Source organism: Panthera tigris, chromosome C1 (assembly GCF_018350195.1).
Source record: "Panthera tigris isolate Pti1 chromosome C1, P.tigris_Pti1_mat1.1, whole genome shotgun sequence".
Taxonomy (NCBI): domain Eukaryota; kingdom Metazoa; phylum Chordata; class Mammalia; order Carnivora; family Felidae; genus Panthera; species Panthera tigris.
The window spans coordinates 72,970,952-73,115,130 of record NC_056667.1 but is presented as its reverse complement, the minus strand read 5'-3'; the positions used below and the strand labels follow the sequence as shown (position 1 = coordinate 73,115,130).

At 42.9% G+C, this 144,179-nt stretch overlaps 1 long non-coding RNA gene across 2 annotated transcripts; it reads left to right on the top strand.

Annotated features, from left to right (window-relative positions):
• Nucleotides 1–107,984: 107,984 nt before the first annotated feature.
• LOC122241226 lies at nt 107,985–110,979 on the top strand. Of its 2 annotated transcripts, none has more exons than XR_006221257.1 (3): nt 107,985–108,290; nt 108,612–108,704; nt 110,357–110,979. It is a non-coding gene; the product is annotated as an uncharacterized LOC122241226 (long non-coding RNA). The 2 variants fall into 2 exon arrangements; XR_006221258.1 differs by having other exon boundaries at nt 107,985–108,206; nt 110,357–110,978.
• The last annotated feature ends 33,200 nt before the right edge of the window (nt 110,980–144,179 follow it).

Genomic DNA, 144,179 nt, shown 5'->3' with positions numbered 1-144,179 from the left:
GGGCGCCTGGGTGGCTCAGTCGGTTAAGTGTCGGACTTCAGCTCAGTTCATGATTTCGCAGTTCATGAGTTCAAGCCTTGCATCGCACTCTGTGCTGACAGCTCCGAGCCTGGAGCCTGCTTGGATTCTGTGTCTCCCTCTCTCTGCCCCTTCCGCACTCATGCTCTGTCTCTGTCTCTCAAAGATGACTAAATGTTAAAAAAAATTTTTTTTAAATAAAAAGTAGCAGAAGAAAAAGCCGCATCTCTTTTGCCTTTAGATGTTGTTATTCCGGGATTAGATACCTAAACTTGCCTCAGCCATCTAGGGACCATGGGAATGGAGAGGTAGCAACAACCTGTGTCTTGAATGATGGGGTTTGCCTGCATTAATGAAACCGGTAACTCCTCATCTCTAACTTCTTGTTATGTGATAAAATAAATACCCCCGTTGTTCTAGCCACGTTGGACGGGGCTCTCTGATCATAGCAGACAAAAGCATCCTAATTATTATAGGATATTATAGAGTAGGAACCCATCTTCAGAATTTCCAATAATCCTGAAGAGGTTTCTTTTGTTTTCTAAAAACAACAACAAAAACAAAGAGGGCTGTCTTTAGAGTGATGTTTCCACAATTAGGCTTTTGCGATTGCAAGGCCTCCCTGGTGGCATGATTCCACCATCCACCAGCTTTTAACACTCTTGTTTCCTGAATGTCTATTATTTTTAATGTGGGATTGTGGCCTGAGCCAAACCTTGTTTATACCATTAGGGTTTAACATGCCTCATGACGGTTGGGGTTTCTCCTATTTCTTACTGCCTGTTGCAGAAGCCTGGGGATACTGGGGGGGGGGGGGGGGGGTGGGGGGGGTGGGAATTAGAGTTGGAGGAGGAAGCAAATTCTCAGTATCAGTCTTATGACTACTAATATCTATTTCCCACCAGATGGGTGAGATTTCAGGGTCTGCCAAGTTCATGATGTATACATTTGAAATTTATAAAATGTTTCCTTTGTCTTATCTGTTTGAATGAGGGCAGTAATGATATTCCTGCACTGTATATAGTTATTAAGAGTCCATTGCTTATGTTAAGGGAGCTTATGGAAGGTTTCAACCAAACACAAAACCACTTATTAGGACAAATAGAGCTTTTAAAAGAATACTATACTCTCATGAATAAACTCGTTTCTGATTGGCTAGCGTTGCGATTTAGCTTTTATCAGTAATTAAGGGCAAGCCATGGAGCAAACTCGTTAGTTGACATCAATTACAATTGGTGGAGGGACTAATGAGTCCGAGAAAAAAGTTATTTATTTCTAAACTTTTGAAGCATAATTGTTGTGTAAATCGGAGAGCGCGCAAATCTTTTCCATACGTTTAGGTTGGTAATTGAGAAATAAAATGGTTACCAAATGTACTCTTTGTCCAGTTTTGTTCTGCAGTTGATCTCTCTCGGGACTTTTTAAAGTGTAAGGAAAAGGTGATGTCAACAGCAACGTACTCCGGGCCAACGGAGCCAGGATTAATTAATAGAGATGAAAGGGAAACACTAGGCCTTTCTTAGCCATCGCCTTCCAGTCCCCACAGTTAGACACTTGCCTCTCTGCAGATGACCAAACACAGCGCCGCTGAGGATGAGGGCCAGGGCCCGGAGACTGCCTCGTATGTAAAACCAAAACAAAACAGGAGAATGAGACTTGTCTCCATCTCGTTTCCAGCATGTAGTCTTTAAAATGAGGAGCTCTCAAGAGCTTTTCCTTTGAAGTTTAATATGTGGGGCTTTACATCAATATAACATTTAAACGTGTTAAACAAATTAGTCTCTGGTTACAAAAGTTTTGAGACGTTTGCAAGTTGCTGTTTAACTAAATTTAATATGTGCCGGCAAAGTTGATCGTGTAGTTGTTCATTTAGAAGAATGCACATTTGGAATGATTAATAAACAAACCAGCCTCCCATTGCTTCAACCTCTGTGTTTATTTGAAGGCAATCTAGTTTAAAAAGACATTAATATTCTTAGAATTATTATTAGAATAATTGCTTTTACTCCTCTCAGAACGCACATTTTTTCTCATTTCCCTTCAGCATAGACAGCTTTTCACTCAGATATAAACTTCCCATTATTATTCCCCACCCCCAAAAAATGAAGAATAGGAATTATACACTTTTCACTAAGGAATAATTAATTTGTCTCAAGTATTAGAACAGAGAATTGTGGAGTGACTTTGAATGGTAGTCTCTGAGGAGTAGCATTGTTTGTTCTCTCCAGTCTTTAATGAGCTTTAGTAAATGGCCAGGAAAAATTACCTTCTTTCTGTAATATGAGAGAGGCGAAGAATGAAGGAAGCTATAGAATCCCTAAGAGAAAAAGGAACACACACACACACACACACATACACCTCCTTCACAACAGCACTTGAGTTGGTTAGGAGGACACAGTTCTCCTTTGGACTTATTTGAGGACAAGAGATCTGGTTACTAAGTGCATTAAAACAGAAGCATGTCCCTAATTTGTATTGATTATTGTTATCGTTACCACTGTTGAATCTGCTGGGGAAACCATCCATCCTCTAATTCCATGGGGCCGGATATTCGTTACACCCCCCATGTTAAATTTCTTTCCTCTTTAATGACTGGAAGAGAATTAGAAGTGGAGCAATAACAGAAATTAGCTGTGAAGAACCTGCCCCTTCTCCACAGGTCACTGAACTCCATAAGAAGAGCCCCTAGTTTGTAAAGCTCTTATCCTAAAGGCAACTCCCCCCTCCCATCCCCAGCCAAATAACTTTTATGAAGGGTCAAATCATTTCCCCCAAGTTGCCATAGACTGCTGGGCTTGCACAGAGTGCTGCCTTACCTTGTCTTCAAGAAATGGATCTTTTCAGGGGCACCCGGGTGGCTCAGTCGGTTGAGCATCCGACTTCAGCTCAGGTCATGATCCCCCGGTTTGTGGGTTTGAGCCCTGCGTTGGGCTCTGTGCTGACAGCTCAGAGCCTAGAGCCTGTTTCAGATTCTGTGTCTCCCTCTCTCTCTGCCCCTCCTCCGCTCGTGCTCTGTCTCTCTCTCTCTCTCTCAAAAATAAATAAAGTTTCAAGAAATGGATCTTTTCAGCCTGAAAGTTTCTCAGGTCAAAGGGAGATTTTGCACTCATTTAAAGGTGTTCTGGAAGGTGGACTGCCCAGGACACACCCAAAGCCAAAGAGAACTAAGCTCTTTCCTTCTTCCATCCTTTCAACCTTGTGCTGGGGCTGGCGGGGGGGGGGGGGGGGGCTTGGAGTGGGGGGACTGCGAGATAGTCCCCCTCCCTAATTCAAAACCAACTGAGAAATAGCACAAAAGGACAAGTCAGGACAGGGTCCAGATATCACTCCCGGACTGATGAGGCTGGTATGTGCAAATGTGGCTTTTGTCTGGTAAGCTAGCAAACAGCACAACTAGCCTCATTTCTCTAGCCTCTGCAGCTCTGGGGATTGCACAGCAGGAAGCAGGGAGGAGCCCTCCACCCCCCCACCCCACCCCTTGCAGCAGCTTGCTCTCAAGAGGAAGTGGCAGGCAGCCTGCCAGAGCCCTCCTTTCTCTTCTCAGGTGCCTAGCATTCCCATGCCCAGCATGGAGCTATGGCCACTGTGGGGCTCCGTCCAGTCTGTTCCTGCCTGCGTGCCCTGGACGGTGCTTTTCTCCCTTTCCTCGTGGATAGTTGCTGACCTTAAGCTTTATTCTAGCTGGATCCTAAGCTGTCACTTTGACACATCTTATAAATTGGTTCCCACTAAAAGTGGAATGCCTCATAGAAGCTTAATACATTTTGTAATGTCAATGGGGGTATGGGGGAACAAAACATGGGATTCAGAGTCAGACAAACCTGTGTGAATTTCACATGCACTTCTTACTAGTTTGGAACCCTCCGGCAATTTCTTTTACCTCCCTGAGTCTCAGAATCTTCATTTATAAAGTGGGGGTAATGCCATTGTTGGTGAAGTCTCTGTAGGGCGACATGTCTGCACACAGTAAATGTGCGTGTCCTTCTGTTCACATTCAGATATAAGGAGATGATAATAACAATAGTTTCTAATTATATAGTGCTTGGAGTTTACCAAAGGCTTTAATGTAAATATTACACAAGAGCCATGAGGATTACAAGACTCAAAATCTCCCTCCTACGGCAGGAACTCTCTCTGTTGCAGGTGAGGGAACCGAAGCTCAGGAATTGACTTGTTCAAGGTCGTGCAGCTGGGAATTGACACAGTTCAGATGTGAATATGAGTTTTCTGCCTCCCAATTCTACTTTCTCCTCATCTGATTAGTTATTAGGAGCAGATTTTCTAACACCGAAAAACTAGAGATAGTATTCCTTAAATCAGAAGAGGCAGCCGAGGAGGGGCTTAATCCACCTACCAGATGTGTTTTGTTTAGCTGACAGACTTTCTCAAAAACTTCAATTTTTTTGCTAACATTTAAAAATTGGGGTATTACTTGTAAATATTTGGATTTACAGCTTCTCTTAAAAACCGTGAGGCCTAGAACCTACTGATTCTGCAACCTTGAGAATGCTCCTTCTTTGCCCTCCCTCATCTGTAAAATGTGGCCAGCGACGGTCCCTACCTCAGAGGGTGGTTGCGAATGAAATAGGATAAAATATTCAAAATATTTTGAACAGTCCCTGGCACATAGGTAGATATACTGTGTGCCAGCAAAATGGAGGCTGGGGATTATCCTGGAGAGCTGCAAATTCTTCTCATATTTGAAGAAATACAAGATGGAAGTGTTGTTTTAGTATGACATCCAAAGCCAAAGTTGGTTCTTACGCAGAGAGTATAGCTTAACCCGGCTTTAATGCCTGAGCTCTTCCAGCTGAGGTGAAGAAATGATTTGTCACGTCTCCCATTTATGATACTTAAAGCAAACAAGGGGAAAAAACTAACTTTTGAGCTGGCATTTTGCATGGCTTTGCAAGGAAGGAAGGAATGAGGAAAGAAAGGGAGGGAGGGAAGGAGGGGGGAAAAAAGAACTTTGCATGGTTTTGCTTAACCTAAAGAAGGAAGGAAGGAAGGGAGAAAAGGAAAGAGGAGAGGAGAGGAGAGGGAACAAAGGGAGAAGGAAAGGGGAAGAAAGGCAGAGAAGGTTGTTCTGAGTACTGGGGAAGGTGACGTATCCATGCTGCCAGAATACTGTAGATACGCTAGTGCCCTCTGGTAGCAACTTGCATTTTGCTTTGTTTTGTTTTCAAAAACTTCAAAGTTTCTCCAGGCTTCATCCTCAATTAGAACAAATGTCAGTAACATGCTTGAAGAAAATTTGTTTAGAGATGTGTGTATGCTTGAAAATTGCACATTACACATGCCCCATGCATGATTTTCCACTAAATTTTTAACGATGAGCGGAGGTACACGGTTCCAGATAGATGAGTGAATCTGAATGTATATATCTGGTGCTTTGCACGTTGACATAAACACAGCTGCTTTTATACATTTGAGAACATTTGTGTTTATTTGAATGTGTGATGGGGAGGTCATCAGAATGAACACACTCGTTGTGTTTATTTGAATCTCACATTGCTCATAAGAATACATGCCGTGTTTGAACATGCAGTCAAACACCAGCTTCTCTAAAAGGCAAATCAAACCCCAAAAGGCAATTCAATGCAAAACCCCATTAATGCTGCATTAGAGTTGAAATTCCATTCCCATGAAAGCCAGAGAATTTGGAGTTAAAGGTTTTCAGCAGCAATCTTATTTCTACTAGCTCAAGAGAACAACACAGTTTCTTTCCACTACTTTATCACAGTACATAAAATTTGTATTTAGTAATGAAAGAAAGAAAGAACTAAAGGAAGGGAGGAAAGAAGCAAGGAGGGAAGGAAGGAAGGAAGGTAGGAAGGGAGAAAGGACCCCAACCATAGCACTAAAGTACCAAAAATGCTAGCAGGGTACTATGTGCAATATTCTATTATAACATTGATAACATAAAGGGCACCTAAGCCTTGTTGCTTCATATTTGAGGGCTGCTGTTGGTGTATGGATGAAGTTAGGGTCCTCTGTCACAGACTTGGGTTTGCAGATTTGAGTGATGGTTATGGCGATGGTGATGATTTGAATGCACGCTTCACTCTCACTTTTAGTAGCACAAGAATGTTCTAATGCCAAGAAAAAAAAAAAAAAAGGTAGGTAGGTAAAGATATGATCCTAACCTTACATTAGGTTTGCTTGCGTTTTAGTCCTGAAACAGAGGTGAATACAAAACACAGCCGTCCATGATCCACAATCTTTTGCACACTTCAAGAGGAAGAACAGCATTAAAATTCAACCTTGACGGGGGTGCCTGGGTGGTTCAGTCGGTTGAGCGTCCGACTTTGGCTCAGGTCAGGATCTCGCCGTCTGTGAGTTCGAGGCCTGCGTCAGGCTCTGTGCTGACAGCTCGGAGCCTGGAGCCTGCTTTGGATTCTGTGTCTCCCTCTCGCTCTCTGCCCCCTCTCCACTCACGCTCTCTCTCTCTCTCTCTCAAAAACAAATAAACATTTAAAAAAAATTGTTTTTAATTCAATCTTGACACTTTGAAGCAATGTAACCAGCTACATGTACCCACTTTCAACCACTGCTCTAGCTAAAGATAAAGTCCTCCCTGTGTTCCACCAGGGTACTTTTTTGAATTCTTCATCCTTCCATATGCCACAAGTTGGAAGGAGTGTTTGGATAGTCAGGAACTAAGGCATCTTCCATTAGAATCTTCAATATTAGATTTGCATAGCTTCTTACCTGTGGTTTTCTTTGGGAAAAAAAAAATATGAGAAGCAAATAAATAAACAGAACAGAGAGGGGCACACAGAGCAAAATGAGATTCCTCTGTAAATTAAAGAGCAGATGCAGGTGATTGAACAAGAAAAAGTATGTGTTTCTGTTTGGCTCATGAGAGCAGACAAGATTACAGCCAATGGTGACTTGGCTAGATAGTAGGGATTTTACTGTACGTTATTAATTAAAGCTGAAGGGAGGGAGGCACCAGGAGGAGGTGAGCCCATGTCTCCACAAAGCCACAGAACACTAAGGGTTGGCCACCAGGCAAGACTTGAAATCTGGAAAGACTTTCAAAATGAAAAGCATTAAAAAAATCTTTAAAGTTGTTGTCATTCCAGAACATGCTAGAATAACATAATGTCTCTGCCGGCTCCCCATTAGAACAATTACAAAATTCGAAACAGCTTAACTTTTTAAATTAGGTAAGTTCAGATTGATTGAGAGCAGAAGCAACATTTCTTTCCCTTTTCCACTGTCATTGGCTGTAACTATGTCTTTGTTTTCGTACCAGAATGAGCTTTTGTCTACCTAAAATATTATTACTACGTTGCAGTTTGTTACTCCATTAGGTCTAACACTTCTTAAAAAATGTTTCAGAGATGACAAATGGAAAAGAGGAGAGGAATTGCATTTTAAATCAAGCAATTTTCTGAGTTTTATGTGGAAAACAAGCAAGCCTATCTTGAACCTCCCCTTTGATGAGGCCCCAAATATACAAAGGGATCAAACTCCATATAGACAAAAGGATTTTTTCCCTGACTTGGGAGTGATATCTTGTTACACTAATGGCTCTTGCCAGCTATCATAGACCCTTCATTTACAATCTTCAGAAGTAGGGACGCAAGACTGCCATTTTAAACCTCAATGTCTCCCAATCAGAAACATGCAAAGTTGCCTCTCAGAAGGAGACATGACCAGAGCAAGAGAAAATAGAACCTTTTAGTGGAAAGGGAAGTCAAAAAATAGTATGTTTGATGCAATCTCATTTTCATTTTTAAAAAACATAGTATCTGTGTATGTGTGAATCAGAAAGGGTAACAGACCAAGGTGTCAATGGGGGAGCCTTCTTTTCACTAACTATATGCAGTTATTTAGTCCTTTTCCATAATAAAAGATTAATTACATTTATAACATGAAAAATATCTTTAAATATTTTTCAAGCGTGGAGATTTTCGAAATTAGTCACATAACGCTGTTCAGTTTCACCTCTGAAAATAATTCACTCAGGGATACAGCTCACTCATTCTAAAGGTTCTTGAACAGCATCTAGAATAAAATCTCTTTGACATCAGTGCCGTTTGAATTCCTGTTTCACAGATAGGAAGACAGGACAAGTGAGACTCCCAACGGGGCCCTCCCTGGTGCCTCACGATAGTAAAAGGAGGCCATGCGCAGACCAGGTCCTCTGTCTGCAGATATCATGTCCTTTCTTTTATTTGGAGGAAGATCTGCATAACATTCACGAGGGCCACGGATTGGAGGGTCAGGATGGCATGTGAGTATCATTCACCCCACTACCTTCCCTCCTGAGTCAGAATTCCTAAATCAGAATCTTGGCTTCACCCCTTACTAACTGGGTAAACTTAGGCATGCTATTTATACTTTCTCTGTCTCAGTTTCTGCATCTGTAAAATGGAGATGAGAGTAGCTCTATTTCACAGGGTTGTTTCAAGGATTAAATGGATTAAAATACATTAAATACCGGGGCACCTGCGTAGCTCAGCCAGGTAAGTGTCCAACACTTGATCTCTACTCAGGCAATGGTCTCATGGTTTGTGGGATCAAGCCCCACGTCCGGCTCTGTGCAGACAGCACAGAGCCTGCTTAGGACTCTTTCTCTCCCTATCTCTCTACCCTTCCCCTGTGCACATGCACAAGCACTCTCTCTCTCTTAAAATAAATAAATAAATGAAATATGTTAGACACTAAAAACAGTTTCTGGTCCCTGGCAAACATTGAATAACTCTTGATCATTTTTATTCTTAACGTAAGAGGACAATCTGTATCACTTACCTTAAATAGAAGGAATTTATTAATAAGTAAAAAAGAAAAACATGTCATTAAATTATTGCTATATCCTGTTGTCAATTGCTATCTACTCTGGCAATGAGGCCTACTCTCTGTTAAAAAGAGAGACAGTGAGAGGGGCGCCTGGGTGGCTCAGTCACTTAAGCATCCAACTTCAGCTCAGGTCATGATCCCACAGTTTGTGAGTTCGAGCCCTGCTCCAGGAGAGCTCCAGCCTCACTTCGGGCTCTGCGCGGACGTGCAAAGCCTGCTTAGGATTCTCTTTCTTTCCCTCTCTCTCTCTGCCTCTTGCTCACTTGCATCCTCTCTCTCTCAAAAAATAAATAATAAAAAGAAAATAAGACTTAAAAACCTTATAACCTACACCAGTCAGAATAGCTAGAATTCAACAAAGCAAGAAATAACAAGTGTTGGCGAGGATGTGGCAAAAAGGGAACCGTTGTACACTGTTGGTGGGAATTTACATCGCTGCGGCCATTTTGGGAAACAGTATGAGTTTCCTCAGAAAATTAAATATAGAAATACCATACAATCCGATAACTCTATTACTGGATATTTACCCAAAGAAATTAAAAGCACTAATTTCAAAAGAGAAATGCACCCCTATATTCATTGCAGCAGCATTTACAATAGCCAAGAGATAGAAGCAATCTAATTGCCCATTGATACACGAATGGATAAAGAAGATGTGGGAAACTCACACACACACACACACACACACACACACACACACTGGAATATTACTCAGCCATAAAAATAATGAGATCCCACCATTTGCAACACTATGGATGGACCCAGAAAGTATTGTGGGAAGTGAAATAAGTCAGACAGTGAAAGACAAATACTATCTGATTTCACTTATATGGGGAATCTTCAAAACAAAACAAATGAACAAACAAACGAAAAGCAGACTCATCAATACAGAGAACAAACTGGGGGTTTCCAGAGAGGAGGTGGGCGGGGGGGGGCTGGGTAAAATAGGTGAAGGGGATTAAGAAGGACAAACTTCGAGTTATAAAATAAATAAATCACGGAGATGAAAAGTAAAGCATAGGGAATATAGTCAACGATATTATAATGTTGTATAGTGACAGATGGTGCTACACTTATCGTGGCAAGCAATGAGTAATGTATAGAAGTGTTGAATCATCATGTTGTACACCTTAAACTAATATAACATTGGATGTCAACTATACTTCAATAAACTTTTTTAAAAAATAAGAGAGACTAAGTTATTAAAAAGGTGTTAAAGACACAGTATCAATTGAGACAGTCTGCTGAATTAATTAGAAGGATTGAAAGAGAATTTTAAATGGAATAATTTTCTCACTAAATGAAGCAATATACCTTGATACCTGTGTCCATGAACCACCCCAAATCATCTTAAATATACTGTCCTTTCCTCAGGATGTACTGATAAGCCGTCACGGCTAATATGAAACTGAACTAACGCGACAATGTGTGGGTCATCTCAAGGACAGGAGCACTAGTTGATTAGATAGAGGATATTGGGTCGCACTTTTCTGGCTTCAAGGAGTTAAAAAGGCAGGCATTTGGGTAAGAGCTTATGCTCTGCAGCTGTGTTAAGGTGCGGTGCATGGGGGCGGCGAGCCCAGCCCTCCCTCTCCTTGTCCCTCTCCTGAAGTGTTCTCTCTGCTTCTGCGAGGCCTTCCAGGCACAGGGCTGATGCCCAGGACAAGGTGAGCCGCATCCCTCCTCTGTACTGAGAGCGAGCTCACTTTGTCTCTCTGGCCTCCTTCTTATTGCCCACCGTGCAGGGGGTCAACCTTTGTAGCAACAGGACAGTAAGGCCCCGGTCCGGCTGCTGAGGGAGGAAGGGGCAAAGCCCTGAGCCAGCTGCAGTCTGAAGCTCCTTGGGCCTAGACAGATTAGAGGAGTCAGCCTTCCGTGTGGTCCAGCCCAGCAGTCCAGATTTTTTCAGGGCTAATTAAAACCACAGAGCTAGCTCATAATAAAACGAATGTTCCCATCCCATTTCCTCTTCTCTCTCTCTTTCTGTCTCTCTCACTTGCCTCAGAGTGAGGCTGAGTGGCCGACCAGGAAGATGCCCAGAGGGTCCCTGAATATAATATCATATGATACCATCCCATTCTCCCCCCAGCTTCAAACAACATGCTGGCACTTTGGGGGTCTCCGGAGCCAGTGGGAAGCCCCCCCCAGATCTGTCGCCGACGATGGGAACATCAGGCTGCCGGCAGGTTGCTGTAGCAAACCCTTGTGGCAGGCCACACTCCTGTGGGGTGGCTTCATTCCAGAGTATGGGCTTTTGGTACGCTTGGGGTGAAAGGCTTCCCGAGGATGCATTTGTGGTGGACTTTTTACTTTTGTTTCCCACTCTATGACTGGTGGGAGGACAATCAACGCCGGGACAGAGAACACTCTGGAAGAAGAACCCTGGGCCTAGCCACATGCCTGGACGGTACCTGTCATCATTAGAGTGGCCTCTCTGAAAGTCTTTGTCAGTGACCAGAAACCAATTTGGTTTTTTAAAACAGTTTACAGAACTTTTTTTGTTTCTTTCGAAATGAAAATGGCTTTATTGAGTTCCATGGAAATGATACATATTTTCACAATCTAGATTGTGTACCAAGAATGTCAATGAAAGTTTTGGAACTGCTTTTCGCCCACACATCCAGGCATATGTGACACTGATGTGTCTCTGTTGATTTAAAACATGTTCATGCCATCCCATCGTCCTTGGCGTGAAGACCCAAGCCACTGCCATGACATCTCTTCAGCCTTGTCTCTGCCCTCCCCACTGTGTTACTGCCTGAACTGAAGCTAGAATGAGTTCATTCCCTTCAAAGCAGCATCCGGGGGGCACTTCTCCATTTCCTGCTGTGTACTGGGTCAGTTGTTCTCTTGGGCCTCCTTTCCCAAGGTTGACAAGCTCTTCCAGTGGGCTGGGCAGGCAAGGGAGTCCTACTACCCAAAGAACCCATTTTCTGGAAGAATCTGCAGCCAGAGGACTCTTCTACCAGACAAGTGACCAGTGATTCTGGAAAGCTCCCTCCCTGTATTTTCCCTTCAAACCTCTTTGCTCCACCTGACCTGAAGCTAGGCCCAGCCATTAGAAAGCAGGAAGGCTGACTCTGCTTGAGAGGCAGCTTTGGGGCTCCCTGGGGACTTGGACGTCCACTCACCACCAAGCCTGTCTCTCTGCTCATCTGTGTTAGCTTCCAGATCAACAAAGACATGAAGACAAGAGCTGCCACCTGACATACTGTCCACATTCTCCCTAGAAACTTCTCTCCAGGATGAGCAAACAGAGCACCCCAAACCCTCATGCCCCCAAAATGGAACCCGATCAGTATCCCTAGTTTACCACAGGAGGGCTATTAAAAAATCATCCCCAGGGCCACCTGCCCAGGGTCTATCTCCCTTCAACCTTTTGCTATCCAACTGGTGGACTCAGGCACCACGAGAAACCACATCCCTGAAGTTTGAAAATCTAATTTGTGCTCCTGTTGTTAAATGCTGGTAAGTTACAACCACTGAATTGGAACTCATTAAAAGGGCGGCATTAAGGAGTTGCTGCTGCATTTGAAATCCATTTCTAGGGGGGAGTCTGCGTGCGGTCGGGCACTTTCTCATGGGGTCATTGAAGTCACTACCTTCAGAAAGCAAAGTATTCTATTCAACACCTCAAGGTCCCTGCCTGCTTTCTTTTAGGTATTTAACAGAGGATTATATAAGCTCCAATAACTCAATTAATTAAGAGTAAAATGAAGACGGTGACTTCATATTTCGTTGGTCAGTGAAAATTTTAACATTCTCATAACCCTTTTCACTCCCTCTTCTCGTTGTGAATGCTAATAGAAAAATCCTTTCAAAATGGTATTTTGTTAGCAAGGGATGTGCCGACGATTCCGCCGTATCTTCCCACAGATCACTGCTCACATCATTCAGATGTTGAAAATTTTAAATGAAATCAATACTGGCCTATTCATGTCAACAGCACTATCCCTGGCAATGTAAAAATATATAGAGAAATTGCAACCCAAGCGACTTACCCAGCGCTCTTTTCATTACAGGTCGTCAATTAAATTATTTCTACGATATGGTATCCGTCCACAGAATGTTACGCAATATTCATGCACATTACTTCAGCTGCACAGAATTCTTGGGAAATAAATGCAGGCGGGCAGGAGAACTTCAGGAATCTAGTAGAAGAGGGAGGCATTTACGATAAGTCCAGTCATAATTGCCCCCAAGATGATGCTTTTATTGTCACTCAAGGAACAGCAATGTCTTCATTCTTGTGGCTATGACTTATTCCATACTATGGGAGGGAGTATTCCCACAGAGATTCCTTGTAAGAGCTCAGGATGCAGGTTTGGAGGAACTTTGGACTTGGAGGTTGAGAGTCAAGTCTGCCTCTCTTGCAGTGGATCAAGCTGACGGGCCCGGCCTTCGGAACAGCCGGCCGCGTCACAATTTCCCTGGATTCAGTAGCTGCAGCTGGCTTGGGAACCGGAGTCCATTGCCAGCCCAGTCCTTGGTCTTCGTTGATGACTCCCCAGGAGTTTCTGCAGCTCCAGTTGCCCTCGGCACCAAGTGGAGGAAGCCAGCGGACTGTGCCGAGGCTCGGCCCTAGAATCAGTGGTCCAGCCGAGATGCACCGGGGTAGGAGGATAAACGGATTGAATCAATAATTTCAATCGCTCCCTGTCCCTGATAGGCACCAGGGAAGGCAGAGGAGCGTGGGGGAAGGGAAAATCCACAAGCCCAGAGCAGGGAGCTAAGTCCCACCTGAGAAGAAAACAAGAAAAAATACCTACATAAGGCAAGGGTCAGAAGGAAGAAAAATGGGCTAAATTCATTTAAGTGCTAGGAATGGTCCTCACCCAGAGAGAGCCATCCCGCCAGCAACCTGTGGTCTGCAGGTCTCCTCCTCCTGTGAGCCTTTAAGTCTGAGGATGGTGGTTTCTATGGGCCGGGAAGTGGCCCAACCCTTCCTCACAAAGCCTGCTGCTCCCTATGCCTCTGGCTTCCAGGGCCCTGGCCAAGGGCCATGAGGCACCAGGCAGAAGCCTAACTCTGGCACCTCCCCGGCTATGTGGCCACGGCTAGACAGCTAAGTCTTCAGGCCTAATCAGCTGACACTTGGGATCCGACCCTCCCAGGACTAACACCGGTGAGTTCTGCAGACAAAGGTCATGGCCAGCCTGCTCCTGATCACTGTCCCTCTGAGTGGTCTGGCACTTTCCTCAGCGGACCCTGGGCACGGATGTTGGAAGCAGCTGGGGCTGCTTCTCTTCAGAAGCCTGGTTGTCTTTTCCTGAGGGCTTACCATCCAGGATCACCTATCAGCCTCTGAAGAGCTTCATGGGGCATTACTATTTATGTCCACAGTTTAAAGACAAGGAAAGTGAGGTACAGAGGAGTTAACTAACTGTGCAGCATCCCTGAGAGAGTCCCTAGCGGAACCAAAATCGAAATCTGGTTCTGTGGGGCCCCAGAGTCAGATCTCTCAGTAGCCAGAATGCACTGCCTCTCTCCTCGCCCTTTAACGGAAGCAACACCGTGGGGATTAAGTTTCTTCTTTTTCAGGGTGGCCTTCAACCACCAGAAATCCAACAAGGGACTTCTCCCAGTTTATTGTAGGCACAATCAGGAAGCAGAGGGCCCGGAGGACACATCTCCTCACCACCCACCTTCTCTATCTTCTGTTCTCTTATGATTGAGACCGCCTCGACCCATCATCCATGTCCTGGCCCTCTTTGCCGACATGGTCTTCTCCCCACACGCCACCCACATGCCCACCCCCAGTCACAAGCTGCTCCTTCCAGGGCCCAAACCTCTGATCTAGCTCTCTCTCTGCCATGAGGGTTCCCAACAAGGTATGCCAAGGGGAACTGGGGTCATGGAGACAGCCTTTGTCAGTGTGTCCCATGATTCCATCAGTTTAGAACTTTGGAAGACAATGCTTTTAATCTAAAATCGTAGGTCAAAATTTCTGGGCCTCAGCGAAGGTCATTTGAAGGAGACCTGGGAGAGAAGCAAGTCTGGTACATCCGCCACCATCCGAGGCAATGACAGAGGACTCCTCCAATCACCCCCGGGACTCAGGCTCCCCAGCACTTCAGGTACACTGCAGAGAAGGGAACACGCCAAGGAAAGAAGGAAGCCTTCAATCAGGAAAGCTGTGGTTTGAGCAGCGGTGAGCAGAGAGCAGGGGTGGGGGTGGGGGGGGACAGATGAAGCCAGAGGCGCCCTGGCTCCATTTCTAAATTGCCATCATGGGAGTGACCCCCAGTCTTCTGGGAGAGCCACCTGGCCATGCAGCTCCTTGTTAATGGAGCCCACAGCTCCGCCACATTGTTTTTGAATTCAATTCACCAAAACATTTTTAAGAATTTGTATGCATGAAGTCCTGGTCTTGCATCTGGAGACATGGAGATGAATCACACATAGTCTCTGACCCTGAGAACCTCGGAGTCTAGCGGGAGAGTCAGACACACACAGAAGCAACCATGATACAAAGCCAGCGGCGATTAGTGCTAAATAGAGATATATACACAGAGGGCTGGGGAAGCTCAGAGGCCAGCTGATTATACTGTCCACCGAAGGAATTTGCAGAGGAAGGGACCTGAACTGGGCTTTGAGGATAAGAGATGCAAAAGAACTTGTCACTCTTTGAAGACTTCATGTATACCCAAATTTTGACATGCATCCCCCTAGAAAATCATCACAGCACCCCCACCTTACACCTGAGGAAGCCGAGCCTCAGAGAGTATGAGCAGCCGAGCTCGGAACCACCCAGGCAGGAGCGCAAGAAACCTTCACAGGTCATGAGAACAGCTGGAGAGAAGGCCCCGCAGCTGGCAAGTGCTCCATGGGTTTGGAGAAGGGAGGCGGGGGGGGGGGGGGGACGAGTTTGCTATGGCAGGAGTTCCCAGGGTGGGCAGCAGAGGTGGGAGTGGGCAGAGGGGGAAACAGAGTCTCCTGGGGGAAGGGGTGACCCTGCAGCCCACTGCTTGGGCTGGTAACTCCCTTCTAGCTATGGAACCTCAAATAAGTTGCTTACCCTTTCTGTGCCTCAGTTCCCTCATCTATAAAGGGGGGATATAAGAAATGGACCCCCCTCATGGAGTTACTATGAGAATACATGAGCTAACATCCATATTATCGTAGGATAGTGCTGGGAGCATAGTAAGTGCTCTATGTGTTTGTTGCCGCTGTTATTGTTGTTGTTGCTATTATTATGATTAAAAGAGGCAGTGTAGACTCCGGCTTAGAGCGCGCATTTTGGAGCCAGGAGGCCTGTTTCGAATCCCAGCTTTGCCACTTAGTGGCCGTGTAATCTTGGTCAATTCCTATCACGCTTCTGTGCCTCGGTTTGCTCATCTATAAAATAGGGACAATGGTGCTAATCTCACACAGTTATTGTAAGGCCTCAAGGAGACGCCGTTTGTAAAAACAGGAAGTCTGGCTCCATGTACCGAGTGATTTCCTAAATCATAATCTTACTGCTACACCTCTGGCTTGCCGGTTAGAGGCTACAAAGTTTCTTCGCAATAGTTGTGCAAGTATCCTCACGGGAGGTCAATAAAAAGTTCAGCAAAAGAACTGTAAATTCTTAATTGTGGGGGATTAATAAGGCTTTGTTATGGTAAATTTACCTCACACGTGATTTAATAGGTCAAAACTACATTTGTAATTAAAAACCTAAGAAATCATGCACGCCGAGGCTTATAACACACAAATTTTAGTCTGAAACAACTAACTCAGGAAACCATAAAAGACAAAGCAGTGTATATAAATCATGGCTTGGGAAGAAGCAAGGTTTTAAGAGGCAGGAGGCTCTATTTGGGGATTCATATCAAGCCCGTCAATATAGGTGCCCAACCCTTTGGCATTTGGACTGTTCGGCCAACTCCATTTTATAGATGACGGAACCGAGGCAAAAGGAGTTCTCCTCACATAAAATAGGGGCCCCACCGATGCTGACACACGGGCTCAGTTTCCACTTTGGTGCCCAGCCTCCTGCTTTCCTATCCACAGTCACTTGAAAGCAAAGCCTTCAAAACAGATGCTAACCCCACATGACTCCATTTGAGTCTGTAGTTCTGGCATTAATCTGCATTTGAGCTATGGTTTCTTTTTGCTTATGTGGTAAGAAAGGAAAAACTGTGGTAAAGCTCTAGAAGATTCTCAGAGCATACCGCAATCAGAAGACAACATTGTGTAGCAGTTAGGTAGGCACTCCCCTGCTGGGTGGGACCTTGTGGCAGTGTGCGTAAGTTTCTTCTTTTGTAAAATGAAAATATTAATAGTTCCCCTCTCTTAGGGTTGTCTTGAGGGTAATGTAGAGCACCCTGCCTGCCACGCAGTAAGCACTTAATACGAATTATTGTTATTATTACTTATTTAGGCAAAAGGGTCAGGATGGGGATGGAGAAGGGGAAACCCTAAAACCGACACCACTCTTGCCCTGAACCATAGCGATATTTTCTTTCCTGAAAAAGAGATGCCTTTCTGAGTTAGAAAACAACAACTTAAACATTCAACAAGTTATTGGGGCACCTGGGTGGCTCAGTCGGTTAAGCATCCCACTTCGGCTCATGATCTCACGGTCATGATCGGTCATGATCTCACGGTTCATGAGTTTGAGCCCCGCGTCGGGGTCTGTGCTGACAGCTTGGAGTCTGAAGCCTGCTTCCAATTCTGTTCTCCCTCTCTCTGCCCCTCCCCCGCTCTCTCTCTCTCTCAAAATTAAATAAACATTAATTTTTTTTTAATTCAATAAGTTATCTAATAAGTTTTGCTCTTTGGCATGAAGGTTGAAATTTCGCTTCATGTTGTGCCAGGCATTTCTCTTCAGAGTTAAGTAAATTGGGAAAGTTTGTATCAAAGCTATTTTAAAAAGAAAAACAAAGCAAGGGATTAATTGATTTGAATGCTTTGGTAGTAAAATACCTACAAGTTGAATTTGTAGTTGTTTCCATTTTAAATCACATTGAGAGGCAAATATTTATGTGAGTGTGTGTATATACATTTTAGATATATTTATATATCTGGTCTGATGTCATAGAGTTTAAAGTCCATTGTTCCTATGTGAACAAGAAGAGAACCTTCTCACACTGTGACTGCCCCGGGGCCAGGGCCATGAAGCCCTCCTGAGACCTTATGTTGTCCCCCTTGATTTCAGCCCTGGGAACAGCCATCTCTAGTGGTAGGGGGGTAAATAGGTCTCCATTTGTTTGACAAGGCTTCTAGCTGGGTGTCATCACCTGTCACTCACTGGAGCATTGTTGCCTCTCGTCCCCCGCCTCTCCCACCCCCCTCCTCCTGGCCCCCAGAAGGAGAGGTGGAAACCAGCCTCAGCTCGCTGTGGTTCTTCGTTCCCTGCTCTCATCCTCTGAGCCGCAGTCCTGCCTGTCTGCAGGAGGGCAATTCTGCCACCGCCTCTGGTTCGTGTCCTCGGGAAGGTGTCCCGGTGTGTCCTCACCTTCTGCTCAGGTTTCTGGGTGGTGAGGAGTAGAGCGTCCAGTTCATCGTGGGGAAGACAGCCCTTCTGCATTGCCAGCAGCACACCTTGTAAGAGTGAGAACTTCCATTCCAAGATAAACAGATATTTTACCTCTTGGGTGTTCGGCAAGTGGTTCCATGAGACTGGCCCAAATGGGCTCCAGTCATGGCCTCAGTTTGGGGGTCTGCCAGCCAGGAGTTAATGAAATCATGTTCATTAATAAGCTGGGAGACTCAGAAAGCTGAAACCTATAAATAGAAAAAAAAAAAAAAGAATTGGGGGCTGAATGGGCTTCCTGCAGCAGTGTCCTTGCTACAGAAATGCTAGGCTCATCTATTTTTCTCCCTGAAGAGTGGGAAAATGTTTTCAATAAAAGAGTGAGAAGGGAGGCCTTGTCACAAGAACCATCCATGAGGAGGTCTGTGTGCACTGAATGCTTCTATTTAAAATTCAGGCCTGAATACTACACAGGTGTTTTTTCCAGAATCGACAGTCTCCTGTCTGCCCCCACCACCCACCCCCTATCATGCGCCCCTCCTGGCCTTAAACATTCACTTGAGTTTGGATTGGAATCCGGCTACTCTTTGGCATTGCCGTAATTATGTTGGTCAAGGCCTGTGTTCTTGACAAAGAAAACATTCCTCTAACTCAACCTGAGTAATCCTTAATGAGTCCTTGTATCTTGTGATAAATTTCATAATTATTCAGCCCCTACCACTAACACCGAAATTCATCAGTCAAAGCAAATTAGCCGAGATTCATTAGAATAAGACATCTAGTAGGCACATGTACTTTATTAGCCTCTTACACCAATAGTTTTAATTAGGTACATATTTCACAGCTCTCGAGCTACTCCAGTGAAGGGCTGCCTTTATCTCTTTTATTTACAGTAACAAGCTATCAAACAAACACCACCATAATTAAACTTGGATATAAAAAAAAAACTTGTTTTATTAATGGCAGCGTATTCAAGCCTTGGATTTCTGAAACCTGCACCAGACAGATATTTTTATTAATTAAATAAATACTATTCAATTAAACTGAAAAGATGAGGTGAAGCGCAGGGGGCCATGAGCTTGAGTTAGGAGTGAGATTCTCATCTTCCTTCCTGGCTGATGGTTTCCTCTATCTCACCTTCAGCAGAGGAAAAAAACATCCCTTCATCAGATATTTCAGTGATGAGAAAAGTGATTAAAATCCAGAACATTTTTAAATTATTAATAAGGAATTTAAATGATGTTATAAAAAAGGGAAATACAGGAGAAAATGTTACACATTCATGGAATTTTGGCTCATGCATAATAAACAGTCGAAAACACTTCACTTATAATACTACCCAAATTAAAGAGGCAAGAAGCCGTGCCTCATGCTTTCATACGCGGGTGTCAATGAATGACAAATGGCGCCATCTGCTGGCCTACACGTTAAACACTTACTTGAGAGCCCAGTTGGTAGAGCCATCAGGTCTCAGGTTGTCAAAAAAAAGTATGGTAAAACTCTGTGTCTATTGATACTTTCATAGGGGTAGACAAGGTACAACCCTGTAAGAAAGACAAAGTCTAAGCTTAACTGTAAAAGCCTTATCCAGAAGCTTCAGACAAGATGATGTTTGGGGAGAGATTGCTACCCTTTCTGGTCCTCTTAAGAGTCAATAGGAATGAGGTGCCTGGGTGGCTCAGTCGGTTAAGCGTCCGACTTCAGCTCGGGTCATGATCTCACAGTTCGTGAGTTTGAGCCCCACATCAGGCTCTGTGCTAACAGCTCAGAGCCTGGAGCCTGGTTTGGATTCTGCATCTCCCTCTCTCTGCCCCTCTCCTGCTTGTGCTCTCTCTCTCTCTCTCAAAGGATAAATAAACATCAAAAAAAAAAAAAATTAAAAAAAGAGTCAATAGGAGTGGAGTTCTCTGAGACACACACAGAAGGATCACAGCCAGATCCTCAAAAGGCAACAGGGTATGACAGAAAACTGCAAAGCATACACTCAGTGGAAAGCCTGATATGGCCTGATGCCTTTGAACCCCGAGTTTCTCAACTACGAGATGAGGGAGACCCACCGAGTTCCAGGAAGGTACCACTTGCTGTCCCTTGCAGAGACTGTGACACTGTCTCCATCACTCACACATCATTCCCTGGAATGTTTGTTTCTTTGCTTCCATTCCTACCCCTGCTCTTTCCTATTTGTGTCTCCCTGCATGAATATGAATTCCTCACTCTTTAGACTTCCCAGGGGCTGGTTTGACACCAATGAAATAACATCATTTTAATATAAATGAGCTATATTGATTAACTAAACCAGTTTATATAAATCACTGAACAAAAAAAAAACATGTGCAAAACCTTTGAATATATCTTGATTAAAATTCAAATCCTCAAAAAGAGAAGATCTATGAACCCAACATTTGCAGAGTCTCCCTCTTTTTAAGTCTGACCAACTAAATCAGTCCTTCAGAGGCCATCAATACTTACCTGCACATTGAAAATCTACATTGCCAGACACCACAGTCACTGGGACCTTTATCCCTGGCCATGTTTTGGAGTAAAACGTGAAATTAGATCATTTTTAGATTCCTTTATTGTTGTTATAATATTGCTCTTAAGTAACAGATAGCAGAGAAGATAATTTACGTTTTTATAGGATATCATTTAGAGGTTATTGCGAACAAAGATGTTATTAACAAAATTTGAGTAAACTTACATTGCTTCTGCCCTATCTGGAACGTAGGACTCAGAAAGGCTCTTCGCATGGGACTGCTGTGAGTAAGGAGAGCCTAGCCATGCACTGTCAGATTATAGTGTGGGTCACCCATATACTATGGAGCGATGGAGTGTGTGTGTGTGTGTGTGTGTGTGTGTGTGTGTATGTGAATCTCCCCATGTCCATCTTCTGGGGGGCTTAAGTCTCCTGTGAAAATAGAAAACCTGACCTAGTCTTTATTATAGGTAAATAGGCCATTTTTAAAATCGAAGTATAATTGACATACATTATATTAGTTTCAGGTACAATATAATGATGCAATATTTGTATGCTTTGTGAAACGATCACCACGATCAGGCTAGGTAACATCTGTCACCATACATGGTTACGGAATTTGTTTCTCATGTGAATGAGAATTTCAAGCTCCACACTCAGCAGTTTTCAAATATGCAACACAGTACGATCAAGTATGGTTGCCATGCTGCACATTCAACCCCGGGACTTATTTAGTTTATAATAGGAAGTTTGTAACTTTTGACTCTCTCGGCCCATTTTGCCCACGCTCTACCCACCCTGGTACATCGTTCATTTTGATTCCACAATTTCCCTGCCAGGGTTCCGCCTTCCTGAATGGCCTTCTGCCTTAGATAAGGATCCATATATTGATGTGCAGGCTGTGGCCCACTGTTTCGCCCTGGCTCTGGCCCTCATGCCCTCATGCTTTTCTCAGCTCACCCTTTGGAATCACATATCATTCACAGCCCTGGGAGCTCTGAATAGCCAGTGCCTCCCACCCTCAAACAAGAAGATCCCCACCCCCCTTTTCTCTCTTCCTTATATCTCTTACTGGTTACTGACCCCTCATACCTCATACCACCCTTAATCTAAATTCTTCCAGGGGCAAGAGGGTGGCTTAGGATCCAGCCTCTGCTCATGCATTTCAAGGTATCCCTGCCTAGTCTCAGACTGGCCTAGACAGGTGGGGGTCAGTGGGTGGCATTGATATGGCAGAAACAAGAAAGAAGGTTAAGAGGCTGACATGCGTGGAATACCTGCTGTGAATCCAAAACATCACACTCTCATTCAAGGTAGGAAGAAAGATGGAGAGGCCATGCCAGCTATAGAAGAACTTTACCAGGGAAACAAAAGTATTCTTAGAAACTCTCAGCAGATTGCTGCTCACGTCATTGGCCAAAATGGTCACGTGCCACTCCCGAGGAATCTGGGAAGGCAAGTATTTGACTGGATGCCTTTATTCATGAATTCAACGCATATTATCAACAAATATTGTCACTTCCTTAATAAAACTGGGTGGGTAGAAAAGATACCTGTCACATCCTCCAGCAAAACAGAACCCTGTAACTTCCATCCTAATTTTTCCATCCACAACCTCCTCGAGATGGGCTAGGTCAACTTCAGGTAATGAAGATACAGATGAGAGGAAGGAGGAGAGGAAGAGGAAAATCAGTGAGGGTCTGAGAAGAAGAGAGTTTTCCAGGAACTGTGGAGAGCAGCTTCCGGAATAGCCAGCCATGAGAACAGAAATGACTAAAAGAGGAAAAGGAACGGTGTTCTTCTTTGAGTCTTTGCCGGGAGTTTTGAGAAACCTGAGTAAAGAAGTTGGGCTATTCACAAATTCCATGTAACAAAACATGGGTGGTGACACTGCCCTGATACTGAGCTACATGGGCCTAAACTTTATAAGGGTAATATCATATTTGCAGCTGATATTTGCAGTCATCATTTCCTGGTTTTGCATTGTGCGATCTCACAATTACCTCCAAGCCTCCCATTAATTCATGGCTACATCACTCTCCCCTCCCGAAAACCCTCTGTCCTCATTCTCAAAGTTAGTCCTCCATCAGTTCTGCTCCACTCCCCAGGTTGTATATGCCACTTAACCCCTTGTAACCCATCCAGCCTTCTCCACCAGTCCCATCCCAGCATGGGCACTGTTCCCCCCATTCCCCCAACCTTTGGCTAGGAGAAATTCCATGGCCAGACAAGACAAAAGCAATAATCCACAGTCTATTTCTCAAAGTGTAAGTCTTTCAATCTTAAGCTCATGTCAGGGAACACTTCTCTAACTAAATCTTTTCCAGAAAAATCTTCTCTCTCTCTCTTTTTTTTTTTTTTTCTTTCAAAAACAGCAGCAAAAGATTCACCGGGTTTAAGCCACTAAATAGAACATTCTGCGTCATCTACAGAGACTCCAGGTGGCCTCACAGTTTACTCCAAGGATGATGGGTGGAATTTGCCTTTTATTTGTGAGTCAAAAACCAATCTTAGCGAGTTTCCCAAAACAAAGAAAGTCAGAGAACCAGACAGCAAGCAAACAACACCCCTCTACCCATAGGTGTATCTTTACTAAAATTATAAATAATATAAATACAACAAAGGGGGCGCCTGGATGGCTCAGTCAGTTGGACATCTGACTTCAGCTCAGGTCATGATCTCGTGGTCTATGAGTTCAAGCCCTGCATCGAGCTCTGTGCTGACAGCTCAGATCCTGGAGCCTGCTTTGGATTCTGTGTCTCCCTCTCTCTCTGCTCCTCCCCTGTTTGCTCTCTGTCTGTCTGTCTCTCTCTCTCTCAAAAAATAATAAAAACATTTTAAAAAAGAATATAACACAGTTACCCTTCTCTGGAAAACTAACTAGAAGATTCTGGTGTATTTTTTTAAAAATCAATTTTATTTCCTGGAGCCATCCCTTCCCTGTATATACACACACCCATGCAACACTGTATCAGTTGGGATTAGGTTCTTCCGGAAGTAGCAGAAAACTCAATTATGAGCCTTAAACAAGATAGATTTTTTTTTTTTTCTACCTCAGGTAACATACAGGCAGGCATGTCAGTCCAGGGTTTCTTTGGAGCCTCACGGTGTCAGGAACCAAGGCTTTTATCTTATTGCACCACCATGTGTGGTCTCCATTTCCAAGGTCATTTTCTTGTCCAAGATGGCTGCCACAACTCTAACTTCAATGCCACATTTCAGCAAATGCATTCAAGGAAAGAAACAAGTAGTACCTGTCACTCCTGTTCACATACCACCGGCTAGAATTTAATCATATAGTCATACCTACTTGCAAGGTACTTTGGGAAATGTAGTCTTGCTCATGATAGCCATTTATGCAGCCAAGTACTTACTTACTTTACTACTATAAAAGAAGGGAGCAACAAAATAAATAAAGTAGTATTGGATTATCACCCATAGTGAAAACAAATATCCATCTGTCCATACAAACATAAATAAATGATTGACTAGTAGGAGAGAATGAAAAAAATCTGATACTCCACTCTTAAGGAGGTCAAGCATAATTCTCCACTCCTTAAGTGTGGGCTACAGATAGTGAATTTCTTCCAAAGATGACAGTATGGAAAAGGAGGGGGAAAAAAAAGAGTAACTCTACCGTGGAGAAACCTAACAAATATTACCTCAAGCCAGGTAATCAAGGTTAACATGAACAGTGATCAATCATGTTGATAGTTGATATGATGTGATAAGAATGGCACTTTACCTCTGTGGTCTTCCCCGAAACATATAACCTTCAATCTAATCATGAGAAAAACATCAGACAAATCACAATTTAGGGACCTTCTACAAAATACCTGACTGGTCCTCCTAAAAACTGTCAAGGTCATCTAAAACAAGGAAAGTCTCAGAAACTGTCATATCCAAGAAAAGTCAAAGGATACATGACTAAGAAGTATAACGTGATATCCTAGGTGGGATCCTGGAATCAAAAAACAAACAAGCAAAAAAGATATTTGTAAAACAAAACAAAAACACCTGAGGAAATTTGAAAAAAAAAATGTGAACGTTAGTCAATAATAATGTATCAATATTGGTCTATTAATCATGACCAATGTAGTATATTAAAATAAGGTATAGTAACAAAGGAAAGTAGGCTATATGGGAACTCTGTACTGTCTTTGCAACATTTTGTAAGTCTAACACTATTCTAGAATGAAAGTTTATTTTAAAAAAGAAAGAGAGAGAAAGAGAGAGAGAGAGGAAACTAGGCATTGGAGGATAACTAGTAGTTTTTCCTCCAACCCCATACATGAGCCATCTCTTCTCTTTATATCCCCAAGTCCAGAGATGGTCACACCAGAAAGGGCCTTTGAGACCACGGCTTATCCCCCAAAATGAGGGAAGGAAAACGTAAAGAAATCTCCAAAGAGGGTTGGCCTGTTGTTACCCAGTCAACTGGTAGAAGGGCAAGAACCCCCTGACGTCTTGACAAGGGGCCAAGCACTCCCCCCACTTTCCCACCCTGGTGAGGGAGATACCTCAGCACAGTGGAAGCGGCTCTGCCATTAGCTGTCCTTGTAACAATGGCAAGTCACCCCATCTCTCTGAGCAATGGTTTCCTCACCTTTAAAATGGAGATAGTGCTAACTGCCCGGCTTATCTTCACAGCACTGTTGTGAGGAGTGAAACCCGTACAAACATCTGCCATTTCTATGTTGTAATAGTCCAGCGGGGACCTTTTGACGTACTGAAATTTGTGACACGGCCCAAGAGAATTGACCCAAACATCACATGTGTCCATTCAAACACATAGGCAGTATCGCCTTCCAGAACGGGGATACAAAATTTGGTCACGGCACTTTTCTTTGTTTCTGATGAACTGCTGTAGGCTTGCTGTTAACAGGATCTTGTGGTGTCTCTCTCACACCTCCCTGCTCCCCAATCAGCTGTCCAGGAAGCCTGGATTCCCACACAGCCCCACCAGAAAATACAGGAGGCCACTCAGGCCACCAACCTCTGCTTCTCCTAGCAACACGCTGTCAGTCCTGTGGGCTCTGGTAGATGGTACCGATTCCCTGGGGAACACTGCCTTGCAGATCCAGATCTCTGCGCAGGTCTGCCAGGCTTCTCCGAGGGGGGACAGTGCCGTTTCCTCAGTGCTGACCCCAGCGAAATCTCCCACATCTGTGCCCCTACCAATGCAGCGACTCTTGCCCAGCTCTTTCCATTCACATTTTTTGGGCACTGGTTAGCCTCAGAGGCACTGAGCTGGTTTTGGTTCCAGCATCTACTACCTCAGGGGTTCAGAACGCCATTCTTCTTTCCCTCCAGAGCTCCGCCTTTGGAGTTCAATTGCTTTGCTTTTTATCTTAAACCCTCACCACTCAAAATATTCTACCCCCTTTCCTAGATGTTGGAGCTACTCATTCACTCTCCCTTATAATAAGCTGAGTTGGGTACCTCCAGGGTACCTTACATCCACTCTTTGGAGGGAAATCCTTTGGGGGATGTGGTGCCACTCTCAGGACGCAAGGAGACTTTTTAGCATCCGTGACTGAAAGTATAAACCCCTCAATGGGAGAGAGAGAGAGGAAATTGTATTATTTGGCAAGGCATTTTACTACGAACAAACAAAAACTAAACTCGAGTGCCTAAAAATTCCCAAGCATTGGGACACTGGGAATCAAGAAATGGACCAGTGTTCCTGCCTCAAGAAGGTTAGAGCCAGGAGGGGAAACAGATGATTACCATGCAGTTCGCAAGTATCCTAAGTGGCTCTTTACTAGAGGATATCACGCTGACACGAAGGAGGGGCCCCAACCAGTCTTGCAGAAAACAGTATCCCCCCACCACTCTAGGTCCGAGAGGGTCTCCCCGTGGAGATGGCTCTCTGGGCCTGGGAGATGGTCACACTGAGCTCTGGGTTTCATATGGAGGAGAGAAGGACAAAGTGTGGGGTCTCCTCAGAACTAACATTATGAAAAATAAGCTTAATATGACATCGGATGAAAACAAGAAAAAGGAGCGTTTCTTGAATGAGTCTGGACTCTCTTGGTCGAAAGTGACAGAACTTGAGTCCAACTGATTCGGGCCAAACAGAGAATTAGAAAGATACAATTCCACAATTAGGAAAAAGGGCAGGGGCCCAGGAAAAATCTGAAATTGGGGTTTGACCACCACATGGCTCTATTCCTCTCTGAGAGAGGCTTCCTTTTCTTTCACAGATTGACTGCCTTCACATGCTGGGGACCACAGCTCAGAGAGCTCCTGGGGTTGGCATCCAGGGGCCACCTCCTCCACAAAGAGGTACACAATATTCTCTTGTTTCCAGTTTAGAAAACCCCAGGGGAAGATGCTGCTTGACGTGGTTTGGGTCAATGTTCACACTCAGACCCATAAACCAGAGCCAAAACTGAGTGAGGAGAGAGTCATGCTACCCAAAAAAAGCCCTTGGGGACTTGATGGTGTCAGTCTGAGAGGAGAGAAAATTGTGAGCCAAGAACCACCCCAACAGTCGCCTCCTGCTGATTCAATGCTCAGAACACCCAGGACCACAAGGTGGATTTGACTAAGAAATTGCATCCGTTTTTATCACTCCGAAGTCAAACCCCTAACCACGCTCTGAAATACTGCCTCAGACAGGCGAAATCTCTGTAATTACAAGCATATGGTAATATTCTCTTCTAGCCACCAGGAAGTTGACTGGAGTAAATAAACAGGAGCTGTTTACATCTAACTAGCATTTTGCTGAGGAGACATTGAGGGGGATGGGCGGGGGACTAGAGACCGGAAGAGACAAGGTTCGGCAGCTGCCCTCAAGGACCTTTCGGCTCCTGGAGTTACCGTGGATCTCAAGTGGATCTGGAGTAGGTTCCTGGGAGGCCACCTGAGAAGGGGGCTGGGAACCAGGGTGGTGGTGGTGGAGGATGAGCCCTAGGAAGCCGAGCTCCTGGCCTCCTGCTTCTAGAGCATCTCCTGCCTCAAGGGCTCTGTACATTGGATCTCATGTAAAATCATGTTTGTAAAAAAGGTTCTTACATCTTTGAAGATGTGTGAACACTTACAGCTATAGTCCAGCTGCCTTGTTCTGCTCCTGGAGACCCCGGGGTCCAGGAGATCTGCTTATTACATGCATTTAATCCTCACAACCATGCCAAGATCTCTCTGGTGAAGGCAAAAATGATTGTGGAGCCTTTCCTGCTGACCCCCAGGCTACCAGCCCTCGCTTCAAGTGCATAAAACTGCCAGATAAAACCACAGCCGAGAGTCCACATGTGGAAATTCAGAGAAGAGAGACCATTCTCTTGAATTGTTGTCTAATGGCATATCGACTAGTCCGTCGTGCAGACTGAGGGAGAGGCAGACGCGAGGGTGAGAGGAGGGGAGAAGAGAGCTAGCATGGACGGGACAGCGCCCCAAGAATGGTGCGGGTGAATGATGTGCGGAGGAGCAGGGCTGAGAAGTGGGCAAGGAGAAGAGAAGGAAGGATTGCAAAGGAGAAGGGAGAGGGAGGAGAGGAAAGAGGGGAGGGAGATACAGAGGCCAGACCTGCCCAGAAGTCCCAAGAAGTACGCTTACAACAGCTGAGCGTCTCCCCTTGCCTTCATGCCACAGATTGAAGTCCTGAAGTCGCCGATGCAACATTTGCTCAGGAACTCATCATCAGATGCTTTAACGTAGGTTAACGTGACCACAAAGGCACACGGAGAGTTTCCGCGTGCTGGGCACTGACTGAGCTCGGGGCCAGACAGAATGTGGGGAGCCCGAGGGGACTCACGTGGTGTCCCCGCAAGCCAATATCCTATTGACCGTCATTTGCTGAGAAGGGGAAAAACCGATTTGCGACGAATATAATTCACGTATGTCTTTCTCGATGTTAAAAACAAGAGAACTATCACATGCACCGAAACATTTTAACTTGATTATAGAGTTGCCTTCCATTTCACTTTAGTCCAAGAACCATTGAATAGTATTTCTTTCAAAGCACAGAGATAACTTATACTGATAGAGTTATAAAACCTTGTTCAAATTTTGCTTAAAAATCTAATTTCTCTGGCTTTCATGCTGCCAGAATGTTTCCCATGTTTTTGTTCTTGTATTCTCGCAAGATTCTCTAAGTCAAACAACTGCCTGGGAAGCTTCGTATCGGGACTCTGATTTAGATAATGGCATAATTCTCCAGAATACAGCCACAGGCCTGGCATTATTTTCAGCTGCCCACAACTGCTGTTCTCAGGGTGGGTGATGGCAGCTGGAAACGCAGCAACACTGGCAAATAGAGATTTTTTTTTTCTCTCTCTGAAGGATGCTATCTATTCTGGCAGGATAGGATCAATTCCATGTAGCCGGATATATCAGGAGCATGCGCAGAAGGCACCTTACTGGCATCACATTTATCATTTACTCCAGGGGTGTCTGGTGTCCCTTAAACATCGGCACACAACGCCCTTCCCCGTGGGCAGCTGCCTTGATGGCCCAGCTCTTAATCTGGCTTTGGCTGCTCCAACTGTTCACAAGTTGGAGCATGTGGCAACTTGGCATTGTCCCAACAATGCTAAGAAAATAAGTCATTATTATACCCATTTTACAGATGAAGAAATTGAGACTTAGATTAAGCAACTTGCCCGAGGACAAACCGACAGGAAAGCAAAGGAGCCATGGTTAGACCAGAACTTCCAAGCCTGTGTTCTTACGTACGTCGTTGTCTACTGACTCCTCTAGAAAAGGTAAGCACGCCTTTCACTTCTATTCATGTTTTTGAGTTTCCGCCAAAATGGCTATTTTTGACCTGAGACCTACAAACTCAGAAGCACTGACTGTGGGTCAGTCATCCCATGGGGCGCCTGGGTGGCTCAGTCGGTTGGGCATCGACTTCAGCTCAGGTCACGATCTCACGGTCCGTGAGTTTGAGCTCCGTGTCGGGCTCTGGGCTGATGGCTCGGAGCCTGGAGCCTGCTTCTGATTCTGTGTCTCCCTCTCTCTCTCTGCCCCTCCCCCGTTCATGCTCTGTCTCTCTCTGTCTCAAAAATAAATAAACGTTAAAAAAAATTAAAAAAAAAAATCATCCCATGGAAGCAGTGTGTGGGTGGCAGGAAGAACACTGGTCTAGAAGACCTGCTCTGTGCATCATGGTACCTGACACATAGTAGGTGCTCATCAATCACTTGTGAAATTGAGAACCACAAGTCAGTATGTATGTTTGGCCATGCCTTTCTCCTGGATGTTCAAGAGGGCACTCTAATTAAAGCCCCCACGGTTCACGCCAGCATCTCAGGGGCTGCAAAACAGCTCAGTGTAGCATCAGAACTTCCCACCATTTACTGAAAACCCATTAAACTTCCTTCCGGTATAGAATTTTGGGGACAAGGATAACGTAGGAGCCTTTTGCTCAAAGTAGCCTCTGCCTTTAACTGCTATTTTGCTCAATTTGTCTTAACTTCTAACTTTGTCCCAGAAAAATCCCAAAGGAAATGAAATTAAGCTGTTTCCCAGATTCGCTTTTCAAAATTAGTCCTGGGCTGGCCTTCAATACTGCAAACACATTCTGTGTGGCCACAAGGGAGGACTGCATAGAATTCTTGAACCAACTACGAAGCTTTGAGGGCCTGACAAGCTGAGAAAGTGCGAGAAAAAATGACACAGGTGGGTGTTTTGCGCTAATTACTGCCTGTCTTGCTGGTCTGTCCAAGGACCGCCACCTCTTTCCCTTGCCCTTTGGTTTGTCCTCGCCCTTTCCTGCTCTTGGAAATAATGTCTATTTGCTGCCTCTGCTTGGATTTGGGGCTGGGTAAAGTTATCCACAATTACTAAATCAGGCCAAAGTTTTGCACAAGTGCCCAGGGACCATCGTCAAAGTCCCTGCAGTTTCCCAGTCCACATGGTCCCTCTCCATGGAGGTGGGAGGTGGCAAAGTTTTTACTTGACACTGTGGCCGCCTGCTGGGGTGAGTCATCCCTTTGGAGAGCCCATCTGTAAATGCTAGACTTCGGCAAGGACTTGGTTTTATCATTTTCTTGGGAACAGAGGCGTTCAATTTTAAATCTGCATATTCATCATTCTGGAGAAATAAACACAGTATGAAACTAACTAAAAGATTTAATAGTCAACATTTAATAATTCCCCAGTCATATGCGGGACAAGATTTTGTTCTGAGGGGCTTTAACACGCATAGGTACATAATTGTGCAGGCAACATTCAAGAAGGCTATCTTTCTTTCCCACAATAGATTTTCTTTCATTCTATGTAGGTTTTCAACAGATTACCCCCAAGAGGAAAATCCTGCCTACTCTGTCTTTTCCTTATAGTGCTGCAGTCATGGTGTTTTAAGCATTGCTGGGAATTTCATTTGTATCTGAGTCTGTCTTATCTTTTCATCCTTAAAGTCATCTTTTCAATGACGTTCTCTCTTTAAAAAATTTTAATGTAAACTAGAAGAACTACACCAGACGTGAGTCTTCATCTCGAGGCAGCCCTCTATTTTTTTTTCTTAGCCACACAAAGATTGCTTGGGCCCTGGGAAAATGTAGTCTACTGGTTTCAATAGAGACATTGAGAGAGGAAATTTTAGGAGTCAAACATCCTGAAACCTCCTGCCAATAAAAACGTGGATTTCACCAAGGCTTTAAAAAAAAAAAAAATGTTGAAAATTGGCGGACTTGGAGGCACTGTCTATGACCAAACTACATAGGTGCTGGTCACGAACGCCACTTCTTTTCCATTATACAAGAAATTAGCACACTCTAAAGCAATCCCTCCTGCATAGACATTATTCAGTAGTAACAAGTCCCAATGTGAAGATCCAGGTTTCCTTCTGTCTAATCATATGGCCATTTTCCCAACTGTTTCACACATGCTAATGGAGTGTGGCAAGTAAAACACATTTGGCTCCATATATGCGGTCCAACACGAAATGGCTTCTCAACGACGAGGCCCTAATCATTTTTCTCCTAATCTACCACTGCTTTAGGGGGCTAGTGTCTTCCCTGTCATGAGCGATTTCAGTGCGCTGATCAGGCTGGACTTGACAGATTCTTTATCAATGTCAAGTGTCTTTTGTGGTTAAGTCCAGTAACGCTAAAACAAAACGCCTCATAGATATTAGATATATGGTGGCATTACAGAATTCTCTTGCAGGCAATATCTTTTGGTCAACCTATGAAAAGAAAAATGGAGTGAGGGCTAAAATCAAAGGAAGAGGCAGCAAAAGTCTTGGCAGTTATTTCTGTGAAAGTCAGACAATGTGACTGACATGGGGCCAATCACTCTCCCCTCCTCCACTCAAGTTAGAATAGAACAAAGAGAAATTGCCAACAAAGAAAGCAATGATCTAGGGGGAGGGGACTGAATCTCAATAGGTTTTTAATTTCGGGAAAAAGAGAAATATTGCAGAAAAACATGGGACCCCTGCACAGGCACACACATACATCCATAAGTACATGCCTACCTTTATCAGTTAAAATCATCTATTTTCCCCATGAATTTTTCTTCTGACTTGTGAAGTTAATCTGTGAGGCATCACTGACATCACCAAGTTGCCCAATATCTCACATTAGTGCAAACTGGCTTAGAAAAAAAATACAATCCAAGCATCTCTGAGTACAATAGAGACTCTGATCCTGGTGACGCTTGCTTTTGGTAAAAAGAGTTTACAGTGCTGTCTATATTGTGTCTTCTCCAGCAGTCTAGCTGTGACAACTTCATTATGAAGAATGTTCGCTTTCTCAGTTCATAACAGCGGCCATTCTACAAGCAAATTTTAAAAGACCCTCTCATAAGCGTACAAAGTGAGGCCTGCCAATCCCCTCTCCCCCCACATAAAGAAAACGCCCCAACCACTTGCTAAATCTTGGGTGAATTGTGTTAATCCGATGTTTCAGAATACCACTGTCCGGAATAACATGGGCTACAAAAAGCCTCACTGTCTTTTAGAAACTTGCAAGCCAAGAATAACGACATTCTCATCAAAGATGCAAATGGACGGTAGAAAGGGCTACTCCGAGTGTTGTGGGTGCTAACCTGGAATTGTTATCTGTTACGAGAGCAAATCCGTTAAGTTAGTGCAAATGAACATGACACCCCAACTCCTCAGCCATCGGCTGCTCTTCTGAATTACACAGTTAGAGGCTAAAGCCATTTCAATACTTTATCTGATACTTTTTCTTTTTGCACTAATTTAGAAAGTTGGTTCTTTAATGTAATTGAACTCACTGAAGCTAAAAATGTCCAGACCTTTTTAATAAGGTACCCTTCCATATTAAACTTTGGGGTCTGTTCTCCGCCCAAGGAGCACTTAACTCCCATTAGCACTAATGGCAGTTGTACAAACATTGAGTAGAAAATATATATCTCTTTGTCTCTTTGTACTGAGCTCCAAGTCGGGGAGGGGGGTAGGAGGGAAGGAGAGGAAAAACAACTTCGAGACTGAATAAAAGAGGTAACGTTGTTGATTCATTTACAGAGATGAAATTAGTGCTGGGCACCCCCAAATTCCAGGAACACAGACTATTAATAAGTGAGATGAGAAAATTTCTAAATCATTTTGAATAATACCCAAACCATCTTTCCCCGAGAAATCTGTTTTCCCTCCATCCCCAGCACATACATTAGACCCATTTTGCACTTGTTATGTACATAATGATTCTAGACAACATAAGACAATTTCATGATTTTTTTCTTATCATTTTTACTTATCTACCAGCGAGCCAATTTATGCAGCTTAAACCATTGCTAAAGAAGATGCATCAAAAATTGTCTGTAATCATTACGAATAATAGCGCAAAATGTTCACAAGAAGCTGTTTTCTTATCATATTTTCATTAAAACATCTTTTCACCTGCTTTGCTTTTCCCACGTCTGAAACCTGCATTGTAATCAGTCTTATTAACTGAGAACATAAATATGATTTATTATGGTCTGATAATGGAAGCTACGTGGACCCAGAGAAGGGCTATATTGTCCTTTGATAAAATGGCTCTTTTCTCTCAAATGGAGAGCTCTATCATGAGAACATGCAGAATGTAGTGAGTGATTATTTCCTCAGGGTGAGTGATGGCAAAACCCGACAGAAAATCTTCTTGTTGACCATGACAGCCTCAGAGGGTCCCCAAACCTCCCCGAGTTTGACAACCTGCAGACACTTTTGATGAACTGTATTCTTCTGTCAGAGACAGCCTGTCTGGGAGGAGAAAAGAGACCTTTATTGTCTGATCGGCTATTATTGTCTTGATCTTTTATAAGCAATCTCTAATGCACATGAATATAATATCCTTTCACACAAGTGCCAAGCATAATAGAAATGTAGTTATAGGACCCTCCCCCTGGTTATGTAAATGTCCTTACACCATAATTAAGAGAGATGGTTGGTGACTGATAGGGGAAAGAAAGAGTGATCAAACTGTTTTCGCATTTCTCCCTATTTTAAAGACCTCGACCCAGGGTAAACAGCATTACTGGTAGATGCAGGGAACCAGGTTATTTCGAAGTCTTAGCCTAAAAGGAAAAATAGTTTTGAATTTGGTATTGGTGTTATATTTTTATTAAACATGCAAATGGCAGCTGGTTTTCAACTAAAGTGATTACTATGCTGATATGACTTAGAAGAAAATGAGTATGTCTCTCAAAATACCTGGCTGAGGGTTACAACAGGAACAAAGACCTATTAATAAGGAATGTACTTGCACAAATGGGTCCTCCAGTCCAAATAAAGTTCTCTAATAAATTTCCCTCTTATCCATTTCCAGGAGCCCAAATATGGCAAAAAAAAATTTTTTTTTTTCAGTTAACAAATATATTTGCAGGCACAACTCTTGCAATTATTGGGCAATTAACTCTACTTCTTAATGTGGCCCTTGGGAGCCATCTCTATTTCTGAACTGTGAAGGATAGTTCTAGATGGTGTTTGTGTGGATTTGGTGACAAAGATTTTCTGATCTTCCAGATCAAATCTGACCAGACTTGCCGCAAGCAGGCCAGCCCATGGAAGCCAGTGGCTTGACGCTCAACTTCAGCTGCTGGCAGAAAGGAGAAAAAGACATCACCCATCCGAAAAATTTTAATCCCCCAGCAAAATACAATACTCAATTTTTCATTAACCTTCTGACACCTGGACTCACAGAGTATCCCCACACTAATCACTAATGGGTTTTGCATTACCAATTAGTGTAGCAAATTCTCCAGCATTGGTGCCAAAGGGTTAATCATTAGTTTCACACCACTGGGTGGTCAGAGTTAGAAGAGCAGCCCCTGAACCCAAAAGAGTGGAGAGTGAGGGGCTGGGGGGTGGAGAGAGCTCTCATTATCAAGAAGAAACATGCAGCTCATAGGCATTGACCTCCATATCTCTCTCCTGGCATCTTGCCTCAAGGTGGATTTAAGTATTATACAAGTATGCACGTGTGCACACACATGCATACATGTTTATACACAATTCTGGGCCCAGAACAAATCACCAACCTAGCCAGTTTCTATTGAGTCTGTCCCGTCAAAGGTAGATCAGGCCTGAGGAATTCTCTCTCTCTCTCTCTCTCTCTCTCTCTCTCTCGCTCTCTCTCAACACCTCTGTCTATTTGCTTCTCTAAGCAATGACTTTCCCATGGGAATGAAAAAATTTGCCATTTCAGAGGGAGCTGGGTTTTGAGAAGTGTTTGATCTCTCTTAAGAGATACTTCTCTGAAGTTCTGCCAACCCTCGATTATCTGTACAAATGAGGCTTACAGAAAGTATGGAAAGATTCGATTCACAGATAATCTTCAAACTCCGGTTTGGTCTATATTTTAGTTTCTTTCTGAACAAATTGTACCATAGCAATTAACAAACAAAACTGATTGGATGTTTCCTTTCTCCTTTTATGGTCAATTTTGTGGATGTCAGCAGCATGAGGAAATTGTCAAAACACTGGCAAAGAGGAGAGAGGAAAGGGAAGAAACAAAATACCCAGATAGTCTGCAAGCTAGATAATCTGCTCCTGAATAATTGAGAAGAATCTAATTTCAAAGATAATAAAAGAAGGCTCAGAGAGCAATTCCATCTTGAAAATGCACAACCCCTTCCCCCTAACCCCAAAATAGCCGGTAGGAAAACAAATAAGTAAACAAGAAAACCGCAAGAAAAATTCGAACCTACTGTCCCCATCCACATTTTCCCTGATCTAATCTACATGTGTTCTAAGTTAAACTATATTCTAAAGAGGGGCAGGGCAGGGAGAAAGAGAAGGAAACACAGAAGAACTTCTCACTTGTGTCCTGTCTAGCTGTCTTGCTTTGTTGTCAGGTACTGAAAGCTAACACTGTTGCTTTCAAAACTATATGGTCTAAAACTTCTGAAAGTGACCCACTTCCACACTTCTCTCTCCTCTCTCTCTCTCTACCCCCCCCTTTTTTTTAGAAAACCCAACATTCAAAAAAAAGAACAGCAATGACTCAGCACTTTATTATTTATTTTTTAGTCCCAAAGTTTTGACTCCTTACACACACACACACAAAATGCTTATGCGCATTTGAAACTGAAAGGGGAAACTTTGCCACACTCGATTCTCCACGGTGCTTCCACTCAAAGCCAGAATTTAAAACTTTTCAGTTAAGGGAAGAAAGACTCTTAATGAGCCTAATCATGCACATTATTTTGGCTGGAATCATTGACTGACTGCACTTACTTAGTTCTGCTTTAGAAATGAAAATCTAATAAAGTAACTGGCAGTTTAAATGTCACAGAAATTTTCTCCAACATCCCAACTGGAATTGTGAAAACAGGCTCAAATTCCTCTAATCTCTCTCTCTTTCACCTTCAAATGCCACTCTTCTAAACCAAACCATTTCCTAAGAAATAGCAGAACTCGGCTGGGTTCAGAGGTCGGGGCAAGGGTGGGGAGGAGGAAGACTCTTTCTTCAAGTTGGAAGGGATTTGCTTTTTTCCACACACTAAGGCAAGAAGGACCGGAATCTTGAGGCTGGGAGTGTTCTGCCTCTTGCAAGGGAATTCAAAGGAGTCATTGTATTTGATACTTTGCTTCCCAATTGGCCTCTGACAGCAACATCAGAAGCAACAGATACTTCAGTTCTACATCTGGAAAGAGGCATTTCTTTTTACAAAGAAAAAGAAAAAAAAAAAAACCCACTCCTAAAGACATTGAAGCCTAATTACTCTATATCCCATAATCTTAAAGATTGAGATCTCTCTGATACTATGTGATAACCCCTTGAGGAATGGGAGCAGCTCCATTAGGACTTGAACAGATAGCATCTCTATACTTTCCCCTCTATAAAACTAATATTCAAAATAAATATACTGGCTGGATGCTTTCGTTTCCCCTGCCACTGAATTGTAATGATCTTTGTGCAGGGTACAATACCATTTATTAAGGTATCAAGTGGACAATAAACTCTTCACTAAAAGGTAACAGGGATTTTGTACAGGACTAAATGTCCAAGGAATCAGTTTAGGCTAATCACTGGCCCACTTGCTTTTCAGGAAGATGTATGCACCAAATCCTCATATTTATGATGGAGCCTTTAGAGTTCTGAATGGTGCTGAATGGTGCTTTAGAGTTCTGAACGGTCTATGGTGTAGACCATAGCATCATAAATTCATGCCAAGGAACAGAAAGTATTCTGAGCATCATGGTTACTACAGTCATGGTGGTTGGGACCACTACATAATATGCCCTGGAAGAAATATCCCCCATTTCTAGGGCTGCTGTGACCCAGAGATGAGCTAAAGAAAGGAAAAAAAAAAAGAGAAAAAGGATGGTAGTAGCAATCTGGGAAGCACTGAGGGAGGTACAGGAGAGAGGGTGAAGCAGGAGAGAGGGCACTAGTTGGTTTATGAAGCCATTAGCAAGCATCATAAGAGAACAACAGACAGCCACCGAGAAAGCATCCATTTCCTAAATTTTAGTTATGCGTGAAGACCCCTAGGTAATTTTGGTTGTTCTGTCAGCCAAGTCAAACCAGGCCTCTCGGAAGCCAATGGAAACGTCTCAGGTTTTCTCATTCTGCTATTCTGATGGAAATTAAACTTGTAAATCAATAACAAGACAGAACCAACTCTGTGTAAAAGCACTACTCCTTTATCCTCTATTCTCCAGCATTCTTGCCCAAATGATTTAAGATTCCCAAATGCAAGTGAAAAGATTTAAGTTTGAGACGTGTTTGTAAAATTTCAGTTTAAGTCTCCTGTTGAAAGAACATTGTAAACTAGACATGGAGGAAAAAAAATGTATGGCACTCATACACTCATGGGCTAGTCCTCAAAAACTTTTGAAGTGACTGACATGGGCATCCCAGGGGAATCTCGGATTATACACATGACAAACATCAACAGACTTCTCCAGTTTGCCCTTGTTCATCCTTTGCTGGCTCTCCTCCACCTCTGCCCTTCTCCTGGGCGTCTTTTTTCCTTTTTTTTTTTAATGTATGTCATCTGCTATTCTTTCCTCTAGATTTACCATCTGTTATTCAGCTTTATTTTTTCCTATTGTATATTTCTGTCACAACTTCTTTATTTTTATTATCCCACGATAAGCACTGCATTCCTCTAGACCACATGCACAACACTAAAGAAGTCCCCCAACTAACGATATTGATTCCCATTATGGAGACAGCCACTTTCCCCGGCTCTCAGTTGTCTTTCTCACTCTACCAGTTAAGACTTTCCATATCTTGAGCATGATTAAGAAACGTGTGCTCATTGCTGGCCCCTCGCTGGTGCAGAAATGATGATGTTTGCTGAGAAATCTTGAAAAAAACACCAAGCAAAATGAGAGTATGACATTCCCAGCTAAGATCAGAACCCATACTTGGGAAGAGTGTCATCCAACCCCTGATTCTTGAACCTCAATCCTGAGACCCCAGGAACACCCAGTGCATCCATGTTTCTCAAAAGACTTCAGTCCAGTTCTCGATTCTTAACTCCATACCTCTGCTTACTGAAAAATTAGACTGAAACCTAATTTGGGGCAATCTCATTTCCTAGTGACTTTGCAGTCACTTACTCTTTTGAACACTTTTTTTGGACTTTGCCAAAATCCTGCATTTTCATTCACTCCATTGTAAAGGCTTCTTTTCAGCTATACTTATGTCAACAAAGAAATGGAAAAACATTCCATGCTCATGGATTGGAAGAACAAACATTGTTAAAATGTCTATACTACCCAAAGCAATCTACACATTTAATGCAACTCTTATCAAAATGCCACAAGCATTTTTCACAGAGCTAGAGAAAACAATCCTAAGATTTGTATGGAACCACAAAAGACCCCAAATAGCCGAAGCAACTCTGAAAAAGAAAAGCGAAGCTGGAGGCATCATGATTCCAGACTTCAAGCTATATTACAAAGCTGTGGTCATCAAGACAGTATGGTACTGCAACAAAAACAGACACTCAGATCAATGGAACAGAATAGAAAACCCAGAAACGGAACCACAACTATATGGTCAACTAATCTTTGAAAGAGCAGGAAAGAATACCCAATGTAAAAAAAAGACAGTCTGTTTTCAACAAATGATGTTGGGAAAACTGGATGGCAACATGCAGAAGAATGAAACTGGACCACTTTCCTACACCATACACAAAAATAAGTTCAAAATGGATGAAAGACCGAAATGTAAGACAGGAAACCATCAAAATCCTAGAGGAGAACACAGCAACCTTTTTGACCTCGGCTGTAGCAGCTTCTTACTAGATGTGTCACTGCAGGCAAGGGAAATAAAAGCAAAAATGAACTATTAGGACTTCATCAAGATAAAAGCTTCTGCACAGTGAAGGAAACAATCAACAAAATTAAAAGGCAACCTACAGAATGGGAGAATATATTTGCAAGTGATATATCTGATAAAGGGTTAGTATCCAAAATCTATAAAGAACTTATCAAACTCAACACCCCCAAACCAAATAATCCAGTGGGCAGAAGACATGAACAGATATTTTTCCATAGAAGACATCCAGATTCCTAACAGACACGTGAAAAGATGCTCAACATCACTCATCATCAGGGAAATACAAATCAAGACCATGCTGAGATACCACCTCACACCTATCAGAATGGCTAAAATTAACAACACACAAGAAACAACAGGTGTTGGCCAAGATGTGGAGAAAGAAAAAGAGTTCTGCACTGTTGGTGGGAATGCAAACTGGTGCAGCCACTGTGGAAAACAATATGGAGGTTCCTCAAAAAGTTAAAAATAGAACAACCCCACGATCCATCAATTGCACTACTAGGTATCTACCCAAAGGATACAAAAATACAGATTCGAAGGGATACTTGCACTGTGATGTTTATCATTATCAACAATAGCCAAACTATGGAGAGAGCCCAAATGTCCATTGACTGATGAATGGATAAAGGAGATGCGGTATAAATACACACACACACACACACACACACACACACACACACAAAATGGAATATTACTCAGCCATCAAAAAAATGAAATCTTGCCATTTGCAATGATGTGGATGGAGCTAGAGTGTGTTATGCCAAGTGGAATAAGTCAGAGAAAGACAAACACCATATGCTTTCACTCATATGTGGAATTTAAGATGAATACATGGGAGGGGAAAAAAAAGAAGAGAGAGGAAAACAAACCATAAGAGGCTCTTAATGATAGAGAACAAACTGAGGGGTGATAGAGGGAGATGGGTCAAGGGATGGGCTAGAAAGGTGATGGGTATTAGGAGGACACGTGTTATGATAAGCACTGTATATAAGTGATGAACCACAGAATTCTACTCCTAAAACCGATATTGCACTGTATGCTAACTCACTAGAATTTAAATAAAATTTCAAAGGAAACAAAATACAAAAAATTCTAGGAGGGTGATGTCATTAGAGTGATAAAGAAAAGAACAAAGGCAGAGATTGTATCTGCTTGGTTTACTGATGTACATCCAGTACCTAGAGCAGGAACTAGATCAAAGCAAGCTAAATCAGTACCTGTTTAATGAACATGCACGAGTTGTTCATGAGCATGAGGGACAAGACCAGTCTTAAAGGAGGAAAGGGTTCATGTTTGTTGAGAGGGTAAATAAACTTCCATCCCCCCCCCCCACCTGAGGGTTTAATTTTTCTTTAAGATATAACTGACAAACCATAAAATTCACCCTTTTAAAGACTATAAATCAGTGGTTTTTAGTAAATTCACAGAGTTGTGTTACCATCCCCACTAATTCCAGAATATTTTCATCATTTCAGAAGGAAATCCCATACTCATCAGCGGTCATTTCCCATTCCTCCTTACCCTCAGCCCCTAGCCACCATACCCTACTCTTGGTCCTCATGGATTTGCCTATTCTGGATATTTTAAATAAATGGAATCATACAATTAAAAAAAAAGACTTACATCAATTAAAACTATATTTTTCATCTTCTTGGAGGCTTCGCACTGGCAATTGACTGTGTGATTCCATCTGCCATGGTGAGTGATCTTTCAGCCATAATCACAGCCTCAGGAGCCCATCATTCCCGGCACCACATTTTTTTTTTTTTTTTTACAAGTGTGAAAATATTAAAGTAAAATGTTCTGCAACAGAGTATCTTTGTGTGCTAATCATCCAGTTTAAAGTTAAAAAGGTACAAACCTCATTCATGTGACAAAGATTTTAAAAAGGAATGAAATCAAAAGTATGGGGAGGAACATTCTGTCCTGGGACTGTCATTCAGGTGCGGTCAGACAACTCTTGTTGATTCCTGCTCATGGAGGGAGCATTAGCCAGAAAAAGCCAAACCTTTAGATTCCACTCTTACACAATCTTTTCTGGGACTATTGACAGCAGAATCCAACCAGTGAGAGATCATCTGTCCCAATACACAAATGCACGTCATCTGATGGACACACTAAGGAAGCCTCACAAAATGAGGTGGACGGACAGTAGAGAAAAAGAAAAATCACAAGTCGAATACCCCACACTGAGGAGTCCAACAGTCATGATGACATGAAACTCAATTCAAACCACATAAACATAAAATGGCAATCTCTTGCCCATGTAACTGGGAAGCCAAGATGAAGTCTAGCTTCAGATGTGGCTCACCCAGGTGCTCAGACAGTGTGGTCAGAAATCGATTTCTTTTTCATTATCTCTTACCTCTACCTTATTCTGTGTTAGTTTTAGTTTCAGACAAGATTTTTTCTACCTGGTGGTAAAGAAAGCCATCAGCAGCTTCAAGCTTACACTGACCTTTACCAAGCCATCCTAGGAAAAAATACATATACATGTCTATTTCCCAGAAATTATATCAAATCCGCCAAAGGACTCTTAAGAGTGCTACTTGGATCACTTGCTGATTGAGAAGCCTGACCATTTGAGTGGCAGCCTTACCAGAGTCATGAGCAATGTGGGTAGGGTAGATCTCAAGGAAAACAGGCTTTTATCAGAAGAAAGAAGAATGGAGGCTGAGTAGTCCAAGGCAGATGTCCTTCAAGCAATGCTTTTCCTGTCACTTTGAACCTAAATCACTTGTGAGAGCCTTTGGCTTTCATTAGCCTCCCCCGGTCAATGGGAAAGTAGTGCCTCACCTTACTCCAAGTTGTTGCAGCTATTTTTGTTTTGTTTTACTTTGCTTTGCTTTGCTTTGTTTTTGTCTGAGAACAGACTTCAGCACCTTATGAGCCCCAACTACATGGATGAATAAGATCTACTCAGCAGCTTGCAATGATTCCTTTATTGCCATTACCGACCATCATGTAAATAAGCAGTTACTGGCTTAAGAACTCACCATTTACTCAATAACCCTTGATGGGAACTATGATCCCTTTACACACTGTTATAGAAGTACATAATTATAGACTTTTCAAATGGGTATTTCTTTTAGGCATTTGCCTGTAATAGCTCCTTCAAAGCTGTTAAACTTTTTTCATGTGAAGACCCAATGAGAAAATATTTAGTTCACTCCTCATTGACCTAATAGAGAACAAACTCATCTTTAAGATGGTGTTAGCTTCCTGCCAAGAACACATGGACAGCCTTGTAAAAAAAGGTCTGGCTTGGGCTATTTGGGAAATCACATTGCTATTAGGTCATACTCACCTCGTTTAGTAATTAAATATTGACACTAACTCATCATTGGTCATTGTTTCTACAGTCCTTTCTAAAGGAAACCTTGTTACATCCACTTGTCCTGACTTTATTAATATCCAGTGAGGGTCCTATAAAAGTAAAAATCCAGGTAGATCCCCTGACTTCAACCTATTTATTTCATTACTGAAACACAGAGCATAATTCTTTTTTTGTGTGTGAGTTATTGCTATTAATGTCAATTTATTTTCTCAGAGCTGGTTGGGGTACAGTGACAACCACACTATACAAATGCCAATGCTCCACTAAACAAACAAAGAAAGATCATAGCTAGGAAAAGGATAAGCTGGGACCTACTCAATGGAGTTGAGGCTGCTTTCCGCGTGAGAGGGTGATTGGGCAGTAATGGTGGCCCAAACAGGAAGCAGCTGTGCTGTAGGGAAGGCTCTAGACTTCATGGGGACTCTAGAGCCTTGGGAAAGAGCAAGGTCTCAGGAGCCTCACCGACATTGTTGGCATCTCAGAGAAGACGAGAATGGACCTCAGATTTAGAAGAAATAGGCATTACTCTACACAAATTGATTTAACACCTCCCACAGTCTCTACAACAGGAATAACTTGAGATTTCCAGAGCTATGCCCAGTGCCAACAGGTCCGAGTCACATTTGTCCCATAGCCCCCAGTGCATAAAGGAGCAGAGGGCTCACCTGCTTCTTTTAGTTCAGAGCATAATTCCTAATTAATGGACAGTAAGTTTTTTAGGCGTATTAAATAAATTGGTCCTACCAAGGAAACCACAGAGATCATTGAGAGATACCTGCTGAGGTCGTGAGCTCAATAAAATTCTGTGATATATGTTGCAGTGCAACCCATACGTCTAACGCGATCATGATATGTAATCTCTATCACATACAAAAATTATTGGCAAACCAGGGTGCCCGGGTGGCTTAGCTGGCTAAGCATCTGACTTTGGCTCAGGGCATGATCTCACAGTTCATGTATTTGAGCCCCACATCAGGCTCTGTGCTGACAGTGCGGAGCCTGGAGCCGGCTTCGGATTCTGTGCCTCCCTCTCTCTTTCTGCCCCTCCCTGCTCATGCTCTGTCTCACTCTCTCAAAAATAAGTGAACTTAAAAAAAATAGAAAAACTTATTGGTATGTTCATTCAAGTGGGTCTTAAGGATATAATAGTGAAATTTAACTTGCTTAGTTCAAATCAAGACACTGTCAAGTGTTCACAACTCGAGGTAGTGCTAGGTGCTAGGCTAAGTGAGGGACATACAAAGATAAAGTTTATTTTCTTGCTTGCTTATTTACATCAGGATTTTATGCTTACTAGCCCCATGTCCTAGCATTCTCACTCTCTCCTGTCTTCACCACTTAAAACTTCTCCCTCAGTCTCAGATACATGCAGCTCCTTTTTCAGCTTTCTACCTTTGCATAAACAGCTTCTTCTGATTAGAATCCCCCTCCTTTCTTCCACCTAGACCTTACTAAAATGCCATATCCTCAAAGACACTTCCCTAATTCATCTAGGCAGAGCTAGCCACATCCTATCTCTGTTTCTGAAGCACATTCTACAAACACCCATTTGTACCATATGCATTTGTTTATGTTTTCTCCCTAGTATACCTGTGAACTCTGTAAGGGTCAAGGTTATGTCTGATTCACAGCTGTTTCTTTAGGACCCTTGCAGAGCACAAGGTACAAACAAGTCTCTAGTAAAATGCTGAGTGATGGTCATTTATTTCACTGCATTCCTTCTGCAGAGAAAAGCAATGTTGCGCCCACTGAATTTCTGCTGTTTGGGTCTCATAGGCTACTGGGAAAAGAGATATAGAAGCATAAACAGGATAAGATGAACTCAGTCAATGCTGACAGAGAGTCAAGAACAAGCAATGGGTGGGAGGGGACTTGGAGGTATGAGGGAAAGAGGAAGGAAGAGTGGGAGAGAGGGAGAGAGAAGTGGAGAGAGCAAGTGAGAAAGATGGAGTGAGGCATTGCAGAAGCAGAAGGATGGCCTTAGCTGAAGGGAAGATGAACGGAGTGTGAGGGAAGGAGAAATACTGGAACTTTGAGGGGAAGGAGCTTGGGGGTGGTGTGAACTGCAAGGGTTAAGACACAATGACGCCATGTCAGAAAGGGAGGCTGGAGTAGGACCGAGAGTTTGGATGGCCAGGATGAGCAACCTGCATTTTGGACTAGGCAACGGTGCAGAGTTGAGGAGAAGAGAGAGTGACATGGAAGCCTCTGGTTCCACCTGGGCTTTGGTAGACCAATGAGGAAGCTATGAAGACTTGGTCTCCAATGCTGCAGAACCAAAAACTCACAACACACTCTGCAAGAATCTAATCTCTCAGTTAATTTTAGTGAAACACAGGTCATCCTGGATGCACCAGATGGGAGAACAACTTGCTGGAGATCAGTCCTGGCATTCAGTTGTCTCCAGCATGCCAGGCACTTGCTGAATCCTCTGCCTGGGACTCACTTATCCCTGGGCATTCTCATGGCATTCCCTTCCACCATTAAGGTCCCTGCTCAAATATCATCTTTACAGAGAGGCTTTTCCTAAGTGTCATGGCAAAACAGCGGCCCATCACTCTACCCTTTTTCCTGCTTTATTTTTCCTCAAAGCGCTATTGACCACCTGACATCATATTATATGTCCATTTATCTATGCCCTTATTGCCTATATTCTCCAATATAGGGATTGTCAAAGTTTCTATAAAGAGCTAGATAGTAAATATTTTAGAATTTGTAGGGCATGTTGTCTCTGTAGTAACTACTCAATGCTGCCATTGTAGCATGCAACTAGTCATAAATAACTCATAAATAAATGAACATGGTTGTGTCCCAAAAATCTTAACTTTTAAAAATAGGCTGTGGCCACATTTGCCCATGAGTCATAATTTGCCAATCCCTGCTTCACTAGAAACTTCCATGAGGTCAGTAATACTGTTGATCTTGCTTACTTGTGGATTTCCAGAACTTGGCACATAGTAGGCACTCAGTAAGTGATCTTTAAAGAATACATGAATGAACGGAGTCCTATGGAAAACAGGAGTGTAGGAATACTACACTTGTGTGAATGTATATATATTCCCTTTGTGATGGTTAATTTTATATATCAACTTGGTTGGGCCATAGTGTCTAGAAATATAATCAAACATCATTCTGGATGATTCTGTGAGAGTGTTTTGTGATGAAATTAACATTTAAATCAGTGGACTCTGACTAAAGCAAATTGCCCTCCATAATGGAGTTGGCCTTACCCAATCAGTTGAGGAACTGAAGAGAACAAAAGAATAACCTCTCTCGATCAAGAAGGAATTCTGCCTGCAAATGGCCATTAGACTTGAACTGCTGTATCAATTCTTCCCTGGTCTCCAGCCTGCTAGTCCATGCTGCAGATTTTGGACTTGCCAGCCTCCGTTATCATGGATTACGCAAACCAGTCCCTTAAAATACACACGCGTGTAGTGTACACACACACACACACACACACACACAGATACACACAGACTCATCCTATTGGATCTGTGTCTTTGGCTAATAAACATAAATATACAGCATATTTACCCCATTGGCAAAGTAGGGAACCAGATGGTTCTGTAGAACTGGAAGACTTCAGCTCAAATCATTGTCATATCAGAGCTTTCAGGGATGCCCTATGGCCTTCAGGAAAACATTCCTCAGGACTAAAGAACTTTCTGAGCCTGGTTTCCATGCATCTCCACTTCTACATCCAGTCAATTTGGGTGTGCACTGTACATGAGAGCCATATAACACTACTCACAGCTCCCTGGAGGTCAAGCTCTGTCAAGTTTCTAAGCCTTTGCATATGCCATGCCCTCTGTCTGAAATGACATCCCACTACATTTTCACCTGGCTAATTCCTATCCATTCTTCCACAGTTCCCCTTGAAGCCCCCATAGGAAAGGGGTAGGTGCCTGTCCATGTTGATTTGCTTCTTTCCCCCTAACTGGTGTGAGCTCCAACCTCCTTGAAGGCAGAGACTCCCTGCTCATCTCTCTACTTACCTCTTCCCACTGTCAGTCTGTATCTGGCATGCAAGGAGGACACTGATTGGCAAAGATCAAGAAACAAAATATTTTAAGAAATTAAACCAAGAATAAGACAGTGTTGCTTACTTGTGATCTGTGAAAATACAGCTTAGTATCACCCAAGGGAGTTGCAACACCAAATTCTAGGGGTATTAAGTATCTGTTCTGGGGGGAGGGAGGAGCTCTGGCTGGGCAGAACTCCTGGTGACTTAAAGGAAGATTGCTCAGAGTGAACACCAAAGGGGATACAATACTGCATTGTCCTCTCAGCTCCATACCATCTTTCTTCCCAACTTCTCAAAACACTAATGAGGTGGGAGTGGGGTGGGAGGTGGCGTGATTAAAAATAGCCAGAGCCTGAGTAACCACTTTTAGCTCTCTCCCATGTCAAAAATGTTGAACTCTAACTATGGGAGTAATTTGGGGGCCCTTGTCTTTTCAAAAGACATGAATAGAAACATGGGATTTACTTTATAGCAGGGAACAGACAACTTAGCTGAAACACATCTGATCCATGAAGGCAAGTTCGTCTCATTAGCATGAGTGTCCTTAGTAGATGGCTGCTAACTTGATTGAATTTAGTTCCATCAGATTATAAGGCCTCCCTATTCTATCACTGACCTGTTCTAGAACTTTCATGCTTCTGCTTCGTGCTTGTATTTCTCACTACCTCAGTTTCTGCATCTGTAAAACAGGGAGAATAATTCTTGCCACCTGCCACACAGGAGGGTAATGCAAATAAACAAGGCAGCATCTGCAAAGCACTTTGCATTTCCATTACTTCCTCTTTATGAATCTGAAGGAGGATTATTATTACTGAAAATGTCAGCTATCATCTGAAAGGCTTATTTCAATCAAAAGGCTTTCTTGAGGAACATTTCATAAAGGAAAAGTGAAAGCATGCACATTCTCCTTGGAACTATCATAATTAGTCCCAGTAACAGTTGGGCCATTTTTTCTTTCAGTTCATTTATAGTCAGATTCTACAAAATTGAAAACATCCAACATCTGGGCTGAAAAACTTGTACAAAGCCAGAAAGCCCCCCCCAAATGGGCATGTGTGGGCTTCAGTGACATAGGAGCCAGATGTACTTTTTGCCTCAACTACTCTTTTCAACCTTTAGGAAAAAAAGTTACAACTGAATTTTCACACTTACAAAACCCTTGGTTTTCTTCTCTATTTTTTTAAAGGATCTTTTCTGATTAGTCATGCATTTAAGACTCTCCCCAAATAATCAGAAATCTCTAGAAAAGGAATCTTTTAATGAATGTATAAAAGCATCTGGGGCTCCAGTTTTAACATGCAAACTTTTACAGGGACAAATAATAGTTAACATTTATTGTCCCTACATTTTGGGCAGGGCCTGTTTTAAGCACTGAGCAGGTATCATCTCATTTAATCACTGCATCCACTCCATAAAGTAGGTACTATCGTCTTCCTCATTTCATAGGTAAAGAATCCAAGAAACAGGTAGATTAAGTAACTTGCCCAAAGCACCATTGGTACAGAAAAAAGCAAGGTATTTTGGTCATTTCTTGATGTTTCAAAGAAAACTTTACTTACTTCTACCTAAATACATCAAGAATCTAAGACAATCTTTGATATAATAAATTTTCCACAACCAGATTAAACCACACTCATTCCTGGGAGTGACTGCTCAGAGCCTATCATACAGCTCCCGGAGGTCAGATGGTTTGGGCTCCAACAAACAATCCCAATGGAGAATTTGCCCCTGTTTCTGCCATCTTTTTTGATATTCTAGGGGAAGGAAACCACACACGCGTGCGCACACACACACACATACACACACAGTAACTTATTTTAGCTATTTGCTGAAGGAAAGCAGTCTTCAATTCCTGTTGTTTGCAGCATGCCACCCAACAGCATCTAGAAGCTTCCTTAGGGAAGCAGGGGAATTTGCTGGGTTGCCAAACAGCCTTAGAAAATCTGCTGGGAGACTCCATCAAAGGGCTTTGTGAACAAAGATAAAGAGAGCACATTAGCGTTGCCTTGTTTCACGAAAAAAGGAACACACACAACAAAACTTGATTACAAAATCTCATTTTGCAAACTCAAGGTAAGATGCACCTCCCTGGGGCCATGGCCCACCCCCCCATAGGGTTCTTCCACCATGTGCTCTCTAAGTAAAGACCTGATTCGACTCCAAGGGTTGGGTTAGATAAAACCAGAAGGGTTTATGTGCACAGCATTTAACTTTAAACATTTCTTCATGGAAATTTACAATGCACATAATTTACATATTCAATACCAGTGACAATTTACTTCTCCCATCTGAACAGGGCTTTCAACTATGCCACTTGAACTAAATTAATAAACAGTAATTACAGAATGTTGTGTGAGCTAGCTGTTGATGTTGAGCAGATTCTAATCAACACCTTCTTTTAAGGGCCAATTAAAGCTGAATGTATGCAATATAAACATCTTCGAGTATTTAGACATGAACCGCAGAACAAGGTAACAAAAAAATTAAAATGTGAACAATTAGACTAGGGATGAGCCAGTCAAACCTTGAGAGATGGACCCTTTTCAGCCAGTCTCTAAAGTCATGTTAATTTCTTCAAATGATGAGAATTTTGTGAAATGGGGAGGGGCTCTGAGGACTCCTTAGGCCAAACCCCATCCGTTTTGAGATTTCTTCAACATCTTGTATTATTTTCCATATGCCTTAAGTTTCATGGCATTTCTTTTTAAATTGCCTCAAACACTTTTCTCCTTAATTCATGTGCATCTCAGCGAAAACTTAATCTCCATATTTCTGACTCATTTATGTATAAATCATCTATGTGTTATTTGGTATCTAAGAAACCTCTCCCAAGGCCCCTTCCTTGGCCATCCAGGAGCTACACAAAACAGAGTATGCCCCAGGCCCCTCTGTGGGGGATTTCATCCCAGATAAATAGAACATATACAAATTACTGAGGAAAGGGATTAGGAGCTATGCGAGGAGAAATCAGACAGCATTTCAATCATCAATTGTCCTCAGAATCAGTTGCCTCTGCTTCCTAAGATGGCAGCATCTGGGGCTGGCTTCACGGCTTTGGGAAAGAGAGTAAAGGGAAGACATTCTAGTAATGGTAAAAAGTTCCGGATAATGTACAGAACTCCAATAGTAACCAATCTATGTGGTAGTGTATGGGTTTCTCCAACAGCTGGGAGAAAATGGTAAACTTGCTTCTTCGAAAATAATCATTTCAAGAGGCTGAAATGGGAGCAAATCACCCATAGATGCCACTTTATATAGAAAAGATGGCATCCCTGTGAAAAGTCTAGGATGAGCCTAGTCTGAGTGGATGCATGACAATGCAATTATGGGCTTTCTGACCTGTAACTCTTCGTTCGCTTTCTAACTTAGCCTTCAAGGCCATTCCTCGCCAGTGCCCTGCTTCCCTTGGGCTAATTGGCTTTTAAAACACACCTGGGCTATCTGTCCTTCCTCTTTTCTACTCAGATTCCCCTTTTCTTTCTGCTGGAATTGCCTTATCTCTGACTATCTAAACCAAGCCCAATCTCAAGGCTACCTTCAGGCTTCTTGACTGTGGTTAGTTACCCACTCCATTTCAAGATATGCTTATCATCCCCTCTTAATAGATTACAAACTGCCCGAGGATGAGATTTTGTACTTACCTGGCTTCTCCATTGCACCTAGCATAGGACTATTTATGTGAGCAAGTGTTAAATGAATACTTGTAGATGAATATGAATGAAGCTTTTTTTAAAGTCAACAACATGAAAGTCTCTTTTGGCTTCAAATATTTCCCAATAAAATTTGGAAGTATAATGATAGACTCAGTGCCAAAAATCAACATTTCAAGATAGTTCTTATTCACTAGTTACATATTAAATTGGAGGATTATGGAGACATGGAGCTGGGAAGGACCACAGGAAATCATGTTATCCCATATTCCTGCCTCGGAAGAGGACTGTACTAAATATACCCTTGAAAAATAGTTGTTGATTTTTGCTCCATGCAGAATCATAACCACAGTAATAATAATAGTGATCATTTATTGAGTGCTCACTACAGGAAGAAAAGGACCCCTTGCTATTGTCACTCAAGCCTGTCTGAGGCTTGGGAGCCAAATTTCTGCGGGTACAAGCCAGCTGGGCCGATGAACTGATGCCACCAGGGAAGATGCCCCAGACTCTTCCACCTTTCATCTTTGATCCATTTGAGCAATTCATTTTTTGTCCTCCCTCTCTTCACACTCCATATCGTTCCATGGACAATCTCAGCTGTTTCCCAAGGCATAACCCAACATCTTAGGTCAAGAATAGAAAAGAAGACAGTCTTATGGTGGTCTTAAGTCCTTGTGTCTCTTCTGAGCTTTGCTCCCATATGTCTAACCTCGCAGAGGTCATCTTCACTGGTGTCATACAGCTACTTCAAAAGAGCTGGTTAAAACCAGCTCTTTTTTTCTCTTCTTATAAATGGTATCAGTACTCATTTTCTCACCTGTACCCAAAATTTGAGCTTTATCTTTAACAATATGGTGTGGAGGAAAGAGTAGGAGCTTTGTGGTCTAAGAGGACTGAATTTGAAAACTGCCTTAACTGTTGACTAACACCTCTGTGGCTTTGGATAAACTTGTCTGAATATATTTTCTCACCTGAAAATAGAAACATATTAACAGGGCTATCACATGTTAGACCTTCAAAAAATGTTTATTTCCTTTTCTTTCTTCCTTTTTCTCTTCTGTTCTTCTCCACCTCCCTCTTGTCTCTCCCTCTCTCTCCTCCATAACAAATCAATCATCAGTCCTATCACGTATGCCTCCTGTTTAACTGCCCTCTTTTCTCCATCCCTACTCTCATTATCTTACCTGCAATAGCTCCCAATCCATGCCTTCTGCTGTTGTTTCCTTCTTCTCTAATCTGTCCTGCTCTGTGCTAGCAGTTATATGAACACCTAACTCCTTTACATAAAATCATTTGTTCATAGTTGCTTCCAGGATAAAAACTCTTTGACAATACATACAAGGCCCTTATACCCCCAGCTTACTTTTCCAGTCTTTTCTCCAGCTAGTTCCCAAAGCTCTCCCTGGGTTTCATCTGGGCTCTTGCCATTCCTTGACTATGCCATGTTCTTTAGCACTATTAGGTCTTCATACATGATATTCCCTCTAGACTCTTTCCTACCTCACCCAACACACACACGATCTGGCAAACTCATACAGACATTTCCTGACACTGATTAAATGTGAGTTTCTTGTGAAAACCATCCCTGAACCACACAGGCTAGTTAGGTTGCTTCCTCTGAGCTTTCAAAGGCTCTAATTAATTGTGGTGTCTTGTCATCTTTCCATTCTGACTGTCCCCTGGGTCTTGACATTGCTTTATTTAGTTTCACATCCCTACAGATTGTATCCACCCTGACTCCAAATGTCTTCCATCCTGGCACTCCCTGCCTATATAAACCCATACCACAGCCATCCCTCCTGGGAGAGCAGAGGATTTATTAGCTTTCTAGTCTGAGCTTTGGTATCAGACAATCCAAGTTTCCAGTCTTAGCTTCACTACATAGTAACTGCATGATCTTCAACAAAATGCCCAAAGTCCCTGAGCCTTAGTAGTACCTTCTTCATATAACTGTTATAAAGATTAAATGATGGCATAAAAATAGACATTTAGGTCAATGGAATTGCGTTGAGATTCCAGAAATAAACCCTTACATTTTTATAGTCAATTGACTTTCTACAAGGATGCCAAGACAATTCAACAGGAAAGAATAATCTTTCAACAAATGGGGCTGAGACAACTGAATATACACATCCAAAAAAAAAAAAAAAAAAATGAAGCTGAACCCCTACCCCACATCATATATAAAAATTAACTCAAAATGGACCCTAGACCTAAATATAAGAGCTAAGCTGTAAAACTCTTAGGAGAAAACATAGGAGTAAATCTTCATGAGCTTGGATTAGAAAACAGTTTTTTGATGTGATGTCAAAAACACAAGAGATGAAATAATAAACAAATTGGACTTCATAAAAGTTAAAGAATTAGAGGCTCCAAAGGACATCATCAAAGTGAAAACACCACCACAGAATAGGAGAAAATATCTGTAAATCATATATCTGATAAGGAATTTGTATCCAGAATATATAAATATATAAAACTAAACAATGAAAAAGATCATAACAACCCAATTAAAAAATAGGCAAATGATCTGAATAGGTATTTCTCCAAAGAAAATATACAGATGGCCAACAAGCACATGAAAAGATGCTCAACATCATTAGTTATTACAGAAATGCAAATCAAAATCACAAGATACCACTTTACACCCACAAGAGTGGCTAAAATAAAAAATACAGACAATAATAATTCAGCAGTTTCTCAAAAAGTTAAACATAGAGTTTCCATATGACCCACTAATTCCACTCTTATGTAAATACCTAGGAATATTATACACCAATGTTCATAATAGCGTTATTCATAATAGCTTATTTTATTTTGTATTTATTTTTATTTTTTATTTTAACTTTTTTAAAATTTACATCCAAATTAGTTAGCATATAGTGCAACAATGATTTCAGGAGTAGGTTCCTTAATGCCCCTTACCCATTTAGCCCATCCCCCCTCCCACACCTCCTCTAGTAACCCTCTCATAATAGTTTAAAAAATAGGAGCAACTCATATGTCTATCAATTGGTAAAGAGACAAAATATGACATATCCGTACAATGGAATAGTATTTGGTAATAAAAAAAAATAGATGATAAATGCTACAACATGGATGAACCTTGAAAACTATGCTCAGTGAAATAAGCCAGGCCCAAAAGGTCGTATATTGAATTATTCCAATTATACAAAAAGTTCTAAATAAGCAAATCCATAGAGATAAAAAGTAGATTAGTAATCACCAGGGGCTAGGGAGATGAGGGGCATAGAAAGTAACTGCTGATGAGTAGGTGTCATTTCTATTTGGAGTGATCTAATGCTCTGGAATTAGATGCTGGGGATGGTTGCACAACTCTGTGAGTATACCAAAAGCACTGAATTATATACTTTAAAGAGATGGGTTTTGTGATGTGTGAAATATATCTCAAGAAAGATGTTATAAAAAGTAATTAAAATTAAAAATTTTGAGAAGATTAGAGGAGACACTTGGTGCATGGTAACTGCACAATAAATGCTAGTTAGGATTATAACGTGTACCTCTGTTGCCGTGTTGTTTTTATCCTGATGTAATATCCAGATCGATTTCTGGACACTAGAACACAAGCTCATTGAAGATAGGGACTATGACTTGCTTAGAACTTTTGCCTTGTTTATTTCTGTCTCCTGAGTCCTTGGAGAGATGTTTGGCAAAGACAAAGCTGTATATAACATACATCACATAGGATAACTGTAGGCAAATTAAAATGAATAAGTGAAATTTTCACAGACAGGTGCAGCACTCCTATGTTATACTGGGCTTGAGCTTAGACAATTCAGGAAAATACAGACCAATGTATAGGGATGCTAACAGTTCCAGGGACTCTTCACAGTTACTTGCAGCCCTGAGTATGGAAGGAGAGAAGGGAGAAAACAGAGATGGCTGAATCCTAGTGATAATCCCTTAGGGTTTCAGTTGGCCTGACCATTTCACTGTCTGTTCTCCTAAGTTAAAGTTCTTCAGAAATTAATAAATTCAAAACTCAAAACAGAAAAACTCAGAGCTAAACAAAAGCCAAGGTTTTTCATTATTTTTATTCGGAATCACAATTTTCTCACAAAAAGCTGCCAGTGACTCTTTCTGAGCTCTACTAAGATAGCATAAGTTGTGATTTTGTAATTCCAGTCCCATTTTACACAGGATTCCACTCTTCCTTCCTGGCCCTATGAGAGCCTGGCAATCAGTTACAATGTATTTCCTACCAAACCTAGATATGGCCTAAAAATTCTCTCAACGTAGTACTCCAAGAAACCACTACGAACCTGTTTCACTTGCCTACTGCAGCATAACAAATCACCTTAAAACTCAATGACTTAACATAACAACCACTTTATTATCTCTCACATTTTTGTGTGTTGTCTGGGCCCAGATAGATGGTTCTTCGGCCCCATGTAACTGGGCTGCAGTTATCAGAAAGCTTAACTAAGATCAAATGTCCATGTTGGCTCATGCATATGACTGACAGCTGGTGCTCACTTTCAGCTGGGAGTTAAGATGGAGCCATCAACTGGAGAACCTCAGTTCTTCTCTACCTGATTTCTCTGTATTCCTTGGGCTTAACACAGCATGGCAGATAGGCTTCCTGAGTGGAAGCTGCCCATTCCCAAAACACCACTTCACCACATTCTTCTGGTCAAAATCAGTCATAATATCATCCACCATTCAAGAGAACGAGAAAAAGAAGTAATCTCCACATCTTTATGGGAAGAGCAGTTTGTACATACTTCCAGGGGAGGAATTGTTGGGAGCCAGCTTTTGAGAGCTACCATGGTCTGCTCTCTGACCACAGAAATTCAGGTTCCTCTCACATGCAGGAGGAACGTGATCCCTACCTAGATCTCCAAAAGTCTCATCTTATCATGGCTATAGTGTCAACTCAAAGTCTGAAATTTCATTATCTAAATTAGGTATAGCTGCAGATGTGTGGTCCCCTCTGTACAGATACTCAGGAATGGTTCCTCAAATGCAAGGACCTGTGAATTAAAAAGGTAAGTTTTCCACCTCCATACACCCAGCATATAGCAGTGAGAAAGAGACAGGATAAACACAGTAGACACTCCCATTCATAAGTGGGAGAGGGATATGGGAGGCACATAGAAGTCACTGGTCCATAGCAATTCTGAAATTCTCTACTGTAAATCCTCAACTCTAAAGTCAGAGAATGTTCCTGGCAAGGGTTCAGTTCTGCCCCCTAAAGTAGTTTTCTGTGACTCTTGGTTCTGCCTACTGAGCCATTCTTTCTTCTCCATTAGAAATGCTTTATGTTTGTGCAGAATAGCTTTCTCAATCTGCTTTCTGACCGACCATTAGAGGTTAGGGTCTCAGAGGCTACTTTTGATTTTTAACCATTTTGTCCCTTTTAGCCCATGCTGATATAATTAAGTTTTTGTAGGCTTCCTATATCAAGTTATAATTTAATCCATTAAAAACACTCACACTCATAAATCTCTCCAAAATAAGTTCCACTCTGCCTTGGGCTGAGAGTCAGGGTGCTATGGGAAAATGCCATGAAGACTCTTACAAACTCTTTTGTCAGGCTGAGACAGTATGGGAAACAGGGCCTTATGATTCTTAAAACCCTGCTGCCCATCTTAGAAGGTCTACAAAATACAACCTTAAATCTTTCTGAGGTTTTCACAAAGGGTCTTGTAACCACACCTTTGATCCAGTTTTGACCTCCAAGGCAGTGTCATGGAATTAATCTCTGCTTCCAGATTTTTATTTACTTTAAGAATTTTTTTTATAGGCTGGAGAGTTTGGGAATGAGGAGCTGTTTTATTTTCCAGCTCAGCAGATTCTGGGTTGGGAATGTTTCCTCGTGATTCTGCTTGAAAACTAAATGGTTCCTTCTCTAATTTCTCTCTCTCTATCTGTGCCTTATCAGGCACCACTAAAAGCAGTCATTTGGCCCTTCCAACATTCTGCCTGATCATCTCCTCAGGAAAATCCACAAGTTCATTAGATATATATTTTCTGTCTTCCACGTGATTACAGTGCCACTTACTGCCATTACATAATTCAGGTCAACTTTTCTCTAGCCTCCAATACAATTTTCTTATTGTTATTCGCATATCATTAACATTCTTCTCAAGGCTCTTCTGGATTTTACTCACTGTCTGGCCCCCAAACCAATGCCACGGGTTTATGTTTTTGTTATAACAATGCCGTTTCTAGGTAAAAATTAATGTTTTTGTGCTCTATTGTTTTTTTTTTTTTTAAGTTATTCCAAAATTTAGTTGCCTAAAATAAACATCGCTAATGTTTCTCAGAATTCTGCGGGTCAGGAACTTGGATAGGGCACAGCAGAAATGGCTTATCTCTGCTTCTCATATCTTCTGCTGCGACAAGAACATCTAAACTGGCTTCTTCACTTATATGTCTGATGCTTCAGCTAGAATGGCTCAAAAAGAGCTGGGGGTAGCTGGAATGACTTGCCTGGGGTCATATGGCTGGAGCCTCATTTGTTGGCTGAAGTCTCCTTCATGGAATCTCAGGGTCCCTCCTCTCTCCACATGGCCTCTCCACATGGTGTATCTAGCAGGGCAAACAGACTTCTCACATGGCAGCTTAGGGCTCCCAAGAGCAAAAAGCAGACACGTCCAGGTCTTCTCAAGGTTTCAGCCAAAACTGGTACAACCACACTTCTGTCACATTTCACTGGTTAAAGCAAGTCAGAGGAGCGGCCTCAATCTGAGGGGAGGTGGTTACACAATGATGTGAATACCAGGAGGAGTGATTCACCGGGGGGAACCAATATAACCGACTATCACACAATCTACTGGAACTGCCAAGGAAGATGAATTCTGTTTGCCATTCCTGACCTTTTGCTAGATCTATTTGTTCTAGTCTGAGGCATATCACAGCTTGAAAACAGATGTGTGACATCACATAGTAACATTGCCACATGCTGGCTCTGAGGCATCTCACACTGATGCATGGCCTCTTCTTCCCCTCCCTTTACCACTAATCCCCACATATCCCTTGACAGACTCATGTAAACCATTAGTGTTTGGTTTGTCTCCTTCACTCATGTTGCCCGTAGAGCATTTTGGAGAAAACTGTTTCAGATTGCCTCAGCCAAACATCAGCTATTAATAGCAGTTCCCATTTCTGGAAGACCAACTGTTTGCACCAAAAATACAGAAAAGACACCAGATCACCCCTACCCACAGATGGAGAGCACTTGTGTCTCATCTGCTCTGGGGTTAAATGGCAGCTGAAAGCCCAAATCTGGGATAAGAGGTAAGGAACATGGAGAATTTATCTACCAGAAGGGGTCTTGCCACAGAGTCCATAGATGGGCTGCAGGAGTCTGTGTCCTTCCAAAATCACATGCAAAATTTTGGATGGTTGTGTATTTTTCTGGGGAAAAGACCCATTTGTTTTTCATCAGATTATTAAAAGGGACCCTAGGACCCAGGAAAGGCTGAGAAGCTGGTCTCACGTAGAATTACATGATACACTTTTTCTGTCACTCAAGGGCTAACTTGCAACACGTCTTAAACCACACTTTCCCCTCCTCAGTATGCAGGAGTATAGGCTTGATCATTTATACATATCAAAGATAAGAAAAATGTAGCCTTATTATACCCCACTGCATGAGCATTTTGTTCCTCGTTTCTGTCTTCTTATCCTTATTTTCTTTCCCTCTTTATATCCTTCCATCCCAACTCATCTCCTGAATATTCTGTTTCTAAAATATTCTAGCTGTATATGTCGTCAGGACTTTACCTATTTCTAACACTAACTAGCCTGTAATAGACAGGACCTTATAGCTGGAAGAAATTGTATCCCTTATACTCATGGAATAAGTTAATCTGAGATGAGAACAAGTAGATTATAATGAAACACTGGTGCACGCTTCTGAATGCCTTTTGTCTCATTCAGAGATATGCTTTCAATAGTCTCTAAGGATAGAGTTGACTTATACTATTCTGGTTAAATTATTCTAGGGATTTTGAATAACATCATGTGTGAAAGTGCAGAAAATTTCCCTTTTTATTTACCGTTTTCTGATCCTTATTGTGTATGTCCCAAATGAGACAGAGGGCAGAGAAAGAATTGATTGCCCCACTATCATGAAGAAGTGCAGTTTCTGTATATGGATACATCCACTCACAGGTACCATCAACTATTCTTGCCAGTTCAATTCATTGAACATCAAATGAACCAGGCACCCAGCTAGGTCCAGTGGCGAAAACAGAGAGGAATAAAACATTATCCGCCCTCAAGTTGGGTATGGTCTAGTGGGAGAGACAAATATATATACAAATAGGAACAGGCGCTGGAGAATCAGACCAGAGGTCTAACCTTTTCGGAGCAAAAAAAAAGGAACAAGGAATTTAGTCCTTTTTTTTTCTTATTTTTTTAATGTTCACTTATTTTTGAGAGAAAGAGAGAGACAGAGTGCAAGCAGGGGAAGGATAGAGAGGGGGAGACACAGAATCCGAAGCAGGTTCCAGGCTCTCTGCTGTCAGCACAGAGCCCCACGTGGGGCTCAAATTCATGGACTGTGAGATCATTACCTGAGCCAAAGTCAGGCTGTTAACTGAGTGAGCCACCCAGACCCCCAGGAATTTAGTCTTTCTCCCACCTCTGCCTTCAAATCCTTCTAGAACTCTCTGCTCTTGATATTTCTCCCTTGTTGCTTTTCTTAAAGAAATCAAAAGAGGACAAGTGGAAAGTGGGAGAAGAACCTCTCACTCCAGCTTCTTGTCTTCTCTCCCTTTTTCCTTCCAAGTACTTGTCTTCCTCTTTCTGTTCTGCTTTGGTGCCCCCCCGCTCTGTTTGTGCTCCAGCCCCATCTCCTCTGCCAGGATTTCACCCCGTAGGTCCCCTTCCCCCCAAGAATGTGTGCAGATCTGCTAACACAGCCATGCTCTGCACTAGGCTCTAGAGACATAAAAATGAATCCAATCACTGTCTAGAGAAAGCTTGTTTACAAAACTCTCCATCTCCTAGGGACCTCCCTCACTTCCATATTATGATCCTTTTTTATTTCTCCCACTCTCTCTCCTCAGACTATTTTTATTTCCGTCTCAACTGCTGTTAGAGGCCTCCTATGAGAAGGAAATTATCTATAATGGAACAGGAACATTAAAAGCCTCAGTTTCCTTAGAAATTATTGAACTCATGAGGGGTTCGTGTTAGGTTTTGAATTTTGAGAACTAAGTTACGAGAAACTTTGCTTTTCTAACCAGATTATTTTAACGCTTGCCCTTTCTGGCTCTTCTTTAGATATTGGTCTTTTAAATGTCTGGTTGTTAGAATTTTCTAGAGGCTTCCACTGATGCCAGATGATGAAGGAATGCCTATCCCAATTGCTAAACCTGAATTAAATATGTCCAAGATAGGAGGCCCAGAAGCATTTGACACCCACCTCTCTGCAGGGGCAAGCCTGGATGTGCATATGGAACAAGACGCTGTGGAGAGGACTCAGCTCGCCTGTGTGATCTGCTGGTGTGCAGCCCAAGTTCAAGGTAACATTAATAATAGTTATCAGTTCTTGATCGTTCTTTTGTCTATTCGTTTATTCACATAAATATATTCTGTGCGCCTACTATGTAGTAGGCACCAAGCTGGATGTTGGATTCCGCCCGTGAACAAGACAGACATATTACCCGCTTCAGTGGAATTTTCAGTCTAAGCTAGGAACATGGACAAACTAATGTGCTCAGTGATTCTAAGAAAGTGCCCTCTGTGTTATGATAGCACTCTCTATGCACCAGACTCTGGGCTAGATGTTCATAACACTCTGTGAGCTAAGTACTAGTACTCTCCTCAGTTTACATGTAAGGAAACTAAGACAAACTCATCCAAAATTACAGAACTCTGAACTCAGGTCTGTCTGACTCCATAATCAGAGTTCTTATCCACCACACTACACTGTCTCACACAAAATGGAAAGACGGCACCGTGCTTGACATCATAAACTGACTGTTGTTGGACTGGGAAAGAACAAAATGAAGCAACGTTAACAGTGTCTCAAGCTACTCATCTGCAGGGAGCTCTCTTATGAGAATTAGGAATAAGATAACAACATGCTTTAAAAAGGTCATTCTCTATGACCCAGACCATTTTCTAATTCTAGAAGTGAAAAGAATCTCTGCAAAATGAATAAAAGTGATAAAAGAATTGTTTTTTAAAGAAGATTCTCACTCATTTTCACAAAGGCTATATTCATATTTCCCCGGCTTTGTCAGAAACTCACGACTAAAAAGAAAAAATGATATAAAGACTCACTCCCCTTCTTCAGAGGAAAAAAGAGAGATAGAGACAGAAGAGACTATACATAAAAGTACAGTTAAAAAATTCTGTCTCCGGCCAAGGTCAGCAGACTGCCCAGATCCAGACAACCCCAACTGGACCCCAAAGTTTGTAAATGCCCCACCTCTCACTCCCTGGGATGTGATGGGACATATTTCTACAGCTGCTATTACCATTTGGCGGGTCAGAGAAAAGCAGCTATTCTTTGACTTTTCCTGGGAAGATTTTCTTTTACCAGCAAAAAAGGATAAAACTTAATTCTTGCAAAAAGAAGAGGTCTCAAGAAGGTGGATTTAAAAAATAATCCACTTTGGCAAGGCTTGTTTCATAAAGAATTGTCTGCTACACACTTATCTGCAGTCTGTACGTGACATCTTAAGACAGCTAGTGTATGGACTGCTTGTTGGCATGTTCAGGTTCTGGTTCTAGGTTTGGAATAACTAAAAGGGTGAATTTTTCCAAGTCATTTTACTTCCCTGGGCCTCAGTTTCCTTTTCTAGAAAATGAGAGTATTTGGACTTTATACTTCTCTTTCCAGCTCTAATCATCTGTGATTATATTTCATGAGCCCAAACTGGATAGTAACTTATCCTGATCATCTTACCAACAGATGCATCCCGATAGGAAACCAGGAAGCCATATTTATATTTGAGTGTGCAGGCCTCCCAGCTTTGATGACCTTCCTCATGCCAGGAGGAGCTTAAGATGGGGCAAAACTCAAGAGAAAATTAGTTAAAGATGGCTTGTATAACTTCCTGACCTGGGAAAACAATGAGGTTCATACCAACTAGAGGGAAGGAAACTATGTATTATGATCTGTGTCATGAGGATAATATTTTTAATATAACATCCTCATTATACCTTTTACCTCTTCTTCTAACTTAGGTCTCATAGTAGCCACTCTACATCCTGAGCACAAAGGAAGTAGAGAGAGTGAACTTCGGGCAGGAGGAAACGATGATGTGTGTATAGATGGGGACAGAGGAAGGGGTGCTCCCCTAGACTGAAGAGGAAAGTTAAAATCTGTTCTTCTAGCCCCCAGAGGACTATATGAAGTGTAAGAGGGCAGAGGTAGGAAAGAAATGAGGGGACATGAATGCTGTGAATGATTCCTCTCAGCCAAAGTTCTTGAGAGTTAATCATTGCTGAAAAACAAGTTACCACAAACTTAGCACCTTAAGATAACATGTATGTATTATCTCACAGGTCCTCTGCTTAGCATCTTGCAAGGGCAGCCATGAATATGTCAACCAGCGTGTGTTCTCATCTGCATGTTTGGCAGGAAAGAACCCACTTCCAAACTTAGATTTTCGGCAGTCTTCATTTCCTTCTGGTTGTATAACTCGAGGCCCTTGCTTATTGGCTGATGTCTGTGGGCCCCACAGACCCTGGAGGTCACCCACAATTTCTAGAGTTCATCCACAGTTCTTGCCACATGGACTTTACCAACATGGCTACTTCATCAAGTCAGCAAGGAAAGTCTATAGAGTGAGTCTACAAGCAAGATGGAGTCTGCTACAATGTAATATAATCACATGACTGTTACTGCGTGCCTTTGCCATATTCTACTAGGTAGAAGCAATCACAGGACCCACCCATATGCAAGGGGCAGAGATTAAACAAGGGAATGAAAACCAGGAAGTAGGGAACACAAGGGGTTACCCTTAAGTCTGTCAGCCCCAAATACCAAGAGCAAAGAGGCCTCTATCCTTGTCTGAGTCTCTGGGGAAATACTGTCTTGCAGAGCATTGGCCCTACCCCCATCCCCAGCATGTGGTAGTCATATCATAGCCAAGTCATGGTTAGGTTGAGAGAGAGCTTGAGCTAATCTCCTGAAGTCTCCTTCTTGTATGGAAAGTTTCAGAAGTTCCTGGATGCTCTAGAGAAAGAATTGGAAAGTAACTGACTTGCTGGATAGTCAGCTTACCAGAAGGGTCATCACGGTAGAGCAAAATGACCCCACCGCCAAGGACAGTCTGGGCCAGCAAGCATATGGGGGAGTCACAGCCAGACCTCAGAAGGCTACCTAGCCCCAGCTGGGTCAAAAGAGAGGTCCACCAGGCCATCACCAACCTGAGAGAAAAGAGGTCTCAAGTCTCCTGAAGCAGAAGCCAGCTGTGCAAGCACTAATAATACAGAGAAAGGACAAAATCCAGCAGGACCAGTAAGAACTCAGAGAGCATCCAAGAGCCTGATGAAGACTTCTGAGACCACTCCCAATTGCCATGGTGACAGAGCAAACTCCCCTATCTACCATCTGAGGGGAAGGATTCCAAAAGCCTGATCATCTACCTGAAAAAGATGGTTTTAAACCAAAAGGAGACTGACATATTGTTAATTGCCTCATTTAAAGTTCACATTTGTTTCCCTACTACCTCAGGGCTGAAGGATCTTGAAGAAAATTTAGTCAGTTAGAGAGAAATAAAGAAATTACATTTTCTTTGCACAATTGGATTTTGTGAGTAAATCTGTAATCTTCCTACACCTGCTATGTAACAGACACTATACACATATGTTTTCATAGAGTACTGCCATAATCCTATGAAGTAAGTGTTATTATATTCCCATTTCACAAGTGAAGTTGAAACTCTGAGAGGCTAAGTAATTGGTGCAAGGTCACACAGCTGGTAAATGGAAAAGTTGGTATAGAACCTAGCGTTGTCTGGTTGTAATTCTTATGCTCGATTCACTGTACCTCTGTATTAGTCAGAGTAGGCTAACTCCTATAACAAGCATTCCCCAAATCTCGGTGGCTTTGCACAATGAAGTTTTGATTCTCACTGTCACAGTCCAGTGCAGGTTGATGGAGGAGAGTTTGCTTTACATAGTAATTGAGAAACTCACCCTCTTTCCACCTTCTGACTCCACCCTCCTCTAAATACTCATCCTCTCCACTCAACCAGAAAATACAGGAGGAGAGACCAGGAAGGCTTGTGTAGGGTGATTTTGTGGGCCAGCCTAGAAATGGTACACATCACTTTTGTCAACATCTATAGGCCAGAACTAAGTGACATGGTGCCACCTAATTGCAAAGACGGCTTGGAAATGTAGTCTAGGTGTGTGCCTAAAAGACAAAGGAGTGGTATTTGAGGGACACGCACTATTCTTTGGCACACCCCATATACCCATACCCTGAAAGATGTATATGGCATCTTTCCCACTTTCCTCACTCCAGAAGAGTACGATTTCCCTATCATTATATCTGAATGTCAAAATTCAGAAGATCAATCTGATAATAAAATGGTAAAGATAATAGATGCAGTCAGGAAACTTAAATTTGGTTTCATGATACTCTACATCTCACCATGAGTTATCTATCTATGATAAATCTGCCTTCATATAAAGGAAACCAGCAGCTGAGGGCCATGCCTGGCATATTCTCTGGGTTGTCTGTAGGAAGAAAGTGAACTATGATTGATGCTAGTTGCTTAGTAAAATCATTGAGTGACCACTGTTTGTGATGTGTCCATGGCTTGGATGTTGATGTTCCTATGGGAGGAAAAATCCAAGACAGCTCACTTTGTTACTGTAGTCCTAGAGTGGCCTTAACTGCCTGTGCTTAAATGAGTCAGAAAACAGAGAAAATAATAGTTATATTATAATGTAGAGTACAAGTTACCATGTCATATTGAATTTTGTATTCTCAAGACTAGCAGGCACTAGAGGAATGCTTATTGATTCGATCTTACAAATAAATTTCTTTTAGTGGTCACCATATGAAGATAGGTTTAATATGTACCTCTGGCTGAGATAAGCACAATACTTTTCTTTTGGAGACCATTGATATCTTGGAATAAGGTTATGCTCGATAAATACATAAATGGGATAAATAACTTTCCACTTAGGGATGGTTGCCATGCGTACCTAACTTAGGATGAAATCAGTGATATTCCAGCCGTACTTTTTGGTGTCCTTCAAAATTTGATAGAGGAGCTGAAGAAACCGTGGCTTATAGGCGGTAGGCACAAAAAGGGCATTGATCCCCTACTCTTAATTCAAGCATAGTAGCTTTGTCTTGATCTCTTGAACACACTGGTTTACCACGTAAAATCTGAAGAAAGGATACTAAGCTTAAAATCATTGGCAAACCAATGGGCTAAACCACTAGATATGCTTACGCATCATGTGTGGCATAAATAATTCTGCCTATCTCTCTGCCTGAGAAAGGTACAATTAGGCAGGTAATGGTGGGCAACTCAAAGTCTATCTTTCTCAAAGGCAATTTAGAGAAAGGAAAGAGTGTGGGCTCGGGAAGCAGACAGACCTGAGATCAAAATATGTATCTTATTAGTTTATGTACAATAAATCACCTGACCTTGAAGGATGGTTATAAAGAATATGCATGACTACAGATTTAAAGGGGAGACTATATGTCATAGTGATTAAGAGTATAAGGTAGGGAGTTGAATTGCCTGATTCTATCCTCTGCCTCTTACTAGCTGGGTAACCATGGGCAAGTTAGTTAACTTCACAGGCCCTCGGTCTCCTCATCTAGGAAATGGATTTAATAATAATAATCATTTCACAAGCTTGTTACAAGGATTCAGTGAACCAACATCTGTAAAGCATGTAGCATGGCGCCTGGCATATAGTAAGTATACAGTGACGACTATTACAAATTGTTAATAAAGCTCCAAGCATAGATCCAGATACATAATGGCATTCAATAAACCATAGCTATAACAATTTTAAGACCAGATCTCTCCTTAGAAAAGGTAAAAATTAAAGTGAAGGAAAAAAGGGGGCATGGGCTGCTAATACAGAGTGAAAGAGTAATTCTTTTCTTGAAGAGTTGAAGATGGGTAGAAATATTAAACAAGTAGCTAAGCAAAAGAGTGGAAGTCATTCATGAGCTTAGGGACCATGGATAGACACACCTAGGACCAACTTCATGCTCAGAAACAGGTATTACCATGTAAGAGGAAAAGCTAAGAAGACTGGAATGACTCAATGGGCCTTATTCCAAAAAAGGAACAGGCTCAATAAAATACACACTTAATGAGCTTTATTTACACATACTTTGTGTCCTGTGGGGACGACCATTCAGCTCAGAGTCAGATGCAGGCAGGCAGCTGCAATGAAGCCCAGTAAGGAGGGATGGTTAGCCCAGGTAGGGGTCAACTCTCTAGTTCGGACTTTGACTTTTCAAATCAGCTCCTATATATCCTTTAACCAGAAAGTTTATAGTGTCCAGTTTTCCTGCATTAAATAATAGACAAAGAGAATAGCATATATGTAGCTCCTGCCCTCAGGCACCTCAGGATCCAAGACTCATCAGAAAATCCTTTTCCCAGGCATCCCACCAGGCAATAAGATCAGATGTTAACTTTGCAAACTCATGTTTTATTTTCTTCATATAAAAGCCAATTCCCTCAAATTATCCATTAGAGGCAAAAGAAGAGAAAGAAAAAAGAAAATGACCCTACAGTAACTTCTAAAATCCAAACTGATTCATTTCTCAAGTGAATCATTTAAATCTTAGACATGAAATCATTTGGAAAAGAGCTTCTACTTTAAGCAATTTCACTCTGTACCTTTCAACACCAAGGGATGCCACAATTTCACAAAACCTACCGCTTGTCCCATCTGCAACAAGACTTCGAGACAACCAGTCAAAGGGGCAAAGCTGAGACTAAAGGCAGGGCAGGGTTCTCATCCAATTCTGAAGAGGAAAGGGTGAACTATAGCCAGGCGCATCCCTTCGACCTAAGCAAATAGATCCTTATGGGTGAATGGTCAGGAACTGAGTTATCAATCTAGAAGCGTTATCTGGAGACTAGATGGACTACTCATCTTCAGAGAACTTGAGTACAATAGGATGCATTTTAGTGATTACATTTTAATCTGTCTCTAGTGATCAAGGTCATCATAATAAGTGGAAATTGCCATTATGTGGTAGTTTCTATGGGAACACATTCAATAACGGGCATGTCAGATGCATGTACAACATAGAAGGTAGGATTGTGGGTTCGTATCCGACCATTTATTACCTGTGTGACCTTGACTCATCTCTGCACCTCAGGTTACTAATCTACTAAATGGGAAGAATATGCTCACTTACCTCAGAGTGTTGAAGTGAGGATTAAACAGTTGATGTAATCCAGGTATATAAATCAATACAGCATCTGAGCCATAGTCAGCACTCTTTCTCCGTCATTATTGTCAGACAATGCAGCATGGGGTTGTTTTAAAAAGCACCATTTTCTTCCTCACATTTCACCTTTATGGTTCTCTTCAGACCCTTGAGATATAAAACAGAAAAGTTTTCTGCGAGTGCTGCTACAAGTTCTTTCTCTAAGATCTTGGAACCTAGAATCCACTAGGCTTGATATTAAGTCCCAGTTGTGCCCATTACTTGCTGCATGACCTTGGGCAAGGTGCTCAACCTTCTTTTTTTTTTTTAATTTTTTTTTTTAACGTTTATTCATTTTTGAGAGAGAGAGAGACAGAGGATGAGTGGGGAAGACACAGAATCTGAAACAGGCTCCAGGCTCTGAGGTGTCAGCCAGAGCCCGACGCCGGGGCTCGAACTCACAAACTGCGAGATCCCGACCTGAGCCAAAGTCAGACGCTCAACCGACTGAGCGACCCAGGTGCCCCTAAGGTACTCAACCTTCTTAAGTCTCAGTTTACTCATCTGTGAAGTAGGGATAATAGTTACAGCTTTTTAGAAAGAATTTGTGAAAATTAAATGAATTTCTACACTTAGCTCATTCAGTACAGTCAGTTCTATTATTATTAATATTATAAAAGTAACAAGCTTCACCTGTCTGGCTTCAGGATCTTTTTCTCTAAAATGAAGGAATTCGACTACATTAATTCTAAGATCCTTGTCAGCAGTAACACTTTTTAAACTTCTTCATCTATTGCCACTTTACAAATGCAAAAACTGAGTCACCATTCACAGATAACAAATGCAATGGTTTCCTAGACCATTACTCTCCCAACTAGACTCTAAATAGTTGATCCTGCTTTAATTTACAGGCCTACCAAGAGCCTAGGCCTTTTGAATGTTCAGCTGGAATGTTAATTATGGGAAATTCCAGAATCCGTGGCCTAGAGACAAATTCTCATTTACCCCGTTCCCTGGCACTGGGAACCTCCTTGCCTTGCCTTCAGAACACGACTTGCTTTCCAAAGCCCACGAAACTGGAGCCAGATGGCAGTGTCACCTGGTCCAGGATGCCTGGGGCCCTCCCAACCCTGCCAGTCCTCAGCTCCCTCCCTGGGTCTCCACTTCCTAATCCTCCTCACCCCAACCCCAGGTCTCAAAGGTGGCTCTACAGAAAGCCTTGTTGTATACAACTTCCAGAAACACATTCTAAACACTTTTCTGGGCCCGTGCCACTATTAAACAGGAAGAACTACAGGTTCACTTGTTCCTTATCAGATGCAAACACCGTCCGTTTGTTCGGAAAAAATCATTTCTTTGTTCACCAATGTTTTACTCTGGTTTTGCTTGTTTTAATGGTGGTGGCATTTCATACACTGTAATGGAACGTTTTACCAGCTGACTCACCCCTGAGCTTGACTCCACTCCCTGTTACGGGGCAGCATGGGGTTTCCGGGGGGAGGGGGGTGGAGATCACAAAGCCCAGGGCTCCTGGAGCCACTAGCTGAGTGGTTTTTCCTGCTCTGCCACCTGACTTCACAACTCCATAGGTGAGCAGGGCAAGGCCACACTGCTCCATGAGGGGAGGCTCTATACATGTGCTCAGTGGTGGAAGTTTGGGAAGACGGAGGTGCTGGGTATTCAGAGGAGGGTGTAGGTACAAAGGATCTTAAAAATCCTCAGAGCAGTCAGAAGATAGAAGAGCAAATCAAAACAACCTCAGTATTTCAACCCCCCCGACCGACCCCCCCGAAATTTTTCTAGGCAATGATCTTCATGCTCCAAGGGTAATCCTGAGGTGTAGAGTCATTTCGAGGGCAGAGGCACTAATGAACTCTTGTGGGTGGATCACTGGGAGACCAGAATTAGTCAGGTCTTGCTCAGTTACTCCAAGTGAAGAGAGGATAAGGAGGCAGATGAGTGCATGGTTCTTGGCCCTGAATCGTACATGACGTGTCATGGACAGCGAAGGACTTCCACAAATGCTTTCAACTTACCCTCAGTTTACAGGGGGAAAAATGTGGGCATTCATGGATCAAAGGAGTTTCTTTAGCGTATGTGGCCAATTTGGCACAAGAATGAATAGGATGGTTGGCTCCTGACCCAGACCCAGATTCTCTTCCCAGGGGGTCACTGTGCCTGCTTTGTGCAGGACAAGAATCATCAGGGTTTATGGCATTGGCCTGATCTGCTCAGGTGGGCCTGCCTTCCCTTCCTTCCTGCAGGAAACCAGCCATCTTGACAAGGGAAAATGAATTTTGCTAGGACACTAGTCAAGAGTCTTGGAAACCTTCATTTTTCTCCTCCAAGTACTCAACTCCCAGAGAGCCAAGCAATCTGCCTAGTGTAGCAGGAAACCATGTCCATTTTTATTTGGAGCAATTTAATACATATTAGCAACATACCAAGCACTGTTCCATGATCCCCAAGAGACTTCCTCCCCACTATGGACCGATTTATGCTGAAACAATTACACACCCTGGAGTTTCACTCCAACACCTGCTGTGAAGGCCACCCCGTGGGACTCTGTGATAAGTTTAAGTGTTAGAGCAGCATCTCCTTGGCACTTCTAAGGTTAAGCGCCTCAGGTGAACCCTAAAACAGATCAGCCTTACATCGAGCATACAGGACATGCATGCGGTCTGGCTAAGGTTTCAGTGTACTGTGGGAAGAGGTGCTTGTAGAACCCTAGAAGCTCTCTCGCCCCAGACTAGCCAGCTGCTCGGTTCACAGACACTCTCTCGTCCCTCTGGGGCACACACTGACTGAGGAGTGGCTCTAGTTACCTGCAGGTTTCTACTCCTACAGTCTGAATTGTGTGCCGATCAAGAGTCAGTTGTTGTTGTTGTTGTTTAGACTCCTTATTCCAAATTCCTTTGAGATTATAATTACATAATTTTGGTCAATATCATGTAACCTGATGAAATAGGAGCTCCAGGAACAAAAAAGAAATGAAAACTAAACTAGAAAAATCTGGAAACACTTGGTAAAAGCAGTTGCTAAAAACAAAAAATGCTGTCCAATGAGATGTGGACAAAACAACCGTAAATATTTGGGGCAAGATGGTAAAAATTCAAAATGGCCCTGCATTCGGATTGCTTTCAGTTTGTTTCCTACATTAAGAGAAACCAAGCTGGAAATCATAGGCATTGGGTTATAATGTGTCTATGCAAAACTACTGGGGAAGCTTCAATCAGTGGACCCTTACTCAAAGAAAAGGCCTTGGCTCTATACTAAGAGAGAGAGAGACAGAGAGAGAGAGAGAGCTGGTAAGTAAAAGTTCATTCATGTATGTTAAGATAAAATAAAAATATTTAAGGCCATAAGTGCATAGTTTTCTATAATACTCCTTTTAACTGATTTTTTTTCGGGTAAGGAACCACCAGTCTGGAAAGGGAGATTCTACTGTATTAGAGATAAATATACCAACTTACAAAGTGCTCGAGAGTGAATTAGACAATAGAATGCGCTGCCATAAACCTGAAGGCTTTGTCCTCCTTTATTGCTCCTCTGGTCTTTGTTCTTTCACTTGCTCATTTACTGAGTTTATCAATAACCGGAAGCACCTCCTTTGAATGGCACTCGGCCAGGGACGGGGATCTGGCAAGAAGCAAGGTGGATGGTAGCACCCCGGGAGGTTCATTTGCCAGAGCCCCATCCTCTGGCCTGAGCACCCGCTTTCCCTCCCACTTGCCAGCCTAGCCTGACTGCACCCCACCCCACCCCACCTTAGCCCCATATCACTGGGACCCCCTTGACTTGTCTTCTGCTATCTCCTTTGCCTGGGATCCCCAACCTCCATTCTTAGTCTGCCCAAAGCCTTCCCATCCCATATGCCACCTCCTCCTCAGAGTCTGCCCTGGTCTCCACAGGCAAAGATGACCCCTTCCCACTTTTACTCCCACAGGATTTTGTATGTTGCTCCTTTGTGGAATTTACAGGTTTCTGCCTTAGAGTTAATCCCCTTCCTAATTTGCAAGGCCACCTCAGTCAATGGTCTCCACACTGCCTGGTCTAGGGCTTGTTCATGAATTCTAACGGCAGCTTTGGTTACTAAAGTACTACATATAAAGATGAACTAAGCACAGGAGATGATCAAGAAAAATACCTGTTGATAGATTATGAATGCGTCTGCTCATCCCTAAGAAATATTTTTAATTGACTATGCAAACTTCAAAGCATCTTTTATTCACCAGCTAGTTTGCAAGTAATACAATGAGATCTGCTAAAAGGAAAATTCTTTTGGAAGTTTTATTTGTTTGGGAACCTTACATTCTATGGAGATTTTCTTTCCTGCTGGAAAACATCTGGATATAAAATGAAAGAAATTAAGTTTTTCCTCATATTTCTAGAAATATTATTCTTCTAGGGATTTTGTTTATTCTCACAAGCCCAGATGGAGAGGTAAGGGACTATGAAGCACATGATACCTCTTTGGAAATTTCAGAATTCTAAAAGCATTATTCTCCCAATTGCATTATAAGGGATGTGAATCTGCCTTGTCATAACCTAGGCAACTGTAAATGAAAATGACCTAAGGAATTACCCAAGATGGTCATGATTCCAAATCATTATAGCAGTTAGCCTTATGAACCAAACACATTCATAGGTGCCCAAAATTGCAAGTCTCTGAAACACAATCATCTCCAAAGAAAATAATCACATTCAATAATGTTCTTTATGTTGTTAATGAGAGTTAGTTGGTCACCATGCTGATCCAGACTGTGTCTGCACAGCTTTGGCTGATGTCCATTGCTTAGCATGCCACAGAAGTAGATTATACCTAGGAGGAAATCCGTTTCTGGCCTTGGAGGAAAGTAGGATCTCATAGTAGAGAGATCACCAGCCAGGGGGCCCAATGTCCCAGGCTAACATCTGGCTCTGCTCCTTATGAGCCACAGGACTTAAACTGGCAGAGCCTTAGTGTCCTCATCTGCTAAATATACTTAGCAGGGTTGTGGTGAGAAATAGGTGAAACACCATAGGTAAAATGGCTTGTACCTAGATTACTATGGATGTACTAGTGAGTTCCTTACTTTGCTTCATGCCTGTTGCTCATAAAGTATTTGCATACCCCACTTATTTGAGTCTTTTAAACTCCCCATGAGACATGCAAGGCAAAGTCTATGGGTTGAATTGTCTGAAATGGCTAAGATTTAAATATTTTGATCTATTAAAAAAGGTTGTGGATCCATCTAATATTACCCCATCTTATAGATAAGGCAACTGCAAAACCTAGTAGTTCTCTCTCTTGGCCAATGTGTGGTGTTCCACCAAATGGTGTATCACGAAAGACTCCTTCAAAATAGAAAAGACAATCACAGCAAAAGAAACACAGGCAGAGCCAATGAGCAGATACTCTGCAGAAGAAACACAAATAGCCAATAAATGGAAAGAAAATGGACAGACTGACCAGTAATCAAGGTATATAAATTAAAACAAAAATGAGATGCTTTCTTTCCCCCATGAAATCAGCAATTTTTAAATGTTACTACTCAGTGTTGAAGAGAATACAGGGAAATGTATATGCTTGTGCATTCTCGGTAGGTGCATTAATTTTCTGAAATTAACTCAAACTATGTGTAAAAATCCTAAAAACAGTTCAGGAGTCAATGTCCAGGAATTTGTATAAAAACACAAAGATTTGAAAAATCAAAGATGCATATTACAGTATTATTTACAATATAAAACTGTAAACAACCTAAATAACCAAAATAGAGAAAATTAAGTAAGTTTAGCAATAGCCATATATATGGACTCTGAACATTAAAAATCATATTTTAAAAGAATATTTAGTGATACAAGAAATATTAAGTTATATTAAGCAGATGAGTAGGTTTAAATGATGTATATAGAGAATATAATTTGAATTTTGTAATTATACACACATATAGACATATTCCTGCATTAAGAAAATCTAGCAAGAAATATAAAACAATTTTAATAATTATTCTCACCAGGGTAAAGAAATATCCATTTTTTTTCCTGTTTCATATTCCTTTATATTTTCTAGATTTTCTTCAATGAACATATATTATCTGAAAAAAAATTTTACAAAATATTAATAGTTCTAAATCAAAAGATTTAGCAAAAGAAACAATTTTCAAAAAAAAAACAAAGTACTAACCATAATCCTAATTCATCATCTTACCACACAAAACACTACTTTGGTGCTCTGACATATCAAAAAATTATGCTAAACATTATACCAAAAACAGAGATGCTAACCCTGTCACATCCAAGACATGACTGATTCTGATCCAGAGATCAGGAATGGGATGTGGCAGATAAGGAAAAACAAGGATGTAGGATTTCAATCACCCATCAAACCAATGATCACTGTTATCAGGGTATTGAACATGTGGTTCTTGGGTTCAGTGATTAGAAACCTAGAAATTGATGAAATGAGGAAAGCCAGGTAGTTGAGAAGATTCAAGTAAGGGACAGAATGGCCATCTATTGAACATATATTTGTGGAGCAAAAAGGGCGAAAGTTCTTTGTTCTACATAGTCTGATAGCTTTTTCTGATTGCTTCTGTTGTGAATCCTCATTATTTATTCCTCTTTTATCCTTCACCCATTCTATAATAATATGGCTCAACCCACGCAGCTTAGTTTGGGCCAGCATGTCCATAAATTGTCCTCCCCACAACACAGGGCCTTTGTGTAAACCTAATCCTAGTTGATAGAATCCTCCAGCCCCATAGCCTCAGTGATGACCTCAGAGGTGGGCATATGACTCAGTCAGACCAGTCGCTCTTTCATGGTATAATTCTTGAGAAATACAATTATTTGGGGCTACCAGCGGCCATCTTGGCTATTCATGGAGAGAAACTTCCTGAGAATTAAGCCAAGCGTAGGCATGCAGAGAAGAGAAATGATAAACATTATTGAAGTGCCAGGTCCAACTACTCCTGAAGCTAGCTATTGCTCATGAACTTATTGTGTATTTTTGAAATAATGTACAGATATCAAATCATTATGTTGTACACCTTAAACTTAGTATTATATGTTGCTATCTTCAACAAAGCTGGGGGTGGGGGACAACTAAGTGTATACTCACTCATTCACACAGTGCCAACCACTGAGGAGACACTGGAACCACAAAGAAGAGGAAGACAGTCTCTTCCTCTGTAATAAAGTGACACACAAGGTGGTCTGGGAGCCCAGCAAAGACCTGAAAGTCCCAGGAAATCATCACAAAAGAGAGCTTATTTGTGCCAACCCTTGAGTAGAAGTCCACATTGGACAAGGGAGTGGAGAGCTTTCAGGGGGAAGGATCAACAGCAGAAGTCTGGAGGCACAGAAGAGCTTGGCATATGCAATCAATGGCCAGAATGTCTGTGTGACTGGAACATAAGTTAATCTCATGGAGTGGTGGAGAGGAGGGACTGTGGTTTGTATGAGAAATGGCAGGTTTTCATTATATGAATAGTGTAGGAAATTCAGCCAGAAATACAGGAAGAGAGAATATCTACATGGATAGCACTGGCAGTCAGCCTCTAACAAATTTCTTGAGCTCCTGCTCTGTGCCAGGTACTCTTCCAGGTGCTTGGAATCCATCAATGAACAAACCTAAGATGCCTGCCCTTAAGGAGCTTACACCCTAATGCAGAGGCAGGCAAGCAACTATATAAGAAGCAAACTATATAAGAAGATAGATAATAAGCCAAAACAAAAACAAAAACAGAGTAGGGCAGAATAAGGAGGATCAGGAGTGCAGAGGTTGGGCAGACAGATTTTGTGGTTTTAACGAGGATGGTCAGGGAAGACCCCCCTGAGAAGTGAGATCTGAGCAAAGACTTGAAGCAGATAGGGGATGAGCCAAGCAGACTTGGAGAAGAGCTTCCGGGCAGGGAAGGAAGCCTCAGACCCTGAGGTTGGAGGACCAGCAAGGAGTTCAGGGAGTGTGGTATAAAGTAAGCGAGGAGAGAGACATAGGAGATGTGGTCAGAGAGCTGATGGGGAGTCAGATTATGGCCACACAGGCCACTGTAAGGATTCTGTCTTTTCCTCTGAGTGAATTAGGAGCCATGCTGATGGGAATACCCCAGTGGAGAGTCAGATATCGAAGATGTGGGAGGGAAAGGAGAGATGCTAGAGCAGTACCCTTGAGTAGATGACCAGGACAGGATAAGGAGCATAGGCAGAGGGACTGGCTGCAGATGGGAGCACACGTAGCTCATCTGCAGGAACAGCCTGCAAGGCTAAGTCTGTGGGTATAGATGGCAGTAAGTGGGTGGAGGTGGGGTGGGAACCTGTGGACTTTCTCCTTGGATGGCTTCAATTTTCTCAGTGATGTCGGAAGCAAGGCCATTAGCTGAGAGTGAGTGTGGGGTGAGGAAATTAGTTAACTGAGAGAACAAAAGGACCAGGAACTAAGCATTAAGGACCCACTAAAGGTTCATGGTCATGAATTTAAAGTGAGACCCGTCTGCATGGCTGTGTGTTTCTCCAGTCATATTCGGCTGCATGGAAGAGAATTGGTTTTAACCAATATTGTGGTTTTACCAAATGAGTTTGCGGAAATGAGAGAGGGGAAAGGGGTCAACAGTATGTGGCAGGATGTTAACTATGATGATTGAGCATGGAATTTAAGGCCAATAAGAAGAACGAGGACATCAAAGAAGTGAGGGACAGTGAAACTGTGGAAGAATCAATAGAGTATGGTCCTGGTGGCCAAGGGATTGTTCAGGCGGGGGTGCTACAGAAAATGAGCTGGAAAGACAGGAGGTGGGGACCAAAAGCAAGCACATTATTTTGAGATTATAGAAGAGCTCTCATTTTGGCAATGACCAGGCACAGGAATAAGTAGCTGAGGGGGTGTCGGATAGTTGGAGACATCGTGTCCGGGCTACCAAATGCCAGAGGTAAAGATTCATGGGTTATGGGTGTTTGAGGCCATGTTGAAACTGAGAATCCCAGAGAGAACTCAACCGAAGAGTGACAGACCTGAGCTCAGGGTCCCGGGGAAGTGTGACACTGGACAGAGGGGAGGGCAAGCAAGAAAATGTGGTGTCCTAGAAGCCAACAGAGAAACAGTCTGGAGAAGAGAAACTTTGCTGGCAGAGTCAGAGTCCTCAGAAAGGTCAAAGTGAGGACCATTGTCCATCAGACTTGGCAGTAATTCCTCATCAGTGAATTTAGCAGCAGCAGATGGAGTGAGGAAGAGGAAAAACATTGAGACAGCAAGTATGGACCCCAGTCTCTATGAAGAATCTCAGGAGCAAATCAAGCCAGTTGTTAGACCACGTCTGATCTGATAGTCCCCCATGGCAATAAGCCTAGCCTACTGACAGGCCCTTCCCTGGAAACGCAAAATGAAAAGAGAAAATACAAAATGACTTCATTGCTTTAAATCATGCAGATCAGCGTGCGCACATCTGTAAAACACTGTTGTCAAGACAACTGACAAAGCCTCACAAGCCCATCCCTCACTTCATTCATCTCTCCCCTAGTTCTATGCCTGTGGGCGCCTGCCTTCTTTCTGATGCGGTTACATAACCTTAATCTAGATGGGGACACAGTGAAACCATTATTATTTTTGGAGTGGACTATTGCCCATTTGAAGAAGTGGTAATGAAGAGGGCCTGAAGCAGGAGATGCAGGGATGATCATGACCTACCATGCCAGGCAGCCCACTGACAGTCCCAGTTGGGCCACAGATGGTCTAAAGAATTCAGCCATTCGTCTCCATACATATACCTTTGAAGGGCCTACTACCTGCCTATTTGAAAAACAATGAGAATGAGAAAGTATAAGACACCTGTTTCAGAGGGATCTGGAGAATATGTTGTTAGTAACTACAAAGTATGCTAAGAGAAAACAAGGCATTATAAATGATATTCCAGCTATTCTAGCTCTTTTGAAACCTTCTTGGGCATTGACTGAGTTTACACTATAAATAAGGAAAACCTATTTCACCTAAGTTACTGACAAAGGTATCTGATAATAGGGTGACTCAAAATGTTCAATGGAATTCATCTCTAAATGTTACATGAAACATAATCACTAATATCAGGCCTATGTCTGGGGTATGCGAGAAACCCTAGCAATTCAATAGATGAAAGCTACCTCAGTATCCTAGATGAGCTCTGCATTATCCCTATTTGACAGATCAGAAGGTAATGTAAACGACCCAGTATCACATACCTGTAAGTGCCAGAACCAGGATCAGAACATAGGTCTATTTAACTCCAGTACTGGGAGGGAGTAAAATCTGGAGGCAATCTCCATGTGAGTCATGCTCTCTCCAACTACCGCTCCAGACATCCGCATTGGGGTATTGATACATCCCCAGTGACTTGAGTTAACCAACCCAGGTGAAGAACTAAAACCCCAGGCAGGAATGTCTTCTAGTCCCAAATGTCTTTTCTTCCTAGTCCAGAATGTCTTAAATACTCAGCCTCTTCTTCTTCTCAAATGTGTTCAGCTCGTACATTTGTTACATGATTTTTTTCTCTCTAACCTTGGACACTGTAGTTATATATCATGGTATGGACATCCTTACGTTCATCTTGTTTTAAAGTCTCTGTGCTTCTTGAACTTGAATGTCTATTTCCTCCCCCAGGTTAGGGAACTTTTCAGCTATTATTTCTTCATATAAGTTTTCTGCTCCTTTCTCTCTCTTTTCTCCTTTAGGATCTTTATAATGAGAATGTTTGTTTGCTTGATGTTGTCCAAAAGATCTCTTAACCTATCTTCATTTTTAAAATTCTTTTTACTTTTTGCTGTTCAGCTTGGGTGCTTTCCATAACTTGTCTTCCAGTTTGCTGATTCATTCTTTTGCATCCACTAGCCTACTATCGATTAGCCCTAGTGTATTTTTCATTTCAGTTATTGTATTTTTCAACTCTCATTGGTTCCCTTTTATATTCTCTCTCTTTTGAAGTTCTCACTGATTTCTTCCACTCTTCTCTCCAGCCTGGTGAACATCTTTACAATCACTGAACTCTTTAGCAGGTGTATTGTTTATCTCTGTTCCGTTTAGTTCTTTTGAGGTTTTCATCTTGTTCTTTCATTTGAAGCATATTCCTCTGTCTCTCCATCTTGCTTGACTTTCTGTGCTTGTGTCTAAGAATTAAGCAGAACAGTTTCTTCTAAATTTGAAGGCATCATCTCGGGTATGGTCATCTCCTGTGTAGACTATGTGTGTCTGTTGACTTTGGCAAGCTGACTGGAGCTGTGGCTGGCATGGGCTGGGGGTCCCGGGGTACTCTGTGCGGGGGCTGCCCTGGTGCAATGGCCAGAGTTGAAGTAGGCATGGGCCAGGGATTCCTGGGGCTCTCCACACAGAGAGCACACTGGCAGGATAGCTGAGGCTGAAGTGAGTCCAAGCCAGGTGTCCAGGGCTTTCTGTATGAGGTCGGGGCAGGGGGAGAGGCATGCTGGCAGGGTGGCTGGAGCTACAGCAGGTGAGAGCCAGGAGGTCCCGAGTGCTCTGTTCTGGGGTACCCTAGCAAGCCATCTGGAGCTGAAGTGGTGCAGGCCTGGAGTGTTCTGGGGTGCCTGTGCCCCTGTGACCTAATTTGACAGCTGGAGCTGTAGCGGGCACTGACCAGCGGTATCCCGGTATGTGCTGCTCTGGAACTCACTGAGGCGGCTGGCTGGGTCACCCAGAACCCTGCTTCTGTCTACACTACACACTATCAAAGTGGAAGGGCACTGTAAACCATGGTGCTCACCAGCCCCTCCGATCCACAGACAGTTCCAGCAGCTTCCTCTCTGTGGGCAGAGTCCTACGGCTGGCTCTTCTGTATTCTAATTGCTCTGTTAAACCCCAGCTTTTTCTCTATGCCCCATGGCATCCGGGCTCCTGTGGGCAGGGGCCGGGCGCTCACATGGCAGGCAGATCTGCTCTGCTCCCTCAATCCTGTCCTGCCACGTCAGTCCCCAGTGTCCAGGTGCGGGCTCCCTTCATCACTAGCTCTTGCCATTCTCTCTGTGGTCTCCTTTGTTGCGCAGAAGCTGTTCAGTCAGCCGTCAGTTCTTCAGCAGGATCCAGTCTATAAAGAGGGTTGGGGTCGGTATACCCCTGGAGGAGGTGAGTTCAGAGCCTTCCTACGTCGCCATGTTGGGCCAGAGCCTTGGCCCAGGTACAGCACCTTTTAAAAGCATTCCCTTCTGCCTCGTTGGGCCCTCTCATCTGCACTTCCCGCCCCTTCCCAATCGTCTTCAGTTGAACACGTGGACTTCTTTCCATTTGTTTTCAGCAAGCTGGGCCGTTGGACCACAGGATGGAGTGAGTGGAACCTGCTCCCAGGAGCCGCCCCAGCTGTGCGCACAAGCGGCTTACAGCTTTTTTCCCCTTTCACCTCTGGGAGCGTGTTTGGAAAAGCCCGTTTGGGTCATCACGTGCACCTGGGTTCACAGCGACACGCCGTTCCCTCAGCCTTGTCGGTTTTCTACCGGCACCTGAGTTTTATGCATAACAGCAATGGGTCATTAGTCCAATTAAGTCTGCAGCCCTTTGAATGGCTCCTATAGGAGGAGGGCGAGCACAATATGTAATTTCAGCCTTTTTTTTTTTTTTGAGGGGTTTCAACCCTGCCATGAACTAAATCATTTTATCAGTTTTTTAATTTTTTTTTTCACTTGTCCCATTAAACTACAGAACTGGAACATACTCATGAATGGTTTCTTTCTGCTTTTACTCAAGGAGCTCCTGACATAACAAAAACTGGTAATTAACTGGCTCGGAGACTTTTACAATAGCCTCTTTAAATAAGTTCCAATGTGCAGCACTGGCAGGCTCGGCTCTACATTGCTGATAGCACCGCCATGCACTCGCTATTAAACAAGCTATCGCTTCACGCCATCGTCCCCTGAGCTCCAGCTCATGGCCACCCCGTCTTGCTGCCTGGAAATGCCCTCCTCCCTCCAGTTTCCCTCCTTAGCTAAGTCATTCTGCGTGTGTGATTCCTCCCTCCTCGTTTCCAGCCAGACTCTTCACTCCCCAAAACTCCCATCCTACCAGCATCACAGGGACATGATCTGGGGCTCCTGATGTTTCCTGGAAATGTAGATGCAAGGACGCAGTCAAGGGGAACGTCACCTCGCTATTGGCTCTCACGGTAAGAGGCTATTGAACCCTAATCTGTTCCTCCGCTTCCACTTTCCGCTGCCAGCTTTGGCAAGGACAGCACCAACGTCTTTCTGCAAGTAATCCATTCAGTTCAACAAATTAACACAAAAGTCCCCTGAGTGGTTTTTCTGCTTCCAAATTTGCCCACACTGCCCCCAGCTCCTTTTCCACAAAACAGCCAGAGGGCTCTTTGAAAATATAGTCAGAGTATGCCCCTCCCTAAGGTTCCCAATGTCCTCAAAATAAATGGAATTCCTTACCAAGGCAGCATTATCTGGGACATGCCTACCTGGTCAGGCTCATCTCTCACCATTGTCCTCATGTTCGCTACGCTTGGGCCTCCCCTCCGCCCCTCACAGCCAAGCTCCTTTCTGCTTTGGGGCCTTTGCATCGGCGGCTCCCTCAGCCTGCAATGATTATCTGCATGTGGCTGGTTCCTTCTTGCCTTCACATCTCAATTCAGAAGTCCTCTCTTCCGGGAGTCTTCCCCTGACGAACCATACACACACACACACACACACGCACACACGCACGCAATCAGTCATTCTATCACACCCTCCAATTGTATTTTTTAATAACAATCTTACTCTACAATGATTGCTACAATCGTCTGCTTCCTTGTTTCTGTGTCTCACCCATAGAATGGAAACCCCTCTCAAGCAGGGACCTCATTTATCTTGTCCTACCTACTCTATCTGGTACATAGAAGATGCTCAGGGAATGTTTCTCAGATGAAGGTGTTTGTGACAGGAGCTATGCTAGACACTGAAACCACACTGATGACCGAGTACCTGCTTGCTGCGTATCCACAATCTAGAAGAGGAGACAGGGAAATGCCATTTACATCAAGAACACTTTAAAAGTGCCATGGTGGGATGCTGTGGTGTAGTTCCGTGTGGGAGCAGAGGCTTGCTTTCGGAGGAAGCTACCATTGCCTCTCCAGAGCAGGGATAGGTGAGCTTTGGCAGAGATTTGGTTCTGAAACGGAGTGACTGTGCCCTGAAGTTAAATACCAAAAACCAAACTGAAAAGAAGGTGGTTCCTGGTTAAATACACCAAACCCTGTTACTAACTCACCCTGCTGTGCAAATTTATTAAAGCAGTCTCCAAATAAACAAGTCCTAAAACTAATCAGGAAGTGGAAAAACATAAAAATAATCCCCAGCCCACAACACACACCCATGAAAACAAGAAATAAAGAAAAATGTTCTATATAAAACCCATGGGGCCAAACTCTGTCCTCAATTAGTGGTGCAGGCTGCCAGCTGAAGTCAATGGAGGTTTTCAGTCCAATAATAGAGGCAGGATTTGGGGCCCACTATGCATTGCATTCATTTTTAGGTAATAAATCAGGAATGTCAAGTGGGTATGCTTTGGCCTTGCTGACATGGTAATTAAACTGAACACTACTATCTTCCACATTGAGATCCACTAAAGCTCATAGCAACCAAGGAGATTCTTTCTGAACTGTGTGTGTGTGTATGTGTGTGTGTGTGTGTGTATGTGTGTGTGTGTGTGTGTATGTAAAGAGATACCCCTCCATGTACCATGTTGGGCATCACTGGGTAGGGGGAGAGAAGTCTTCCGGCCAAAGCCAGACCTATGCCCCACCCAGGACTGGCTACATAATTTGTGGGCCACAAGGCAAAATGGAAATGCCCCATGTTCAAAAATAATTGAAAATTTCAATATGGTGACAAGAGAGCATTAAGTCAAATCCAGGGCCCTTTGGAGCATAGGGCCCTGTATGCTGCACAGGTTGCTCACCCATGAAGCCGGCCCTGACAGTAGGAATAATTCTGCAACAAGAAGCGTGGAATCAGGTTAAAGCTCTTCATCAGTATCACAGCTGATAATTTTGAGCACTCCCCATGTGCCAGGAACTGTTCTAAGAACTTTACATATAGTAACTCCTTTATTCTTCACAATAAGCCCATGAGATAAGCCTGATTATCCTCATTTTATGTTAAAGAATCTGGGCTACCTGATGTTGTACAGTTTGTAAGTGGCCAAGCTGAGGGCTGAACCCCAAGAATGGGTTCTTAACCACCTTCTTGCTCGTTTAGTCAATGCACATGACATTCCATGTTTCTCTCATTCTCACGCTCACCATGTCTACTGAGACCGTGTCCTGTGCCATCAGGGACTGTCTGAATTCAAATACTCTGTGGCTTGCTACTTGCGAGGACTTTTACAGCCTTGAACAGGCACCTTGACTGCTCTCGGTTTCCTCAGCAGAATAAAAGAGATTTAAAAAGTACCTATCTCATAGTGTTGTGGTGAGAGCTTATTGAGTTGCTTGAAATAAAGTGTCAGGTGCATAGGAAGTACTAACACATGTTAGCTGCTAAATAAACATGATTATGATTTGCAAACCTTACATAGAAGATTTCAAGCTAATTGCTGCCACTTACTCTTTTTTCCTATTTGCTGGAATTTCTAGTAGTAAGATTAGTAGAGAAGAACTATAATCTATCATATTTTGATTAGAAATTTACCCATGAGCCGAATGGTAATGATTATAATAGTAATAGCTACCATGTATTAAAACTTACCATATGCCAAGAACTTCACATAAATTAGGTCATGTATTCTTCAAAACCTAATGAAGGGTGTCAAAATAGTTAAATAAAGAAGGGATTTTCTTCTTAACAAATGATGTCAGGACAACTGGATATCCATCTATGTACAAAAGAATAAAAGTGGAACCCTACCTTACAGTGTATGCAAAATTTCAAAGTGGGTTAAACACCTAAATGTAAGACCTAAACTACCCAACTCCTTAAAGAAAACATAGGAGTAAATCTTCAAGACGTAGGGTTAAGCCATGGTTTCTTAGATATGACACCAAAAGTACAAGTTTCTGAAGAAAAAATAAATTGGACTTCACTCAAATTAAAAGCTTTTGTGTTTCCAATGACACATCAGGAAAAGTGAAAAGACAATCCACATAATAGGGGGGAAAAGTTTGTAAATCATGTATCATGCAAAGGGACTTATATCTAGAATATACAAAGAACTCTTAAAACTCAACAATAAAAGGACAAATGACCCAATTAAAAATCAGCAAAGCAGTTGAATAGATGTTTGTCCAAAGAAAATATGCAGATGACCAATGAGTACGTGAAAAGATGATCCACATCATTAGTCATTAGGGAAATGCAAATCAAAGTCACTATGTGATACCATTCAACACCCACTAAGATGGCTAAGATCAAAAGGACACACAATAACAAGTGTTGTTGAGGATCTGAAAAAAAAAAAAAACGGGAAGCCTCATTTTTTGCTGGCAGGATTATAAAATGGTGCAACTGCTTTGGAAAACAATCAGATCCGCAAAAAGTGAAGCACAGAGTCTGTAGATGATCCAGCAATTCCATCGTAGGTATATACCCAAGAGAAATGAAGACATATATCCACAAACAAGTTTGTATACCAATGTTCATAGCATTATTCACAACAGTCAAAAAAGTGAAAATAACCCAAATGCCCACCAACGTATTGGATGAATAGATAAAATATGGTATATTCACACAATGAAAGAGTATTCAGCAAGAAAAAGGAATGAAGTAGTGACACATGCTACAACATGGATGAATCTCGAAAACATCATGTTAAGTAAAAGAAGCTCGTCCTAAAAGACCACCCATCGTGTGATTTTATTTGTATGAAATGTTTAGAGTGGACAAATCCATAGAGGCAGAAAGTGGATTAGTGGTTGCCAAGGATTGGGGGAAAGGAAATATGGGAAGTGATTGCTAATGTGTATAGGTTTCTTTTGGGGGGTGATGAAAATGTTCTAAAATTAGATAGTGCTGACGGTGGCACACTGGAAGTATATGAAAAACCGCTAAAATCACTTTAAAAGGGCAAATTTTATGGTACGTAAATTATATCCCAATAAAGCTATTATTAAAAACAAAGCCCCCAAATCCTAATGAGGTCAGTTTCGTTCTCCCTATTTTGTGGACAAGGGAACTGAGGTTCAGAGTGGGTGAATAACTTGCTCGGGGTCAAAGAACAAGGCAGGGGGGCTTCTATTTAAACCTCTATGCATCTCATTTCCACCTCTGTGCCTTAACTGCCTGCAAAGCTTTGGAAATGAGAAAAATTCCTCCTCAAATGAAGGAAGAGGCTTCGCCACAGCTGGCTTAGATCTGAGGTCACTTAATTCAATCCTCATTTCCCCAAGTCCTTTACTGCCAGCTTGATCCTAGGTCCCTGGCAGATGGGCGTGTGCAAGGCACATGGGAAGCCCATGAAAGGTCACAAACCTTCTGTCAGTGTGACCACCGACCCAGACTGTGGCCCACTGGCTTCGATCGAGAAGTCTATCCCAACAATCGATAGTAATGGCAGAGGTTCAATTCAATTGCTCACAAATCCCCATCCATCATTAGGACAGCAGAATGACAGCGCTGGCCTTCCTAGGACCTAGTCTTTCACATCCACAGGCTTAATGCAAGTAGATGGTCCTTTCACCCTTAATGATTCCCCATTTCGGAGCACTGAAGCTTCTCCTGCAGTAGCACCCAATATACACTCCTATTATTTATTGTACATTGTATTTACTATGTACTATATATCATAATTATCTGCCGGCCTGTCTTCCTCTACTCCCTCTTTGGTGTGATTCTTAAAGGAAGGACTGTGCTCTATTCATTTTTAAATTTCCCACACCATGGAAACTTCCCATCACTTATTAATAAAAGTTCTAGTTCCATTTCCTGAGTGTATTCTCTGTGCCAGGCTCTTGGCTAAAGTTTTACGAGCCTGATCATATTTTGATTCTCCCAAAAACCCTATGAGGGAGAGACCATCACAACCTCAATTTTACAGCTAGTAAATGGCAGCCCAATAAATCTCTTTGAATTTCTCTGGAATTCATTCTCGTTCGGTGTGGATATTCTTCTTTCTGGTTCACAAACATGGTAAAGGCATGGGATATACTTTCACTGATTTAGATCATGTTGTATACACCTAGCAAATGGAGATGCCAGGCAGAGTGATGTCAACTAGAACATAACTGGCAAACAGCATTCTCTTGGATTTGCTCATAAACACCATCCCAGGGCTCAACTGCCTAAATTCCAGTCTTCCCATTCAGAATGCAAGTTTATACAGTTGTGCACTTGAGAATGACCTTTGTTAAAATTACTATTACTATACTAAATGGTGTTGTGTTTTCAAAGTCTGAGTAATTTAGTTGAACACCTCTCTCTCTATCTCTCTTTATCTCTCTCTTTGGTAGAGGTTGGAAATTTGTACTCTTTGGGGTTATTTTTCTAAGGGCTATGGACCCACAGTCTGACGGTTGGTGACAACTTTCTAGAGTTTAGGGGATCACTTTCAGTGACTAAGGCAAATCATAAAAAATGGGGCTATTGTTCCTCGATTTGCAACTGGCTGGTTGAAGAATTTGAGGTGCTTTACCTACATCCCAAGTACGATTTTTAAATGTCGATTTTTAAAACCAGCTATCCACCTCAAAATCCATCAGCCAGGACTTGAAAAGGAACATCCCCAAGTTCTTTCTTTGTGATGTTAGCATGGACAGGATTCCCACACTTTATCATCTCTGCATAGCACTCAGAAAGGCTCATTTTAATGGGCCTTCCAGTTCCAGCTTCACACTTGGGGACAGAATTTAAGACCTCAGTTCTCACTGGCATGTCCATGAGAATAACTGAGTAAGGCATAAGATATCACCATGGCCATCTACTGTTGCCTGGGCCCAATGTGCCACTGTAAATTACCATTTGTACCCCATGCAACCAGATCACCACATCCTTGCTATCCTTGTCTGCTCCCACTTCACCTTACCACCATCTGGAAAGAGGAGTTTTCTTGTTGGGGGGATGAAGTTTCTATTTCTGTGTCAACTTTGGCTTGGGATATGTATTTGTTTTGCTTTATTTCATTTGGCAGAGGGAGGTTCATGAAATGTCACTTCTTTCTTTACTGATTGCCCTCTTTTCTTGGACTCTGCCTCTCTTCCACCTCTGGTGTTCTATCTATCTATCCTAATCTCCTTGCTGCCAGTAACTCAGTTTCCACACCCCATCCCCCTCACTACCAGCTGGCTATCCTAAGCCTATACATGGCCCACGGAGAAAAATGGTGAGATGGGAGAAGGGAATGTTTGATGTTGGTCAAGATCAGAGCAGGCTGGGTTAGTTTGGTGAAGCCATGAGCCATTGGAAGCTAAGGTAACTCAGATGCCAGCCAGAGACCCTCAGATCTTTATGGGTATGAAGAAAATGGCCCAGAACCCACCTCACCTCACCCATTCTGTGGCTCTTGGAAACCCAAATCTCTGCTCCAAGTCTCTGCTCATTCCAGGGGCCCCTTAACTAACGGCCTCCTTCCCACACATCAACCCCCATATGGAACCAGGGCTTTCTTCATTTTCCATAATCAAAGTGCAAAATTCCCCCACCCAACTCTTTCACAGGTTTGTAGACTTTACCAAAATGTCCCAGGCAGGTTTACCTTCTCTCTCCCTCCTCCCACCTCTGCTCTTATTCACCCCACCCCTCATTTCCACCCGCGAGCTCCAACTGTTCTGTATTTATCACGGAGAGCGGCTTCCCTTCCCTGGAGCATGTGGGCCAGTCCAGACACCCCTCCCCAAGCACCCACCGAGGCATCTCTTTAACGAAAGACACCTCTCCCCTTAAAAACACTCTGTGGCCAATCATTAGAATAGAAATTAATAGAAAGAGAAATCTTCTCCACCCCGTTGCTCTGAGAAGTCCTGGTGATGTTCAGAAAATGGGAAGAGTCATATTCTGCTGAGATACTGTTGGAAGCAAAGATGAATTTAGGCAACAGTGAGGGAAGGTGGGCAGAGGTTGAATAGGTAGAATAAGATTTGGGCTGCACAGATACAAAATAAGGAAGAGAAAAGAGAGAGAGGGAGAACAAATATTGAAGGAGAAGAAAAATCAGTGGTTGGAGGTCTACAGGAAAACTTTGGTGACAAAGTTGCCCTCAAGGCAAGGGCAGCAGGAAAATCCCTGGAGCTAGGCTGCCCCAGAACTACTTCTCGGCTCTATGGAGACTCATGAGGGCTCACTCCCAGTGTAGGTGGGAATCTGGGCCCCCGGGAACACCGCAGTCTTACTATCACTCCTGAGCCATGGGTAGACCCTGCTGTAGAAATGAGACATTGACGGCTCAGTCTCTGACTTTGGGACCCTGGAGTATCACAAGAGCCTTCAAGGTGTTTTTGCTTCTCTCAGCATCATGCCCCCACTGCAGTCTCATGAGCTGACCTCAGCAACACTTGGGCTCACTCACTGTAGGCAAGGACTGTGTTGGGTTCAAATCCTGATGGAGCAATTAACTAGTTACGTTACCGCAAACAATTTCTTTTGAGTCTCAGTTTGAGTCTCCATTTCTTCACCTATCAAACAGAGACAGTGACACATGTCTTACAGGGTTCGGATGAGGACTAGATACAATCTATAAGGCCTGACACATAGTAGTGCTCAGTAAAGCGCAGCTGGTTACGTATATGAATGTGTGTAAGTCATTTATGTTTAATCATCATTGCAAACAATAATGAACTTAATGTCCCATTAATTTTGTTGTAAGTTTTATTGAGCTATGATCCATGGTGTGTTGGTAAATACATACCACTGATTATAGTTCAATTACAACCAGATTGGGGGAGGGGGAGCCTGATTTGTAGCATTTGCCGACTTCCATGGTGTCAGGACTCCCAGCATAGTGAATTTCAAACTACCCATGTGATGTCACTGAACATGGTGCCAGGAAGAGACGAGGGCCATTGTATCCCTGACTATAATGCTCAAATCTGTACAGATGTGTTCAGATGTCACTTAAAAAAGAGGAAATATCGTAGAATATTTCCACTAAATCAAGAATTGCCTCTTAATAGGAAGCAGGGATCGCCCCTTTAGAACTCTATGTATAGTCTCCCTATTTCACATTCTGCCCCTTCTTTGCCAGCATGTTTTCATGATTTTTAAAGAAAGAAACCCCCATGGGATGTATTTGTGGATATGTGAACAGGCACTGAGCTTTTCCACCCTCTTCTCTCACTATCCACATGAATATGAATTATATTTGAAAATCAGCCTTGACTAAACTAAACTCTTCTAATAGCTTGTAACATCAATTTAATGATAGATAAAGTAAAGGAAAATTACATTCTCCTTCACTTAAACACTAAGCCGTTTTAATTGTTTTACTAGAAAAAAGCTAATTTCTCCCTGTAATTATCAATATATTTCCATCACCCCAGGAAATAAAAAGACTCCTTTCAGGGGCATTTTTAACACCTGTAAATCCCCCAGATGTTAGAATGAGTCTGTGAGAGTAGAGAGAGAAAAAAAAAGCTTGTTTTCTAGTCTGGAGTTTCTCAGTTTGCTTTTTATTTTTTAAAATCCTTTCATTATATTTTTGATTAGTAGTGGATACATAATGTTTGGATTAAAAATCCCTACTGCATGATTATACTGCATGTTCCAGTTTCCCACACTGAAAATGCAACGAAAATATATCTGGATCTCAATGTGAGAATCATGATGGTCATACCCAGGGCAGGAGGGAGCCAGAGACGTCCTCTTACCCCAACTTTTACTTTGCAAAGGAGCACATTGAGGGACACAATGACACCACGATTTGCCCACATGGGGTTGTATGGACTTTTACGCACTACACTAGACTGCCCTCCATAGCCTCACTCCCCACCCCTCCGCACACACACACACACACACACACAAGGTGCAATATACAGTCACAAAATTCAGCAGAAACTATAACATTGGCTATGCCCCTCAAAAATACAAAGGTAGGAATCTTAATAATTATTTATTTAAGCAATATTTATTAGACACCTACTACATGCTGGGTACTGCCATCTTGATACTATGTATGTTTAAGCTTATGATGGAAACTCTTTTCCGTGAGCTCCCCCATTGCTAGTGTAATGGGCAGTGCTCTCAGATGTAGACTTACCCACGGTGCTCAGCAGAAACTTGACTGCAAGAATACCATGAGGTTCGGATTTATACCGATAACAAAACCCGGGAATTTTGTTCTCTGCTGTTTCTTTGTTTAACTCTGGACTTTCTAAAGACAACAGAGGATTCATGGGAATAATCAAACCCTTATGATGGAAGAAGAACGCCCTGTGGCCTGCTAGGCAAGTTAACTGAAATGGGATTATGGGCCGTAAATTGTTAAGTTTTGTTTTCCCTTAAGTCGTGCTACCAATGGAAACAGAATGGTTCTTGACTTAGACAGTGCTAGGAAGATACCCAGCTCCAAGCACTTACTTGGTGGGTGAACTTCAGCAAGTTACTGTGCTCTGAGTCCCAGTTTTCTCATCTGAAAAAAAAAAAAATGGGAATAATCCCACCTACCTCAGAAGCCTATCAGGAGATAAAATGTAACCACATAGGTAACACGGCACCCCACAGGGTAATCACCCTGCACACAGAGCTCTCTTTTTTGTTCTCTTCGCTGCTCCCCAGATGGAAAGGGAGTGGACAGGAGGGAGAAAACTCAGGAGGATCAAGAGGAGGAGGGGATGGATGTAAAAATAAGGAGCAGGGAAATGGAAAATGAATGACATAGGTATGGGGCCCAAAGAATAAGAAAGGGAGAGGGGCACCTGGGTGGCTCAGGCCCATGAGCCAGTTCATGATGTCGAGGTTCGTGAGTTTGAGCCCCGAGTCGGGCTCTGTGTTGGAGAGCCTGGAGCCTGTTTCGGATTCTGTGTGTCCCTCTCTCTCTGCTCTTCCCCTGGTCGCGCGTGCTCTGTCTCTCTCTCTCAAAAATGAATAAGCGTTAAAAATATTTTAAAAACTTAAAAAAAAAAAAATAAAAGGGAGAGACTGCCAGTGAAGAGCAAGTAGGACTCCCAGAGCCTTCCTTCGGTGATGTTAACCCCCAGAGGTTCCAGAAGAAGGCCTTGGGGAAGCTTCAGGCCTTCTCTGACCTAATGATGAAGGTCACATGGTGTCACTTCCACTGCATCCCATTGGTTTTAAACCAGGTCATGAGGAGAGCCCGGCTTCAAAGGAGGGACATTACATTCCTCCTGGAAGTCGGAGTGCAAAGTCACATTTTTTAAAACGTTTTTTTTTGGGGGGGAGGGGGCACCTGGATGGCTCAGTTGGTCAAGTATCCAACCCTTGACTGCAGCTCAGGTCACGATCTCACAGTTCGTGGGATCAGGCCCTGCGTGCATTAGGCTCTGCACTGACAGCACGGAGCCTGCTTGGGATTTTCTCTCTCCCTCTCTCTTTGTCCCTCCGTGTCACACTCTCTCTCTCAAAATAAATAAATAAACTTAAAAAAAATAAATAAAAAGACATGTGGGATTGGGAGATCATTACAAAATATAATCCATAGCTGGGGACCTAGGACAAAAACCTCTGCTTATCTTCCCATGGTGTGGTACCTAAAACAACCTGTTACAACCTTAGGGTCAAAAGTGCCTTTGTCACCACTGAGAGAGTCTTTGCTCAGATCTGAAGTCGTTTGCTCCCTTAGTTCAATACTGGAATGCCTACCTCAGGCCATCCCAGTCAGAGGTTGGTAGACGACTCTGGCAGAGCCAGTAGGGTTGCAATTTGGAGCATCCATCTACAAAAGGCTCCACAATAATGCTTGGACCTAAAAAAAAAAAAAAAAAAAAAAAGTCTCTGGAAATATAATGATGTGGAGAAAATTTAATATATCAGAAGTCCTGTAAGGAAGCATGCCACATATCACTGGAACAAGTGACTCAATTAGATCTCAGAGGTGGGAAATGATACTCAGAAGGGGGCATGCTTAAGTAACAACAGAGCACCTTCCACGGAAGTGCCCTCTAGGGAGAGTGGCCCCAGCCAACTCAGAACTTTTGCTTTCCTGGGTAGATTGTGCGAGTCTGGGGCCAACGCTGAATGGCTTATGAGTAGAAAAAAAGGTAGATGTTGCCATTAGAGGTCCTTCATTTCTGCCCATCCTTCATGTAAATTTCAGCCTCTCCTCTAGAAAAACAGTACACTGATAATTAAAGGGTGATATGCCACTGTCTTGGCCTTGGGCTCCAGATCCATTTCTCTGAGCATCAAACTCCCTGCCAAAGTAAGCTTGGATCAAGATTGGATGATGGTCTCCATGCTGGAGCAATGGGTTTGAGGCTCAGAGCAGGTCAGACCTCCATGGGCTTCATTCTCTGGAGTTTACTTTGCATTCTGGAAACTTTCACCTGAATCTGGATCCATTTTTTTATAAGTAGGGACAATAATAATGCTTAGCTCCATATCGATGTTGTATGAATTAGAAAAGATAATGCACATTGGCAGTCGGTGAATACTGGAGATCATGTTACTCCTATTGGCATAGTGGCCGGGGCAGCATTTTCATCTCTTCCTAAATACTTGCACGGCTGCCTCCCCAGCCACAGCACAGTTTCAGAAAGGCATAGGGTCGATCCATGTCACTGTCGCCATTACAAAACTTTCCCTGCTTACAAAGAGTTTGGCTAATAGTTCTCAAATTAAATAAAACACAAAAGATAATCTCCCATCTCAGAACACACAGTGCTCAATATTGCAGATCAGGGAGCTTGCATTCTCCTGGAGCCATTCTTTCTACCCTGGCAACAGAGGCATTTTCAAATAAATATAAATTCCAATAGAGGCAATGCCAAGACCCAATTGTGACAAAACTCCCAGCCAAGCCGGTGGAATTATTAGGAATTATCTCTCTCTTTTTTTTAAGTTTATTTATTTATTTATTTATTGAGAGAGAGAGAGAGAAAGAGAGAGAGAGAGAGAGAAGGCATGAATTGGGGAGGGGCACGGGGGGGGGGTGCGGGGGGAGAGAGAGAATCCCAAGCAGGCTCCGCACTGTCTGTGGAGAGCCCAACTCGGGAATCGAATCTACCAACCATGGGATCAGGATCTGAGCCGAAGTCAGATTCTTAACCCGCTGAGTCACCCAAGTGCCCCAGGAATTATCTCTTAAGGAGAGAACTAAATGTTGACTGAATGTGAAAACTGTATAATGCTTGGACTTCACTTATAAGCATGGCTTTCTTTAGGATTGGGGTGAGCCACCTAATTTCAAATGCCTGAATATATTCAGGAGTCAAACCACACAGGCTTCTCTTAGGAAGAATGAGATGGGCCAAAGGGCTCCCCTGAAGGTGACCCAGAGGAGACACCTCCCCATCCCTGTGTCTCCTGCTTGTGCTCCCCTTTGCAGATGTAAACATGCCACAAAATGGGGCAAGGCAGCAGTGAACCAGCTTGGAAGCTGCTTCATTACTCCGCTAATAACAATACTAAATATTGTAGGCTTCCTTTATCAGAGCATCAGGCTACAGGTGCAATTTGCACAGACCCTGGTGTTTGGGAAGGGGATTTTCGAGCCTGCTCAAAGGTACCTCCCCTGCCACTTCCTCCATGGCATCGTGCAAAACTCTGGTTCAAACCCAAGGGTGCAGGGACAGAGGACGGAAGCAGTCAGGCCACTTCTCACAGGCCAAATCACAGAGGCTGAAAAACAAGCGCCTGTCTCTCTGGTGTTTCTGCCGCCAATTCCCCATTTGGCCACATGTGCACATTTAATTAATGTTCTGCTCGTCACCTCCTGCAAGTCATTAATAATGATGCTCTGTAGATACCGGCCCATCTCAGAGCCTGCCAGAAGCATGCCACGGGCCACTATCTCCCAGGCAGTCCACAGCCGCCCACCGGCCGCTCACGTGGCCTTCCAGCCAGGTTTCCATCCATGAGACAGAGCTCAGAACCAGCTTGGTTGAACTCATCTTTCAAGTGAGATTTCCGGATGCATCCATTTCATTTCCTTCACCCACTAATGTTGCGGAGGGTTTTTTTTTTAATTCTATTAAAAAATGCAATTAAATTTGTCTCATGGAATTTGCTCTTTAAAAATCCAGACAGCTGCTTGCTCATGGTGGCATTATGCTCTTGATTCTTACGCATTTTTTTCTTCATCTCCATTCCATTACTTTACTGAGGATTAAAGACAGGCTTACCAGATGGCAAATGCCAGGATCTCTTTCCACCCCCACCTCCCGTTCGTTCGGAAGACTAGTATCATATCAGCCGTAATACATACCCCAGGTTCCTCTGTGCAGCTCTTGGAAGAGACAACAATGTTGCATTTTAATTCGTTAGCTAATGCCCAAATACAAGGAGAAAAGCTAAGTACTGCTCCCAGGAACTTCCTGGAAATGCTGCAACAAGTCTCCCCCCTCGTGCCTCAGTTTCTTCATCTCTTCCATCTCACTCGCTTCCTCCACCATTTCTCAGCCATAAAGCATTCGTTAGGCTGGGAAGCAAATGAGGTAATGTCTGTGGCAAGATGGCTTGTGCGTTTCCAAAGAAAGACACCATATAAAAAGCATTCTGATTGCTAACAGTCAGAGATGCTGAGGATTTGGCCTGCCTGGCTTCATAAACTATTTAACTGCCTGCTTCTTGCAAAAACTATTTTTATCAGTTAATTACACATTTTTCTTATTAAATAACAATGTCAAAGCATTTCTTGCTCATTTTCTTGTCATGATTAATTTAATCTGCCTTCCTTTATTAAAAGTCCAGTTTTCATTCTGTCGTCTTAGCCACCCTGACAGACTAGTAAAAGCCCCACAACCATTCAACGTCTCTGATTCACATTAACCCATTCAACTTCTGCTCTTTTTTTCTTCCCCCCTGAGTCCCTGAAATCGTCTCTTTCCCTCACACGAATGTGTGCCTGGTGTCTAAGGAGGCACCAAACTCTAAAGAAAGGACGTTACCCCAGTGAATGGCTTCCTTTCTCTCTTTTCTTGGGCCTTCCACCGACAGGCAAATTCACAGAGGCAGACCAGATTTAAAGATGGCCCTGGGTCATATCCTGTCTGGGAAGAGACAAGAAACTCAGAGGGAGAGCCCTGTTTGTGTTCGATTTCAAAACAGGCACACATGTGATGCGCCCAGGATTTGGGGGAAGGAGTAAGAAGAGAAACACTGATGCCAATGGCATTCACCACACTATGAGACTCTTTCCTAATATTACTTACTATTATTATTAATTACAGTTAATGATTATTAAAATAACATTAATAATATTGTTCGTGATTCTTAAAAGAATATTAATAACATTGTTATGATGATATGCTTAACCCTTGACATGGAACAGGACATAAGACATTATTTTTATGTGGTTCATGTTATTGCTTGCCCCACAGAGAGAGGTTAGAACTTTGAGAAAAGAGACTACAATTTTTGAGGCAAAGTAGTCAACCACGATAATTACAGAAATGGTAACAGAAAGAGTAATTTCATGGGATGATGATGATGATGATGATGATTTATCACTTGCGTAGTGGGCAGCCTCCCAAACGCCTCCTGATGTTCCCGTCTCTGTGTAATCTCCTCCCCTTGAGTGTGGGCTGGACTTATTATCGGTCCACTTGTAATGATTGGAATTCTCCATAAACCATGAAATGTCACTTCCAAGACTGAGTTACACAAAGTCTTCTTTCTTAAATACTCTCCCTTGCCAGCCACCGTGGGGAAAGCTGCCCTACGACGAGGCACACATGGCAAGGACCTGAGACACAGCCAGTGAAAAACTGAGGCCCTCAATCCTATGGTCCATGAGGAACAGAATCCTACCAATAACCACATAAGTGAGCTTGGAAACAGACCCTCTGCAGATAGACTTAAGCTCCAGCAGACAGCTTGATTGCAACCACATGAGAGATTTTGAGACAGAAGCACTCAGCCAGTCCACACCCACACTTGCATATCCCACAGAAACTATGCATAGTAGATGTTTGGCATTTTTAAGCCACGACATTTTGGGGCAATTTGTCACTCAACGCGGTTGGTAACTAATACATGACTTTTCCTACAGAAAGTTAACCCAGAAGTAACACTACATACTACAGAAATGGGGGGGGAGGGGAATACTGTTTCCCTATGTTGCCCATGAAATTATTAATCAGCCCAAACCCTTTTTCTTGCTGGATGTGGTCTTAAAACCTTCTGAACACAACTCTCCAAGCAACCATCCCCAATTAGTTGGTCTGGCACATGAGAGAACATCTATTTGCAGACTCCTGAAATGTTTAAAGGGAAGACTTGGAATTAGAAGACACGATTTCTACCTACAAGAAGAGACATTGGGTGAATCACTTATACTCTCCAAGCTTCATTTTGCTCTTCAGTAAAATGGAGATGATCTGTCTGGGTGCTTTGAGGTACAAGGAACACAATACTCAACTAAAATAGCCTAACGAAGATTCCTCTTCTTTCCAGTTGGTCACCTTCAGCATATTGGCATCTCCCCTTATGGCCACAAGATGGTTGTAGCCACTCCAAGCCTCACATCCTCCCAAATAATACCCCTTGTCATGAAAAGGAAGCATTCTTGTCTCCTGGTCTATATGTGAGAAACAATTTCTCCCCCAAAATCCCCAGAATTCCCCACACATCATTTGGTCACACCTAGCTTACATCCCTATCCCTGAGTAATCACTGGCTGAAGGGATCCAGGTAACCATGATCAGCTTAGACCACCCCCATTTCACCCGTGAGCCTTGAAGGTGCCTACCTGCCCCCGAAGCAGATGGGCATCCAGAGAAGAAAAGCAGAAGCAAAATTTGAGCTACTGTGCACATAAAATGAAGACGGGGAAGTTAATGCTGGGTAAATGCGTTGATCCGCATAGGACAGGTTTTGCTGGAGTAGAACATATATGATGGCTTAACCCAACAAAATCTTATTTCTTGCTCACACTACATGCCCGGTACGAGTCAATCAGGGCGAAGCTGACAGAGGTTCCAGCTCATCAGCACAAGACCTCGAGAATGGCTGCAGCAGCACAGAGAAGCTGGAGTGCACTTTCCTACTCTGTCACTTTTACTCACATTTCTTTGGCCAGAACAAGTCACTGACCCCACTTAACTACATGAGGGCTGTGAAGTCCAGTCCTTCTTGTACTGGAAGGAGGAAGAATGGAACAAGAATGGTTTTGACCCCAACTGACAAACACACTGTCTGCAATAACGCCTCATCTCCTCAGAAGGTTTTAGGAGGCCCAAATAAGACAACATATTTATTCATTTCTCAAACATTCGTTAAACACGTAGGATCTACCAAGCACTGAGCGGGGAGAGCTCAATAAAACATAATCACCACCCTCCTCACAGATATAACCTTTGAGAAGGTAATCAAACATCTGAATCTGAATGCCAGTCAAAATTTATTTGCCCTTTTCTTCCCCTTCCCGGTCTTCTGTGCTCACCTCACATATCTTGTGTTCCTGTCACTGGTTTTAATTTTGCCTTCCTATTGTTGGTTTCGAAGTCTCTGCGATGCCCTCAAGAAGAGTCATGGCCAGAAAGGATGAGAGGACTAATCTGGAGTGGCACAGTGTCCAGGGAGGTGCAGTGATAGTTATCAAGACACCTCTGTAGGCAACTCGAAGCTGTCACCTTTTCTTTGATCCCCTTCAGCTCACAGTGTTGGAAGGACCAGTGGTTACCTTGTTTCTTTCCAAATCCCTTTACATGTGGCTCTGGGACCTCATGAGAGAGAAGATACTCTTGCTTGAGCCAATTCTAACCTCCCACTTCCTTTAGCCAAAATTATGATTGCTGGTTTCACCCCTGTCGTGAACGTCAGCTTCTTCAGGAAGGCACCACAGCATTGTTAGAGTTGGCCAGTCTGCAGTTACAGAGAGACCCCAAAATTTCAGTGGCTTCAAACAAACTGCTTGCTAGGATTGCCTATTTAGTTCAGATCTCTATAGAGGGTCTTTACCTGGTCTTCAGAGACCCAAGCTGACAGGGTTTTTGCATTTTCAGCCATGGTTTCTAGGCTTGCCCTGGGCATTGACAGCCTCACAAACCAGAGAGGAAAAATCTTGGAAAGGACACAAGAGACATTTTCAGTGGGCTGGGTTTGAAAACAGCATCCTTCACTTCTGCCCATATACCATGGGAGAGAACTCAATCACATGACCACACCTAACTGCAGGGGAGGCCCGGAAATGTAATTTAGTTGTGTGCCCAGGAAGAAAGGAGAACAGATTTTGGTGGACAGCTAGCAATCTCTCCCACACTCACCCACACAACTTCTTATTTTTTGACTCTGGAAAAGATGAGTTCATGGAGTATTTCTATACAGCATTATATTCTTTGGCCTGCCGAGGCAATGATCTTTCTGGGAGAGGATTCACAAACCTCACGGTGCAATTAGTAGGCAGAGACCCGACTCACTGCCCATTTTGCCTATGGTATCCCTCCATCTCAATTCTCGATCAGGTTCTCCAATCCTAAACAGATAATCTTGAGGATAGGAAGTGATCTAGACATTTCCATCTTAGGTCCAAGCCAACTGAGGCCCCCCACAAAAGAATCCTCCTTTTCTAAGCAGTAATAAAGGGAGCAAGGCTTATGCGAAACACATCTCACCAGCCATAAGACTTGGGCAGAGGTACTTCTTTAAGCACCTGTCATTTGCTGTTTCACTGAACAAATATTTATTGAACAGCCAGTGTGTATCAGGCACTGTGTAAGGCACCAGCAATATCTACACTGATGAGCCAGGCTGACATGATCTGCTGGACCTTAGAGTCCAGACCAAAATAAGAAAGTACACAGAAATATAAATACGTATCATCATAAGTAATTATAAAAGAAAAATGGGGCAAAAGCAGAGAATAACAGCAGAGGCGGGAGGGGTGACAGGTAAGTTAAGACCTGGAGGTTGAGGTTCTGGCCAGGCAAAGAGAGAGGAGGAGGAGGCAAGCACTCCAAGGGCAGGGCACCGCATGTGCAAAGGCTGTGGAAGACAAAAGAGCTTGGCAAGACTGAGGAACAGAAAAGCATCTGGTGTGACTGAAAATGATGAAGGAAGAATCGGTGGGAGATGAGACTGGGGTAGTGGGTGGGCCCCCATCATAAAGAGTGTTCTAGGGTTCTAGTGATGCACGCTTTGAATTTGAATCTGAATAAAATAAGAAGCCACCTGGGGCCTTAAGTAGTAGAGGGGCATGATTCCGCACTGCCTTGGCCTGCTGGGATTGCCATCACAAAGTACCACAGACTGTGTGGCCCAAACAACAAAGACGTACGGTCTCACAGTTCCGGAGGCTGGAAGTCTAATATGGAGGTATCAGCAGGGCCCGTTCCTTCTGAGAACTGTGAGAGAAAATCTGTTCAAGGCCTCCCTGCTAGCTTCTGGTGGTTCGCAGGCAATCTTTGGCATTCCTTAGAGGCGGCGCTCTCCCCGTGTCTTCACATCATCTGCGTTCCGTGTGTGTCTCTTTGTCTCCACACAGCATTCTTTCTAGAAGGAAGGACTCCAGTTGTATACAATAGGCATCCACCTTACTCCCCTGTGAATGACCTCATCTTAACCATGTCTGCAATTAGTCTATTTCCAAGTTAGGTCACATTCTGAAGTACTGGGTTAAAACTTCGGCATATGAATGGGGAGGGGGGCAGAATTCAACCTATAACATGACCTTTCAAGATTACGCTCTGCTCATTATGAATGGGGAGAAGGTGGAGTTGGGGTAGAGATAGAGAAGCAAGCTGGGAGGCTGGTGTCACTGTTGCCAAGGGAAGAGGTGATGTTTGCTTGCTCCAGATGTCCAAGGAGATTTACAATGTATTTTGTTGATAAAACTAGCATGACAGCTGATAGATTGTATTTCATTGGTGAAGAAAAGGGGTGAATCAAGGATGACTCTTTTTTTTCTTTTTTTTTTTTAAGGATGACTCTTAAGTTTCCCACTTGAGCAAGAAGGAAGATGGGGATACAATTTGTGGGATGAGGAGGAACTGAGGGACAGACGACTTTTGGGGTCGAGTCTCATGGTTTCATTTTGGATGTGTTAAGTTGAGATATGTATGAACCATCCGAGCAGACAGAACACATAGGCAGTTGTATATCAGAATCAAAGGAGAAATCTGGGTGAGAGATATAAATGTGGAGTCATCAGCATATAGAGTATTTAAAATCACTCAAAAAGGAGGAGGGGGGAGTGCTCCTCTCCCAGTACATCTTGTCCCCCAGCAACCCCAGCACTACCAACATCTTTTATCTCGGTGCTTCTGTGGAGGGTCCCAGGCCTACCAGGGGGTTTTGAACAAGAGACTAGAGGCTCTGTTGCTTCTTCTTGAGCGTGGCAGAGGGTAGAGAATCCTGTCTAACATGCCAACCCCTGATGTTCCACCTCAGTCTCTGCACACATTCTATGGATCCTTGGTTTCTGGAGAAGATGAACGCTGTGCTCCCAGTTCGCTCAGGTTTAAGCCAAGAGCCCACCGTCTACACCAGAGGACACCCACATGGCCCAATGTATGTGTCCACCACCTAAATCATAGGAACATTGGTGGACAGGCATACACACACCCCGTCCCTTCCACCGAAATGACCTGAACTTTGTGAGGTTCACATGTCCCTAGAGATGATCTCATTTGCCTGCTTCAAAAGCGCTTTGGTCTGCACAGCCTGTAGCAGCAAATTTACACTTCAAAAAGCAGACAGCTTTTTCCACATCTTATTCACTTAATGGGTGAGAATGTAAAATTAGTTCCGTTGCTGATGAGGACCTTGAGCCAAATGAAAAGTGTTCATTTGTCAGCACAGACTTACAGCCTGAGACATGATTATATAGCTAATCCAATAATGGGTTTTGATGCCGAGCATTTATTTATATACAGTATGTCTTGTTATCTGTTGATAATCAGGACCTACAATTTACTCTTTCTTGTGCGTGTAGTGTAAAATAGCAACATCTTCCAGACATATTGCATTTAAGTACCAACATGCGAAGACATACAAAAAGCGCCATCATCAGCAAAATATTTTATTTGCTTTCTTTTAAAAGAGAAAAAAAAAAAAGAGAACCAGTACTTGAATTCAGACTTTTATATTTTTACACATAAGTAGTAAATAAAGAATGAGGTCTCTCTCAGGACTATCTAAGGGTAAAAAAAAAAAATAAAAATAAAAATCCCTGGAAACAAGATTTCTTTTATCATCTAGAACCACCCTAATCAAGTGACCTCTCCTTCTCATTCCCTAAAAATGCTATCTACAGGTCAAATCCTACACATATTTTTACATGTCATGACACAAACCAAAAAGATGCATAGAGAAAAGCTTCGCTATTTGCCACCACCTGACTCTCTGGGTACCTGGGTCTTGCAAACACTCAGCCGGTTGCAACGATGCACATTACCAGCATGTGAGCACGGCAACTGTAATAATTATCACAAGCAAAACCTTTTCTTAAAAATTAGTAACTTAAAATTAAATATGAAACCACCACATTTCTATAAACTCCTTCAGAGACAGCACACTGCGACGTTATATTGCTTCTTACCCTGTGGATGAGCGTAAATGTCTATCACTAAAATATAGGGACACTTTCGGCCTAATATAAACATAAAATGCATAAAATCCACCATTTAAAACAAGGAGGCATTTTTATAGGTATCGTAGAGTATGATGCATTGTAACATATTCTGGCTATAATAAAGCCTATGGGAAAGAAAAGGCACATCAGGATTAAGTATTCTGTTAATTGCAAACGTGTAGCACACCTGCAAAATCTGTGAGAGCCCCTACACTACGTGGAGAAAGTCAGTGTGAGTTCCTTCTCATGCTACCATCTCTTGGATGGGCCTAGAGAAATCCAGAACCAATGCAGGGAAGCATCTGAGAACTGTGGTCTCCAGTTGCCACTTTGCCCCACTTAGCGGTCTCTGACCCGCATGAAGCTGAGAAGACCGGTCAGTCGGTGATATATGAGCAGAACGGGGGCAAGTGCATTTTTTTAAGCTGAAATTTATTCTGCAATAAATACTTCAATGTTGGTGAGACATGATGTTTTATTGGATTACACTCGTTTGCTGAAGAAATCACATTGGGAATAGCAAAGCTTGCGGTTTTGTGGGTAATGCGTTTGTAATGTGAGGGCTTTACACTGGAAGAGTGTTGGAGAAGGATAACAAGGCAAATTAGGAAGTGGCTAACTGCATGCAAATCTACAGTATGGTAACACTGTAACCCCCCCTTCCCAAGTCCGAGGGGGGTTTTGTGGTGGTTGGTTCACCTAGGCTGGATAATTCATTAGATTCTGACTCCGGGAAGGAATAAATGAATACAGCATACATTACATTCTTACTTTCGTCTCAGAAACAAATCTTTCTTGTACCAGCCAGTGTAATCTTCAGAGTTTTCCTCATATAAAACACCTCAAGAAAAATGCACCTCAGTAAGATTTACACTTTATTACTCTAATGATTCTACAAACACTACCACAATGTGATGAAAGACAGAGCAGTCCCGGACTGATTGAGAGCTAATAAAAATCAGTACTGAAAACTGAAAAGAGCACCCTTATCATCTTTCTTTCATTTAGAGCTGATTACTAGGGGATTATAATGCAATCACAGCTATGTGTGAGAGGTAGCTATGGGAACCAGTTTTAACTGTTTATCTAGCCAAAGATCTTAATTTAAGTTTGAACACTCTGATTCATTTATATGTAAGACACCAAGGAGACAAAATGCAGAAGAAACAGATGCGCACTTGTTCTTTCCATTTAACTTCATAAGCTACCAGCCAATTTGTCTTTCAGGGACAAAATTAATTTCTGATGACAATGTGAGCAAGTAATAAACTAGAAGTTCCTGTCCTGGGAAACTTGTTAATGCCGTGTAATGTTCTGGAGTTATTTAGGAGGGGAAAAAAGAGATTTGCTCCTGGAGTTACGGGGACGTCTGTAACAAACTTGCCTCTGTCCCAGCTCTTAGTCACTCCTCAGAGCTTTATGACACCTTTTCTAGAGGCCGAATTGGGAAAGTTCAAAAGAAACCATGTGGCTTACCATTTCTTTCCTATGGAGTATTTTTAAGCTGCTCATTTTCCTTCATATTCTCTCCGTGATTCAGATTTGCTCATAGCACAAACCTCCAGCTCGTTGCTTCGCAGCCCTGGCGTAGGGGCAAGGCAACTGGCAAGGAGGTGAAAATGAATCACGGGACCTCCTTCGTGGAGCCCACGTTGCTAACAGAACACAGCCCCTTGCGTAGAAGAACACTCCGTGAGCAGCTCCATGCCATGGCAAACATCTCACGGAGGAACCCGGATGCGTGCAAGGGAATCCCAGCGATGGGGTTAAATGTGCCAATCCACTGCCATCGAGAAAGAAGGGTGCCAGCATGTCTGACAAAACGCATGCACGTATACCCTCAGATGGGAAATAGGATTGGCCGGTGGTCTGGGAAGCTATCTATGCCCTCGTGTCGCTGCTAACAACAATGATAATAAGAATAATAAAAGGTAGCATTTATTAAACACTGCACACACCAGAGAATAAGGTGGACCCTCTACCTACATTAGCTCATTCAATCAGCACAACCACCCTTGTGGTCATTTTTAGGGCCACTTTATAGGCGAGAAAACTGAGTCACAGAAAAATTAACTGGTCCGATCGCCAGCGGGTGGAAGAGTCAACACTGGAACTCGGTGTGTCAAATTCCAAAACTTCTATTTTCCAGCATTTTCCTAGGGCAAACCTCAGCAGTCTTATTCATCTTAGCCTGTATTATTTTCCCATCTCATTATGTATCCGGTTTTCTTAGGATCTCTGGACTATGTTCGTCCCTTAATCCGTAGCTTCTGTGCTCTGTCTCCCCACGACTTCCCCAGCCTGTATTTTTCTGCTCTCCGGGGGAACTCCCTACGGCATAATGGCTGTCCATTAGTGTGTTTTCAAAACCTCGCTCTCTCCCGTCCTCTGACAGTTTTCATATGCTCCACATGAAGGATCCTTTTCCAGAAATACTTTTGAAGAAAGTCTAAAGTAAGCTGAAAAGTATTACATTTTTCATCTCAACGGGGAAATGGATTTAAGAAAAGGAGAGAAGAGCCTGCAGGTTGTTCAGATTTTAAAAAGAATTCAACACACTGCTGCATTGGCACTGGGAACACATCTATCACAGAAACCAAGAGAGCATCTGCATTTACACGCCGAAACGGTTCCCTGCGTCCTTGATCACGATAATGACTTCAAGTTCTGCTGAGCCTTTCATCCAGAGGGACACTGTGGCCCCTGCAGAAGCTGGCCCAGCCAGTGGCTCCCTCCACCACCAAGGCTCTGCCTCCTCCAAGGTGAAGGGGGAACAGCTCCGTTGGGGGAAAATTGAAAAGGACAAGCGAGCGCTGTAAATTCTATTTCCAAAGGCAACTAAAATAACAGTCCGACTGTCCGTATTTAATTGCCCCATCTGGAACTCGGCATAACAATGCAGTCCCGAAGAAACCTTCTACCAGGCATCAATAGCAACACATAAAAGAGGGGGAATGCTTTCAGGGCCTAGAGAAAGCCTTGCCCGATGAGCACCAGGACGTTTTACTAATTGCCCTATTTCCGGTTTTTGAAACCACGTCAGGCAACTGGGGGACATTCCTCAGGACACTTCTCGCACGCTCCCTCTTGCCCTCAGGAGTCAGTACCATGTGTGATGAGAATGAGTAAGAAAGACAGAAATGGGCTAGTTTGTGGCGTGGGGGAGAATGAGATTTAGCACGGAGCTGCTTCCTTTACCAAGTACAAGCAATCGTGTCACATACGACAGGGGTTGCAGGCTGTGCTCAGTGGGTTCTAGAATCCAGGGTCCGACTCACTCTCGGCACGCCACACGAGTGGAGTTGCCTTTCCAGCCATGCAATGAATTGGTCCTAAGCTGGTCATTTATTTATGTGTTCCCTACATGTGCTGGCGCCTCTGCCTGGAAGCCTTCTCTCACCGTCCCCTCCTCACTCCTTTTCCATTGCCAATATTCAGCTCACGTGTCCTCCTCTCCAGGCAGCCTTCCTTGAACTCCCTGAAGTTGGGCTGTCTCCCTTCTGTTCTTCCACGGCACCTTATACAAATTTTGTTCTGTAATAAATAGGCATCACTTATTGAATGCTTACTATATGCCGATCACTGTGCCAGGTACTTTACACATAAATATCTCTTCATCCTTACAATCATCCACAGCAGTATTATCTTCATTTTATAGGTCAGAAGACCAAGGGTCAATGAGTTTAAAGTCTGACAACTGGCAAAGGGCAGAGCTGGGATTTGCTTCCTGTCCCCTGCCCATGCTCATCCCCCGTGGTCTCAGCACTCAGTATCCATTTCAGTGTCCCCAGCACCAGCACATTGCCAGAATTTAGAGACACACGGGACACACACTTGTTGCGTGGGGAGGAAGCGTATGGTGATCTCACTGACCTGTGGGGGGGGGGGGCAGGTAACCAGAGTAAATGGGTTGACTCTTCTGATTTGTCTGCATGACAATAGAACTGTTTGGGGGTTTTTTTTGTTTTTTTGTTTTTGTTTTTGTTTTCGTTTTCGAAAAAAAAAAAGCAGGTAGAAGCAGCTAAGCAGGGTCCTTGGTGTCAAGGCGACAGAGAATGTGTTGTCTTCCTGAATTCAGGTGTTCTTTTCACTGAATTCAGTCAAACCAGTTCTGCGTATTGACACAGAAGGTGTAACACACAACAAACCAGTCTGGCATTGCTGCATAATCGCTTCTGTCGCCCACCTCTGTCCCTCTCCATCAAGGCTGCTGTGCCACCTTGGCAGCAGCTGCATCTTTCCCCAGGGAGTGAGCATGGCTGAACACTCTGGGTGCAAGGGCTGGGGCAGGAGAGCCCATTCTCCTCTGGATAACAAGAGTTCGTTCTGTCCCACAGGCAGGACGCTCTGCTCATCCTTCTTCCTTCTCCGCATCCAGGAATTCAAGCCCAGCCATTTTGTCTTCATAAACGGTCTCCCCGCACCTTCCCTCAGTGTCCCTGCTGCTGCCCTAAGCCAGGCCTTGATGGGGTCTCCTCTGGCCTTCTGGCTCCAGAAGGTCTTTCTGCATGCCCCCACCAAAGTATTCCTCCACCTATCACCCCTCTCTACGCTCAGAAACTCTTTGCAGCTCCCCATTGCTTTCAGAATAAAGTCTAAAGTCAATAGACAGTCAAAGCTTCACCAACTGGTTTTAACCTACTGTTCCAAACTTGTCTTCCACTATTCCCTGACTCAACCCCCTGAACCAGTCAGCTGTCTCCTCACTGGTGCCCTGCACTGGGCCTTATGTCCATCCACCCACACCCTGCCTTTATTTCAAGGCCCAGTCCCAGTGCTTCCTGCTGTCTGCAATCTCCAGTGACCTTGCTCAGAATCTCATGCACTTCCTGTCTGTTTCACAGTCGCTGATTTGGTACATCTTACTGTGGCCATAGATGTTGGTTTAACTCCATGCATATTTATGTCCCACATTCCTGGTGAAATTATAGGCTCCTTGAGGGAGAGACCATCTTTCTCTTCTACCACTGCTCCATGAGAACCGAGGCAGTCGGTGTCTTAGTGACTCTGTACCAACACCATTTAGCAATTTTTCCTGTCTCTGTACTCTACCCCAAGCATACCAGAATCCCTGTAATTCCCCAAATGAGCCATTTCCCCTCGTATTTACAGGTTCTCACACAAGATGCTCCTTTTGCCTGGGCCTTTTCACCGCCCATGCTATCCCTTCCTCCAGCTCCAGTTTTCCTGGAAAGGTACATGGCCTCAGCTCCGTCTCTGCTTCGAGAACGTCACCCCTCATCCTGTAACACCAGGTGAGCGTTGGTTCGCCCAGCAGCTGTGTTAGGCCCAATCAGGTTGTCATGCTGTGTGCTACTTAGGACTCTTCTTACATGTAATGGAAAAACAACTCAAACTGGGGGGAAAGAGGGAATTTGTTATCATAGGTAACTGCAATGGATGGGGCAGAGCTAGATTCAAAGTACATGATCGATTTACATTTCTCTTGGTCTCTCCTGAATCTTTTTCTCTTCTTCTCTAACCATTGGCTCAGCTTCACCCTGTGTGGGCCTCATCTTCTATGAGCAGAAAGTAGGGGGGTGCGAGTAGGGTTGGGGGAGAGCCTGACTGCGGAGGGTACTGGGTTTACATCATCCCGATGACCTCAGAGGAAGCAGAGCTGCTTTCTCCTGGCAGCCACATATTAGACCCCAGGGAATTACTCCTGTTGGCCTGGCTTGGGTTTACATGTTTATTCCTGGGATAATCACTATGGCCACAGGCACATATCGCCTGCCCCTCAACTTCCCATGGTTTTGTGGGGGTGGAGAACTACTCTGATGGGTGCTGTCTCCAGACCACTTGAAATTGGAAAAGAGAACTTCCCCATGGGAAAGAGAAGAGTGTTGCCAGGAAAAAAGAAAGGGAGAGATGCTGGACAGATAAAAACAATATATGTTCACTACGTGGCATCTGTCTGTCTCCTCTATCTACTGAAAGCTACCTTAGGATATTATTGTACCTTAGCCACTATCTGTCTTTAGTATATGGCAGGCACGAGTAGAAATTCAATAGTATTTAGATAAATGTATGAATGAATGCATGTTCTGAGTGCCAAATACCTTGAGTTCTGGACAAGGAAACACAGTGTCATGTTCAAAGAGTTTACGTTTGCATATGGTGGCCATTGGCTGCTGCTTTGCTTTCCGAGCCAGTGCGATAGTGGCTACAAAGGGGTTCTTGAAGGATCTATGTGGGCTGCTCAACAGATTCATCAAGTGTTCCAAAGAAGGCCCAAAACTTAGCTTAGGCGTATCTGGCAGGATATGAACCGAAGGTCAGTCACCTACCCTCTTAGGCCTGACTTCATTCACTACTGTGATCATAAAAACACCCAGAGCAGCATGTTATCAAGGAAGAGGACAACAGGGGAGAAGCTTCAGGAAAATCAACAAGACGATTTCTTCGGTTCTCATCAGATAGGAGTAAAGAGAGCTAGTAAGTGAGTTGCTTTATTTGTTAGTATATTCACATTTGACCATCCTGTTAGTATATTCACACAATGTAAGACTAATTCCATTCAGCAATTATAGTATAAGTGTCATATACCCCTGCTAGATGGCAAACTCTTCAAGGAGAAGAACGTTGTCTTTATCTCCATGTAATCCCCACAGTGATTGGCACAAAAAAAAGACTCACAAAGAGGAAGTTGGAAGTAAAGTACCCATCTGGGGTTTTCACAAACATAATTTTACAGACCTAGCTGCAATGAGATCATGACTTTCAGAGACAGAGTCACTATCTTGATGGATTCATTGCTTCCAGAAGAACTTCATTTATAATGTGGAAGTTCTTTTTATCTCTTTATAGGTTCTATAATTAAGGTAAACAAAAATGCTTTTATAACCTATTTTAAAATGTAGGTCTTACCCATTTTTCTGTCACCTGCCAAAAGCCTGCAGTCTTTTCTAATATATTAGATACCATAATACAGCAAATGTGGTGATCACATCCGATGGTGCATTAATTAAATAATGTTGGCCAAACACACACACACACACACACACACACACACACATCTTGGAAAAATAAATTCCTTTAAAATTCCTATTGGGTAGGATAAAAGAAAGTCATATTCTTAATCTTAGGATGCTTATAAGGAATTTTGGGATAAACTTTAAATTCTTAAATTCATTAAAAATTTTGGTTTATCACTAAGTAAAGCTTGCTGTTAAATAATTGCTGATATTGTCATCTCTTTTACTTCTCAAAATCTCTGTTAATATTATAACCTAAAATGGTAACTTTTTTAAAAAAAGATTTTATTTTTAAGTAATCTCTACACCTGACAGTGGCCTTGAACTCACCATCCTGAGATCAAAAGTCACATGCTCCACAAACTGAGCCAGTCAGACATCCCTAAAATGGCAACTTTTTTTTTTCTATTAATACGATTGATAGAATTAATTGTTAGCTATCTTTCTGTCTGGTCTTCACATTATTCTCTCCCCATGCTTCACAACTATAATTCATAAACACATCTTAAGCACATTGTAGCCTCCTCAACCACAACCTTAATCATGTACTCCTCGTCAAAATCCTCTGGCTGAGCAAAACCTAAATACCTTAGCTGATATTCCAGAACTTTCACAAGGTTCCGTCCCCCTTGCTAACAAACCTTGTCCCTCCTTGCTACATTCTGTGCTTACCTCGCTGACCCACCCACCAAACACGGCACACTGCAGCCTCCCTCTTCTTGGCCACAACATTCTCTCAGTCTCACTTCTCCACCAGCCTAACTCCTATTCTTTCTTCAAAAGTCAGAGCACTGTAGTCCCCTCATCCGTGGGGGGATACATTCCAGGACTTCCGGTGGATGCCTGAAACCACGGTACCAAACCCTGAATATACCATGGTCCCCCCCCCCCCCATACATACATACCTACGGTGAAGTTTCATTTATAAATTCGGCACGGTAAGAGATTAACAACAATAACTAATTATGAAATAGGATGGTTTTAACAATATACTGTAATAAACGGGACTATGGTCTCTTTCAAAGTATCTTACTCTACTCACTCTTCTTGTGATGACGTGAGCTAGTTAAATGCCCGCCTGATGAGATGAAGCGAGGTGACGGATGTAGGCTTTGGGACGGAGCGTAGGTTACTATTGACCTTCTGACATCAGGTGGGGAGTGAGGATCATCTTCTTCTGGACAGGGGCTGACCACAGGTAACTGAAACCAGGGAAAGCGAGACCGCAGTTAAAGGGAAGACCACTGTATGTTTTACAGGCTTGAGCTGCCTCCATGAGCCTCCAGGACTACAGAGAGCTCCTGACTTATGAAACCATGATCCTGAAGGCTGGCCTCAGACGTGGCACTTAGGTACTGACATGTGACCTACTCTCTCTTGCCTCTAACTTTTTCTGCATATATTTTCAACTCCGCTGGGTAATGAGTATATTGAGGGAAGGAATCTTATATTTGTTTGCACTCCCTCCACCACTGAGCCCAAAACTGTGGCGGCTTTTCAACATATATTTAACTTTTTGTCAATTTCTGATGCTCTCCTCACATGTCCAAAGAGCATTAGGAATAACAGTCCTCTACTTTAAACCACTTAACTATTCCCCCTGTAATTCAGGACAGGTTTGAGCTCTGAAGACAGTGGGGTTCTAGTTAAGAACAGAGTGGAGTTTTAGTTAAGAAAGTTTTCTTCTGAGAATTGATTCCTTCACAGAGTGTTTGGTTCTGGGTTTACTTAGAGAAGGAGAGGACAGAATAGAAAAGGCAGTAGTCTCCTAAATGGATCTTTCAGTGTCACTTCATTGTTTACTTTGAGGTGGTCTTATACCCAGGAGAACAGATACATCCATATTCAGATTCAAATTCAAAAAGCATAGAGCTTTTGAACAGGGAGCTCTGGTTCATGAGGGTGTCCTGAGCACCGGTATCTGCTTCCCCTTCCTCCAAAGGTCCTAGGGAAGTTCTAGAAAAGAAATGTTTTAAAATAACGAAACCAAACCTATTCAGGAAAAGTGGAATTGCCATGTCAACAGGCTAGAAATGGAGGAATTCATGGAAGACAGCACATGGGACTGGGGTGACAGAGAAATGAAAAGTGAAGAAAACAGCAAGGAAATCCTGGACAAGTTCCAAGTTCAGAGGCAACACATGCAGAGCTGGAGGGGGGGAGAGGGAGGTGGCGGGTGGGGAGTGAGAAATCATAAGAGCAATTAATTAAAAGAACTACATTTGGAACAGCTGAACCAATGAGGCAAAGCACTCCCCACACCCTATGCTTGCAGATCAGCTAACAATTAATAGCTTTTGCGTTCTGGGTGAAGCCTAGAGAATTATTCCCTGGAGAAGGAGCAGGGCCCTTTACTGGGGCTGGGCATTGAGGTAGAAGCAGGGCAGAGCCAGAGACAATTCTGGACTTCTGTAACAGCTGCCAGGAAGAAAACAAAAGCAAAGCCACTCTGCCTTCAGCAGGATAACCAGTCATCCTGGGTTTCCCAGTACATTCCAGTTTACGTTATAATCCCCACACAGTCATTAATAAGCAGTTTTCCTTTTATGCTCAGGAAGTCTCAGGTTTTTTGTCGTTGGTGGTTTTTTGTTTGTTTGCTTGTTACAGGGAAAGTTTGGTTCTATTTACAAGGTGAGAGAGTGAAGGCAGACTGAGAAACAACGTGTGGACCCACCAAAGAGAGCAGGAGGCATGGATGGCAAAGCCCAGAGGAGGTGACGAGGGAAAAGACCCAGATTTGAGGGAGAGAGTGGCCACAGGCGGAGACAAGGGGAAGAAGCCTAGAGTCTAGGACAACTAGTCTGAGATCTTCTGCAGACCCCAGCTGGAAGTGAAGCCTGGCCCAGAAGGCTCCAGCTATTTTAAAACATAGGTTTTATTCTCTGCTTCAGATTCTGTGTCTCCCTCTCTCTCTGCCCACCCCCACTCATGCTCTCCCTCTCTCTCTCAAAAATAAATAAACATTAAAAAAAATATTTTTAACGTAGGTTTTATTCTTATTCAGGTATGAGGGGATCAACAAATCAGGAGATGGCCGGATGCAAGGAACTTTGCCTCTCTTGCTCCCAGTCCCCAAATAGCCAGAGATTCCAGGTTCCAGAAGTTCTGCAGCATCATATCCTTGTTCCGGCCCCTCAGAGCCGAGTTCAGCTGCTGCTCCTCTTCCTGGGTGAAGTCCATAGCCACATCTGTGAGTGTCACCAATTCCGGGGCCTCGTCATCCAATGGCTGGGCAGCCCATGGTGGCTAGGGACAGGTAGCCAAGTGTACCAAATGTCTCCATTATTACTCCATTGAATGATAAATTATGTAGTCATCTTATCCATGAGCGAAATATACACTGAAGCCATGTTTCTCAAACCAGAACCCAGGCACCAGCATGAAGACAGTCCTCCCCAGACTGGTCTGGCTGTGCAAATTACCATCTGTGCAGAGGGCTCTGATGTCATTTGGGCAACACAAGACATGGATGCCATGATTAAAAACACAAATGCAAATGGAGATTCTGATCCTGCTTGCCAAACTAGATATTCCAGAATCGACAACTGATATTTTAAAAGATTATCGTTAAAATGAAAACCAAATTTGAAAATTGTCTTAAAGGACTCATGAACTCCTAAGAATATATATGGAGACACATTCTTTTTTTTAATGTTTATTTAAATTTTAGTTACTTAACATCCAGTACAATATTGGTTTCAGGGGTAGAATTCAGGGATTCATCAGTTACGCACAACACCCAGTGCTCATCATAACAAGTGCCCTCCTTAGTACCCATCACCCATTTAGCCCATCCCTGCCCATTCACTTCCCTCTATCAACCCTCAGATTATTCTCTATCATTAAGAGTCTTTTGTGGTTTGTTTCCCTCTCTCTTCTTTTTTTACCCTCTTCCCATATATTCATTTGTTCTGTTTCTTAAATTCCACATATGAGTGAAATCACATGGTATTTGTCTTTCTCTGATTGACTTATTTCACTTAGCGTAATACATTCTAGCTCCATCCATGTCTTTGCAAATGGCAAGATTTCTTTCTTTTTTTGATGGCTGAGTAATATTCCATTGTATATATATACATCTTCTTTATCAGTCGATGGACATTTGAGCTCTCTCCATAGTTTGGCTATTGTTAATTATGCTGCTATAAATATCAAGGTGCATGTACCCTTTTGAATCTGTGTTTTTGTATCCTTTGGGTAAATACCCAGTAGGGTAATTACTGGATCCTAAGGTAGTTCTATTTTTATTTTTTGAGGAAACTTTACACTGTTATATGGAGATACATTCTAAGGATTATTAAATATTTAAGGAAACTACAAAAAAAAAGAGAGGGAACAATTTGCCTCACAGAGAACAGTGATTATTCAGAAAATAAAAGATGACTTTATATAAATATTCAACTACTTTCAGAAAAAATTCAAGAGAATAATGTTTTCAATAAACAAAACAACGTGCTGTTTTTCTTAAAGTGCTCAGAGAACAAAATAAGAGTTCTTGAAATAGAAATACATAATGTCTGTATCAGCAATCCACTGGGTAATCTGCCTAATTGAATGTGTTATAGATGACAAATGGAGATCTAGAAAACTCCACGAAATCTCTCAAAATAAGACAAGATGTCAAATATGAGCAGAGAGAAGAAATTGAAGAGATCAGTAACTGGCTAGTGGGAATTCTAGAAGCATAAGGAAGAGCCTACAGAAAGGAGGAAATAACCAAAGATGTAATACAAGAAAAGTTTTCTAAACTGAAGAGAAGACATGAGTCTTTAGATTTAAAAAGCCCACTAAGTGGTGAGCAGTATGAATGAAAGAAAAGAAAAACCTATTATAAGATACATTCTAGTGAAATTTCAGAAATCCAAAGATAAAGAGAAAACTCAGATTTCCAGAGAGAAAAAAATAGGCTATCACAACAGAATAAAGATTGGATTGCCATTAGATATCTCATCAACAACACTTGATGTTAGAAGGCAAATGCCTTCAAAGACAGTAATGCCTTCAAAGTTCTAAGAAAAAACATTTCAAACCTAAAGTTCTATAACCAACCAAAGTATAAACATAGAGTGGGGACAAAATAAAGATTTGCAGAAATGCAGAGGCTGAAAAGTTTGCTCCATGAATTCTATGTGAAAAATAACTACTCAAGATATGTTGCAGAAAAACAAACAAAAAATCAAAATACAAGGCTACAAGAGATAAAAGGAGTGCAGTTGAACCAGAAGAAGTGAACAAAGCTAAAAAGACACTCTAAAAGAATCAATTTGGGGGCATCTGGGTGGCTCAGTCAGCTAAGCATCTGACTTTGGCTCAGGTCATAGTCTCGCTGTTCATGAGTTCGAGCCCCGTGTCAGGCTCTGTGCTGACAGCTTGGAGCCTGGAACCTGTTTCAGATTCTGTGTCTCCCTCTCTCTCTGCCCCTCCCCTGCTCACTCTCTTTCTCTCTGTCAAAAATAAATAAACATTTAAATTAAAAAGAAAAAAGAATCAATTTGACTTTAACACACTCAGAAAATTCTCTTTTGAAGGAAATAGGCTGGCAATCCAGGGTTAGTTTGTGGCCCTTTAGGTCCAACCACAGACTTCTTGGTTTGCAGTAAATATTATTTGCACAATCATAGGACTATGTTTGTTGGTTTTTAATTTTTTAACCAAATTACAAACTAAGCACAGAAAACATTATAATCACAAAACAAAATGCAAATATAAATTTTAACAAGGTGAAAATACTATAATTAAAACTGGAAGAAAAGAGAAGAGCTACAAAAGAGTATAAGGAAACCAGTGTCATTTTTTCATAGCAGGAAATAAATAGAAATCTAATTTCAATAAATCAAGAGGAAGAGGTTTGAATATATATTAATTAAAATTACAAAGTGCTCTAGGTAATAACTAAATATAACTAACAAAATCTGAGAATGAAGTGGATGAGAGGAAGTGAATAGCGCTGCAATTGCCCTGAATACTTCATATTCCGTATCAAGGGGTCAATAGGTGTCACTCCCAGTGACCAATCAATAGTAGAAACACACTGTTTAAAGTTCTAAATCATAGCTATGATAAGAGTTAAAAACAGAAACTTTTCACGGTGATTACCTAGGAGTGACTCGTTTTATATTACTCCGCTTTTTACTATTCTTCCCATGTGCTCGTATGACTTTGCTAATTTAAAATAACCAGTTTAAAAGCTCTGGCTATGTGCCCTTCACAATGCACAGAGACCAAAAGAAAGTATCTCTTTTTGAAATACTGTTTTGCAAAGATTAGCCCATCCATCAAATTGGAATTATTCATTTTAGCTACAAGGAAAGATCGTCGCTGTCTGAACAGCCTGCTCTCAGTGGGTCGTGTGGCAGAATGAAAGCATTTGGAAGGCTCAGACCCCTTTCCATAGACAGCTCATGTCCAGTAGCCTTCCATATTAATGTAGTGACAGGGACAATCATGAGCCACAGGATGGGTCTCCTGGTGAGAACCATCTGAAAGGTGTTGCATTCTTATGCAGGCATTATCACACTGGAGTAGATATGGACAAGATTATTATCCTCATGTTATATACCAAGAAATACCAAGAAATAATGGATGTGTCCAAAACTTAAACCCTGGTATCCTTATTCCAGCACATTTCTTCTCAGTCTCTCCAAGGGGAGGAAAAGATTTTTTACAGTGCTCAAGGCAAGGAAATGGAAAGGCTACAGCATCTATTTACTGGATGGCAGTGAAGTTGATGAGAAAGCCGTCAACCTCCACCACCTATGTGTTTCCAAACCATTAGAAATTCAAACAACCAAAGTTTGGAAGGGAACAATAAAATAGTTCCCTTTCTCAGTCTAATAGCTTGATCTCAACAATGATTTCAAAAACCAAAATATTCTCCTGTAATTTAAAGTGACCTTAGACAAAGTATCTATTACACCCCTTTTTGTCCAGTGAAATGAAAACATATTTTTAGACATAAACAGTTTATAATTATTCATAGGCCAATTATGTAGCTGGTGCATTATCCATACCTTTTGCAATTTTTTATCTTATTTAATGTTTTTTAATGTTTATTTGTTTTTTTAATAATTTATTTTTAAATTTACATCCAAGTTAGTTAGTATATAGTGCAACAATGATTTCAGGAGTAGATTCCTTAATGCCCCTTACCCATTTAGCCCATACCTCCCTCCCACAACCCCTCCAACAAACCTCTGTTCTCCATATTTAAAAGTCTCTTATGTTTTGTACCCTTCCCTGTTTTTATATTATTTTTGCTTTTCTTCCCTTAGGTTCATCTGTTCTGTGTCTTAAAGTCCTCATATGAGTGAAGTCATATGATACTGTCTTTCTCTGACTGACTAATTTCACTTAGCGTAATACCCTTTAGTTCCATCCATGTAGTTGCAAATGGCAAGATTTCATTCTTTTTGATTGCTGAGTAATACTCCTTTGTATATATATATATACCATGTCTTCTTTATCCATTCACCCATAGATGGACATTTGGGCTCTTTCCATACTTTGGCTATTGCTGATAGTGCTGCTATAAACATTGGGGTGCATGTGCCCCTTCGAAACAGCACACCTGTATCCCTTGGTTAAACACCTAGTAGTGCAATTGCTGGGTCATAGGGTAGTTCTGTTTTTAATTTTTTGAGGAACCTCCATACTGTCTTCCAGAGTGGCTGCACCAGTGTGCATTCCCACCAACAGTGCAAAAGAGATCCTCTTTCTCCGCATCCTTGCCAACATCTGTTGTTGACTGAGTTGTTCATGTTAGCCATTCTGACATGTGTGAGTTGGTATCTCACTGTGGTTTTGAACTGTATTTCCCTGATGATGAGTGATGTTGAGCATTTTTTCATGTGTTGGTTGGCCATCTGGATGTCTTCTTTGGAGAAGTGTCTATTCATTTGCCCATTTCTTCATTGGATTATTTGCTTTTTGGTGTTGAGCTTGATAAGTGCTTTATAGATTATCTGATATGTCATTTGCAAATATCTTCTCCCATTCCGTTGGTTGCCTTTTAGTTTTGCTGATTGTTTCCTTCTCTGTGCAGAAACTTTTTATCTTGAGGAGGTCCCAATAGTTCATTTTTGCTTTTGTTTCCCAATGTTTATTTATTTTTGAGAAAGAGAGAGAGTGAGAGCAGGAACGGCTGGGGCAGGAGCAGGGAGGGGACAAAGAATCCAAAGCAAGCTCCATGTTGATAGCAGAGAGCCTGACTCGGGGCTAGAATTCATGAACCGTAAAATCAATACCTGAGCTGAAGTCAGATGCTTAACCTGCTAAGTAAGGCCCACCCAGGTGCCCCTATTTAATGTTTCTAATTGTGTACTTTGTTTACTCCCTTTCACCATTCACACTTTCCTCAATCATCATCACTATTTGTTCCATTAAATTTTTTGACTGAAAATTTCTGAGAATTTCATCTCTCTATGTTATGCATCCCCCCCACATCAACAAAAGAAAGAATCCGTGTTGGAAATATTCTATTCACAACCATATCAAATTGGAATAGAATTAACTTAACTTAAAAATAAATCTTGATCCTTATAAAGGGAACTTTTTTTCCCGCTTTTTCACTGTGAGAAAGTTTTCTTTAATATTGTTATAAATGATTTATAATAAAAATGCCGTAGGAATGGGAAGGTAGTGCATATATTCCCCAAAACAGAGCTGGTAACCCTGAACAAACAAACAAAGTCTGTAGTTGCTGAACAGACAAGATTTGTCTAAAAATAAACTAATATGCGAATAATAAACTAAAAATAAACTAATCGGCCAGGGCTTGGTTGGTCATTTTCTGACCCACGCCTCTGCCATTCCTACCTCCCTTACACCTAGGGGGGATATTGTTGGCTTCACCATTGAGTCCATGAGGGGTCACCACAAAATGGACTTTGCCTTCCTTTGCAGTGCTGCACCACTTTGGAAAAATGAGCAGGCTATGGAGGGTTTAAAGGTAAGGAAAGAATAAGGGCCACGGAGATGCCTGATGGTAAATCTGATAGAAGAATTTATCAGAAAGTATGGAAGAAAGTATACGCTTCCCTTGGCTTGAGCATAGCTGAGTCTTGAGCTGGGCTTTCCTAAGCCTAAGAGCTTACAAACAAGAAAGCCAAGGGCCTCCAAGAAGACATGTTCTTCCTTCTCAACCCTCTCCCCCCACCCCCCAGAGCTCTCCTCTCACATCCTAGTGTTCCTCTTCCATCACTGAACCTAAAACTTCAGTCCTCAGGAAGGACATTTGTGCTTTCCTGGGGCCTCCTAATGGCCCTGAAGCACGAACAAATGAGTCTGGTGTCCATATCCACCAGGATGAGGTTATCGAGTTGTCTTCTCCAAAATAAATTGTCAAAGAAAATGGGTCAGGCGGGGAGAGGAAGAGTTGGATGACTGACGAAATTGGAAGGATGTGTCTGGAGCTTAAGGACCTGCCCAGTGAAGGGAAGTGGAAGGAAAGCGACAATTATGTTCCCTGGCATCATTTGAGGTACTTTATGTACAGCCTCACAGCAGCCCCGTGAGCAGAGATGACTGTTTCCATTTTCCAGGCAAGAAAATAAAGGCTCAAAGAGGTTTTGTAAATGCCTATTTCAATCACTCATTCCTATGTAACAAACTACCTCAAAATTTAGTGGCTTAAAGCAATAATGTATTATTCCTCACAATTTTCTGGATTGACTAGGGCTCTTCTGATGTCTCACTTGAGTCTCCGATGTCAGATAGGGCTGGAACATCCAAATGTCTTCCTTCCATGACTGGTGCCTTGCTGAGAATGGCCACAAAGACCAGAGGCAGATAAGATACTGGGAAGACCAGGACTCCCTCTTGCCATGTAATTTTAGGGCCTGTTTCTGTCTCCTTTTACATGATGTCTCTAGCAGGAAAGCCATATTTCTTACATGATAGCACAGGGCTTCCAAGAGGAGGAAGACGAAGCTGTCAGTTCTCTTCGAGGCTAGGCTCAGAACTGCCAGCGTCACGTCCACTGTGTTCTATTGGTCAAGCCAGTCACAAAACCAGCCAATCACAAAACCATGGAGCCTACGATTTTCAGCAAAAGTGATAGGATCATGCACAAAATAAACAAGTATCTCATACGGAGATACAAATGGAGCTAGAAACTGTGCATCGGGGGTGGGGTAGGGGGCAATTTTCTTTAAAACAGAATTCGGAGGAGGTCTCACAGAGAAAGTGACGTTTGAACAAAGATGTGAAGAAGGTGAGGGACTGAGCTCTGCTGTATCTGAGGGAAGAACATCCCAGACCAAGGGAGGGCAAAGGCAAACTCCTGATCAGGAGCATGCCTGGCCTCCTACTGTGTTCACAGCAGGGGACAAGGTGGGGCGCCTGGGGGGCTCAGTCGGTTAAGCATCTGGCTTCCGCTCAGGTCTTGATCTCACAGTTCATGAGTTCGAGCCCCGCATCAGGTTCTGTGCTGACAGCTCAGAGCCTGGAGCCTGCTTCAGATTCTGTCTCTCTCTCTCCCTCGTGCGCTCACGCTCTGTCTCTCTGTCTCTCTCAAAAATAAATAAACATTTAAAAGAAAGAAAGAAAGAAAGAAAGAAAGAAAGAAAGAAAGAAAGAACGGGGAGGCAAGGATAAAGACATTCATTCTTTGAGTCATTAACTTGACAATATTTATCAAATGCCTACTGCCCACCAGCATTTCCCTCAGCGCTGGGTGTACAAAGATACATAGGTCGCTACCCTCAAGGAACTGACAATCCAGAAGGGGGGACAGACAAACAATACCCATGACATGGCATTTAAAAATGTGATAATGGGTATAAGTAGCGTCTTTGCAGGCAAGCTGCTCAGCTGAGCTGAAAATGTCTGTTCTCAGTCCATCTGTTGATGGATCAGAGAGACAAGGGTTGTGTTTCATACTTGAAATAGACTCTGCCCATATCCTCAAATATTACAGAATCATAATTTTTATTAAATGCAAATTTTATTATAGCACTTTAAAGCAAAAGTACTGGGTAAACTGCATAATATAATCACCATATGACTATCACTTTGAATTAGTATTGCAGATACTTCTAACTACTTAATTATTTATTTTTAAAATATATTCCAATATTTTAATTATGTTCAGTTAAGTGTACTTGAATATTTGCGGCACTCTGCATTATTTATATTAGAGAAAAAGCAGCCTAAATCAACTTGCTCTGGCATTCCATAATTTGTGCTTGCACATCTCTAAAATAGATTTATATATAGCTATCAAATGGTTATTCTGGATATGCTATGATTTTAAATTTTTATCTGAATTTTATTTTAATGTACCACAAAAATAAAATTTATTGGCTTCTTTATACTAGGAAGTGTCTTATCTGATTATTCATATTCAATATTTGTGGAATACTAACGAGGGCCGCACACTCTTCAATTAATACAAATGCGTAGATTTCAAGTCACCCACACTAACCCCCAGCCCGCTCCACCCCTTGCCGCATTCCTGGAAATATTCCAGGTTGGAATGAACCAAAATCTCTAGCAGCTCAAGGGTAAAGAGTGAGCGAAACTGTATCAACTTAGAACAACACGGTCACAAACAGGGAGAGGGGAGAAATTAGAAGCCCCAAGGGAATTTACTCTGCGGCACCAAGGAGCCTAGCATATTACTGCTTACGAGGAAGACACTGGATGGGAAGCTTACACAGACACGGGCTCTGCTATAACTGGCCTGACGAATAATGAGAGCTGCTTTGTTCTTTGGTATCTGTCCAATGCCTCTCCTAGTTTCTAAATTCATTTAAGAGTGATTTCTGTATAGAGGATAAAAAATATTAAAGTTACAGTATTTCAATAACCCTCTTTATGTCCTACAAATCCAATGGACAGACGCCCACTAAAGAGATTACAGTTTGAATACTTAATCCCAATTTGGATGTTTTCAAACAAGGCAAACCTGGCCTTAAATGCAATGCGTGCAATTTAGCTAAGTATAAAATATTAATGCACAAACATGACTATAAATATAGCCAGAGAATCCGGCAGGTGTAAACCACCTGATTCCCACCCCTGCACATTATTCTCCCCAATCAAGGGCCGGGTGAATACTGAACAAGCCCATTCCCAGGTCAAAAGTACGGCTGGCTCATGACAGACCATCTCAAAGTCTGGGCAGGGAGACCTGCTTAGAAAGTAGTCACTTCAGGGACGTCTGGGGGGGCTCAGTCCGTTAAACGGCCGACTTTGACTCAGGTCATGATCTCACAGTTCATGAGTTCGGGACCCCGCATCGGGCTCTGTGCGGACAGCTCAGAGCCTGGAACCTGCTTCAGATTCTGTCTCCCTCTCTCTCTGTTCCTCCCCCACTCGCACTCTGTCTGTCTCTCTCTCTCTTAAAAATAAATAAAGATTAAAACAAAAAAAGAATGTAGTCACTTCAAAAACTAGGGCAAGGTTAGTAGTAGCTTTATTCAGATGGGGTTTGGTCTCCCAATCTCTCCTGCTTTCCTGAGATTCTCTCTGAAAAAGAACCAGTAGGGTCTCAATACTCAGGGTTGTGGTTTGTACCCAAGGCAACATGGAACAGTGTCACGACGAGCATGGGCTCAACAGTCAGATTGCCTGGGTTCAAATCCCTCTCCTCCACCACTTGTTAGCTTAGCCACCTTAGATAAACTGCTTCATTACTCTGTCCTCTCGGTTTCCTTGTGTGACTGAGAAAGTCATGTAAAGTTGTCAGTGTAAAGTCATAAGAGAAGTCATGATATAAAGTCATTTTGAGAATTCAGTTGGAACTAATAAATGAATTCAGTTAAGTCACAGGATACAAAATTAACATACAGAAATCAGCTGTGTTGTTATACAGTCATAATGAGCTATCAGAAAGAGGAATTAAGGAAAAAAATCCCAAATTTACTACTGCACCAAAAAGAAGAAAACAGCTAGGAATAAATTTAACAAAGGAGGTGAAAGAACTGAACTCTGGAAACTATAGGATATTGACAAGAGAAATTGAAGATGACACAAATAAATGAAAAGATAGTCCATGCTCATTAACTGAAAGAATTAATATTGTTAAAACGTCCATACTACCCAAAGCAATCTATGGATTCAATGCAAACCCTACCAAAATACCAATAACATTTTTCACACAATTAGAACAAAAAATCCTAAAATTTGTATGGAAGCACAAAAGGCCCTGAATAACCAAAGCAATCTTGAGAGAGAAGAACAAAGCTGGAGGTGTCACACTCCCTGACTATACTACAAAACTGTGGTAATCAAAACAGGATGGTACGGCCACAAAAAAAGAGATCAATGGAACAGAATAGAGTCCAGGAATAAGCCCATCCTGATACGGTCAATCTACAACAAAGGAGGGAGAGAATACAGAATAGGGAAAAGACATTGTCTTCAATAAATGGTGTTGGGAAAACTGCCATATGCAGTTTTTGCCAAATGCAAAAGAGTAAAAATGGACCACTGTCTCATACGATGTACAAAAATTAATGCAAATGAATTAGAGATTTGAATATAAGACCTGAAAACATAAAAATCCTAAAAGAAAACATGGGCAGTAAGCTCTTTGGCATTGGTCTTGGCATTATTTGGGGGGACCAGTCTCCCCAGCAAAAGCCAAAATAAATAAATGGGACTACATGAAATCAGTGAGTTACCGTAAGGGATCATTTTGTAATATATAAAAATAGTGACTCATTATGATAAATACATGAAACTAATAGGATACTGTATGCCAATTATACTTCAATAAAGAAAAAAGTAAATGAGCTCAATGAATATCTGTTGGGTGAATTAACTCCCGGGCTACGAACTCTCAAGAACACCAGCTGCAAAACAGCGGCCATATCCATGAGAGAGGACGGGATTAGTGAAATGCTCTTGGCTACTTCTAGCGCTCACCATGCATGTATTTTGATGAATAAACTCTTACCAGAAAAAATATGGAAAGAAAGAATGGAAGAAGATGGGAAGAAGGAAGAAAGGAAGTTGGGAAGGAGGAAGGGAGCAGAGAGAGCAGAGTGATGGAGCACTCCTCGTGTCCTGGAGGAAGCTGGCAGCAATAATTGTGGTATTGTGACAAAAAGTGGGGGCTGAAATAACATACTGTTCTTTGTGGAACTCACAATCAAGACTTATTTGCATTTTATACTGAAAATGGCAATAAAATTATAAATTTCACATTTTAAGATGTCTTGTTATAACAACTTCACAATAATAAACGCTTCTTCTCTTCCATAAGTGGAAATAAAACCCTCACAAGAACTAGAAATGCCAGTTACAGAACTCTCAAGCGTTTTGTTTCTTGCTCTGGAAACCTCAGTAATTTCATCAAAAACCAGTCCTATTAAGATATCACAATCTTATCTTCACAAAAAAACAAAAGCAAACAAACAAACAAACAAAAAACCCTCATTCCTTCTACTTTGAGTTCCTCATCTAACTCTGACGCTGGCTGGCTCAAGTTCAAAAATGGGGAGATGTGTCTGACTCTTCCCACTCCTCCCTGCAATGAAATAATTGAACAATCCATCGCTACATGGGAAACCAAGACTACCAAATTCTCACCCTGACTTTATGCTTCTCTGACAAGTTTCCTTAATTTGAAATAGAAATAATATCTGCTTGGCAGGTTGTTGCAAAGATTAGGTAAGGAAGAAAATACTGATGAAGTGGTCAGTACCTCGTATGTGCTCAAAAAGGGTCAGTATCAAAATCATTACCATTATTAGTATTTTTACTAAGCAGAGAACTGATTTTGGAAAAGTCATTTAACTTCTCTTTGCCTTTTTTTCCGTATCCTTACAGCCAGAGCTGGGACAGGATTCTCTCTAAGGTCATTTCTGGCTGTAAAATGATATCTTCATAAGGTGCCTTTTTTTTTAAGTTTTATTTTTATTTATTTTGAGAAAGATACAAAGAACAAGTGGGGGAGGGGCAGAGAGAGAAGGAGACAGAATCCCAAGCAGGCTCCACAGTGTCAGCGCAGAGCCCGATGTGGGGCTCGAACTCACGAACCGTGAGATCACGGAGGTGTTTTCTATTTAATAAAGCACCTTTGTGTACATTCTCTCATTCATTCTTTGCTACCCTTTGAAGAGAGGTGGTATTGTTTCCCATTTTAAAGTTAGGAAGTAGAGACTAAAAGCAGCTGAGGAAATGGTCCAAAACAATTTTTGCCAATTGGTGGAAAGTCAGGACTCAAACCTTGATTTTCTAACGCCAAAACCATCTTCTTCTCAACACATAGTGCTGCTTCTCTTTCCGAAGCTGTGTGCACATGTCCTAGGGTCCCCATTCCTTATCCCATATCACTGTTCAGACACTTGTTCATTTAGTCGTTTCTTTACTCATTCAACAAACACTTACTGAATGCCAGGCACAGAGATATATACTGAGAACACAATGGTGAGCAGAAACTATATATTCTTTTCCTCGCGGAGTTTATAGTCCAGTAAGGGAGGCAGAAGTGAATTAGATAATCATGGAAATAAATGTTAGATTAAAACCATGGAAACGAGATGCATTTAGGAGTCTGAAAACATATAATAGCAAGATTTGGCCTAAATTAGAGAAGTCCGTGAATTCTTCTCTGAGGAAGTGACTATTGAGTGAGTCTCAAAGGATGAAGGATGGTGAGCGGAGTCTGCCAGACAGAATGAACAGCATATGCAAAGACCCTAGGTTAGGAGGAAGCATGGCCTATTCAAAAGGTTCAAAGAAGGGACGTCTGGGTGGCTCATTCAGTTAAGTGTCCAACTCTTGATTTTGGCTCAGGTCATGGGATCAAGCCCTGAGTGAGGTTCCTTGTTGAGTGTGGAGCTTACTTAAGATTCTCTCTCTTCCTCTCCTTCTGCCCCTCTCCCGTGTGTGCACATGTGCTCTTTCTCTGTCTCTCTCTCAAAAAAAAAAAACAAAAAAAAAAAACAAAAAAAAAACCAACAACAACAACAAACTCAGAGACGACCATTGCAGGGAAAACTATGAAAGGGTGGGGCAAAGCAATTCAAAATTTTGCTAGAAAGATAGACCAAAGCCAGGCCAATAAGGTCACATCAGGCTGTTTGTCTATATCTTAAGAGCAAGAAGGAGCAGAAGGGTGGCATGGTCAGATTTTAATTTTGCAAAGATCATTCCAGCTGCAGTGTCTGAAAGGTGGAGAGCACAGGGCAAGAGTGGATGCAAATAGATTGGTTAGGAAGCTATTGCAGTGTTCATGTGGGAGAAGACCAGCAGAACTGGAATGGCAGTAGAGATGGAGAGAAATTCGTGCATTCTAAAGGTATATGATAGATAGGCTAAGCCAAAAGGATATAATGGTGGGATTGTTTTGACAGGCTTCCAACTGTTCATCCTACATCTACTCTTTGTAGTTTATGAGCCATCCCATGTGCCACTGCAAAACAATCCATCCGTCCATACTGTTTTTTTCTCTAAGGAATACCCATTACCCATTCTCTCTATTTTTCTTCTATTACCTAGAATTGCCTCCTCTCTGTTCTCCCTATACATACAAATAATAACCATTCTTCACTGTTCTGCTTAAGTCTTTCCTCATTCATTAATAATCATCAAATGTTTATTGAACACCTACTATATACCAGGCATTGCTTTAAGTGGTAGAATGCAGTGATGAGTAAAAAAATTCCCTGACCTCCTGGAATTTGTGTTCTAGATTTCTTTGATCCCCCTCTCTTCTGAATATACACTTATGGGTTATGTCTCACAAGATGGTGTTTTCTTATTTTTTTTTCTATTTGCTTATTTGTCTCAGTCTTAATCTTGCCTCCTCAAATGAAATTCACCTACTCTTTGAAAGTAAAGACCAATGTCTTAGTTGCCTCCCAAATTGTCTCACCACCACCTGCAACGTACTAAGAACATAAACGACTTAAAAAAAATTGGTTGTAATGTAAAACAATCTTGTATTTTTAGAATTACAAAGTTCTTTCACATTCCTTATATCATTAGGATATCTCTAAATTATAAAGCATTATTAGAAAAGTGTTGTTACAATTATTAATGGTAATATTATTACTACTGTTATAGTTCACGATGTCTACTGACTAGACTGTGAGTCTATTCTCAGTCCTGATTCAGATGGATTGAAATGATAATTATTTTATAATTGGGAATCTACACATTAGATAACATTTCTTTGTGAGAAAATCCAGTTTCTGAAGAACAATGGATACCCGTTGATGGTAATCTCAAGTAACACAGACATCAAAGGTATATAAATCCTCATTTATTCTTCTGGAAGGTTATAAGGAGGCAAAATTCCAAAGAAAAACCTCCAAATAGATGGCTCCATCTCTCTTTTAATTATAGTCCTTCTGTTGTTGAAACTGAAATTGTCACTAGTTGAGAGAGTATCAAACCCGGTTCTGAGCACATTGCAGTCTGATGCCCCAGAGTCAGAAGGCTTTGTGATATTCTGTCTGAGATTGGTAATCTACCCTCAGTCCCCCAACCTCCAGAGAATAAGGATTAAGACAGCCTCCTTTTAGACACATTACACTTTGTGGATTGGGAATGACTCATTTGAGATAAAGAATATTTTTCCCCTTTAGAAACAAGCATTGAAATTCAGTGTGTCAATGAAGCCTTTACATTTTCTTCCATCACAACTAATATCTCCCACTGACCTGACTTGACTGAGGGCTTTGCATGGATCTTTAAGTGAGAGAAGAAAAAGCTCTAGGAATATCAGATACCACACTTCATATAAAAAACTAAGCAACATATGCTGTAAGTGGCATATTGCTTCATATTTTCTAGAGAAATATTAAGAGGTGATTATCAAGGACTTAAATAGCAACACAAAGAACCACATTAAAAGTATAAGTCCCCCCAAAGCCTATGAAAATTAATTTTAGAAGCACATGTTTTATTAAAATCTATTGTGGCATGTGTTTAAAAAGTCATTTAAAATAGTGTTTAATATGTGTAATTTAACCATTTAAGCTCATTTCCAGTTTGGCATTTAAATTACTGTCTGATTATGTAATTATCATGGCCACATTTGGAGGTGTCTGCTCTTGCCCTATTCTCTAGGAATTTCTGCTGTTCTCCCTAGTTATCGATGATGGGTCCAGTGACTGACTTTTGACCCCAGCTGAGCCAACCAGATTCTCTACTGAAGATCTGGAGTTGAATCCAAGGGAACATTCATCAGACTCTGTAGGTGCGTGGGCATACAACACAGGATCTCTTCATGTGATCTGAGAAACAGACACCCATGGGGAGGAAGAAGGAGAGAGAGGAGGAGGAGGGCAGCATGCATTCAGTATGATGAATGTTGGCCTCAGGACACTCAGCTGTCATGGGCTTTGTCCCCCCCTTAGCTCTCTCCCGTTCCTGAGGATAAGGAGATGGCAACGGCCTCACTTTTCAGGTCAGAAAAATGAGACACTTGACAGAATTACAGGATTTGCTCCTGAGATCATCCGACAACTCCAGACATAGAGCTCCAAAGTCGGTGGCCTTCACCAGTTCTCACAGTCACAGGAAGCCTCAAAAGGGAACACACCTGAGAAAGTAGCCCCAAAATTGGGTCTCTTAAGTATAGAGAATTATTGAAAACTACATACAGAATTATTTAAAACTACATCAGAACATATCTCAATGAAAGAGTCTTTTTGGACATTTCAATAAATGTGGTTTTTTTTTCAGTTATATCCAAAAGACTAATGGGATGTAAACCAGGAAAATGCTTTGGGAGAAAGATTAAATATGACAAAGAGAACCCCAAAATATCATGGGGCTGAAACTCAGAAAGAAAGAAGTAAAGAACAAATACAAAGACAGTAGAAATGTAGACAATAATGAAAGCAACATTTAAAAAAAAAAAAAAGAGGTAGGTGTGTGTATATTGGTTTGGGGGAGCAAATACTGAATTTTGAAGAAAAAGTTATACCAGCATCAAATGAGGTAGGATCAGAGATACCCAAAGCAAGACGTAAAAATGAAACTAACTTTCCTAGTTCAACTTTCCACTCAGAAGCTTAGCAAAAAAAAAATACTTTCAGGAGAGAACAGCAGGTGGGACCGAGTTCCCATTCTGAACTATCCCAAAACAATTATTGATAATTGCTTGTCCTGAATTAAATGATTTCATCCTAGAAAACCAGATGGTCCAAGCTACTCTTTTATTTGGAGGATTTAGTGAAGTTCAAACAAACTTTGCCACCACACAAAAGTTTAATAAAGTCAGAAGGAACGACTAGTACTTTCTCTCAGGCTGTCTTAGGAACTCTAATCCAACAGCTCTGGCAGGCTGGCCTTGGTGCCTGGCCCTGCTGTCTTTTTATGTTGGTCCTTGATTGCAAAATCACTCCAGCTGTTGAAGGACTTATTAACCCTTTCTCATTAGAACAGTGCGAGAACAGCAAGGCGTCCATCTGGCCCCGCTCAGTGCTGGGTCAACTGAATCCAATCTTAGAAAGGGGTGTTCGGCCCCCAGGAATGCTCAATATGATTCCTCAAACCCACCCGACCAAGATAGCTCCCTCTTCCTAAAGCCTCTTGTCAAACTTGAACGTGCACGTGAATCCCCTGGTGATCTTCTTAGACTGTAGATCTGATCAGCGGGTCTGGAGTGGGGCCTCAGACTCTGCATCCTAACAAGTGCCACCACCCCCTGCCCCCCGCCCACCACACTCAAGGTCTTGCCGCTCGAGACCAGACTTTGCATGGGGGAGATCATAGAGGGTTCCCAAAGACAAGCATCTGAGCAATCATGTAGGAAACTTAAGATGTGCAGCAGGTAAAAGCAGGTGAGTCTAAAGCACAAATGACCATAAGATGTAGGAACTTTTGTAAAGCTTTCATATCAGCTGCTGCAACAATATCCCCAAAACAGTGACTTTCACAACATGCCAGCTGGAGGTTGAGATAATCACAGGACTTTAGACATGGACTTTATTGCCAGGGCAGATAATCGTACCAAAAAGGGGAAGAGAGCCAGAAGGCATTCAAATCTCTGGACGAATATGACTTGCAATTTATTATCATGTGAAAAGCATAAGTGGCAGCAGCATTGTGATTTTTTTTTTCAGGATATAGAGAAATTGATAACATCAGCGTTGAGCTATCTCCTGCCAGTGTCCCCTCCTGGCACAGTCCGGTCCACTGCAGACTTGGAGGGCCTTACTCCATCTATCAAGGGGGTCATGTGTGATTACACAAGCCAGATAGAAAGATTGCAAAAGAAGCCCGGGAGAGCAATGGGCCCCTTGCACCACAAGAGTAACGTGTGGAACAACAGACAACTACTATCCCAGAGGTAGCATTGCATCTGGTGTCCCTCCACTCCTGTTTAGAAAAGGAAAGGTCCCAGAAATGGTGATGGAGAAGCAGGCTCCAGGGAAACGGCTGGGATCCTGAGGCCCAGGTCCTCTTACCTTCATACTGATCCTTCCTATCCCTGCTGCAGCCTAGAGAGCCCCTCCTGGCCAAGAAAGGTGTCCCAGACTTATATCATTAAGAGGCTCTGCTGTCTTCAGGCGATCGCCTAGACTTTTTTTTTTTTTTTTTTTTTTTACCTTATTACCAATCTGCCTTTCTTAGCAAAGGTCATGAAATGGACAGGAGACGTCTCATCTTCGTTATAATCCACTGTTTGAAACATTTCAATTAAGCTTCAGATCAGGCCCCAGAACTGAGGCTGTTTTAACGAGGGGAAGTAATGACCTTCTGTTGCAGGTGGTTTCTGGCACACCATCAGTTTTAATTCTTCTTGATCTTTCTGCACCCTTTGATAGCCGGGATCAAGGGTTTTCTTTATATGCTTCAAGCACATTGGAGGACTTTTAGGGACTCCACTGACATGGTTTTCATCCCTGCGTCTCAGCCAAGCTGGTTGTCACCTGCAAGTTCTCCACGCTTGTTCAATTTACCAAAGATTAAAAGACAGCTGAAAAGGCAGGGCCCGTGTGCTAAACTGTGAGTATCTGCATGTGTTCCCAGAGCAAGTGAACATCAGGAGGGTTCCGGCAAGACAGTGAGCTCACCCCTTTGATGCATGCTCCCCGAGAGGAAGGAAGCCTCTCAGAGGACGCAAGAACAGCAGTGTGGGCCTGGTGGGTTTAATGGGATGCACGCTGGGGGTGTGGTATGCGTGTGCATGTGTGTGTACATGCATGTGCAAGTGTGTCTGGAATCAAGTGCGATGTGAAAGTTGCACTGGTGTCATATTGGAAGATGCTGGCCCTTGTGAAATTTCATTTCCTTAATAGTGACATGGATATTTTAAGGAAAGTAATCCTTTTGAAAAGGATTTATCACTTTTCTCATCCTGGATAAAGGCCAGGAAGGACAGATAAAATAGCTTCTTTCCTTTCAGTACTGAAGAATTTCATTCATTTTACTTATTCTTTAACAATTCTTGAACCCTACTGTGTTCCAGGCTCACTGTTGGGCGGTCACGGCCGGAGGGGGTGGTGGGGACAGGGCGGATAGCAACGAGTAGGACAAATGACTTCCGCCTCTAGTTTATAGTCTATTCTGAGAAACTTATATTCACAAATACTTATGTAAATACATGTTTAAAGTAAGCGGGTGGATGCACTGTGTGGGAGAAGTAGAGGGGTGTGAGGAGAGCCAGCCTGGTCTCAATGGTTGCATTTTGGTACATGTTCCTGGGGGAAGAGTGAGGTTGTCAGTTAGCATCATGGTGATGAGTCAGGGCTTAGAATAAAGACAAAGGCATTCTCACCAAGCCAAGGCTGTTAGCGGGTGCTTGTGGGTGCGGATGTCAGCAAGAAACAGCGGAAATCACAGCGAAATATCCATGCACTTGAAGAAAAAAGACCACTTTATTGACACGTAAAGAGCTGTACATATTTAATGTATACGATTCGATGAGTTTGAGGATGAGATTACACCTGTGAAAGTGTCACCACCAACAAGGCCGTAGACATACCCATTACCTCCCAAAGTTTCCTCCCACTCCCTTTCATTATCATCATTATTATTATCACTTTGTATATGTGTGTGGCAAGAGCGCCTAATGGAACATCTCCCCTCTTAGCAAATCTTAAGTGTACAATACAGTATTGTTAGCTCTCCATTCTACCCTCTGCTTCTGTGATTTGAGATCCCACCTGTAAATGAGCTCGTATGCACTTCCTTGACCTGCGAGGTAGAATAACCTGGTAGCCAAATGCTCAGACTCTGGAGCCAGAGTACCTGGTGCACTCCCTAGCTTGGTCACTCACTCACTGTGATCTCGTGCAAGGTGCTTAGCCTCCGTGTGCCTGTTTCCCCAAATGGAAAAATGGAACTGCTAGGAATACAGACCTCGCGGGGTTCGTCTGAGGATTAAATGAATGAACAAGTAAAAGTGTTTGCTGTTATTATGAGAGGGCCACCAGAACTGCCCCTCCCTCAAAGTCCGCTAAGCAGGGGTGGTGAAGCCCTGTGGGGCCAGCAGCTGTGCTGAGATGGCCCCCGTCCCCCCGGCCAGGGGGCACACCCTGTCTGCTGCCAGCCCTCAGCGCGTTCCCCTCTCCTGTAACGAGGGCCGGGCCGTGTTCCCACCAGGACGCTGGGAATGGAATGGATCATTTGAAAGAAATGGCTCCTGGTGCCTTTTCATTCCTTAAGCTGTTCTCACTTGCAACCAGACGGTTTATCAGGAAGGGTATCAGCAAACACTGTGTGCTTTACTGCCGTTAGACGGCGCGGCATTGAATTGAAAAAGCCTTAAAAATGGCCATCAATCATTTGATATACGTAGCCAGTGATCTATATTGATACGGCTCCAGCTACCGTCTGAAATGGTTTGTCTTTCATTTTACCCTTTATATGAGGGTTATTACACTGCACACCACTTACAACAGACATGGTTATTATGGACAATTGGTTACAGTGGACAAAAACTGATTTCCCAAACCAAACATATTAAATCCAATACATTTTTCATAGGTTATAACCGACAGAAACCTTGGTTTCGGCTGACATTTTCTGGGGACTTTAATGACATTACTGTAGGACTCCAAAGAGGGAAAGGAAGGATGGCAAGTATCAAAATGAGGCCAGGGAACACCAGAGGTTTCATTTCCGACGAAATAATTATCCACGGGTGGGAAGCTGTTTCGGACTTAACCCCCCAAGCGCCCCTGCCCAGGTGGCCAGTTGTCTGTTAGCAGGTTGCTCTGCACAGCCCCGCCCCAGCCATGGGCCCCAAGATGCTGGCGGCGAGGCTGAGCCACGAAAACGTTCGGCTTGTCCAACGCAGGCCTCCTTGCCGGAAGACAACTGGGCCACAACAGGTCACGTCTTGTCCATGAGGTTTCCTGGAGCAAGGAGCACTTTTTTTTTCTTCATATACTCAGGCCAACAGACCCCCTTAAAGGAGTTTTTAAGAGGTTAAACAGGGGCAGGAGGACAGACCTAATGCCCTTTGGAATCCGTGCCTTAAAGTCTCTGTTTCTTCTTAAGCCTGAGGTCACAGGAAATGCACGTAAAACATCAGATTGGGCAATAAATACCACAACTCAGCGCACACCGGCCAGTAAACTTTCTTTCCTGGGACCCTTTACTTGCCCCTCAGAGATTTGGGGTCAGGGGTCAGCAAAGTTTACTCGTCGTCAGAATGCTAAGGTGACTTCGTTCTGCACGGTGTCCGCTCACCCTTTACCCCCGACCCGCTCCTGTCTCGCCTGTCTGCTCTCCCCATCCAAGGGAGAAAACAGGCTATGGTATTGAGGAGTGGAGTAGAAAAAGTGACACTTTGGGCACTTTGGGCACTCAGAATGAACAGCATCAGCTTTGGAGTCCATCAAATGTGCGTTCCACCCGGGTGGCTCAGTCCGTTGGGTGCCCAGTGCTTGATTTCAGCTCAGGTCATGATCCCAGGGTCGTGGGATCGAGCCCCGTGTTGGGCTCCACGCTGAGTGTGGAGCCTGCTTAAGAGTCTCTCTCTCCCTCTGCCCCTCTCTCCCACTCGCTCTTTCTAAAAATAATAAATAAATAAAATTCTTAAAAAATTTAAAAATCAAATGTGCCCTCCAAACCTCCTTCTACCTCCTATTACCATGTTTCCTAAACCCTGTTTAGGTATTACCTATTACCATGCTTCTAAACCCTGAGCAAGTTTCTCAACCTCATGGAGCCTCATTTTCTCTTCTGAAAATTGGATGACGATGCCTACATCACATGATGTGAGACTACTCTGAGGCATCACACATGAAGACATCTAGAAAGTTCTGGCACAGAGTTGGCCCCCCTGAGTATTTGGGGCCCTTCCTCCGGGCTCCCAGAACATGCTCACTCCTCCAGTTCACCCTGTGTTATCACTTATCTTGTCCCTCTACCCACCCCCACACGTACCACCAGTCCTATAAAGACCAGTGTTACAGGTGCCAGGGGCAGAGTGGGTGCCTGTTAAAGGTTTGCTGTTTCCCACTTAGGTTCCTTCCCACAGAGGTGGTTAAGATCTTCTCTTCAAAGGTTCTGTCTTGGGGGTTTTATTTCCGGGATTTGAACCTGATATTTCCTACTTTCAAAATGAAGCCTGTAGCTCTCGGTTCTGAATTCTTTCTTCACTTGTTCTATGCTCTCTCCAGCTCCACCTGGGGGAGGCTCATCATCTGTCTCCTCTAGAGCCTCAGACCATATCAAGTTTAAACTGCCCACCTGCCCCCTTCTCGAGCACCCAGGCCCTGCTTGTCAGATGCCAGAAGGGGCCTCTGTAAATGCAGCACAGCGTCCCTGAAAGAGCGGGTCTCCGCAGGCAGAGCACCAAGCCTAATCCCTACACGTGTGTTGTCAGCCCATTGCCTTAAACTCGTTCAGCCTCATTTCCTTGCCTGTAAAATGCCCTGCTCTCCCTGCCAAATCTCTGGGATCCAGTGACAGAACACAGGGGAAACGACTTTGAAAACTGCAGAGAACTGCACAGGGATTTTAAGACAAAATTACACTTCCCCTTTAAGGGTGCTATTCGAATTCTTTACTGCTCGAGTGACTCTTAGACCAAATGATCTATCAAGGTCATTCTTACATGACTGCAAAGCACCAGAGTGGCAGTTTCTCATTACCGGAGCCTGGCCCCTCTCCTTAGGCCCACTGCCTGGGATCGCGCACCCAAATGGCCTCAGACCTCATAAGTTCCATCCTGGAGAAGACAAGCCCGGACACAGCTGAATATCTAGTTCCACTCCTCCTGCATCACCAAATTCAACAAAGTGACTTCCTTAAATAATTCACTCCCACCCTCCTTGCCTGAAAGAGGTTTGTTCTCTGGGGAAAGACAATTCTGTGGGCCATTGCTAGGGAGGTGCTGATCTAACACCTCCCCCACATGAAACCCTTCCCACCTCCTCCGGAGCCCCCCATCCCTCTCCACGGCTCTGAAAGTCAGCAGAAATGAGAGGGCATGAGTTAAAAATGACCTTTTCACCTCCGTCATAACATACCTGTTATCAAACATAAACTTTAAACATTTCTAGCTTGATCATTATTAATAATGTACCAGTTGGGACTCCTGGGTGAGTCAGTCAGTTAAGCGCCCAACTTCAGCTCAGGTCATGATCTCACGGTTTGTGGGTTCAAGCCCCTCATCTGGCTCTGTGCTGACAGCTCAGAGCCTGGAGCCTGCTTTGGATTCTGTGTTTCCCTCTCTCTCTGCCCCTCCCTAGCCTGCACTCCGTCTCTCTCTCAAAAATAAATAAACATTAAAAAAAAAAAAAAGTCCCAATTTGTGTGACATTTGCAAACACATTCCAAAGGAATGTCAACACTGAGTTTGTAGACATGTTCACTGGCCCTTCCCGCTTCTGCAGCTTTTCCCGTGGGAGGCCGGAGAACAGAATGGAAAGTGAAGGACTACTCTGCAGCAACATTTCTGGGTTCTAATCCCAGCTCTGCCCCTGACTTGCTGGGTAAACTTGAGAAACTTATATGCTTCTCTGTGCCTCAGTTTCCTCATCCGTAAAATGGGAATTATAACAATAATAATAGAACCTTCTTCAAAGAGTTGCTTTGACAATTACAAAGACTGAATCCAGGGGCGCCTGGGTGGGTCAGTAGATGGAGTGTCTGACTTGGGCTCAGGTCATGATCTCATGGTTTGTGGCTTCGAGCCCCACATCAGGCTCTGTGCTGACAGCTCAGAGCCTGGAGCCTGCTTCGGATTCTGCGTCTCCTTCTCTCTCTGCCCCTACCCTGCTTGCTCGCTCACTCTTTCTCTCTCTCTCCCTCAAAAATAAATAAAACATTTAAAAAATTATTTTAAAAAAAGACTTAATCCATGTAAAGCATTTAGGACAGTGCCTGACACATAGTACATGTTTAATAGAGGTTAATTATTATTATGATTTGGAGAGAATAATCATTCCTTGTTGGGGCCTGGTAAAAATTAAACGAGTCAGCTGCATAGAAAGTAGTTTCCAATATTCTTGGCAAACCGTATCCAGTCCATGCAAGCCCCTCCCTGGACTGCTCTGCCCCTAACTGTGCCCGAGAAATTCCCTTCCAGCCAAAGCCCCAACTGGAGCTCCATCCTCCCCTTCCAAGAAGCCTTTCCTGATTAGCACAGCCTAAAGACGGCTTTCTCTCTCCTGACTCTGCCGTTCACACATGTAACATGACATTTGTGCACACACCATCTCTCCAATCTAACTAGAAGCTCATAGAGGGCAAGGTGTGGATTCAAGTTTTAGGACACTTACCCCTCATAAGTCCTCGGGCAGATATCTGTGGATTTCTTAGATAAACGAAAGAATGTTCCGGTGGAACTGTGAATTCTTAACGAAAAGACAGTATTAGTGGGCGGAACTTTTTTCTTCAAGCTGATTCCTGTCGAGCCTCTGCCCATTTGGGTGGACACAGTCTCCTTTTCTTTGGGCTGGAGAGCATGAGGGACCTCAGCTTGAACCATTTTTGAAGAAAGCAGAGAACAAACAAAATAAAATACAAGGGATCTATCCTTTTCAGGATGTGGAAGCATCAGCACAAAATGAGTTATTTAAGAAAAAAAAAGTGAGTTATTTAGGGTGAGAATGTAAAAGAAATCAGAAAATTGTTTCTTTTGGTGAATGAGGAGAAACCAGTTCTAGCCCTTGGGCTTACAAAAGAACTCCTTCAGCCAGTAACTCTCCGTTTAGGGAGAAGGCTCACTATTATTTTTTGCCTTCATTTTCAAGCCACTCTTTTGCGGGGAGGGAGCGGGGGTCACAGCTGGTTTGTAAACTGGTCAGGACCCCGAGCTTGGTCTTTGTGCCTCTTCCCAGCTCTGCCCGCTGAGGCCGTTCTTGGCCACACTATGGACAGCAGAAGGAAACTGGCAAAGCTCGAGCCAGTTCAGTTCATGGACAATAATTATGGGCCTAGGTTTGAGGGAGACTAGGTTTGAGCAAGGCTTCTGGCTAAAACCAAGCTTCTGTCCTGTGGATTTCATCTCACCCCAGTTATCTCTTCTTTTGCCGTTCTCTCTCTCACACACACCTTCCCCTACAGTCACTGTGGAGAACTGAGAATTTGTATTTCCCCAAATGTATCCTCTGGACCGGGATGGCCTTGAGCATTTCCCATTACAGACTGCTGGCCTTTCTGGGCCCCCACCTATCCAGGTGGGATCTTCCTAAGAAAGAGGCTTAGGGATGGGATTCTGCTCAAGGCCATTTTCAGCTACTTGTGAAACTCCGTCTCTAGGGAATCCCCTATAATTTGGGTGCACAGAGTCATATTTTCATTGGGTATTTCTGATCTTTTCTGTGCACGTTGCACATGATGACCCCTCGCACACCTATTCCCCAATGTTTGACGAATGAACGAATGATTGTTCCCCCTAAATAGATCAGTGGCAGTCTTCTCAAAACACAGGGGCTGTGCTCAGTTATTAGTCTCCACTGCCTGCACCCAGACCAAGCTGAGCCCCAGAGAGCGCTCTTTCCATGGGTGGGACAGATAAGGGATGGATTTGCTCACACAGAGGCAGCCCTTCCTGTCTAGTGAACCCCAGGCCCAAAGGGCTACCCAGCAAGTACTAATGACACCCGTGCCAATGCCATCCTTCTGCCACCTCCAAACGCTACCCTGTCACCCCGGAGCATTGGTGCCAGCTGCAGGGGCCAGGGGTGTACAGAAACCGAGGCAGAGACAGAAGCTCTCCCTTTGCTTTCTCCGGGTATCAATGAGTGGCGGAGGCTAGGCATAGAATTCCCCTTTGCTCTAAGCATTGGACCATACTTTGTCCCAAACAACTTTCAGCTGCTCCACCTTCTGCCGAAAATCTGGCCAGGAATTCTAGCCCTGGAGTTTACCACATAAATTCCCCAGGGCTTCGGCAGAGGACCCCCCCCCCACAGGAGACTGGAAATGCAGAGCGAGAATTACTTAGTGGAACAGATCAGACTACTCAGTTTTGCCAGTTGAAGGGCGTGGGAATGAACGATCTACCTTTACACGGTTGTAGTTACTGACTTATTAATCCATTATTTAAGTGTTCCATAATTTAAAAACTTCCTTGCTTTGAAAGTGGTAAGAATTTCCAGCTAAAGACAATCGTTGTAATCCCAACACCCACTCTGTTCCTAATTAGCTCTGTAATTAAATTACCAATTAAAGAGACCTGAAGAAACTCTTCCTTGGATAAAGTAAAATGTCCTTAGTTATGATGTTGTATTCTGGACGAACAGAAGCAGAAATATATATACATGCACGCTGACACACAAGAAATTAAATATATATGTACCCATCTATAAATGTCATCTTTTCATAGACTTTTCTGTACTAGAGATTCACACTCAAGCTACACGCCAGAGTTGTGACTCTCCTTGGTTTTTTTAAGAGGGTGGATGAGAGAGAAGAGGGACGAAGCAAGACAACTTTAGTGGTCCAAACTTGTCTCATGAAAATAATGATATTGATCAAACTTATAGGGCTTGATTCAAAAGGGAATTGTTTGGGCTACTTCCAAATGAGAGCAATATAATTTTTTAAAAAGACACATAAGATGTAATGCTATCATCTAAAGGGCTAACTTTTGCTACCTGTTAACCCTGGTCTGTCTCACATAAAAAGCAGTTAGGAGGGTCTATGAGACATAAGACTTATTTAGAGGAGTCCTTATGTATGGTGCCTTAGTGGGGTCTGAGGATTGGGCTTTATAAAGCTTTATGTGGCTTTCATGTTTCCCTGATGCATAACACAGAGAGGAAATACAGACTGCTATGAACAAGGAGGAAAGAAACTTTCCTTTTTTTTTCTCTCTAATTACATTTTACAAAATTTACCATTTTTCCCTGAGGGCAGAATCACTCGTGTGTTAATTAAGTTCACATACCAAGCCAGGATTCCAAAAAGAAGGAGAAGGAGAAGGAGAGGAAGAAAAGGAGGGGGAAGAAGAAGCAGGGGGAGGGAGAGGGGGGAAAGGAAAGGAAAGGAAAGGAAAGGAAAGGAAAGGAAAGGAAAGGAAAGGAAAGGAAAAAGGAAAGAGAGAAGAGAAGAGAAGAGAAGAAAGAAGAAAAGAAAAGATAAAAGAAAAGAAAAGAAAAGAAAAGAAAAGAAAAGAAAAGAAAAGAAAAAGTTCTCTTGTTGGGGTTGCCCATGGCATAAATGAAGTTATACACTCCCTTACTATTCTGAATGTGCCAAGTAAATCGCTTCTTAATTATTGGGAGTTTAATTCATTTCCCCAACTCTCCTCAGCCTCCCCCCTGCCCACTGCCTCCCCCAAGTTATCCTACATATCTGTGCATGGCAGTGCATTACTTTTTCAGTCTTGAAGCTAGATTTTGTGTTGTATACTTCAATCAGGGAGAAAGGAATTTAGCACAAACATTCCAAAGGAAATTCTAGTAGGGCGATGAAACTTCGGGTGGAAATTTCTATCTCAAAGGGACATGAGTTTGGGAAAGTTCTTATTAAGCAGCAATTTTCCATGGACTAACACTGAACTCTTGTCGCTGCTATGGTAAGCGTAACAGCCACGTTTGTAAATATCCTTTATGTATCTATGCGTTTGTAATTTGGAATGAATCCTACAGATGGAATCCTGACGTCTACTGGGCACTTGCTACTCCAGGGTCGGTGAATAACATGACAAAGTAAAAATGATTGCACTTCTTCCCTCAACAAAACAAAACAAAAAACAGCTTCCAGGTAGGTCTTGGCATTTTCCCTGTGAAAATTCTAAAAAGCCCAAAAGAGGATATAGAAGAATAATGCAGCCATTCATAGTTTGTAGCTAAAACGTAGACACAATTTCCAGCAGCCGGCACTTGCCTCCACTGTTCTCACAAGTGATGGAGGACTGTGGCTTCCATTTCACAAACGAGGAACCTGGAACTATCGGTAGCTTCCATTAACAGTCACAGAGAGTGATGGGCTGTCAGGCCACACCCAAAGATAAGAGCAAAACCAAGATCTGAACCCCAAACCTGATCATCTTAACTGTGAGAAACTTATTAAACTTATTAAAGCCATTCAGACGGAGTTTGCTCAAGTTCTAGAAAGTCAGCCTCTCGTCACATCAAAGACATGTGATGTTCTGTTTTTGGCTGAGAAAGCTGTACCCTATATCACACAGCTCTGCAGCAGGACCTCTTTCTACTAAACACGCTCGCTTCCCACATGAGCTGCCATATGTCTTACCCTTCATAAGAAGTTGGGTGTGAATCCATTTTTATTTTAGCAAGGACTCTGCTTCTGTTCGTCATTAATCTTCCCCCTTTGTCTCATCCCTCATCTCTTGCCAAATGACTTTTCAAGTACTCACTGAACTTATTTTAAAGGACAAAGTATTCCTATACTCCCTCTGTGAAGAGATGCCATGGGAAACGAAGAAAATGGCTGGAGGACTTTTTTGTTTCATGAAGGATTTGTGGACAGGCTTTCCACATTTTAGTAAATGCTCTTCACTAAAGGGAACCCGTTAGAGGTGTTTAGTAAATTTATCTAGTGGTCTTTAAGTAGATGCTGGTACAGGTGACTCTCAAACTTCAGGATCCTTACAGAATCCCGGCCCCGTCCCTATGGGGCCCATTCCTTCCTGAGCCCAGGAATCTGTATTTTTGAAAGCTCTTGGTGTCATCCTGATGCCTGGAGTCCTTAGACCACACCTTGAAGAACACTGATCCAGTCAATGTTTATCCACATCTCAAAGATAATTTACAGCCTTGGGCTCAGGCAGGGCCTGGTTCAGGACACTGGAATGTTAAGAGGTCAGGGCCAAAGGGCTTGGCTGACACAGGGGCTCTGAGATGTCAAAGGTCACCGGCCCACTTCTTTTCTGAGTCCAAGGAGTAACTTAGCTTTTCTTGTTTCCGTGAGTTCCAAACTCACCCATTAGCAAAATAAAGAGCAGCCTGTTCAAATTCTTTCTGTGAATCTTTCCTGGGCTCCTTAGGAGCCAAAGGCCTGTGTTCTCCCAGGGGCTGGCTTTCTCTTTGTATGGCTGTGTTTCCTTCTTCCCTGGACTGTCAGGACTCAGCTTAGACAGAGCAGTTTTCTTGTTCTGAATCACATTTTTCATGTGTACCATAACTAATCTGGACTTTGAAAATCAAAATGGGGCGCACAACATGTGATCAGAATGCAATTTTTTTTTTTTTCAATAACCGGAGCTCTTTAATAGTTGGCTTTTGCTTAATAACCTAAGACACAGATCCACAAGGATCACTCTTTCTGCCCCATTCAATTCACACACAGAGCAGAATTCACACAACCCGGATTTAATTTTTTTCATATAAATAATTAATTCTACATTTAAAAACACGTTAAGATGTTTTATTTCTTAATCAGCTAATTTGACTGGGAAACAAAGATGCCTTTTATTCACATTCTCTTTTGAGTCGTGTTACTGTAGTAAAAGTTCCCCACAAGATTTGGCCCTGCGCTCACAAGTTTCGAGGGTGCCAATTAGTTTCCAGAGTCGCTATTTGACAAAAATGCTTCTCACTTTTAAAAAATGTAATTGAATGTCTGTTCATCACAGAGTTTCTTGTGTTCAAGCCCAGGGTGTTAAACATTTTTCGGGTTGACTTGGGTCAGCTTTGAAAAATTTCAGACAGTGAAACTTGAGAAGGGACCGTATGCTATAGTGTGTCCCTCACATCCCGTTAAGTATTAAGTGGATATTTAAATGGACTTGTTATACCTCGAGACCGCCTTAAAGTGAGCCATATAGTTTATAAGACTATTAATTAAATGAGAGGATTGCATGGGATGCACATGCATTTTCAAAATCATTCCCATCGGCCCAGAGTCGCACTTTAATTTTCAGACTAATTAAAGTAACACACGGACCCACAAAGGGTGGATAGCTGCGTCTCTGCGTAGAGGCTAACCCTGATGAAAGTGGCATGGGGAATTTTTCTTTGTAAAGCAAGGAAAAGGAGTAGGAGAAGAAAGAATTTGTCTGAGTGGCCCTGACTCCATTCCATTCATGGCTTCCTATTTGTTCCACTCCTGGATCAAGTTTTTAGTTTAACAAGACTGCATTTTGGGGGAGTTTTCAACCCCATCTGTTTGGGGCCAGAGTGTGCCCCACCTGGTGGTGCAATTGAGTTCTGAATTAACTGAGCTTTATTTCAGTACAATAGAGCGATTGTTGAGTTGCTTTTAAGCACCAGGATTCTTGGAATCTGATGGGCAAAAAATAAATAAATAAGTAAATCAGACTGCAACGTGCAGCTCTCTGGGCTGCTAATTGCATTTGACCCATTATCCTCCACAGTCCTGGTTCAAACTTTGACACAGCTGACTTGGAGTTTGAAATGTAAATGGGAGGGCCGCCCTTGCAGGTTATCACACTGCAGAATGTCTGTTCCCGGAACACTCTCCAAGGTCTGGAAAAGAGAAGAGACAGATATAAGCAATTATCCCAGGACTGTGCGGCTGCTGGCATTGGGGGCTGGCGGACACGGCCTTGGGCCCCTTCTCCCTCCAACGCCACGCAGGGCGAGGAGCCGGACAGAGGGAGTAGGGCTGCCCAAGAGAGAAGCAACCGACACATCACAGGCTCCTGTGTTCCTTGCACCCAGGGAGACAGGGACTGAGGGGAATCTCCCCTCCTGGCTCCCACACCCCACCCTTAAAGAGCGCGTGGCACTGGAGTGATAGTTAGCAACCCCCTCTCTGCCTCTCCAGCTTTATCCTGAGCGCGGTGCTGGGCCTTGCCACCCATAAAGCCTCTTTGAAAAGAGCACAGCATTTATAAAGCTCCTCTTTCTTTACAAAGGGAAGTGCCTCTACTCCTGGGAAGCTCATCCAAAAGCAATAGCTTGCGCTGCTCCCCAGCCTGGATCTAACGCAGGATGTGAGCGTTCACCTTCATCTCCGCTCCCCTGGAACCAGCTCTCCCTCTGAGGGGGGCAATCCTGAGTCGATTTCGCAGTGACTTTAAAAACAGGGCCAGGCCAGTGCTTCTAAGGGATGGATTTGGGCCCTGAGAGGAGACAGGGGAGAAGGATGGAGAGGGCCAATTGGGGAAAGTTGATTTCCAAGTCAGGAAGGACGCGGCAGGTTCAGAGGTGATGGCAGCTGGGAAGAGGAATTGGATCCAAGCCCCAGCTCCCCAGGCTGGAAGGAAAACAGGTCCTGAAAAAGATGGAGGGCCCCCAGGGAGCAGGGCTGCGGCCACAGAGCCACCTGAGTAGGGCCGCTCTGGGCCGGAGTCTGCCGTAGCACTGGGAGCTGCACCCAAGGCAGCGGGCTAGAGACGGGTGTCATTCAGGGTGGTAGCCACATGCAGATCCCGGCTTTGCTACCTTACTAGCTCTACGACCTTGGCCAAGTTATAGAACCCTGCTGCCTCAGTTTACCAAATGCTTAAATGGGCACAGTAATAAACAGTCACTACCCGGTAGCGTTACGGTGAGGACTCCAGCGTGAAAGCCTGCTGCGTTGTAGGTGTTTGTTAAGTTCCAAGTAGTACTACCATTGGAACCAAGGTCACGCCTCATGCCGCTTGCTGAGGAGAGCTCAGGGTGTCCCAAAGACAAGCACAAGCACAACAGTGTCAACGCAGCACACTTCTAGAGGGCCCGGACTCCCAGCAGGCTGGGCTCCAGGCTTGACAGAGCTCACCAGCGGGTGTCGGAGAAGAGTGCCAGGCTCCTCAAAGCCCCCTTGAACTTGAGCCTTGCAGAGCTCGCCACCCTGCCTCTCTGAGGTGCATGCCCCGCTCCGTGCCAAGGCGACAACGTCTCCAGGCCAGGCGGGGGAGGTTTCCCTGCCCACCCCTGAACTTCCCCCCTCACCCCCGCCCCTACCGCCGCCCCCCCCCCCCACCAGACTGCAAATCCAGCCTAACCCTGCCACTTGCCGCATTTGACCTGGTTTCTCTTCTCAGTGGGAAATCAGAAGAGGGTGCTTTGTAAGAGTTTAATTATAGCTCCTGTGTGTATTAAAAGGAGGGTAAGGCCCCCCACTTTGGCAGTACTACAAGAGACCTCCCACCCATGTTCTCGGCTCAGAGATGGAGAGATGTACTGTGTTTGGGGCCAGGTCTACACTGCACCTGGATCCCTATATTTGCCAGTAAATAGAAGCACATGGAGTTATTAATTAGCATTTATGAGCTCATTAGCACTCATAAGTAATGTCAACACAAGATGATGAACTAAGCTGGATTGTTTGGGTAGGGGAGGTGAGGGAGAAAACTTCTCCCTCCACTTGGACTCATAGAAATGTTACTTCCCTAGAATCGACCCCCACCTAGAAGTCGGCAGAAATGAACACAAATACACAGGGCAAGACAGTAAATTCCCAGTATATGAGGGTGGCCTCTTCAGAGTTTCTGGTTCCCATTACTAATCTATTTCATATTGAATGGATTTGAGATTCAGTTTAAAGAAAACATACAGTAGCAATATCACCACCCAGGGTGGCCATATGTGATTCTTTTTCATGAAATTGTTAAGGTGAAAGGAAACTCAGAGATCATTACCTCATCCCACCACGCTTCAGGTAAGGAAACCCAGGTTCTAAAGTTGATAGCAAAACTGGGTCTGGAACCGCCACATCTCTACCTCTTTGTCTATAACTCAAAATGGATAAAACTGACCCATCAGATTTGGGGACTAAAAGTCCATGTGTGTCCAATGTGATCACTGTGTTTAAAGGGTCCTTCTCTCCACCAGGAAGGCAGGCAGGCTTTATTCATTCCGATATCTTTTGGGAACCAAGCAGCACGCACTTCCCTTTTGGGTCCGTCTTTGAGCCCAGCTCAACAGGAATCAATGGCAGCTGATGTCTGTACTCTGGTCCCTTCCGGGCAAGGCAACCAAGTGAACCACTGTGGGAACCACCCAGCTTCTAATGGAAACAGGATGGAAATTATTCTGGGCTTAAAGCTTCCAATTTACTAGGGACTGAAAGGGGCTTTTGCAGAGAAGTGAGCAGCAATTGTGTGAAGGAGGGGACAGAGAGGGACTTTCACCTCCAGTTCCTCCAGCCATTTGGAAATCTGACCATTTTGATGCAGATCGACATTTGAATTAAATTTAATAGTAGTTTCAATAGGTTGAAAAGAAACCCATTTTTTAAAGCTTCTCCCACATTCCAATGACACTAGGTATTTTGCTTACAAAAAGCTACTCACAAATGGATGGCCCCACAGTGTCAATTGTAGCACTCACTTCTTGTCGTTGTCTTATATACAGTCTTAGTTGTATTAAACTGTTGTCTGGTTTCTAAAGGGTACCCTGTATCTCTCAATTATGATACGTGATTTCACACCGGATTTTCAGTCGCAGACCATCACAGCCAGTCAGCCCTGAATCTCTGTGTATAGTACATAGATGATACCTCGGGCTATGTGGGGACAAGTTCGGCATTCGATCTATGTAGACTACATGGGAAATGAGGAAAGACCAAGTGCTGACCCAGGATACAAACGGCTCAGTTCTTAGAGGTTTCTATGGATCCCTAATTTGGAACAGCTGGCCGAGGTGGGACATCTTTGGTGACATAATTTTTCAATAACACCACACTTCTGCAAACAAGCAGGGTTTTCATGCTGGGTAGACTGGCTTTAGCTCTTAATCTCATTGTTGATTATTCAATCATTTTGTGTTCTGTATGATTATTAGCGAATGAAACAAGGAAGAAGCCAAAGGTGACCTCTACCTCATATTGAATTCATGTACGTAGAACATCGAGTTCTACCTGGAATTCAGTGTTGACTGTTAACCTCGGTCAGGAGCTTTTTGGCAAAGTAGTTCACATGTCTCCTTGTTTCCTGCCACATGATGGTCCTCCTTGACATTTTCCCTTCTTTACCTATCAGTTCATCACTGGATATAATATTGTCTGATCATTAAAGTTCATTGCCTTCTGTACGCTCACTTGGGATGCTGAAATCTTAGGTTTTGTGATTAGAACTGGGTGGTAATCTCATGTGGATTCTCTGTCTTCAGAAAGATCATCAGTGAGTTTTACTGACTCGACAAATGGGCGCAGTAATAAACAGTCACTACCCAGTAGCGTTATGGTGAGGACTCCAGTGTGAAAGCCTGCTGCATTGTAGGTGTTTGTTAAGTTCCAAGTAGTACTATCATTGGAACCAAGGTCACGCCTTGGTAGCCAGCACCCACGTGGACTTTCCAAGCATCAATAACGTACAGGAGCTTCTGGATGGCTATCTCGAAGAACCAATGTTCTTCTGGAACTCTGACCCATTATCAATCACTGACTTCCCCTGCCATGCCTTTGAGTACGCTGTTTCGAATAGTTAGAGGGAGGGGGGTTGGGCAGGATGAGGCAATTTTCTGCAATATAGAAAAGCTGAAAAGAATCAACAACTTCAATGCTACCGTCCCTACCAACAGATAGTGACCTCAAGGCTGTCTTTGCAGCAACCAGATTCACTAGTATCTGTCAGAATGGAGACCTCCTGTTGATGTAAA